The sequence below is a fragment of the Dasypus novemcinctus genome, chromosome 4, assembly GCF_030445035.2.
Source record: "Dasypus novemcinctus isolate mDasNov1 chromosome 4, mDasNov1.1.hap2, whole genome shotgun sequence".
Lineage (NCBI taxonomy): Eukaryota > Metazoa > Chordata > Mammalia > Cingulata > Dasypodidae > Dasypus > Dasypus novemcinctus.
In genome coordinates, this window is record NC_080676.1 from 140,109,246 (window position 1) to 140,253,424 (window position 144,179).

A 144,179-nucleotide genomic window follows, 5' to 3' on the forward strand; every position below is an offset into this window, starting at 1 on the left:
TAAAGAAAGGAAAGGAGAAAATAGAACTCAAAATGTAAAGCAAAAAACATTTCTATCAAAGGAATCAATAAATCATGAGTTGAGAGCATGCTACAATAGTGATGAATAGTATTTACATGTGCAACTAAGACTAAACAATTTTATAATGAATAGTCATGAAATTGAAAGAAAATATTTTAATCACGAAAATAAAATATTCCCAAAGCACAAACTTAACCATTAAAACTATAAATTAAAGACAAAGATATAAAACAAGAAAAAAATCTTTAATACCTGGAAAATAAATATAAATATTCATCATAATAAGTCAGGAGTCAAATAAGTAATTACAGTGAAACAGCATGAGATTTAGAAAATTAAGTATGTATTTAGATATGTATTTTGTCAACAGGAAAATTGATTAAAACTTTTATAACTTTTGTAACATAACAAGTTGATTAAAACTTTTATAAGTGACCACTCATGGCCAGAGATATTAATATCACTAACCAGACAAATTCAAACACCAGATTATTTGTTAAATATTATTTTTAAAGTATTATTAGATAAATCTTTAGAGATGAAAGGACAAAATCAATAATATAATAAGCACTATTAAATTTTGAAACAAAAATAATTAGAAATTGTAAATATATTCAGGAGCAGGATCTCTGAAAAGTCAATAAATTGGGGGAACATCTGAATTACTTAAGAAAAAGAGATAAAGTACATATAATGTTACAAGAAATAAAACTGGGAAAATTACCTCATGAACAGATGAATTTAGAAGTTTTATGTGGAATTGGGATATTTGCTAAAATATTTACAAAATACTTAGAAATTCTCAATGAAATACCTTATTTCAAAATGCTTTATTCAAATAACTCCATAATTTATAAAAAGACTTTAATCAATTAACAAAGAGGAAATGAAATTTGAAAAGGAATGTCTTGTATAAGACTGGGCCAAAATGATTTCACTGGGGAAACACTCACACTTCAAACCACAAAGGACTTAAATTTTAGTGTTATTTAAAGGATATCAAGAGAAGTAGTATCCAAAACACTCTAAACCATGAGTGTTGTAGGTTTGAGTTTCTCTGGAGCAGACCTTGGAACTTGGGTTTGTGCACCAGTTGTTTATTTGGGAAGTAATTAAAAGAAGCAATGGTAAGGGATAGTTGAATTTAGATACTCAAGGGAAGAAAGGAAGACAATGAAAGATGTCTTAATGATCAGTTTCTACTGATAAGGATCTAAGGAACCTTTTGAACCTGTCTATATATACTAGTGTTGTCCTTCTTATATGTACAGAAGCTAAATTTTTATCTATGATCTCCTATTCTTGTTTGAAGAATCCTCTCAAGCAAATTTACTCCTCAATAAGTGATCTGTACCTTGCATGGGGACAGACCATGCACTTGTTCTGCTGGTCAGGAAATGTTCTTACAAAGAGCACGCCCAGTGTTTGTAATAGAAGCTATTGGGCTTTAAGGAAATATTGATTACAATGAGGATATGGTTGGCACATTAATATCTTCTGCTATAGGCAGTAAAATAGTGATGTGGAAACATAGAACAGAAATGGTGTGAGTGCACACACATTCACATGCATACACCAAACATCTTTACAAACTACAGAAGAATTTCATGAATGAATATTATTATGAAAGCCATTGTTACTGTAGGAGAAAAACATAAAATAGGTGTGGTGGGTTGAATTCTGTACCCCAGTTTGGACAAGTGCTTGCTCTGCTTTCTGGTGGGTGTGGACCCATTATAATAAAATCTCATCACCATGCTACTTCAGCTAAAGTGTGTCCCATCTGAATCAGTTTGGGCTTTAATCCAGATTAATGGAGCTCTTTATAGGGAAAGTGAAAGGCCAACAGAAAGAGAAGCCACTGGGTGCAGCCAGAAGCCACAAGAGAAAGGAGAAGACACTACAATGTGCATGAGCACATGACAGAAAAGCCAAGGAACAACAAAGATTGATGAACAGCCAGAAGAAATTGATTTTAGGAGAAAGCAAGACTTCTAGCCTCTAAAACCATGAGCCAGTAAATTCCTGTTTGTTAGCAGCAAGGAAACTAAATTAAGCAAGTGGGATTTATTCACCCAAAAATTCTTAATATAATCTATCCATTTTACTGGCTAAATTAAGAAAAAAGAAGCACATGATTCTCTCAGTAGTTGCCATACACTGTCAAACTTCAACATAATGCATATAGAAACGCCTACAATATGATTATTGTGAAACATTATTAACAGTGCTCTTAAAGTCAGAAATGAGAAAAGGATTTCTATAAGCACCAGTAATTCTCATTTTTATGGTAGAAATGGTAGCTTAATGCCTTTGAGCCTTATTAAATGCCAAGATTTTAACAACTCAAGGATGACTATGATTTTGATTTTCTTAGTAGTTCAGAAAAAATTATATATGTTTTTAAAATGTAAAGAAACAAATTCCTGACATATTTGTCTGGTCAATTAAATTAATATGTTAACTTTTAACATGTTAAAAATAAAATATTGGGATAAACATAAATATGTCTAAAACCAATAAGATGGATTTACAGGAAGTTGAATTATGAAAGAGAAAGAATGATCAACATTATGACCCTTGAGAAAATGAAAGAATGGCATCAATTCTTAATGTTCTACTCAGCAAACATAGTAACTACTCTCAAAGGTAATCAATACCCCTTATAAAGGGGTAGGTAGGAGAGTTAACATCTTCAAAGTAAGATCCGCTGCTTCTTCTCTGACCTCTCTCAAATATAATTAAGCTTTTCCAAAACTGAGTGTCACAAGATACTTTGCCTCATCTAAGGATCTTAAGATTCTCTTTTCCTCCTGTTATTTTCAAACCCTCTCTTTCTAAAGAGTAGAGGGTGGAACTCTTTGGTCAATGCCTGGGGTTCTATAATTTAGACCTCAGATCATTTCTCAAACTAACTTTGCAAATATGACCATTTTTATGTTAGCTTTGGCCTCTCTCAGCAGGGAAAATGTTTTGTTAGTTAGACATTCTTATTATCCCTCAGAGAATACTGATTTAGACTTGACTTCTTTTGTTTCAGGAGATATGCTTAACAAATCTTAAATTATGTGAATAAGGGAAGCTACACTAGATTCAAAAGAGGAAAAATAAAATGAAAGAAGCAAAAGGGAAAGTAAAGGAAAGCAAACCAAACCAAACAAGCACACAAATCCAGCTGCACAATGATTTAAGAAAGGACATTTCTGCATAATCGTTCACCTTCAAAGTTAGAGTGCATCCTTCTATCGTTGATCATTAAAACAAGAAAAGGGTGTCATGAGATTTATTCCTGCCATCCCTACCTCTTCTTTTTGATTTCAGTATCTGAGGAAAGAGGAGTATCATTCCAATTCAGTATAATCCATTACAGAGCCAGAATTTCTTCTCTCCTAGACCATGCTCCTTCTATACTTCTCAGGCAAACATTACCAGAGCAGATATTACAGAGTATGTGCAGACTATTAAATTAAAAAAAAAAAATCCACCTACACCACATGTAAATCCCAGGGTCCAAAATTCTGCTTCACTGACCTCCATTTCTGTCCCATCACTATCTACCATATGGAGGTGACCAATTTCACTTCCATGGCTGGGGTTACCCATTAATTTGTGTAACATTATTTTGAGTTACTGTGTTACTTTTCCTTGACCTGGCTCCTATAGAGCATGTTTATCTACAGTGGGGTATAATTATCTTAATATATTGTAGCTGATCTGTTTGTGCTTATATAGGTAATCTGTTAACAATTTTGTACCAACATTTCTTTACTTGACAAGAGTTAAGACAAGAAACTTAATGCCACTTATGCGGGCCTTGACTCTTGGGAACTCAACTTCAGATGGTTTTCATAGTCCCATATCAACTTCTGTCCCTGTGAAGATTAAATTCATGTGTAAACTTAGCCCAGTTATATTTTCCAGCTGTTTGGTGAAGCAAACATTGGTTTGTTTGTTTCTGTGAGGATATTTTGTGAACCTAAATCATAAATAAGTTGCTTGCATCTGTGGCAGTTTGATATTGTTCATTAATTCCAAAATTAGATCTTGGATTGTTTTTGTAAACTAGTCTGTTCCTCTGAGCATATTAGATTGTATTAGATTCAGACGTTCCAGTTTTACTTTATTAAATCAAGATTAGGGCTTTTATTTGACCATGTCTTTAGGGCAACTCAGTTTGAGTCCTCACCTCTGCCCTTTGTGGGGTATATATAAGTGGATGCTCAATCAAAGACAGGGTAGTAAATACACAGAGAAGGAAAACATAGAGAATTTATTTTTGGAAGCTGTAGTTCCCAGGGAGAGAACTGAGGCATTTGCCTGATAGTTTGCAGGTGAAAGCTGAGAAAGGCTGGGAAGAAATGAACCCCAGGGAGAGAGACAAATCTTATGCTAGCCTATAGCTGAGAATGGAATTAGCTGGGACCACAGAGCCTTAGGAGGAAGAGGAAGACTGAACCCTCACAGAGACTGGCAGCCATCTTGCTCCAATGTGTGGCAACAGACTTTGGTGAGGAAAGTAACTTAAGCTTTATGACTTTGTGACTGTAAGCTTCTAACTCAAATAAATGCCAACAATTTTCTGGCACTTTGCATCAGCGCTCTTTTGGCTGACTAATACAACATCTATGGCTAATTATATCTACAATCAATTAAGGAGATTGCTTTCAACAATGAAAGAAGTCTCATCTAATCAGTTGCAGGAATCAAAAGGAGAAGTGAGGATTTTGGTTATCAGAAGGGAGAGTTTCCATCTCTGTTTCAGCCAGGCAGCTTCTCCTGGGGAATTCATTGACAACCATCACTGGAGTTCCCAGTTTGCAGCCTTCCCTATGGAATCTGGACTTGTACTTCCTTAAATCACAAGACAACTCTTACAAAAATCTCATATTTACCTATCTCCTCTATCAGTTGGTTTTCCTAGAGAACCTTATTAATACAATCCCTACCTTAGATCTGAATTTGATACTTCTGACTATTGTTCTGTGCTATTCCTTAAAATGGCAATGCCATTCTCTTCTCTTTCTCTTCATTATTGAATATCATAAGCAGAAACACTAATCCTGATTTTTGAAGTATTTTGGTATAATTAGCACCACTAAGAAGGTGTTCTTTTAAAGCCAACACCATAGTCTAAATTTTAACTGAAATTCAGGATCTTTGTCCTTTAATTGGCAAATTCCTGAAATTCCCCACATTAAATGGTTAAGCAAATACACTGATACCTCATAAACTTCTCACATAGATTTCTCTTTCTCTACCTCATAAATTTGCCAGCATTACAATAATTTTGTCAGGTAATAATTCAAAATGCTTATCTGTAATTTGTTATAATGTACTTGCCCAAAAACTCCAAGTTTCCCCAGTAAGGGATTTCTGCCAGAAGTTTTGTGAAAATATTACCTTTTGATTTGCTCAGAATTCATGGCATACATGATAGCACTAATTATAATAATATAATTATTGTAGAACAAGAAGTTAGGCAATCTTAGTGTCTGTCCCAAAGTAGCACATCCTCATTGAAATGTATGCTTGTCTAACAGAAACATTTTATGTAATCTAAATTTGTAATAGAATTCATTAAATAGCATTCCACTTTCAAGACAATGTGCTAGGCAGTATAGAAATTTATATTTAAGTATAATACCTCTCTTCCAGCAATCTGGAATTGATGTATGAGGGGAAGGTCTATAAAATTGTTATCTTAATGTCAAGTACTAATTAGAACTACAAATACAATGCCCGGGAAGGAAAGAAAAAGGGAAGATTAATTACACAAGATGGTGTTAGTAAAGTTCCAGATTTCATGAAGATCAAAGATTTCAGTGCCATTTGAGGTAAGTAGGGAAGTTATTGATAAGAAGTTATTGATCCACTGAAGAATATGTAAGAATATTCGAGAAAACAACGACATGACTAAATCAAGAACAATGAGAAGTGCAAGGCATAACCAATGAATGACAAGCTATCAACTTTGACTATTCAACAAATATTTACTAAACATCTCTTACGTACCAAAATTTGTTCTTACTGTTGAGAATTAAGCAGTCACCAAGACAGAGAAAGTCTCTGTTCATGTGGGACTCATTGCCTTGTGGAAGTACTTATGGGGGATGACAAGAAACTAAATTTAAAAAATCAATTTTCTGTCATCCCCTATATGTTTTTGGTATAATATTACTTGTTTTATATCCATCCTTGTGTACTCTCATGAAACTACTCTCTTACCCCCACATTTACCTTGGTTCCATCCATTCAACATCCATTTTCCCCTCCCCTTGGGGCCCACAGAGACAGCCAATCTCCATTTCCTAAGGAACCACGTCCAGAGATACTTGCAACAGTGTTCAGGGCCTGACTTGCTCAACTGCCCTAATGCCCTGGGAACCACTCTTTCTCTCGAGAGATACAGTTCCCTCTTTTTTGATGGCATTAGTCCTCCCCAGGATGTGGGTCCACCCCCACTCTCACTACTTGGGTCTCTACCCAGTGGTACAACCCACCCTGGCAAAATGAGCATTCAGACATTCCCCAGGAGTCTGTCCCGTGTCAGACCATCCCCTCTGAGCATCCTAAAAAGGTAACCCTCCTAATTATATTTTGATACGGTTTTCTCAGCATTTTACTCTCAACCAACACCTGACACTCTCCTATGTTCATATGTTGCCCTTCCTCCCCCCAATTTTTTGAGCAATATTACCCATCTGCCCATCCCCAGCCCCCCTCAACCCCGCAAAGCCCCACCCAAAGGCAACCCCTTGCCCCCATTTTATCTCTTCTTTGTGCTCATACTGAATTAAAGGTTCAATGCGGACCAGCAGAATATCCCTGTCTACATATAATAACAGGAGTTTAAAATGCTGTTTCACCTAAATTAAGGGGGAAATGGAAAGGACAAATGAGTTTATATGGCTACGAGTCTCTAAAAAAGAGTCTGGAGGTTGTCAGAAGGATTGCCCTTATGCACATCTGAGCAGAGTCTCAGAGACAGATAAAGTAGATATAACCCCAGGTATTGGTTCTTTTGAGGGCTAAAGAGACCCACAGGTTCTATGGTCATGGCAGATGGGGTTCACTGCCATGCCAGTTGACCCTTCTATGGAACTGGTGTTTCTGTGTGATGGAACTGGACTCAGATGGGATCTCTTTTCACAAGACTTTCATGCTACTTTACTGGAATTGTAGTTGGTGTGGGGGCTTAAGATATATCTAGGGGATTTGAATCTCTGGACTGACAACATGATAGCCAGGCCCTGACCTCAACAGACTTCAGCTCCTACATTCTGATTTATTGGACTTACTCCACTCAGCTAAGATGGAGTTGAAGAATGTCAACCACCACACCATGAAGCCTAGAGTGTCTACAACTGAAAGCAGGAGGATTGCATCCAATATCCATGTGGAATCTAAACCCTCTCTTGACATAGATGTGGAATGGATACAACCAAGCCAAGGTCCACAGGAAGGAGGAATACAGTAAGGATCAGAGTGGACTTAATGATATTCTATTCATGAACTATTGTGGTTAATAATCGAGAAAATGTGGCATTGATGTGGAAAAAGTGGTCATGGTGGCTGCTGGGTGCAGGGAAGGGGAGGAGGAGAAGAGATGTGGAGCCATACTCGGGACTTGGAGTTGTCCTGGGTGGTGCCCCAGGGACAATTGCCGGATGTTGTATGTCCTCCCATGGCCCACTGGATGGAACGAGGGAAAGTGTGGGCTATGGTGTGGAACACGGGACATGGGGTGCAGCGATGCCCGGAGATGTACTCACCAGACGCAATGGATGTGACATCATGATGGGGGAGAGTGTTATTGGGGGTGGAATGGTGGGGTGGGGGTGGTGGGGGTGAATGGGGACCTCATATTTTTTTAATGTAATATCTTTTTAAAAAATGAATAAATTGAGTAGAATTTGGAAAAAATAAAAAAATAAAAAATCAATTTTCAAAAATAAATAGATAAGTATTATACTGTGTATTAAAGTATGATATATAATAGACTGTTCTTGGGTGGTTGCTTTTGGCTGGTTTTGTAGGCAAGAGACCCTTGTGCCTATGTGAAATATACAGCTATCTGAACGTCTATTGTGTGCCATGCAATGGTAAGTACCTTGAATTAAATTACTTTTCCTCTTTCAACTTCTCTCCAAAAATATTATATACTACCTGTGTACATATACGCCCACATTTATAATGCCCACATACACACAAGCACTAGTGGAAGAGGCAGTAGGCTAAAAGTTATTTTTAAAAATGGAGACAGAAGATCTATAATTGAAATCTTAAATTCTACTACTAATTGTGAACTTTGGATGGCTACTTATTTTCTGAATTACATTCATTGTTATCCTTTAGTAAGAATTGCAATAGTATAACAAGGGGGCTATAAAAAATAAGAAAAAAAAGAAATAATATATGTGGATGAACTTTGTAAACTATACAGAGATATGTAAATTTAATGGCATTATCATCATCACATTATCATTATTTGTTTACATATTTAAACACAAAAATGAAAATAGTATAATCATAAAAGCCATAGTGACTTAAATTGGAATTATCCTAAGCTTTAAGTACTTCAGTTCCAGATAGATATTGAAACATAGGAAGTTATTACTTAGGTAATTACAAAATAAATAATTCTATCAGGGACATTTAACATAGACATGGGATCTTCTCATATAAGTTTAATGCCCCTGAAGGACACATCTTGATAAAGCTGCAGAAGCAATGCTGTGGAAAATATTTGGTGGTAGTTTGAAATTTTAGAGTGGCTAAGTGTAATTCAAAGTTTCCATAAAACAAAGTTTAATTTTGAAATTACAAATCTGTAGTTTTACCTATACTTCTTCAGTTTACAATGAATTACATATTAAAAGATTTTCTGGAAAATCAAGAAAGAAGGGATGATCTCTTAAAGCCACATGTCTTCACATTAAAGTATATAAACTAATCTCATTTCCCTCTAACTTATTGCAGTGCTTTTAAGGAGTTCCAAGTTCATAAAGAATTAAAGAGTATGGCAGGCATATTTATTTCTTTGGCAATATGAATGCAAGATATTCTTTTCTCAGTTTACAAATTAAACCCCTCCCTATTTTATTCTCTAAATATATTCATGTAGGGGAAGCAGAAAAGAAAATCTTGATTTCTATGTTTATAATATTGAGAGCATGGAATAAGCTCAATATTAACTGTGGGCAGTTTGAAGTTAAATGATTATCTAAGTGAAGATATTCACAAGAAAGCTGTATACATGCAACTGGAGTTGACAAAAAGAATTAAACACAAGTGTGGTTTTGGGGATCATCAACATCAGTAATGACAATGGCCAAAAAGTGTAATAATCATTTGTTGTTCTCATGAGCCTCAAATTCTACCCACTTCTTCAAATTGCTTTTTTTTTCAAATTGCTTTTGTTTTAATTTTAGATGGATGGCTTTTAGATAGTCCTCAATGTTATGATTATATCTATCTACATATCTATAAAAAAAGCAATATCTATTCTGAACCTATATAAGTATAGCATATGTACAGTCACCAAGGTGTTACATACCACTAGGTTACTATTGAGTAAATAATGCAATGATAAGTTAGCTTTATTATTTTAGGTAGAGCAAAAGTTGAAATTCAGCTTCTGGGATCAGAAAGGCTAAGAATCAAATCTTAATTATGTGATGTACATATTGTGATTATCTTATAGAAGACAGCCAAATTCTTTCAGTTTTTGTTTCCAAGTCAATAAAATGAGAATAATGATGATAGCAACCCCATGAGATATTATGAATATAAAATGAGAAAACACTTTTGAAATTCTTAGATTCATACCTTCTACATGTCATTAATTAAAAAATAAATCTATTTCTATCATTACTTTCATTTGCATAGTTATTGTTTTTCTATTTTTTCACAAACCCTAGTAATCATAGAGTCATGCAGCACAAAAATCAATATAAGGACTATGTCACTGTCTGAGGAATTATAACACAATTATGTTTTAATTAGCTTTACATACTTATCTCTTATTGGACAAATCTGTTTCTGAGAGGCTGGCTGACTGGCTCACAAAGCCAGTTTGAGAAGCTAGAAAAATGTCTACCTAGAACAAAGGTAATATTTTTCAGCCTTTTTTACAGACAATGATGATCATGTGAATAGATGGTAGCCAAGACAAGTGTAAGTATCTTGTGACAGTTTGAGAAATTAGGTTTAAGACATAGTTAATACACTAACTTTACTTGAATGCATCATGACGTCTTTCTGTCTTCTGTCTTGAATGGATGCATGATTTCTGGAACTCTGCTGTTTTGGACTAAGGACCACATTGTAGGTAAATGATGTGGAACAGAGTTGGCAGCTCTCTGCTGACTACTCCAGGAAATTTATGAGAGAGAAATACATTTCTATCTTGTTTGTTTTGGTTCCCTTTTACTGACAACTCCATGTAAATATAATTAAATATATGGAGAGAAATCAATTAGAGAACTAGTATGGAACCATTATATAATTATGAATGCTATTTTTGAGAAAGGATTACATGTATCTCAAAACATCTTTTTGGGGGGAAATATTCAGAGGTTAGAGTAAATTCTGATAAATGTTGGCAAATAAATTGGCCAATTATTCACTCCTTCCACAGTATAAACTATAAAGAAGACAACTTGGGTATGTTCCCTATTAAAGGATAGAAGTCATGAAACTGTGCCTGGCAAGCCATACTCAGCATATAAATGCATTACATTCCCCCCAGGATGGGACACGACTCGCCCAGGATGGGACACGACTCCCTGCTGCAGAGGGATTATTACCAAACACCAGCTGGTGATGAAACTAGAAAAAAGACCTTGAATAAAAGTAAGAAATGGTAAAGATAAATGAGTTTATGTGGCTAAGACACTTCAAATTGTGTCAGGAGGTCATCAGAGGAGTCATGCTTATGCACATCTCAGCAGGATCTCAGAGACAGCCAAAGTAGATACAACCCCAGGTAGTAGTTCTTCTAAGGGCTATAAAACACCCGGATCTTATGGCCATGGCAAATGGCTCCAGAGTTCAGTGCATTGCCATGGGCCCTGCTTTGGAATTTATGCTCCTAAGAGTGATGGAGTTGGACTCAGATGTGACCTCCCTTTACATGCCTCTTCTGTCCCTTATATAGAACCTGTGGTTGGTGTGGGGTTTGGTGTATGCCCAGGAGACTTAAATCTCTGGACTATCCATGTGTCAGCAGGGCCCTTAACCTTAGCAGTGTTACAGCCCCTACTCTCCTGTTCAGGTCAGCAGACAAGAAGGTGAGGATGGACAACAACCACACCAGGGAACCAAGAGAGTCTACAGCTGTGGGTCTGAGAATCCCACCCACCAGCCTTCTGGGATCGAAGCCCCCTCTCAATTTGGAGATGGAGTAGGCATCACCATTCCAGGGTCCTCAGGATGGAGAAATAAAATGTGGATTAGAGTGGACTTACTGGTAGTCTACTATAGAATTGCTGTGGCTCTAGCAATGGAAGAAATTATATCATCGATGTAGAGACAGTGGCCACTGGAGTTGCTGAAGGCAGGGAGAGATGTGACATGGGGGCATTTTCGGGACTTGTGGTTGTCCTGAATGATATTGCAGGGACAGATGCAGAACATTATATTTCCTGCCATAACCCACTAAATGGACTGGAAGAGAGTGTAAACTACAATGTAAACTATAGTCCATGCTGTGTAACAGTACTCCAAAATGTATTCACCAAATACAATGAATATACCACACTAATGAAAGAAGTTGTTGATGTGGGAAAAGTGGGGAGTGTGGGGAGTGGGCTATATGGGAAGCTCCTATATTTTTTAATGTAACATTTTGTGTGATCTATGTATCTTTTAAAAATAAATAAAAAATATATTTTAAAAAAAGACTGAGGCCTGGAATCACTTGACTATTGCATATTTTTAGGATCAGATCCATCTTTATTCTTCTATGCATTTCTCATGAGAAGTAAATGTGAAGATTTCTCAGCAATCAGGCACCTGGGTGAATCAGGAGCTAGAGCACTCTACAAAATATCCACAGCATCTGCACCTACTGCTCCACATTCAAGAGAAAAGCTGGTCTTAAGAAATAGCCCATTTTATTTAATAACCTGCTTTAATAAGGATGGGCAAAGAAAAGCAAGATTATATCATATTTTTCACTTTGTCCTAGAATCCTGAGCAGGTTTGTGTGCTTGTTCATTTAACTAATACACAGGGAATGAATATTTCTTCCTCAAATTGTTTCTATCCAGATGGGGAAAAGATATCTAAAATCAGTAGAGATTGTGGAAGTTATAGAATTTTTCTTAATACTTATCATCATTGGGGCCATCTAAAACATGTAAAATGAGAGGAAGTATCTAATACTGGAAATAATTATTTCTATAAAGTATTGTGATAACCATGAAAAAATAACACAAACTCTATCTTTTCCAATTTACAGAAATATTATGTTTTAATTACTTTGTTTTATCAGATGATATGGATATAAATTTATATATCATCAACAATTATTACAAAATGTTTGGACTAATGTGGTTAATTTATACGTGACCTGTTTCAATTTTAATCAGGCACATCATTTTCTTTGGCAGAATTAAATTTCTTAAGTGCATAGAGATTGGGATGGGTGGTAATTTCATGTAGAGAAAAGCAAAATTAATCACACAAGTTAGTCTCATATTTTTCCAAGTTGGAACAATTAACTATTAAATTAGGAAAAAGAAAAACAATGTAATTTAATATTATTTAGAAGGTAAAGTAAAGGAAGTTGAAGAAGGAGCTTGAAGAAAATATGAAGACACTGTTGCTTATTGTATTTTATTAAGGCAGAGGACAGGAATGATTGGTTTTGTGGAAATTTAATTCTTGTGTGCAAGATCACTTTCTCATGCATCTCAGCTTGAAGGATTTTAGTAATGTCTATTAACTAATAAGCCCTTCATGTTCCCTCTCTGCCTGATAATGAAATGCCCAAGAGTTTTCTTTCAGGCAATAGACCTAGCAGGAAATTGTCTTACTAAGGCTATTTAATAGATGGAAATGACTAAAGAGTGTACTTTCCAAGTATAAATAGATGACCAAGGATTATCATACATGTGAAGAAAGCCAGCAAAATCAGGTAAATAACATGTAATATACAAGAGGAAAAAATAAAAGATACAGCCTAAAGCCAGAAGTTTCAACACAAGCCTAGTAGGTGTAAAGAAAATTTGAACAGAAGAACATTTTAAAAAAATTAAAAAGCATGGAGCTAATGATAAAATCAATAAATAATGTATTAATTGTGATTCCCATTGTACACTTTACTCCATTAGACTGATGCCTAATGGTAGTCTCCTCTATTATGTTACTCTACAGTGTTCCCACTCTCCCCTGCTATGCCCTAACACTTCAACTCTTACCAGGCTCTTTGAGAAGAAGAATCACAATCCTCATAATGACCCATTCAGGAGAATGGGATACTAATCATCATTGCCTTGATTCCTTTATTTTCCTTGAGAAGACAGATTTATTATTAATGTTATTTTTTTAATCCTGGTCATGTCATATAGATGGCTATAGCTACTTCTGATTTATGATATACTAAAATATAAATATGCTTTATGCTTGGCAACATGAATCATATAAGTTCTGCTTCTTTAATTATAAAGGGAATGTGGGGAGCCTCCCGGAGCTACGTGCATTTGCGGTCTCCAGCAACATGACGGTTTTCATAAGTACGCCTACTCCACCCCTGTGCTTCCACCTTCTTCTTCCCCTTTCCTCAGTTTCCCCAGCAAAAAGTGTCACACCTGCACAAGATGTTGAAGCCATGACCAGCATTGAAGACTCACAACCTATAACAAGTGGTGTAATGGCATTTTATTGCCTTATATGGAAGAGCCTCTTCATCAGCCTACCACCCCCTGCTAATACCCTCCCCTTTAGTATATATTCTGATGCTCTACCCTCAATAAATGGAGACTTGATCAGAATCCTGTCTTGTCTCCGTTTCTCTCGCCTCTTGTACCCCAATTTCCACTCCCTCTTTCAGGTGTCAGTTCTTTTGACCTGCGGGCCAGGTCAATTGGCGCCCGGTCACAAGGACCTGAAAACGAGGGATCCAGTGAGGAACGCTGACAGTCCGGCCGGACCAAGTGTAACACCCAGAAATCAAGAAGGAGAATCAGAGAGTAATAAAAGGACACTGCGAGGGAACCTGCCTCCCGGTTGCGAAGCCTCGGTAAGTGATCGGCGAATATGGGACAAGCAATGAGTGAGCACGAACTTTTTATTAAGAGCCTCGGAGAGGCATTAAAGGTGAGAGGAATAAAGGTTAAATTTAAGGAGCTAATAGAATTCTTTAGATTTTTGAGAGAAGTCTGTCCGTGGCTTCCTCAGGAAGGGCCCATAAATGAAAGGTGGTGGAGTAGAGTTGGGGATGCTAGCTAAAACCTCCCGGCAAAAATTCCTGCTAAATACCCCCCCATTCAGACTCGGTGTCTATTAAAATAGATAGCAATGATGAGAGTGCCCCTTCCTCTTGCAAAAATAATATCTCTAAGAGAAGAGCTGGCCCTAATCATCAGAGGAGAGTTATTAGTAATCCAAACCCTAACGCCCTGTGTACGAATTCCAATAACTCCAACCCTGAGGCTGAAGAACGCTCTGTTGTTTTCTGCCCACCCCCATATGCAACCCCCATTCCACCCCCACTAGCCTAAACCCCAATGCAGATCTAAAGTTATGGCTTTCTCTTTTAAAAGAGAGAAAGGATCTACAATCTCAATGCGCAACTCTGCAGAGTCAGCTCAATTTAACCCCTCCTCTAAAAAATCCCCTAACTGCCAACTTCTGCAAACCACCCCTTTTTTCATTCCCTGTTATCGAGAGGCCTGGGAGCCCTAATGAGGCTGGTGAGGGGAGCGAGGTTGCTGTTGAACCTGAGCCTGAGCCCATCTATAACCCTTTCCCTTTCAAAACCTTGAAGGAACTTAAGTCTGCGGTCACCAACTATGGCCCTACTGCTCCATACACCCTCTCTCTGTTAGAACACATTGCTGATGGGTGGCTCACCCCCCATGACTGGCACACCCTTGCCCACTCTGCTCTCAGTGCAGGAGATTATCTCCTCTGGAAGTCAGAATATTGTGAGTTTTGCAAGGAAACCGCACAGCGGAATCTCAGAACTGAGAATGGGTGGACCGAGGACATGCTTCTTGGTGCAGGAGATTTTAAGCTGAACTCAAATCAGTTGCATTATGATGCCGGACTTTTTGAACAAGTCTGTGCTGCAGCCCTTAAGGCCTGGAAAAGACTGCCTACCAAGGGACAATCCCTTTCCTCCTTAACTTCTATCTGTCAGGGCCCCGAGGAACTATTCTCAGACTTCGTGGGTAGACTTTGCACCATGCCTGAGAGAAGGTTCGGTGATGCAAATACTGATGCTGACTATGTAAAACAACTTGCCTTTGAAAATGCTAATGCAGCCTGCCAAGCAGCTATCCAGCCCTATAGAAAAAGGGAAAATCTCTCTGGCTACATTAAGCTTTGCTCAGACATAGGCCCCACAAAGCAGCAGGGCCTGGCTATAGCTGCCGCCATAGGGGAGGCCACCTCTGAACAGGCCCAAGCCTTCGCCACGGCCTTGAGAGAAGTGCTTCCATCCCCAGTGCCCCGTGCACCTAGGGCCAGTTTCTCTTGTGGCAACACTGGCCATCTAGCCACAGATTGTCATTGCCGCCCCCCTGCTAGCCAAAAGCCACCCCCCCTTCCCAACTCCTGCCCCCATTGCCACAGGGGCAGACGCTGGGCTAATGAATGCAAATCAAGAACCGATTCTTCAGGTTGCCCACTCCCTCCTTATCAGGGAAACAGGAGAAGGGGCCAGCTCCAGGCCCTGACAAACAATCAGACTTATGGGGCAATCAGCTTTGTTCCCACCAGCAGCAATCTATTTCCGACCTCTGTAGAGCCACCTCAGGGAGCACAGGATTGGACCTCTGTACCTCCTCCCACACAGTACTAACACCACCTATGGGAGTTCAAGCCCTGCCTACAGGCGTGTTTGGCCCACTACCAAAAGGCACTTTTGGCCTCATCATTGGGCGAGGCAGCTCCCTTATTAGTGGCCTCCACATTTCCCCTGAAGTTGTGGATAGTGATTTCACCGGAGAAATAAAAATTATGGCTTCTGCTCCAAAAGGCATTATTTCCTTCCCTGCTGGACAGCAGGTCACTCAACTACTAATACTCCCCCTAATACCCACCAACAACACTGCCATTGATAGTGACCGCAGGGATAGAGCATTCGGCTCCTCTGATGCATACTGGGTACACCCCATCACCACCCACAAACCTACTATGTCTCTTTGGCTTGATGGTAAACAGTTCAAAGGCCTAATAGTTACAGGGGCAGACGTTACCATCTTAAAAAAGGCTCATTGGCCATCCACCTGGCCCCTTTCTCCCTCCTTAACCAACTTACAAGGCATTGGGCAAACCCGAAACCCCGAAAGAAGTTCCAAGCTCTTGACTTGGAAAGATAGGGAGGGAAATCAAGGAACTATACAGCCCTATGTCCTCCAAGGGCTCCCTGTCAATCTGTGGGGACGAGACTTACTTGCCCAAATGGGACTCTGTATGGGTAGCCCCAACAATATAGTCACAGCTCAAATGCTTTCCCAGGGATTTAAGCCAGGAAAAGGCTTAGGAAAGCTTGAGACAGGCATTACTCAATAGATACCGACCACAGGACACACCCACAAAAAAGGCCTGGGAAATTTAGCCTAGAGGTCATTGATCTTCCCGTACCCCATGCAGACCAAATCGCCTGGCTTTCAGATGAACCTGTATGGGTCAATCAATGGCCTTTATCCTCAGACAAGCTACAGGCCGCCCAGTGGTTAGTGCAGGAACAGCTAGCGGCAGGACATATTACAGAAAGTGACTCTCCCTGGAATACTCCTATTTTTGTCATTAAAAAGAAATCTGGAAAATGGCGATTATTGCAAGACTTAAGAGCAGTAAACAAAACAATAATAGCTATGGGAGCCTTGCAGCCTGGTCTTCCAACCCATGTAGCCATTCCCTTTGGATATTATAAAATTATCATAAATCTAAAAGATTGTTTCTTTACTATCCCATTATACCTGGTTGATCAAAAATGCTTTGCATTTAGCCTCCCCTCTGTGAATTTCAAAGAACCTATGAGGAGATATCACTGGAAGATTTTACCCCAAGGCATGACAAACAGCCCTACCTTATGTCAAAAATTTGTGGCTGCCGCCATAAGAGAAGTAAGGGCAATGTGGAAAGACCTTTATGTTATTCACTACATGGATGACATTTTAATGGCTGGTAATAAGGAACAAGATGTCCTAACATGTTACCGTGATATGAAAATAGCCTTAAAGGCACATGGGCTTCATATTGCCCCTGATAAAGTCTCTCTTTATTCTAAATTTTTTAAGCTTAGGTCAAAAAGGATATTCTGTGGCTGACCGCTTCTGGCACCCTAATACCAGCACAAAACATGCCACCGTCCTATGGAAAGACCCAATGGATAATACCTGGCATGGACCTGATCCCGTCCTAATATGGGGCAGAGGATCAGTTTGCGTCTATTCCAAAGAACTAGATGCAGCCAGGTGGCTGCCGGAATGATTGGTAAAACAAATAGATAATGACAACCTATCCAGGGTAGAGAACTCTCACTGAGATGAACTCTGCTTTCTTGCAGGAGAGCAACCAACGCTAAAACCCATGCGGCTGTACAGCCCCCCTGGAATCCTTCTGTAACACTGGCACTCCAAGTCTTTAGTACAACCTAAGAGTGTATTGGCCAATGCCGCACACCACATCTGCCAAGGCTAGCTGCTTGCGACTGAAGAGCCCATCCTTGCTACAGCTCCCTCATGTTTCTCTCTCCGCCTCTTGCTTTCACCTTCCCAAACCTCCATTATGAAACCACAGTAAGAGAGAACGCTGTGCGTACCGCACCTCCCTCTGGCCTCCACACATTATAACCAAAATAGGAGCACCCTGACTGCTGGCAGCGGTTCTCAAATACATATGAACCCTGTCAGGTTCTGAGGTGATGAACTGGATAGCCAATGATGGGCAACTGGGCGTGATCGGTTCCAAGGCAGAGCCACCTAAGACAGAGACACAGCCTTTTGCCGCTGTTGCATTCTCCATGACGGGTAAGGCAATCCGCCTAACCGTTTGCATGCCCCAACCTAAGACAGGCACAGTTCCCCCTGATCTCAGGGTGCTTCATAAAATATAAAAAAGAAGGGGGACCTGTGGGGAGTCGCCCGGAGCTACGTGCATTTGCGTTCTCCAGCAACATGGCGGTTTTCATAAGTACGCCTACTCCACCCCTGTGCTTCCGCCTTCTTCTTCCCCTTTCCCCAGTTTCCCGGGCAAAAAGTGTCACGCCTGCGCAACAAGATGTTGAAGCCATGACCAGCATTGAAGACTCGCAACCTATAGCAAATGGTGTAACAGCATTTTATTGCCTTATATGGAAGAGCCGCTTCATCAGCCTATCACCCCCTGCTAATACCCTCCCCTTAGTATATATTCTGATGCTCTACCCTCAATAAATGGAGACTTGATCAGAATCCTGTCTTGTCTCCGTTTCTCTCGCCTCTTGTGCCCCAATTCCCACTCCCTCTTTCAGGTGCCAGTTTGTTTGACCTGCAGGCCAGGTCAAGGGAAAATAGTTAATATTTTCTAGGAAGAAAAAATAAACCAGGCTCCAAGCTATTTCATCATTTTCATCACAAGCTTCAGTTTAGACAATCATGACACATCTTAGAGAAATTTCCTATTCAGATATTTTAGACAACATCATATTATGAGCTTATTTTAATACAAGCCATAGATCAATGCTAAAGTTGTTAAGGGTAGTGTGTTTTATGCAGTGAAGGTAAGTAATATTCTTTTATATGATAACCATATAAATCTAAGTAATATGGCACTAAAAATATATTTCTTAATTGGAGTGTAACCTGCATCCATTTCTCTCCATGTTTCAGAATAATTGAATTACTGCCATTATTCTTAATGTAGCAGACCTAACATTCCCATATTTTTGTGATACAAATATGAATAAATTAAGCCCTTGAAAAAATACATTCTACCTTTATTTGAACTCATGAATTACATAAATTGGCATACATTATTTATTTTCTAGATTAAATATGTATAATATTTTATAATATAGGTACATTCTTTAACAAAAATTTATGAAACCAAGAGTCTTGAAAGAAATTTGAAAGGCGTTTTTACCATTGAAAATTAATGTGACACTAATGAATCAAAAGATAAAAAGCAGTTAACTCTGTGAATGCCATAATGTGTTTTATTCCATTGACACTTTCAATGGATTTGTAAATATTTCCCTATCAAAAATGCATTTAGATGTTAATAAGTAAAATAGTTAAACTCATTGAATTGTGTTCCTTATCCTAAAATTGTATTTTAAAGATACATGATGTCATAATATAAGGAGTCAATAGATCCGCATGCATTCTTCAATAGGAAAAGTGATAGTGTGTCATTGTTAGGAACGTGAAACCTGGAGTTTGAATGCTTGGGACCAATTCAGGTGCTATTACATACTGACCAATATAACTTTAGGCAATTTTCCTAAACCCTCCATTATTTGATTTTCTCATCAATATCATGGGTAGTGTAAGGCACCTAATTCAGAAGATTTTTGAAATGATTAGAAAAGATAATACTTCCAAGAAACCTAATAAAAGCTAGCCCTTTGTAATGGTTAAATTGATAGCTATTTTTATCAATAATATATTGAAAATTTGTTAATAAAACAACTTGAAAAATTAGATGAAGCTTTTTTATTAAGTAATATCATTTTGTTTTTAAAATTTTTTTAAAGCACAGATCATTGCATTCATAATTTAGAATAAAACTGTTAACACCAAAGTTATTTATATTAATAATGTATATGGTTTAAATAATGATAGCAAAACTAATAGAAAAATAAAATATTTAATGCTTACTGGAAAAGAATACTCTCAAATATTTCCAGACTGATATATTTAAAGGCATTTATTTTGAAATACATGGTTCTAATTACACTTCAATACATTAACAATAGCAGAATTATTACATATGAACTATTTAACTAAGGCTGCCATGATTTTGAAATGAACTACATCCAACAACTGAAAAGTGATATAATATTTAATCACTTTATATATTCAAATTTATTACACCATGGTAGGATATATTGAAAACATATACTACTTTACAGATGACATTTTATCTAATTAATTTGACTCATAGATATAATTGTATCTAAACCAAAATTTTTTACTACTTGTTTTCAATAGCACAATAGAATTGTTTGCTAGAGAACTTTTATTATTGCTGCATTTTCTTTCTTTTCCCCATGCTGTTAATGCTCTACCTCACATTAATTTAGGAAATAATAATCTATGAACCTAGTTGAGAGAGCCATGCCATTTGTCTTTTCCCAAAACTATTTAATCTAATTGAAATAATTTCTGAGGTCCTTACTCTAAATTGAACTTTATTCTGAGGCACCTTAATCCATTCAGAGATTAAAAATTAGGTAAACCAGCCTCACTATTACTTTGTTCTTTTCCAAGAGACTGAGTGTAAATCAGACTTTATTACTCAAAGCATTTATAATGGGTAGAGGTGAGGGGCTGCTGCCTCTGGCAACCTTACAACTATCTACATTCATGTAGTATCCCTATTGAATTGTGTATATGCTTATAGCTTGTAATATTTATTCAATTCTTTTAACAGGAATATGTATGTTTAAATACAATGAGACAATTTATTAATGCTCTCTATTAAATAAGAAGACGCTGCAGAAATGATGATAAGCTTTATGTAGTTAAACATATTTGGTTTTATCACTTTTTTTCCACAGTTACTTGCTGCCCACTCACATCCTTTACAAAAAAAAAAGACTTTTCTAGTATTGACTCTTGAGAATTTTTTTCATTTATTCTTTCATTCATCAAAATAAAAAAAAATACATGTATACCTTATATAAATAAATGTATCATGTGTCAGATCTTAGACTTTCCATGGATCTCATGGAGAGGAATTGGGAGATACAAATTAAATAAATGAAAAAATTATTTTAAAGTATAAGATAGTAGGAGAAAGAATGTGGTTGAGAAGGGGAAATTGATATTGAATGTATGTACAATGTTTATTAAAGTCAATTGTGGCGGTGGACTTGGCCCAGTGGTTAAGACGTCCGTCTCCCACATGGGAGGTCTGCAGTTCAAACCCCGGGCATCCTTGACCCACATGGATCTGGTCCATGCACAGCACTGATGTGCACAAGGAGTGCTGTGCCATGCAGGGGTGTCCCCGCGTAGGGGAACCCCATGCACAAGGAGTCGGTAAAGAGAGCCGCCTAGTGCTAAAGAAAGTGCAGCCTGCCCAGGAATGGTGCCGCATACATAGAGAGTTGATACAATAAGATGATGCAACAGAAAGAAACACAGATTCCCGTGCCACTGACAACAACAGAAGCAGACAAAGAAGAAGTCCCAGCAAATAGACACAGAGAACAGACAACCGGGGTGGAGAAAGAAATAAAAATAAATAAATAAATCTTTAAAAAAAATAAAGTCAATTGTAAAATGTAGTGAATAGAGCTGATGGTAGAACATTTTAATGAATATAAGAAACACTGCTAATTTATAAATGTGATTGTTTTGAAAGGGGTGGCTAGAGTGGTTAATGTTAGTTGAAAGAAAGTCAGAAGATAATACAGGACTGTATAAGAGTGATTCGGGTGGTTGTTGAGAATTGTGGTTAATAATACACTAAAATATTCTTCTACTGCAAGGTATTTAGAATATGGTGATACATGGGGAAATAAAACTAATGTAACATAGACTATATTTAGTAATATTGCAATAATTTTGTAGCAGAGACAAAGGAGGTACTATAACAATGCTAACGGTAAAAAAATATGAAGTTTAGTCTTATATATGATTAAGCAATCTTTTCTTCATTGACAAGGAGACCTTGGTCATGTCATTTAACCAATCTGTACTCATTTACATATTTTTGTGAATACTGAAGAAATAACTGATTTTGTTTATAGGATTAAGTGAGATAAATATGCCTGGACAGAATCTTTAAAAATAATGTTTCTATAATTTGCTAGATTGCCTTTGTTATTTTATTTGTTTTGAAGATGACATAAAGTTTACTTTAAAAAAAAGGCAAAAAATTTCAATCAATACTAGAGCTCTAAGGCAAAAGAATGAGTTGTTATGAAAACCTGCAACACAGCACTGAACCTAAACCGGGTAGTAAGGGTTCCATGTATAAGTAATTTTTCAGTTGGTATCTGAAAAATCTTTTACACTGAGAAAGAATAAAATAAAACTCCTATAGACTATGGGTAACAGCAATACTATAATATTCTTGCATCAGTGCCAAGCTATACTGTGTTGATAATGGAGGTGTAGGGAAAAGGTGTGCCAAATGTATGCTATGGACCGTGACTGGTGGTAAAAGTCTGACGATATTATCTCCTAACCTGTAACAAATGTTCCACCAGGGTATGGAGTTGTATGAGAAATCTATACATCTGTATGGTTGTTTTGCAAGTTCACAATATCTGTAACAAAAATACATTTTAAAAAAATAGTATGGGTTGGGGGAAAAATACACCAAATGTAAGATAAGGAATATAGTTCATAGTAATATTCTGACAATGCTCTTGCATAGTTTGTAACAAATATTTCACACCAATGCAAAGAGATGGTGGAGGCATGATGTATGAGACCCCTGTGATGTTATGTATGTTTATTTTGTAAGTTCACAATCTTTACTATACACTTATTGTTTATGTGTGTTCATTTATGAATGATATACTTCAATAAAAATATAAAAAAATAAAAAATAAAACTCCAAAGACTATGTACCCATAAATTAATTACCAAGGTTAAAACTGTTGTATGTTTTATATGAATATATATTCATGTAGCAAACAAGAGTTCACTTTGAAGAGCTGAACTTCTGTTGAATTTCTCCAATTAGAGAATGTTTATTTTTTTTTGTCATTCATAGATTTTGATACCCTGCTTTTATTTCAGAAATTATATAAGCCATCACTAATCTAGATTTTGCTGACATATTGAAATTATGTTTGATAATGTGTACTGTTTTAAGGAGATAAGACCTTATCAAAGAAAACCACTGAAGTTAAATTACATAATGCATGAATATATCTTCTCGGGTATCGATGAATATTATATAATTATATATTTAAATATGAAAGAGTTAATATTAGAAGACATAAGCCTAATATACTGAAATAATTATGAGATTTGTAATGAATATTTAAAAATATGTCCTCCTGAATATGTAAATATAATTGAGTGAGACATATTCATTGCCAGGAATATATTTACTGTTAGGGAAAACAATATTGTTAGTAGAATTTTGTGCCAGACACTCTGAGTAGAAACAATAGGAAGAATTTACCGAAGGAAGGACCATAAATTGTTTAAGAATAAAAGATTAAAGTAATCTACATCTGTATCTGTATCTATATATAGTTATATACAATTTTAAAGAGGTATATAGAGGTATATACAGCTAACTAATTATTCATGTTTAATTTTTAAAGATTTCAACAGATTAGTCTTTGAGCAGAAATTTCCTCAAGCTTCTTGAAAATTGGTAATTAATTAAGCTAGGTGATGTCTCCTCTTTGGTAGCCATTTAAAAATGAGTAATTAATTCAACTAGATGATGTCTGTTCTTCTGTAGCCTCTGGAAGCAATTGAAGGATCAGAGACTATATAGTTAAGGCTTGTTTTTGCTTTTTTAATCTAAAGAGCAGGTTGGTTGCTTTCTTATACCAAATTGAGAGAATATATAAGTTTAAAATGGCAAAACAGACAAAATATCATAAGATAAATTAAAGTAAATATGAAGTTTTAAATTGTTGGTCAAAATACTCATCAATCATGCAAAACAATTGCAAAATAACTTAAATTTTTATTGAAGTTTCCCAAAGAAGGGCTAAAATAGGATTTCCTAGTAGTCATCCATAGAATGGGATGTTCCTCAAAACAATTTTTCTATTTTTACATCCAAAATCTCTCTGAAGTTTTCCCATTTATGTTCACTCTCTCATTGCCTTCTCCTTACCTGCCCTTCTGCTTCATATCCCATTTTCTAAATGACCATAACCAATCCATTTTAGACTCCTATAATATTTTCTTGTAATATACTCTATTTTAATCTTTAAAAATAAAGATCGATTCAGTCACTTTGCTTTCTATTTTTTTATTAACTATAAAGCTTTATCTACTTATGCAACACAGAACTTTTGATGACCCACACAAAAAACAAGTAAGATGTCTGGAAAAAAATATTTATACATGAGAATTCAGAGACTTTACCTCCATTTTTACTTTCTGGCAGAAATAGAATTTAGTAAGCCACATTTAAAACGACCTAAATTCAAATTTAAAAATTCAATGCGTGTACTTTTTAATTCCAGAAAAATATAAACATATTAAAAAGACTTTGAATTTCCAAATAAGATTATATCAGTTTACAATTGCTGGAAAATTGCAACAAATTGCTTGTTAACTTTGAAAAAGAAAGTAAATATGTGTGTGTGGTTTTTTTTTTGCAATGAGTCAAACAAAACTAATTAAAAGGGACATATATTCAAGCCAAAGTGCCTAAGTTGTAAAACAAACTATATTTAATAGACTCCATTTTCATTACTTTCTTGCAATTCCTTATTTGCTAATTTTTTTGCACTTTTAGTGAATATGACTTCAAAAGCACATATTCTTAATTAAACTTCTCATTAAAGCATTTTTTTCTATACAAAAACCTAACTTGTATAGCAGCCCTCCAAAATGAATAAGAATATTTTCAGCATCTCTCCCTTTTAATTTCCTCTTCCTTCTTTTTATCTCCAAATTTTATATTTCAGTAAAGGTTTCAGAACATAATACTTGAAAATTAACAGCATCAAATAGAGTTTAGAAAGCAATTTGCTCAAAATGTATCTTAAGGTCGGGTTTTAGGCTGAAGCTTGTTTTCTAATAATGATTTGTGATCTCCTACAGACTAAACATTACTAGGATTTATTTAACAGAAAATCCTATTCACATTTTCTGATCCCCTGGAAGGATACCCAAATACAAGAGTGATAAGCACTCTCATACAGAAAGGTTTGGGACTGTAATGCATATGCTAAAAAGTGTCCCATTGGGTATAGAACCTTAGTTTATAGTTTAGAAGTTTAATCTAAATCTCTGCATGGGGCTTCTTCTGGAAACCAAGATTTTCCCACTAGGGATGGCCTAGACTATTTGTACTATTGAAGATACAAGAAAATTCATATTCAAGGGAGCATCATAGGAAATTTTGTTACATTTGCATTGAAAATTGGTTTCATATTCCCTCAGCCTAGGAAAATCTGTAAGAGGTGACGGTGCATATGATTAGGAAACAAAGGTACATATTGTTAAAAATGAAAGAAATTGCTCTCATATTATTCTTGATAGAAATGTTTCTCAGTTAATGACTATATAAAACTTTAACATCTATATTTATAAAGCAAATAAAACCTATATGGGCATGCAAGAATTAAAGTTAATAGGAGAGATACAAGATAATGAAGAAGTTGAGATGAATGAATGAATCCATAAATTCACACTGACTTTTCAGTTTCCCCAGAACTTTTAGAAAGTGAACATTTAAAAGTGTTAGGTAATTCAAGAATCATCAGGTAATTATACACACAAACACATCTATATACCAAATATAATAATGTACTTCTAAAACACATTGGTTTTGGGATCAATGAAAACAAATTCCCATGAGTAAATGAATTACTGTTACTTAGTACATTAAGATTTTTCTTTAGTTCTCAATTTTGGCACAACTTAAAAAAATTTAAATATCTTTGTATTGTGTCTCATGATTACCTTGAAATATCTTTAAATAATTAAATAATTATGGACAATTGCCAAGTTAACAATTTGACTCTCATCATGTTTTGATCAGACTTTTAAAATATTTTTAAACCAATTTTCTTGTGCCACACATGGATCACTTTAATATATTCATCGCTTTAACTGTGGATGGATGAATCATTATTAAGTACAAATCAGATCATGGCATTATCTTACATGCTTTAAGGACTCACCATTACCTTTAAACTGAAATCAGATAATTTAGAATTCAAATCCCTCCATGTTCTGGGTTCTGTCTCCATATCTTTGTACTAACATATGCTTTCAATTTCAGCAATCATGATTTTACAATGAAAATTTCCTAGAAATGCAACACAATTTAGATTTCTACGGTATGCATAGATTGCTTAGTTCTCAGAATTGTTTGCTTATTTCTCAAGATTCAGCTGAATATGTTTAAAACGGTATCAGTGTTGCAGTCTGTATTGTACTACACCTCCAAATGAGCTACTTTCTTTTAATGCAGTACTGTTTATTTTTAAAATCATAATACATGTTAAAAATTCAAAATGCACTAGATTTGTTCACAAGATTGAGAATGTAATTTACTATATTCAGATTGTGTTTTGAGGGTCCAATTTTTTATGACCTTGGAATTCATAGGAATGTCAAAATAAAATGAATCATCAGTTTGTATAGTCATGCAACTTTTAAGATAAAATGTTTATAGAAAGATTGAGTAAAATATTTTAGATTGTAATTAAAAATGCTAAGATATTTACATATGACAATTTTTGAAAAACTGCATTTTAATCTTAATTTTATTTGTTCTATGTAATTGATACTAGGGATGTGTATTTTTGGTTGAAGTGAACAGAAGTAGTGATCATAAAATATACAATGAATAGTTGCTAGTGTTTGCTTTGCTTTTTACTTCTTCATTTTTGTTTCTGAGGATATGTTCACTTAAGATATAGGGGACAGCATATCGGTGCATTACCTTCCCTCCCTATCATGGGACATGACTCCAGGGGATGAGCCTCCCTGATGCTGAGGGATGGCTACCAAGGACCAGCTGGTGATGCAACTAGAAGGTGACCTTGAATAAAAGAGGGAATGGTAAAAACAGGTGAGTTTATATGGCTAAAAGACTTCAGGATGAGTTGGGAGGTCATCAGAGGGGTTGTACTTAAGCATGTTTCAGCAGGATCTCAGAGACAGCCAAGGTGAATACAAACCCAGGTAGTAGTGCTTCTGAGTGCTACAGAGACACCCAGGTCCTATGGTCATGGCAGATAGCTCTGGATTTCAGTGCTTTGCCAGTGGGCCCTACTTTTGAGTTTGTGCTCCTGAGTATGATGGAGTTGAACTCAGGTGTGACTTCTCTTCCCGTAACTCTTCTGTCCCTTTTACTGAACCTGTGGTTAGCACCGGGGTTGGTGTATGCTCAGGAGGCTTGGATCTCTGGATGTTCCATGTGCTACCTGGGCCCTAAGACCCAGCAGAGTTGCAACACCTACTCTCCAGTTCATTGGAGTTACCCAGGTAGCCAGGAAGGAGGTGAGGATGGTCAACTTCCACATCAAGGAATGAGATAGTCTGCATCTGCAGGCAGGAGAATCCCATTCATCAACCATGTGGAATCTGAGTCCCCTCTCAATTTGGAGGTGGAGCAGGCATCACCATTGCTGGGTCCTCAGGATGGAGGAATAAAATATGGATTAAAGTGGACTTACTGGTATTCTACTATAGAATTATTGTGACTCTAGCGATGGAAGAAATTTTATTATCAATGTGGAGACAGTGGTCACTGGAGTTGCTAAAAGCAGGGAGAGGGAAAAAGGGATGTGATATTGGGGCATTTTGGGGACTTGGAGTTGTCCTAAATGATATTGCAGGAACAGATGCAGGACATTGTATATCCGGCCATGGCCCACTGAATGGACTGGAAGAGAGTGTGAATGGCAATGTTAACTATAATCCATGCTGTTTAGCTGTGCTTTAGGATGTACTCATCAAATGCAATGAATGTGCCACACTGGTGAAAGAGGTTGTTGATGTGGGAGGACTAGGGAAAGTAGGGAGTGGGGTGTATGGGAACCTCATATTTTTTTGGTGTAACATTATATGTGATCTATATATCTTTGGAAGGAAGAGATAATGGAAAAAAGTGAAAAAAGAAATATAGGGGAGTAGCTAACCATTCACAGCAGCTTAAAAACATTTTATATTGAAGATGGGAAAACTTCTTTCCAAACATTTTTATTCTCTGCATATATGCTATATGAGATCATTAGCTTTGGTTAGAACACAAAATATTGGAGTATGGGAAGAGATGCAGAATTGAATGGGAGACTCTTTTTAAAGCTGTTGAGGCAGTGTCATTTCCCCAGAAGAAGCAAAATTAATGCTTTTATGAGAAAATATTACAAGGAAAATGATCCCAATGGATTGCAAACTGTTTGATATGTGGCAAGTGGCTGATGTACAATTCTAAAATGATTCTCTTCATTTTTCAAACTAAATTCTGTATGCCATTTATCTCATTCCTTTTTACTCATAATGTTTATAGCTTTGGAGTAGTCTGTGCTACAATTTTTGACAGGCACTATTATCTGACAATGATAACAATTGTAAAATATTGATGAAAGGAAAAACATAATCTCAAACTCTTTTGGCAGGGATTTTAAAAGCAGAAATTCAAATTGAATATAGCCCCTTGAGGCCTTAATCTTGTCTCATGTTCCAACCTCCAGAGTTTATTAGAGTAGGTGATTTCCTCAGGTCTCTAAGTGAGCATAAAAAAGTGAGACAAAGGCTAAAGCAATCTATGTTTTAGTAAATAGGGTGTGAAAAGCTGGAGTGCACAAATCACATGTTGCCTGAGTTCTACTTGACCAAAACTATTAAATAGGGTAGGTAGCAAATGTACTGAGTCCAGATGCTTGCCCTTGACAAGAGAGGGAGAAGAATGGAAAGATATTAATGACTCTGTGCTATCTACTGAAGAAGATAAGAAAAGGCAATTGTCCTCCTGAGCTTCCCTGATATTCACAAACAAGTGCAGGACAAAACAGCAGCTTTAGTTCCCTGGTACTCATTGGTCTTACAATTCAAAACCATTTAGTTCCTAACCATTCCTACATAGGAGAGAGCTGTGGCTTTAGTCCATGACCACTAAGAGCATTCTAATGACCAAATATTTCTTTTTTTTATTAGAGAATATATTTTTAAAGAAAAATCATAACAAAATACAGAATTCCCATATAACCCCTCATACACAGTGTTTTGCTTAAGACTTTGCATTATGTGGTTCCATTGTTAAAATTAATGAAACAATATTATTTTACTTACACCATTAACTATAGTTCACAGTTTACATTAGGATTCACTGTGTTGTATAGCTCTGAGTTCTTTTTTTTTAACTTTTAATTAGTAATAGATATACAACCTAAAATTTCCACTTTTAAACATATTTCAATATTTGTCAAGGTTGTTCTACCATCATCATGATCCATTATCAAAAACTTTTTGATCATCCCAAACAGAAACTCTGTAGTGTTCTAATTAATCACTAACTCTTCATTCCCTACTTCCACCCTCATCCATGGTAACCTCTGTTCTAGTTTCTAACTCCATGAATTTCCTTACTCTAATTATTCCATATTGGAGAGATTATAGTTTGTCTTTTTGTAACTGATTTATTTTATTCAAAATGATGTCTTCAAGATTTACCTGTGTTGTTGCATGTATCAGATAGCATTCATTTTTAAGATTGAATAATACTATATTGAAGGTTTACAGCACATTTTGTTTATTTATTTCATTGGTTGATGGGTACATGAGGTCATCCATTCTTTGGCAACTGTGGATAATGACACTATGAAAATCAGTGTGAAAATATATGTTCAAGTCTCTGCTTTCTTGTCTTTCATGTGTATATCTAGAAGGGGAATTGTCAGATCCTATGGTAATTCTACACATAACTTTTGGAGGAACTGCAAAATGTTTTTCAGGTTTTCACAATGACCATTTTACATTCCCACCAGCAATGGATGGATGGTCAAATTTCTCCACATATCGACAACACCTGATATTTTCTGTTTGTTTATTTGTTTGTTGTTCTAAGTCATAGTCATTCTAGTATGTGAAATAGTATCTCATTGTGGTTTTGATTTGCAATTACCTAAGAGTTCATGATGTTGAGCCTCTTTTTATGTGCTTGCTAGTCATTTGTATATCTCCTTAGGAGAAAAGTTTTTTCCAGTAATTTTTCCCAATTTTCAGTTGGGCTGATTTTCTTTTTATTGTTGGGTTGTAGGGTTTCTTTATCCTGCATATTAAATACTTCTGGGCTATGTGGCTTCCAAATATTCTCTCCAATTCTGTAGGATGTTTTTTAACTATCATGATGAAGTCCTTTGCAGAAAAGTTTTTAATTTGGATGAAGACTCAATTATCTATGCTTTGCTTTTGTTGCTCATGCTTTTCCTGTAAAGTCTAAAAAACTGTTGCTTAACATGGTATACTGAGATTTTTTCCTATTTTTTCATCTAGGAATTCTATAGTTTTTGGTTCTTATATTAGATCTTTGACCCATTTTCAGTTAATATGGTGTGAGGTAGTATAACACAGGAGATCATGCCTTGGGAGGTCAACCAAATACTGTTCATATTCCAAAGAATCCACACAGAAGCTGTAAGGCCAGCAGCAGTCAAGCCATTTATTTACTCATATGTCCCGATGACCACTGTTGGGTACAGACCACACCCATACAGTGGGGAAACAAAGCTTATATAGGGCTGGACAGCACAAAGAGAGGGGCTGACTAATACATAGAGCTGCTCAAGGGTGCATATAGCCTATGGAATAATTAATAGTGACTACTTACCTATGGGGGGCTAGGGGGGCAGGTTGGCCCAGAACAGTAAATCAAAGGTTTGAGCAAATTAACATCTTTTTGTAGCAGACTAATTGCTTTGCTTGGTGACAATCTCTTCCCTGCTGAGGAAGAATGGGCCACCTGCTGATTTGGTCCAACCCTTCCAGTTAAAGGAAAGGACATTCATTCTACTTACCTTACAAGTAGGGTTTCACCTTAATTCTTTGATCTATGGCTATTAGGTTTTCCTAGGATTATTTGTTGAGAAGACTATTTTTTCCCCATTGAGTGGATTTGGTAATTTTGTCAAAATTAAATTTGACAATAGATATGAGGGTTTACTTCTGCTATCCCAATTCAATTCTATTGGTCTTTAGGTATGTCCTTGTGCCATACCTCCATTGTTTAGATTACTATAGATTTGTAAAAATTTAAAATCAGAAAGTGTGAGCCATCCAACGTCCTTCTTTTTAAAGATTTTTGGGTCCTTGAGACTCCTTTACCTTCCCTAGAAATCTAATGATTGAAAATGTCCTTTTCTGCAGAGTACTGGAATTCTGATTGGGATTGAGATGAACTGGTAAATCACTTTGGGTGAAACTGATTCCCTTACAATATTTCATCTTCCATTATTTAGGCCTTATTTGATGTCTCTTAGCCATGTTTAATAGTTTTCCATGTGCAACATCTTTACATCCATGGATAAATATATTTGTAGATATTTTATCTATTTAGTTGTTATTATAAATGGAATTTTTACTTGATTTCCTCTTCAGATTGTTACTAGTGTAATAAATAATACTTTTTTTTGCATGTTTTTCTTGTACCTTGATACTTTGCTGAATTTGCTTATTAATTCTAGTAGTTTTGTTGTGGATTTTTCAGGATTTCCTATATTTAAGATAATATATGCAAATAGGGAAAATTTTATTTATTTAGAATTTGTATGCATTACATTTCCTTTTCTTCCCCAGTTGCCCTGTGTATAACTGCCAGTAAAGTGTTGAGTAATAGTGGTGGCAATGGGCATCTGTATTTTGTTGTTGATCTTAAGGGAACGTTGTTAGACTTTCACCGTTGAGTATGGTTTTAGCTGTGGATTTTTCATGTATGTTCCTAATCATTTGAAGAAGGTTCCTTCTATTCCTAATTTTCTGAATAGTTGTATGAAGAAGTGATGATGGATATTTTTAGATGTTTTTTTCTGTATCAATGATATATTCATGTTTTTTCCCACTTTTTTATATCAATGTGGTGTCTTATATTAATATTCATCTGTCAAAAACCCCTTGCACAACTAGCTTAAGTATCAATTTATGGTGCACCATTCTTTTAAATAGCTGTTCAATTCAGTTTTCTAGCATTTTGTTGATGATTTTTGCATCTATGTACATAAAGGATCTTTATCTATAATTTTCTTTTCTAGTGTATCTTTATCTGGCTTTGAAATTAGAAATTAGGGTAGTATTACTATCACGAAATGAGTAGGAAGTGTTCCCTCCTCTTCAGTATTTTTGGAAGAGTTTGAACCAAATTGATGTTAATTCTTCTTGGGATGTTTAACAAAATTCAACAGTGAAGTCATCTGATCCTGGGCATTGTTGTTGTTGTTAGGAGGTTTTGATTATTGATTCAATCTCTTTACTTGTCATTAGTCTGTTGAGATTATATATATATTAAGTTACTTCCCTCACCGAAGTCTGTTGCCACGTGTTGGAGCAAAATGGCTACTGACGTCTGCAAGGGTTCAGGCTTCCTCTTCCTCTGAGGGCTCCATGGTCCCAGCTTCTTCCGATATCAGCTGTAGGCTTGGACCAGTCTCATTTTTATCCCAGGGCTCATTTCTCTCCGTGCCAACTGCTCTGCTCTCTCCACAAGGCCAGCTGTAAACTAAGAGACAAATGGCTAATCTCACTTCCTGGGGTCTCTGTCATATCTAATAGAGCCTTTTATCTTCCTCATGTATATGCTTCTCTGTGTATTTATTTCCCAGAGCTCCGGGATTGAAACTCCAACCTCCCTTCTCTGTGTTGTGGTTTCTCTGTGAGTCCTGCCCACCAAAGGGGCAGGAAATCAATGTCCTACTGATGTGGAGCAATCATAGCCTTAATCATTATTTAATCAAGTAAAAGTGAAAACTTTGATCCAATATAATCTAATATGTCCAGAGGAACAGAAAATTTACAAACATAATCCAATATCTATTTTTGGAATTAAAAACAATATCAAAGTGTTACATTAGTGTCTGTGCTTCTGGGAATTAGTCCATTTCATCTAGGTTATCTACTTTGTTGGTATAAAGTTGCACATAGTATCTTTTAACAATCCTTTTGATTTTTGTGGGGTTAATAGTAATGTCCCCTATCCACTTCTGATTTTATTTATTTGCATCCTATCTCTTTTTTCCATTGTCAGTCTAGCTAAAATGTTTGCTGATTTTATGGATCTTTTCAAAGAACAAAATTTTGGTTTCATTGATTCTATTACCTTTTTTTTTTTTTCATTCTCAATTTCCTTTATCTTCATTCTAACATTTACGTCCTCCTATGTCTATAAATTTCCTTCTCAGCACTGACTTTGTTGTATCCCATAAATTTTGAAATATTGTATTTTCATTTTCATTCACTATAAGATATTTCCTAATGTTGAACTTGATTTTTCTTTGAACCATTGGACATTTAAGAGTGTGTAGTTTAATTCCCACCTATTTTCAATTTTGTTCAGTTCTCCCTCTGTTATTTATTTTTATCCCAATTCCATTGTGGCTGGAGAATATGCATTGTATGATTTCAATAATTACAAATTCACTGAAACTTGTTCTGTCATCTAAGTTATAGTCTATCCTGGAAAATGACTGAGGTACTAAAGAACCTCATTTGGTTTAATTATATCTAGCTTATTATAGACCTAGATATTATAGATAGATATTGATTATAGATAGATAGTTTATATTATATTTGAGTCTTCTATTTCTATATGGATCTTTTTCTAGATTTCCTATCCACTATTGAAAGTGATGTATTAAAGTCTCTTACTACTGGAGATTGTGTTTTCACACTTCAAATGTTTTAATATTTGTGTCATATAACTTTGAATTCTGTCTTTAGTGTATTTGTATTCATAACTGTTATGACTTCATTTTGAATTGACCTTTTTGTCCTATGTAGGAAACTTTTTTGTCCTTTGAAACAGTTTTTAATGAAAGTCTATTTATCTTACATTAGTATAGCTACTCCAGCTCTCTTTTGGTTTGTATTTGCATGTTTGTTTTTTCTGTATTTTAACTTTCAACCTATTGGTGTCTTTGAATTTCAGGTGAGACTCTTGTAATTAGGATATCATTTGTTCATGTTTTCTTTATCCATTCTGCCAATATCTGCCTTTAACTAAAGAATGTAATCCAGTCACATTTAAAGTAACTACTTTCAGGAGGCAATTCTTAGGCCGTATGTAATACCAGGCTAAGTTTCAATTTCACTAGAAAAGTTTCATAGGTACATCCATCAATATCAAGGACCTGATGTAGTGCTCTGTCCTCCTTCACTAGGCACTGCCCATGTACTAGGGGGATTTTTGATGCTCTATTAGAGACTGTATTAGGATTTCCCAGGATGGGAATTCAATATTCTTTCAGCTGTTGCATGGGTCTCCACTCACCAAGACAATGCCCCATGACTACTTGAACATATTCACATACCATAGAGGTATGCCCCAGGCTCACCCTTCCCCACATATCCCACCATCACTGACACCCTGCACCTGTGATCTTCCTTTGCCACAGTGTGACCCTTCTGCAATCGAAAACCTCCCCCAAAACAAAGCCAAAATATAAACGAATAAAAATAATAAGAAATTATAATAAAATAGTAATAAAAATTTTGTGTCTTTCATCACTGAAAGATCTGTTATCTTTTATGTACAATGACAATTTCTTCTGTATGGGCTCCCAGTGACTTTTTTTTTTTTCTCTTTATCTTCTAAAAAGCTTTAGGCTACAGAAAAGTCGCATAGAAAATATAGGGGATTCCCATATACACAAACCCCTCCCACTCTCTTACTCTTCCCTAATAATAACATTTTACATGTGTATGGTACATTTGTCACAATTGATGTACAAATATAGAATCCTTACTACTAAGCATGGTCAAGGGTTTACAGTATGGCTTACATTTTGCCTGTACACATTTATAGGTTTTGACAAAATTTAAAATGTCCTTTATCCATAATTGCAAGATCATGCAGAACAATTCCAATTCCGTGAAAATACCCTAAGTTCCACCTGTTTTATTATTCCCCCTTCCCTCCCCTCGAAACCTATGATAACCACTAAATTTCAATTTTTGAAGAGTCACAATCATAGTTACGTGCAAACATATTGAGGGTTTGACATAATGTTCTGTTTTCTTCTGTTAAGCACAGCCTATGTTCTCAAGAGAGTCTTGCCTCTCAAAAGAAAACATAGTAGGACTCCCTAGGATTGTAGTTTAATATTTCCTTGTTGCTAAATGTGGCCTCTCGTTAAGCCAATCTCAGCATATAAACACACTACCTTGCCCCCAGCATGAGGCATGACTTTCAGGTATGATCCTCCCTGGCACTGAGGGATTATCAGCAAATCCCAACTAGTGATGAATCTGGAAAAAGACCTTGCACCCTGCACAAAGGGGGAAATATTAAATACAAATTAATTTTTATGGCTAAAAGACTGCAAATTGAGTCTGAGGTTACGCCAGAGGTTATATTTATGCACATCTCAGCAGGATCTCATTGACTACCACAGTAAAGACTGCCTCCAACAGTGGGACTCTGGGGTTTCTAGAGATATCTAGACACTATAGGCAGGGCAAAAAAATCTCAGGAATTTGACACCCCTTCAATGAGCCTTACTTTAGATTATATACTCTCCAAAGTAACAATTAGACTCATTTAAAATTTCCCTACACATGACTTTCCCATCCCTTTTACTTGAATGTATAATTATACTTGTTAATTATATGCCTCAGAGACTTAACTTTTTGGTTTGTTCATATGTTGGTCGAGCCCTGAATCTCAGCAAAGTTGCAACGGCTACTCACAAGTTCATTGAACTCACCCAGAACAACTAACAAAAGGATGACGATGGACAATATCCATCCCAGGAAGTGGAGAGTGTCTGCCACTGTAAACAATACAGTTACATCCATCTACCTAGTGGGATCTAACCTTTCTCTTAATCAGTGACAGGGCAGGCATCACCATCACCAAATCCTCAAGATTGAGGAATGAACTAACATTAGGGAGGAAAGCAAATATGGACTAAACTAGACTTATGATTATTCTAGCAAGCAAAGAATTTGTAGAATTAATACAAAGGCAGTGACCACCAGAGTTTCTGAGGTGAGGGAGAGGAAGAATAGGTGCAACATGGCGGGGGCAGGTGTTATTGGAATTGTCCGGCATGACATAGCAATGACAGATATAGACCATTACACATTTTGTCAAAACCTATAAAATTGTGTGTGGTAAAGTGCAAACTATAGTGTAAACTATAGTCCTTGGATAGTACAATGCTTCAATATTTCAATATATTGAAATTATATATTTCAATATATGTAAATATATTTATTTCTATATATATTTCAATATATGAAATTCATATATTTCATATATTCATATATTCAATATTTCAATATTCATCAATTGTAACAAATGTACTACACTAATGAAAGTTGGTAATGTGGGAAAGTGTGGAAATGGGAAGGAGTGGATTATAAAGGAAAGCTCTATATTTTTGATGGTACATGTATGTAATCTGAGGTTTCTTCAGATTAAATAAGAAGAGTTAAAATGATTAATTGTTAGCATTTTTAAAGAATTAAAAAAATAAAGTAATTAAAGATAATGTTAGATATTCTTCAGTCCTTTTTCTATTTGGTCTTTGTAAATTTTACCTTTTCTTATATCTGAATTGTTCCACTATTATCTAATTTCATATTTATTTGTTTTTGTGGGGGGGGGCATACCATTTTGAGTCCTTTTGCTTTTCCTTTTTTATGGGGTTGTCATTTATATAATTTTTGTGAATGCAATGATGCTTATATTTAACATTCTAAATCTATCACAATGACGTTTGATTTGAAACCAACTATACTTCAATGATATACAAAAAGACTGTTTTTAAACCCATCAGTTCCCCATCTTCTGTTGCAATTGTTACAAATTATATTTTTGTTCATTGTATTCCTCTAACCATTTACTAATTATTTGTTTATATGCCTGCTCAGTTTGGAACCTGGAAGAAGTAAAAAAGTGAGGTTACATATTCTATAAAAATACATTACAATGTTATTGGAGTTTATAGCTATCTATATGCCCATTTGGTTACCTTTATTGGAGGTCTTTATTTCTTCATGCTGTTTCATTCACTGTCTGGCTTGAAGAGCTCCTTTTTACATTATTGTAGGTTGTAGGGCAGGTCTACTGGTGATGAAGTCCTTTAACTTGTGATTTTATAGATATGCATTCATCTCTACCTTATTTTTGAAAAACAGTCTCTCTGGATATAAAATTCTTGGCTCAGTTGTTTTCTTTCAATTGTATCCTATTGTCTTCTTTCATCCATGGTTTCTGATGAGTAATTAGCACCTAATATTAGATAGGCTCCCCTGAACATAAAACTTACTTTCTTTTGCTATTTTGAGTATTCTCTCATCCCCCTTGGTATTCAAAAGTTTGATTACTATGTGTCTGGGTATGGTTATCTTTGAGATTTTCCTGTTTGCAGTTTCTTGGGCACCTTGAATGTGCATGCTCATGTCTCTTTTTAAATTGGGGAAGTTTTTCATCATTATCTTTGAATATTTCTTCTGTCTCCCTCCCTTTCTTTTCCTTCTTGCTTTTGCTTAGTGAGCATATTGGTACACTTGCTGTTATCAAAATCTGTTCATTTTTCTTTCATTCCTTTTTTTCTTTTTACTCCTCAGCCAAAATAATTTCAATTGCCTTGTCTTCAAGTTCACCAATTTTTCTTCTATCAGCTCCAATCTCCTTTTAAATCCTCTAGGGAATTTCTCATTCCAGTTTTAATGAAGTGTAGGGTCCTCTCTGTTTTTTTCCTGAGCCTACTCTTTTGCTGGGCTTGTGCCCAATTATGGCCTAAGGATTTCTTTCATTTACAGGAATCTGAATGTCCTCTGTACTCCCTATGAAATACCTCTCCCATCCAAGGTGCTCTATTGCATTTCTTAAAACAGGTAATCTTTGCCCAAGCCTCTTTGATTTAATTTTTTCTTATACTGCTTTAATTGTCTGCCAGCTCCTTCTGCCTGTAGGTCAAGTTTTGGGAGAGCAAACCAGAGACAATTTTCCTGTTCCAGACCATAATTAATGTATACCTACATACCAGCACCCAAGAATGCTCACAGAGGTTACTTCTTTCCTCACAAATATGGCTAGGGACCCACAATGGAAATACAAGCTTGCCTCATATCATATCAGAATGTGGTTGGGGAGGAATCAGCAAGGGTGCCATAAGCATTTCCAATCATTTTAAAGCTGTGTTTTCTTAATTCAACACTCACTTAGGTACTGCAATCCTTTAACTGTTTTCCATTCTTTTCAGGAAGTTGACTCTGCCAGTATTTGTCAATTGTTCAAATATTCTGTTAGGAATCACATCCTGGAGCATCTTGGTCTACCATCTCTGAACAGAAGTCTAACCATTTCTTCATAAGAAAAATAAATTGTTTTCAAGTTTCTATTGAAAAATGGGATTTAAAGTACTCCAGCTACATTTTCATTTGAAATGTATTAGGAAATATGCATTTAATGTTTTATGATAACATTGTGTATGACACAGGGGGACACAGTGATGATGATATAGTAAATACAGTCTTGACTAAGAATTCTTTCCATATAGTGATGCTGAGGAATATTACTAAAGTATAAAACTACAAATATTACAAGTGTAATAATAGCGAAGTACAGGCTCTAGAACTACTGAAAGCCATTCAGCATCAAGGACCAACATTTAAGTTCTTCTTAGAAAACCAGTTTCAGTATTCTTTAGAGGACTATGCTTCTTGAGTGACCCCAGGAAAGACACTAAAAGATCGGTCCATTTTAGCCCATTCCAAATTGCTAACATACAAGATGATGAACATGTAAATTTATGTTTTTTAAAGCCATATTTTGTGGTAGTTTGTTATGCAGGAAAGGATTAATGCTAAATCTCAAAGACATATAGTTTCTGGGATAAAATAAAGTCTAGCCAGGAGACCCTGATATAGTTCCTTTGAATAATAGCATACAATAAAAAAATAGGACGTATAATAATATATATGGATAAGCATTGTTTTAAATATTTCATATTTACAGCCTCAAATAATCTTCACAGTAATAAACTTAATAAATTTCTTAGTTCTACTTTATAGATACTGAAACTTTGAGAGAGATTTAAAATGTGGCCAAAGGTTTTACAACAAGAAAGAGCTATAAAAGAAGACAAACCATATCTAATTTTTAAGGCAATATTCTTAACCATTGCCAAATACTACTTCTTATTATTCCCTATTACCTCATAGTTTGCATTTGTTGCCTATAACAAGAAGTAAAAATATCTGAAATTTGTATTAACAACATACATTAAGATGAGACAAACAAATGACAATGGTATAAAGTCAGATAATCTGTATCATTTTTCTGTATCTGCTCACACAGATATTCAGAATACCTTTCTGTTAAAAGCCTCAATAACCATCCCTGTGGGAAAGCTGTGATGTTTTTTGAAAGTAGCAGAATATATCATTACATAAATGACAACTGCCCATATTCAACTGGTAAAAAAATAGAGATGATAGTAACTGGGGCATCCTCAGAAACCTAAGAGTCTATGAGCAATGATCTATAATAACTGAGAATCATTAAGAAGCTCTTTTTAAATTGTGTGAAAATTACATGAGAGGGAGCATCAGCTTAAGAAAAGAGAAGACAGAAATTGAAACTATGAACCAATACTCAACCAGACCATTATGTTAATACAAGTGGAAATGAACCAAACATCAAATATACACTAAAAACATTTTTCAGATGAATATTATATGCATATTGAAAAGTCTTAACATATTTTATGGAAAATTACATAAAAGTGTATTCTCTTTTATTCACAAATGATTTGAGTAGAACAATATTTTACAAGCATGCATACTGAGAAAAGAAATAAAATGTTGCCTCTCAGGAACAGGAAGAGGGTTTATTGTATATATCTCTTCCCATGATTATACAAGAAAATTTAGTAAACAGAATTTTTTTAAAGTTACCAAGAAAGCTTGTGTTCTATAAATTTACAAAAAACTTTTGGAAATAGCATTTTAAATTCAGGTTTTAATTATCATCTCTTAATGCTCCAAGCATCACACCATCAAGGATGACATACACATGGTCTCTCTCTGTCAGTATCTGTTTCTCTCCTCGCTCCCTATAAATAAACATAGACATATTACATATAAAGTGATATATATATATAAACATATGTATATTATTTATATTTTCTTTCCAACTAAATTAATTTCCAATTAAATTTTATTCCTAAGAAGCATACATTAAATACTTAAAAATAAATTTTAAAAAACATAAGTAACAATCTGTTTGTAAATATAAAATATATAAAATAATCAAATTAAATATGACAAGTAAATGGAGATGTTCATGGATTGAATGACTCAATATTGTTAAAATGACAATTTTCCCCAAGAGATTAAACTAAATCCCAATAAAAATTCCAGCAAGCCTTTTAAAATAGAAATAAAGAAGCTTCTGCTTAAGTTTATCTGGAAATTCAATGAAAGAAGGATAGCTTAACTAATTTGATAAAATAAAGTGCTGAAACACAGAAATAAGAGAACAAAGGACACAACGGAATGACTAAAATTAAGAAGACTGACATACCATATAGTGGTGAGAAAATTAACCCATATCCTTTGCTGATTGAAGCACATAATATTAAAAACAGTTTGGAAATTAATATAGCAGTTACTCATGAAATGAACCCACTCTACCTATTGCTCAGCTCTTCTACTTTTTGGTATTTTTGTTTTCTTCTGAAGAGAAAGACTTGTAAAAGAATGATGATCAGAACCTTATTTCTAAAGAGACAAGAGTGCATATTGTTTTAAATGATAGTTTGAGATATTATTTGTAGCTGTTAAAAACCTAGATCAGGCAATCATAAAAATTCATGGGTCCTTGCATAATGTAATATTGGAGAGCATAATCTGAGTGCTACTCTGAGTTTTATACTAGGCAGGCTGCAAAAGTATTAAGCGTTTACTCAGTGCTATGGCTTATTATTTTCTTCTCTCTAAAGATAATGCATTTTTAACTCTAGACCACTGATGCTTTTATTTTATGTTTCATTTTTATGCCCATGGAACAAAAGAGGAAAAAAAAAAAAACTAACTTCCAGTTTTTATCAAAGGTGGTTTTTATGTATATGCATTATCTTTTAAAGTTGAACTCCAACAATGAATAAATTAATTCTATGTAGTTAATTGAGCTATTTGTACTTTTTCTTAATTAAAAATATCATAAAAGTTAGGTTTCATGTAACCTTTCACAGATCAATTTTTATAGAAATTAAACATAAACATTCACTTACATACACCATATTAAATAAACCTTGATGTTCATTGCAGTGTAACTACAATGAGAATATAAATCTTTGAAACACTTTCTAGCAGGGAGCTAGTTAAATGAAAAGCTGAATATGTATAAAATGCAATAATTAAATACTCTATGGCATTAAAATAATGTAAATATGTATGCTGGTAGTATAAATAATTTGTGACCAGTATTTATCACAAAATAGATGTAAATGATGGTATAATGTGTTTCATGTTAAAGAAAAATAATGCATAAGTATTTAAAAGCATATTAATTTTAATCTCAACCAGGGAGAGTTTGGGGACATGTTTATCCTATTTGTCCATCAACAGTCATATAAATACTACTCAGAGTCATAAAATTTGTATTTCAATGTTTTACATTCACAGACATACTTTGTTAATGGAAAATGCATGTGAAAATATTATAAAAAACAACTAGGGAATTGTATAACTGAAGGAAAGGAAGGATTTTTACCATTTCATTTGGATATCTTTGACATATGCATCTATGTTTATATTATTAAGCCAATAAGGTTATCTTGACAGTTGGGTTTGGAACAATTTTTACTTTGTATTTATATTTTATCAAATTTAATACATTTTAATTAACAAAATTCAATCATTATTTCATTTTCAAAAAATTTCCAATAAATAAAATGCTAGAAAGTAAAGTGAAAATTCCATAAAGTTATACATGATATTTTGGTTCCTGTACATTATAAAAGTAAAGTTAAAGAGAATTAAACTACACACAAGTATCTAACCACATGAATTATAATATTTCTAGAAATATTAATGTATACTATATTTCTAAGTTAGATATTACTGTTCATTCTTCCTGTGAGATTTCTTTAAGAATAGTGTCACTTTAATATGATAAATTAAGACACCAGTGGTTAAAAATAACTGGAATTCTGCTTCAAGTAGTTTAACAAATCATAATTTCCTCACATAAAAGTATATCCAATGAATTTACATGTCCAAGAAGCACAGCATACCCCAATCAGAATAAATGTGCACAGATCTGCTTCAAGACACATACTCCTCAATGTCAAATGTCAAAGATAAACAGAAAATTCTGAGAGCATGAAGTGAGAAACAAACCATCACATACAAGGAGTGCCCACTATGACTTAGTGTGAATTTATCAGAAACCATGGAGGTGAGAAAACAGTGGTATGATGCAATTAGGGTACTGAAGGGGAAAAGCTTCCAGCTGAGAATTCTTTATCCAGAAAAATTATCCTTCAAATATGAAGGTGAGGTTAAAATATTTACGAGCAGACAGAAAATAAGAGTTTGTAAAAAAGGGAAACATTAAAAGAAGTCTTACAGCTTCTTACAGGGTATTAAATTAGCTTACATGATTGAAAAGTACTTCTGTATTTTTTTTTACATATACAGCCTTGTCACCTGCAAATACTGAAAACTGTATTTCTTCCTTTCCTAGCCTTATAACTTTGGTTTAATTTTTAAAAGTTTATTCCACTGGCTAGGAATAAAGAGTTGTACAGAGTTGAATAGAAGAAGTCAAAGCACTGTTCCTTGTCTGGTTCCCAACCTCAAAGGAAAAGTAGTCAACAAACAGTCCACCCTCTGGTGTGATGCTAATAGCTACATCAGGCAACATCTCACTATTCCTAATTATTGTTATTGTATTTAAAATAATGAATGTATATCAATTCTGAGCAAATATATTTTCTATATCTAACCAGATAATCATATGGAGTTTCTCCCCTTTTTGTGTTAAGATGGTGAACAGTATAGATCAATTTTCAAATGCCAATCTATACTTGAAAAGCTGGATTAAGACTTACTGTGCCATGGTGTATAATTCTTGCTCTGTATCATGGAAATTGATTAGCTAATTATTTTGTTTAGGATATTTGCTTTTATGTTCCTAAAGTACAAGTCATCTTACCTCAAACAGGTATTGGGATCATTCAAAATGGACACCAGTTTTCCCAAGAAGCCTTGATTATTTCCATTTTACTCTAATTCCTGGATTATAGTTCTTCAGGGTCTCATTCCAAAGCCAGGGGATTTTCAGTGCCTTGAACTGCAGTATGCATTTTTCATAATCAAGGGTATATTGAAAACTCTGTTCAGCTTCTTAAACTCTTTTCTTTTACCTTGAGGGTAATCATAGCTCCAAATATCTTGGAGATGAACTCCTTCTCAAATCTTAGTGTTGCAATTCCTCACTGCCTTGGTAGTTTTATAATGTCTTTGAAGTTATTTTTTTATATTTTATTGAGCTTTGCTAATTGTTCTCATTGACAAGAGAAGTCTAGACCAACAACTTCTTATAATATCAGAAGTAGCACTAACAACCTGAGAATCAGGGACATGCAGTCATTTGTCTAAAGTCACAATTGATAGAAAAACAGGTGAAAAATTTCCTGTCCATGTATCTTTGAGAATGAAACTACTGGAGGATATTCTCCAACAAAATGAGGGTGTAAACCAAAAACTGCTCTAAGAGAGAGAACAGGGGCTCCCTGGCATGAAGGTGAAAAGAGGATCCAGTTTGTCCAACACAGAGTTGAATAGTCCAGACCTGAGCAAGACAGAAAAAAATTTCTTCAACAAGATGAACTTTGTAAGGACATTTGATGTGGTTGAGTGTACTTTTAAATTATTTTTTGCCTTATTTTTTGTTAATAAGTACGAAGAAACCCAAGCAGGTTTTCATTCAGAACAATCACTAACTGCAGGGAGAAGAAAAACGTTTTTCATTAAAGGGAAAGTAATCATTGTCCACAACATGGCCAAATAAACCACAAGACACATATATCCAAAAATAGTGTGAATTCCGGGATTTCACAGGAGTGCCACAGAGTCTTTTTTCAAAAGGTAGGCTTGGAGCCAGAGTGGGCTTTGACAAGTTGCTACATCTCTTCATGTCACAGTATTCTCTTCTGTACATTAGCATAATAGTGACTTAGAATTGTATGCTTGTGAAATTGAATAATCTCTGTTAAGCATTTGTACAGATTCCAAAAATGGCAAAACTCACTATAGTTTAGCCAGTAGTAGTAGTAGTAGCAGTAATAGTAGCAGTAGAAGTAGTATTCAAGGCTCAAAAATATCATCGAAGTTCAGGTCCATTCCATTCTTTCACTCCTTTATTTTCATATTGGTTTCAACCTCAAGTTGGTAGAAATAGCCCTAAAAAATACCCAGTAATTGTCTTTTTCAAACATTGCCGAGAAAACATGAAATGCCATGCCATGATAGTGCTTAATTCTTCAACAAGTTTTCTTTCTGAAATATGGAAGGCATATATGCATTTTTGAAAATCAGTGATGAAATTTTTTTCTATCTTTTCCTTCATTATTTTGTTTATTATAAAATCTTTGCTGGGGGTCTTATGTTTGGATATGTTCATGTGCTTGTGTTCTTACACTAATTTTACTCAGACTCATGCAGACTAATTACCCAGCCTACTCCCTAAATAAAATTAAAATTTGATTTAAATCCAGTGGTCTCTTCCATATTGTGCCTTGCTTATTACTTTATTAAATAAAGTTGACTAAGGTAATTTTAGTAATCTGTGAATTATTATAATGCTAGAATGCATCATAGCAGAGTAGTCAAAATTGTATTTTACTCTCAATAATTTGTTGATTAAAGATAAGAGAATATCTCTATTAGAGTAAAGAAGACATTCTCAGATGTGATTATTTCTCATATAGATTGTTGTAGCCTCTGTTTCCTATTCATGTTAACCAGCTCTTAATTAATCCATGGTCTAAATAAGAGGACCATTAGACTGCATACAGTATTGCCTTGTATTGATGATGGAACATGCCTAATATTCTTCTATCTTCCTTATCCCGTCCACACAATATTATATTTTTGTAGGGGCTCAATAATGATTATTTTTTTCATTCATTGATTACCACCATTGCAATGATTTTTTCTTTAAATTAAGTAAATCTAAAAATGTGTATTTTACCTCTACTACTATATATGTTTTATGGTTTTCTTCAAATTTAAGTGATTCTGATAATAGTGATCTTCATTAAAACTTGGAAACTATCAGAATGATTTTGGAACTTATTGAAACAAAAAAATAAGAGTCAAGTAATAACAGAAAATTACCAATGTGTTATAATTATCATAAAGTTTATTCATGCCAAATATTAATAATTTCATAGCCTGGTACTCTCCTGGAGCCATATATATAATTAATTGTTGGGAAAGCATTATGAAATTTAGAATAGCAGTAGCTATGTCTTGACAGAAATTAAGGTAAGAAAAACAGAAAAATCTATACATTTTATTTTGATTTATTTCTGATTTATCTGTCTTTGATAACCACTAGTCTCACTCAGTAGAGCAGAAATATTTATTAAAACATAAGCTTAAATTCATGATTAAAAATAATTTATGTGTACCACAGTTAATATTAGAATTTATCTTATGTATGCTAATAATAATTTATTTTGAAGTGAAAAATTGTGCATTATCTATATTCATTGAAAATTTGTTTTCTAAGATTGTGTATTCCTGAAAACAAATTTAATGCCATGTGTTTGTAGCTTCTAATATGGATCCCATGATCCTCAACTCCTAATACCCCTACCCACTTATAAATCCACTCTTTGTAAGTTAATTGGACTTAGTGTTTTTCTTCTAATTAGTAGAATATAGAAAAGTAATGGGATATTATTTCTGAAATTAGGTTTCAAAAAGCCTATGATTTTCACTTTGCTTTCCCTCGGTATTTGTTTGAGGAGGAAATGTGTCCTCCCCAAAATATCTTCAAGTTCTAACCTTGGTACCTGTTAATGCAATCTTATTTGGAACTAGATTTTTGTGGATGTAATTGAGCTAAAACAAACTCATATTGGATTAGTTTGAACCCTAATCCAATAACTAGTGTCTTTATAACAACAGGGATATTTGGAGTTAGAGACATAGATATACAGGGAGAACACCCTCTGATGATGGAGGCAGAAATTAGAGTGAGGTATGTACAACTCAAAATTATGAAATGCTGGCAACCACCAGAAACTAATAAGAGGAAAGGAAGGAAGTAGCCTCCTCTGGAGCATTCGGAGAGTGCAAGGCCCTAGGGCCCTAAGGCATTCTTTGTTTTTTGTTTTTTTATTAAGCAATGACTTTATTTTTTAAGTCAAGGACAAATGTATGCAATCAGAGCAGAGACTACAGTTGATTCAGATTTCCATTTGGGAGGGAAAATCCGCTTTGTTTGTAATATTGAGCCAATCAGTGAATTTGGCTCTCAAGCAGAATCAGACAGAATTTGGCACCCTTATCCTTTCTGTTCTTCTCAACACACTTTCAAATCACAATAGCTTTTTTAATTAGATGATAACAATCATCAGGAAGATCAGAATCAAGTCCTTTAGACTTAAGAATTCTCAAGATTTCATTGCCTGTCAAAATTTGGATTTGTGCAATACCATATGAATCTCAGGATAACATGAATTTGTGAAGGTGTCAGGCCCTTCTCAACCAGTTTGCATCTTTGCTCCTTCACATTGCCAGATGTTAATTTCAGCCATGTGGAGACACTGCAGTGATAGTGTAAAAGTAACTGGGGCAGGCCCTTCCCATGAGCATGCATGTGACCCATGAAGGCAGCAGTCAGGCAGCGAAAAAGAGCCCTACCATATCTTGATTTGACATCTATTTTCCAGAATATTGTGCAATATACTTCTGTTGTTTTAAACCACACAGTTTGTGGTTATTCGTTAGAACAGTCTAAGAAACATGTTATTTCTATATATATATTTCTCTTGCACAGCCCTTTTCCTGGGAGAACCAAACTTCCATGCTGTAAGTAGTCCTATAGAGAGATCTACAGCCTACGTGTTAAAAAACTCATGTCTCTATCACAAAGCCAGTGAGTGAGGCCCTGATCAAGGGCCTCACTGATCAAGATGACAAAGTGAAATGCTTTAGGACTCTGCTACAATAATAAACTTTGAACAACCAGCAAAAAATGGCAGACACCTCTTTCTCATAGCTCCAGAAAAAACTTAAAGTCCTCCAGTAACAAAGTGAGTGGCAAATCAAGAAACATATGTTTGTTTAAAAGCAGTGGATCTTATGGTGCCCTGGCTGACAACTCCCCCACTGCTCACGAGGTTAGCATAGAAACAGCCTGTGTTCCCTTGTCCCAATTCCAAAGGTAGCAGAGTGATCTTTATGCACATACTAAGAACATGTGTGTCTAGCCCATTATGTCTGGTGAAGGCCTGAGGGACTTGCTATCTCAGAACTTACCCTGAGTATAAAGACAGCACACACAACTCTCCAACAGAATGCTGTGAGTGATTAATCAGATGTCTACCTAAGGAAAGTCATGCTGGCTATAGAAAATATATATATATATATATATACACACACAGTGATATATATACAGTGATCAGGGTCACAGGGGAATTGTTTCCTTGGGAAGAGGGAATATTCATAGCCATGAAAATGGGGGAATTCCCAGGGTTATCTGTGCATACCAAAGTTGAGGCACACACAGAGAAAAGATTAATGTGGGTCTTTTTGTGCTATTCTCTAATCTCATTGACTGGATAAGCCCCAAAGGAGAGCATTCCCACAGGTCCGTCAGCAAAGGCCAGGAAAGGTGTTTTATTTTATCCTCCTTTTTAATTTATTTATTTCCTGGCATTCAAGAGAATTTCCACCACAAAATGAGCTTAAAGAAAGATGCTTCAGAGTCTAAATTCCAGTGGTAATATATTAAAATTTAGCAGATGTTCAGGTCCTAACAAAAGATTACAAAGCATACAAAGAAACAGGAAGTGATTGCTCAGACAAAGGAGAAAATTATATCACAAGAAAACTTTTAAAATGATGGTCCTAAGATTTGAGGGAAAACATGAACAAAGAACTAAAGGAAATCAGGAAAATGATTTATGAACATAAAGATAATATCAATAGAGAGATGAAATTATAAAATTATGGAGATATCTTCAGATGAAGACCGTATTGACAGAAATTTAAAAATTCTTCGAGGGTTCAATAGCAGATTGGAGTTGGCAAAAGAAAGAATCAGTGAACTTGAAGATAAAGCTATTGAAATCATCCAGTCTGAGGAGCAAAAGGAAAAATTATGAAGAAAAGTTTACAGAGTCTGAGGAATCTGTAGAACACCATCAGGTATACCAATATACTCATTTGGGTATCTTAGAAGGAGAAGAAAATGAGAACATTGAATAATTTTATATGTATATTCATGTGTTTCATTAAATTTTGGGAGTTTTCATCAGTATTTGTTTGAATTTTGTCAAAATGTATAAATATGTAATTTTTGAAAAAAATGAATAAAGATGGGTACAGAGGGTTATAGGAAATAATTTTGTGTATACTATTGAAGTTAAATTAATCTCTATGCAAAATATTGCTACAGAATTAAGATGTTAAAGTTAAGTTCCATGGTAACCACTAAAAGTATCATGGAATATGAAAGCTCATAAAGGCAGAATTTACAGTACTATTTGTCATGCATAAGGGGCAGGGGAAATGTGGAGTGCATGAAATATTGGGTGTAGAGATTCATTTGGGGGAGATTACCAAGTTTTAGGGATGGAAGTTGGTGAGGGTATCACAACATAGTTAGTATGATATATCCTACTGAATGGTGTCCTAGAGAGTGATTGTGATGGGAAAGTTTATATTGTGTATTAAAATGGGGTTTCTGAATTCGTGCTGGGATTTTTGCAATTGGCTTTCTACTCTGATTAGATTCAGAAACACTAATGACTCTTTTTCCAATAATCAAGATGCCACTGATAATCCATGGCATGAGTTGGCAACAGAGATATGCAAAATATCACTACTGGATCTGATTAAAAATATGCAAGGCTGTGAATGAGTGTTATTGATGCCTTAATAGAGTTTAGTGAAATTAAAAAGTATAATAATGCTGGTTATTTATTCCTAAATATGTTGGATATTATATAAAAGGAGAGATTAGCTGAAGGCTGAAAATTTGTACCATAAGTGCTGTGTGAAGGATGTGACAGTTTATTCATGTGCCCTGAAAGAAAATCTTGTTTTGTGTAGCTGTAGATTTGAGTTCTCTGAAAATCAGACCCAATATCTCATTGTGTGAGTAGCAGAATTAAAATGGAAACTAAAATCCAAGCCTTGCACAGTGTCTGATGTTAAACTGAAGGCATTGATTGTAAAAGGATAGGATCCTGAAAACTGAAATGGTGACATATGGTGTAGTAGTTTGAGGACTTATACTGTTGGAGAAGCAGCAAGATGGTGGTGGAGTACGGAGCTCCTAGAGTTAGCTCTTGCTACAGGGCACTTAGTAAACAACCAGAGCTATCTGGAACTAGCTGAAGCTCCTGTTTGGGGATTCCACAAGGCCAGAAGACCATCCTTCAACATCCTTAAAGGAAAAGAAGGAGGAGACTGTCCATGTGCAGAGAAGACTCATAAATAGATCACTCCACACCACAGAGGCTGCTGTCCATCCTCCATTGGAGGCACAAGCCACCTTGGGAGCTGTTCTGAAAATGGAAATGAAAGTCCCACTTCCCAAAACTGGGGGAGAAAGAGACAGTTGGGCACCAGTTTTAGCTACTGATGAGTAAAATTCAGTGGGCTAAAGTATAATCCTGAGAACAGCTAAAGATTGAGCCTGTCCAAGTCAGAAAGAAGCTGAGAGGCACAATCTTAACTCCATGCCTGGCATGAGGGGAAGCAGGGCAGACTGAAAAGTCATAGTGCTGGTGGGGTCTACCTTCTTTCCATCCAGGTCAGATTATAACTCTAACCTAGGACTCAGTGCCACCTCCAGAAGGGAGAAAGCTGTGGGGACCTGCCCAGTCTCTCCAGGAAATTACCAATCAAGCTGCAGAGGCCAGTGATTATTCTACTCTGGTGACATGAGCCACCCCAGGAGCTATTCTGTGACTGGAATTGGAAGCACCATTTCCCAAAAACAAGGGAGGAGGAAAGGGTTGGCTGCTTATTTTGGCTACTGATTGGTAGAGTCAACTGATTAAGGTATAACCCTGGGAACAGCTGGGGTATGAAACTGCCCAAGTTGGAAAGAGGTCAGGGTTTGCCATTTTGACTCCACACTCAGCATGAAGGGAAGCCATGCTGACCAAAAATCACAGTGAAGGTAGGAAACAGTTTCTTTCACCCAGATTGGCCTGAAGCCCTAGCTTAGGCTTCCACCCCAACTCTGGAAGGGAAGAGGCTGGTGGGCCCTGCATCAGCCTATCCAGGAAACTACAGGTAACTCTGACTGGCACAGACTGAAAATCAGAACTTTATCTGTGCAACTGTCATCATCTTGGACCACACTGCATAGATTGATTCCCACACCTGCAGTTCCATCCCTGCCCCAGGCAGGGGAGAAAGGGGCCTGAAGCTTCATTAGTTCCTCTGGGCAACTACAGTCTAGACCTGCAAGACTTGGATTATTCCACACAGCTATGACTCTGTCCCTACTCCTAACAAAGGAGAAAATTGGAAGAAGCTTCATTGGTCCCTGGTGCAATGAGGGCAGCTTGAGCTTCTACACCTTACAGCAACAACTACATGCTTGACTCCTCCTGCACAACCAGCAAGGAATAAGGGGTAGGAAACCCTAAACTAGAAAGAAAAACTGCACCCAGAATAAATACTCTAGTCCAGATGTCAAGACACCAACAAAAAATTACAATCCACACCAAGAAACAGTAAGCTATGGCCCAGTTAGAGGAGCAAGATAAGCCTCCAGATGACATAAAGGAGTTGAGACAACTAATCATAGATGTTCAAACAAATCTCCTTAATAACTTCAATGAGATGGCTAAAGAAATTACAATTATTAAGGAGACACTGGATGAGCACAAAGAAGAATTTGAAAGTATACAAAGAAAATAGCAGAACTTATAGTAATGAAAGGTGCAATACATGAAATTAAAAAAAAAACAAACATTGGAATCATATAACAGCAGATTTGAGGAGACAGAAGAAAGGACTGGTGAGCTTGAAGAAATGGCCTCAAAGTGAGCATACAAAAGAACAGATGAAGCATAGAATTGAAAAAAAAATTGAACAAGGTCTCAGGGAACTAAATGAAATTTTAAAAAAATGTGCAAACATCCATGTCATGGGTATCCCAGAAGGAAAAGAGAAGGGAAAAGGGGCAGAAGAATATTTGAAGAGATAATGGTAGAAAATTTCTCAATGCTATTGAAGGACATAGGCATCCATGTCCAAGAAGCACAAGGTACTCCTATCTAAAAAAATCTGAATAGACCAACTGTGAGACACATACTCATCAGAATGTCAAATGCCAAAGATGAAGAGAGAATTCCATGAGCAGCAAGAGAAAATAAATTTGTAACATATAAGGGATACCCAATAAGATTAGGTGTTGATTTCTCACTAGAAATCATGGGGGCAAGGAGACAGTGGTCTGACATATTTAAGATACTACAAGAGAAAAATTTCCAGCCAAGAATCTTATACCCTGCAAGACTGTCTTTCAAAAATGAGGATGAGTTTAAAATATTCGTAGACAAACAGAAAGTGAGAGAATTTATAAGCAAGAGACCATATTTTCAGGAAATACTAAAGGGTGTGCTAGAGCCTGGAAAGTAAAGACAGGAGAAAGAACCTGGAAGAGAGTCTAGATATAAAGATTTTATCAATAAAAGTAATTAAAAGTTTCAAAAGAGTGGTGAAAATAAAATATGACAGATAAAACTCAAATAGGAATAAATTTGACCAATGATATAAAGCACTAGTATTCAGAAAACTGCAACTCAATGTTAAAAGAAATCAACAAAGGCCTAAATAACTGGAAGAATATTGCATTCTCATGGATTGGAAGACTAAATATCATTAAGATGACAATTCTTCTCAAACTGATATACAGATTCAATGTAATCCCAATAAAAATTCCACCAGCATTAAAAACAAAATTGAAAACATGATCATCAAATTTATTTGGAAGGGTAAGGGGTCCTGAATAGCTAGAAACATCATAAAAGGGGGAAAAAAAACCCTTATCTCCAGATTTTAAATTTTGTTACTTAGCTATAGTGGTAAAAACAGCATAGTACTGGCATAAAGACAGACATATAGACAAATGGAACCAAATTGATGGTTCAAAAACAGACTCTCACATGTATGGTCAAGCGATTTTTGACTGGCCTGTCAAACCCACAGAGCTCAGATAGAACAATCCATTCAACGAAGAATTGGATATCCTTAGCCAAAAGAAGGAAAGAGGACCCCTATCTCACATCTATCCAAAATTAACTCAAAATGTATCAAAACTCTAAAAATAAAATCAAGAACCATAAAACTTCTAGAAGAAATTGCAGGAAAATATCTTCAAGACCTGGTGGTATGTGATGGATTTTTAAAGGAGATTGGAGGAGAACTGAGATGACTACTGGTGTTTAATGTATGTAGAAGTTTTAATTAGCTTTACTGTAAAAGTGTGGAAATGTATAGAGTGGATGGTAACACACAGTGAGTAATAGCTAGTTTATAAATGGTGGTGGCTGAAAATGGTAGTCTAGTTATGTAAATGCCAATTGACAGAATGCTAGAGAATAATCTAAGAATTGAATTGCACAGTAAACCAAGAGGTGGATGAGAATTGTGGTTGATGGGACAGATGCAAGAGTGTCCTTTGTAAGCTACAGCAAAGGTACATCACTACTGCAGTGTGCTGGGAATGTGGAGAAGCATGGGAAAAATATAGCTGGAGTAACCTATGGACTGTGGTTAGCAGTAATAATATAATATTCTTGCATCTAGGCAAAAGATGCACTGTGTTGTAATGAGGCAGTATGGAAAATGTGAGCCAAATATACACTATGGACATGGTAACAATCAGATGATATTATCTTATCTGTAGCACATTTTCCACCACACTATGTGTTGATGGAGTGTTGCTTGGGAATTCTGCACATATGTATCATTCAATTATAAGTTTACAACATCTGTCATAAAAAATATATTCAGAAAATAATAAGAGGGTTGGTTGGGGGAAAACACACCAAATACAATATAAGGTCTATGATTAGTAGAAATATTTTGACAATATTCTTTCATAATTTGTAACAAACTTCTCATGATAATGCAAGGTGTTGTTGGAGGGTTGATGTATGGGACCCCTGTATAATATTATGCATGGTTTCTTTGTAAGTTCTCAACTTTTACTATGCACTTAATTACTTGTGTATGTTCTACATAAATGATATAAAAATGATAATAATAGGGTTGGTTGGAGGATAAATACTTTGGTTAGGAGTAATATTCTGACAATATTCTTTAATCATTAGTTAAAAAGTTTTAACAACAAAGCAAGTTATTGGTGGTAGGGTTAGTTATGAGAGTCCTGTATGGTATTATGTATGTTTGTTTTGTAAGCTCAAAACTATTATTATACACTTATTTTTTATGTATGTTTATGTATGAGTGATATATATCAATAAATTAATTTTAAAAATTTATACTGTTAATCTTTTCCCACCTTTCCCAAAAAAGACATGGCATTTTACCAGGCTAACTGTGCTTCAGGGAAAGGGAAATGACCAGATATTTCAAGAATTATTAGACACTGGCTCAGAAATTTCATTAGGGAGCTGATGTGGCTCAAGTGGCTGAGCACCTGCTTCCACAAGGGAGGTCCTGCGTTTGGTTCCTGGTACTTCCTGAAAAAACAAACAAACAACAAGCAAAGCAAATGAACAATCCAACTCAGGGAAGTTGCTGTTGCTAGATGGTCGAGGGCCTCCTTCCCACATGTGGGATCCCAGATTCAGGTTCCAGCTCCCATTACCTCAAAAAGAAAAAGTTGCATTACTTCTAGGTGACCCAAAAATGTCACTGTGGTCCACCAGTTCGAGTAGGGGCTTATGGATATCAGGTGAGCAATGAAATTTTAGTTCAGGTGTCTTTCACAGTGGGGTCCAGTGTGTCCCCAGACCTATTCTCTGGTTATTTCCCCAGGCCAGTATGCATTATTTATTGGAATAGATATACTCAGCAACTGGTGAAATCCCCCCATTTGATTCCAATATTGTAGGGGAAGGCTATTATTTAGGAAAGTCCATGTGGAATCCACCAGTTCTGTCCATACCTAGCAAAATAGTAAATCAAAGTAATACCAGATTCTTGGAGTAATTAGTGATTAGTGCCATTATCAAAACTTAAACCGTGCAGGGGTGGTTTTTCCTACCACATTCACATTTAACGCTATTATTTGTTCTGTGCAAAAAACAGCTAAATCTTGTAGGATGACAGTGGATTATCATAAACTTAACTGATGGTAACTCCAATTGCAGCTGGTCTTCCAGATACAGTATCATTCCTTGATCAAATCAACCTATCCCTGGTATCTTGTATGCAGTTATTGCTCTGGAGAATTTTTTTTTTTTTTTCTTCAATTGCTTTAAGACCACCAGAAGCAGTTTTCTTCAGCAGGCAAGGCCAACAATATACTTTTACTATCCTACCTCAGGCTTATATCATCTCACTAAGTCCTAAGTCATAATATTGTCTGCAGGGAAATTGATTATTTCTTCCTTTCACAAGACATGACGCTGGTCCATTATATTGATGCCATCATGTTGATTTTACCTCATGAACAAGAAGCAGCAACTACTCATGACTTATCCCTAGGCATTTGCATGTCAGAAGATGGGAGATAAATTAAAATTACAGGATCCTTCCACCTCAGTGAAATTTCTATGCATCCAGTAGTAGGGGTATTTTGAAATATGCCTTTTAAAGTCAAGAATAAGTATTGTTGTTCTTTTTAAATGTCCTCTTCTATGACCAAAAATATAGGCTCAATGTCTAGTTGGACTCATTGGATTTTAGAGACAGCATACTTCTAATTTGGGTGTGCTATGCTGGCCATTTACTAAATTTACCCATTTACCAAATGCGACGGCTTGCTCGGTCGGTAGAGGTGGGGTCTGGCTGCGGACGAGGGGTCGGTCCAGCTCTGGACGAGGGGTCGGTCCCGCTTGGGACGAGGGGTCGGTCCCACTTGGGACGAGGGGTCGGTCTGGCAGCAGACGAGGGATCGGTCTCACAAGGGGTTGCGTGGTTCGGCTGACGGGGTCGCCCGGCGAAGCCGGCGACGAAGGGGTCGCCCAGCGAAGCCGGCGACAAAGGGGTCACCCGGAGAAGCCGGCGACGAACTGGGGACAAGGGAGGCCAGGCCCTTGTCGGGGGCTCTCAGGACTGGAGGGCGCACGGCAGAAAAACTACCATGGAGACAAGGTAAACACGCAAGTCCACTTTACTGAGGGAGAGGCAACAGTTTTATAGGGGCTGGGGAAGGCTGATTGGTCGAAGCCACGCCCTGTTCTGATTGGTTGCCGGCGAAAGGTCAGTGGGCGGTACTGGATGGGGGAGGGGTGGTAGTTAGGGATTGGCTGTTGCTGTTGCTGGGGGAAGGGGCAGGGTTTAGGGATTGGTGGCTGCTGTGGCTGGGGTGGAGGGCAGACTTGAGTTTCCCACCCACGCCTGGCTGTTGCTGCTGTCGGGGGAAGGGAAAAGGGCAGACTGGATTTCTCCGCCCACGCCTGGCTGTTGCTGCTGTCAGGGGAGGGGAAAAGGGCAGACTGGAATTTTCTGCCCTGTGCCTGCGCAGGGAGAAGGAAGAAGAAGGGTGCCGCCCCACAAGGCATCGGGTGGTGCCATCTGGGAGGAGGGGCGGCCGGGGAAGCATGGCTGCCGAGAAGGGGAGACCCGAGGGCACTCTGTGCCCATGCCGAGCTTCCTTCAGGGGTGGCGGTGGGCCTGACCAACCACCCTATTATGGGGGCAGCAGAATTAGGCCTACCGCGGCCGCTCCCCTGCCAGGCCAGCAAACCATACTTCAGCCCGAGGGGTGACTGCATTTCCCCCTTCTTTTCAAATAAGGGCCAGGATGGCAGCAGCAACAAGTAGCCGAGGCCCAAGAGGCAGTAAGCAATGAGGGAAGCGGGGCTGAAGAGGGAGGTGAGTATGACGGGGATACAAATGTACAATTTGGGGGTTGGTATCTTGCTGTTGCAAGCAAGGGTGGCCAATGTCCAATTCTCGTTGATCTCGGTGGCTATAAGGTCCATCTGCTTGTTAAAAGTCCAGGATGACAGCGCCTTACAGGTAGTTGATCTCTTCTTGGCGGCGAAGAGCGGTAGAGGCAGACTGTGTGACGGTCTGGAGGATCGCAGCGGTGAGGACAAGTTGGGTCAGGGCACCAGCGACGGTGGTGGTGGCAGCGTCGGGAGTGGTGGAGACGTAGGCGAGGACAATAAGAAGGCCAAAGTCTTCACGGGCGCGAGAGAGGCCAATGTTAATGGGGTGGGCCGACATGGGGTGGCCCAATCTGCAATGCAGTAGGGGTTCAAGCGAAAAAAGGAGGGGGGCGGGGGACGAGAAAGGACGCTTTGGATGGCTGAGAAGAGGAGTGAGGTCGAGACAGGAGGAAGCTCCGCAAGCTACGGGCCGGGGAAAGCGGGTTGCGGGCCGTTTAGCGGGGCTGGTGAGAGGGGTTAGCTTGGCCAGAGGTGGCGAGGGAGAGCATAAGGAGAAGGAGAGAGACTATGTTAATTGGCTCGGCAGCATGGCGAGGGTTGTGGTGTCTGCACTGACGATAGAGTGCGAGCAGTGAACGGACTTCAGGGTTGGATGGTTGCCTCTCGGGGTGGAGGGTGAGCTGGCTCAGTTGGTGCTGGATCACTCGCATCTGGCGCTGTGCCCTGCGGGACGTCCGCTGCTGAGGTGGCGGGTTTGACATATCTCCCGGGGACCCAGATTGGCTGAGCGGCATCCTGCGGGAAGACACAAGCGAAACCTCGGCCCTGGGTAAGAAGGGGGCACGGACCACGCCACTGACCTGTTTGAGGGTCCTTCCAAAGGACCAGGGGGGCCTGTGTGGGGTGATACGAGGGGCCCCAATGCCTATGGACTGCCGAGAGACCATCCTTATCAAAGGTCAAGAGATTTAGATGGATTAGGACAGCGGTGATGATGTCTCCGGGAGGAGCGTGAGGGAGGATTTCCCTCTGTTTTTCAATTTGTTGTTTCAGACGGCGATGGGAGCTCTCCACAATGGCCTGTCCTTGTGGGTTATATGGGATACCAAAATGGTGGGCGATTTGGTAGAGCTGAAGGAACCTCGCAAAGGACTCACTGCGATAAGCAGGGCCGTTATCCGTCTTTAGGTCCCAGGGGACCCCCATGAAGAGAATCCCTTGCCGAAGGGCCTTAATGCAGTGCTTAGCAGTCTCCCCAGGCAAGGGGACTGCATAGCACATGTGGGAGAAGGTGTCAATTATAACGTGCAAGAACTTAAGGCGTCCAAAGGACGGGACATGCGTGACATCCATCTGCCACCTGGAATTAGGCCTAAGGCTGCGGGGATTCACCCCCTGCGGTTGCAGAGGCCCCAGAGGCAGGAAGGGGGCACGGGTTTTGCATGTCCGCACTAGGTGCTTACAAGTCTCAATTGGCAACTCAGGCAAAAGGTGGTGGAGTGAGGCGGCAGAAAAGTGAAACCTCGAATGTAAGGACTTAGCCTGATTGATAGCATCTCCGACCGAATCAAGGGCAAGGGCGGAGACCGTCTGATCCGCGGTGTCGTTGCCTGCCGCTAGGGGGCCAGGCAACCCGGAGTGGCTCCGGATATGAGCAATATACCAGGGTGCCATGCGTTTTTCAAGAAGGGTCTTAAGGGCATCCAGTGCCTCATCAATAGGAGAGGAGGTCGGGAAGAATGTAGCTAATGCCAAGACCCTGCAGACTTGCAGAGAATAGAGGCTATCTGTAAAGATGTTAACAGGTTCACAGGGGAAGGCGCGAAGCGCTTCTACAATAGCCAAAAGCTCTCCCGTCTGGACGGAGTGTAGGTTAAGATGCGTAAAGACTTTCGGCTCTGCGACTCCGTCCAGGTACACAACCATAGAGTACTTAGTTCTAGATGCATCTGTGAAAATAGTGACGGACCTCGGAAAGGGGGAGGAAGACGGGAAGGGGAAAAAAGGACTTCGGAAGGGAAATTTGGACATGCCTTGGAGTAGGCGGCGACTAGGGAAATGGCAATTGAAATCGCCTGCAAATCCCTCACACAGCACCTGCATTTGCTCATTATCCCTAATGAGGGAGGTGGTTTCTTTCACATTAAGCGGCCAAACAATTACAGCAGGCTGAGCTTCAAACGTATGGACTGACAGCTGCACTAAATCGGCTACGAGAGCGATCCATAGTCTTACTGCGGGGCAGATCTTTTGCATCTTGCTTTTAGAAGGATGGAGCCAGAGGAGGGGCCCATCCTGCCAAAGAGCTCCAGTGGGCGTTCCCTTGGTGGGGAGGACCAACGCCTGGAGAGGCCGCTGGGGATCGAACCGCTGGAGGCAGCAGTTATTAAGGGCCTTATCTACAGCGGCAATGGTGGCTCGAGCTTCGGGTGTGATGGCTATCTTTGCGGACACGGCAGAGGGGGGTTTATGACTGGTTTGTAAGAGAGCAAATAATGGCTGGAGCTGTGCCGTGGTAACAGACAGAGCCGGACATTCCCACAGAGCTGCTGGAGCTCTGTGAGGGTGACTCGGTCTGGCACATTTAGTTGCACAGCCATTGGGGTTACATGCTGGGAGATATGGAACCCCAGGAAGGTTAAGGGGGGTTCAAATTTGACCTTGTCATTCTGGATTGTTAAGCCAATGGCGGACAGATTATGCCGAAGTTGAGAGAGGACATACTGCAGCTTCTCATGGGTCTCACATGCGACCAGGACATCATCCATATAGTGAATGAGGTAGCCCAGATCTCGCAAGGGGGCGACTGCCGCGTTCACATACAGCTGGCAGATGGCCAGGCTATTGCGCATGCCTTGTGGAAGGACTTTCCACTGATACCTATCGGCTGCCCCTCAGTGGTTGGGGACAGGAACAGTAAAGGCAAAGCGTGGGCGGTCCTTTTGGTGAAGCGGAATGGAAAAAAAGCAGTCCTTAATATCTAGAGTGGCCACAAAAAAGTGTTTAGGAATGGCCACTGGGTGAGGGAGTCCCAGTTGGGGAGTTCCCATGGGGAGGATATGCTTATTAATCTCCCTCAAATCATGTAGGAGGCGGTATTTGCCAGTGGTCTTCTTTTTAATGATAAAAACGGGCGAGTTGTAGGGACTTGTGGACAGTTCTATATGTCCAGCTTCAAGCTGCTCTCGAACCAACTCACGAAGAGCTTGGAGTTTGTGGGATGGCAAGGGCCACTGCTCCACCCAAATAGGCTCCTCTGCATCCCACCACAGAGGAGTGGGTGTGGGAGGTGTTAATTGAGCAGTGGCGCAAACTATTGGGGGGGCTGAGTGGTTAACTGAACACCGCACTCCTCCAGGACATCTCGCCCCCAAAGTATAGTATCAAGGGTGCTAAGGAAGAGGGGCCGGAATGTGCCCACATGTCCCTCACCTTCCTCCCAGGCAATAGGGTGACTGGCGTGAAAGGAGGTAGAGGAGCCAGTGGCCCCTTGGACAGAAGGGCCTTCTTGAACAGACCACTGGGTGGTGAAATGAGCAGGGAAACAAGAGACCTCTGCACCCGAGTCGAGGGTCCCAGAATACCAGCGATGGTGAATCTTAAACCTCATGGTAGGCCTGGTGGACATGATAGGGACTGTCCACATCAGGGCTTTGGAAGGTTGGGACGGGGAGCCTCTTTGGGGTGGGGCTGAGGCCTGCCCCTCCTGGAGTTTAAAGATGGCTGTTGCCGCTGCAGGGGAGGCTGCATACGGCAGTCGCGAGCCCAATGGTACCCTCGGCTGCAGCGGGGGCAGGGGGTAGAAGGGCCCCGTCGGGGCGGTGGGGGGGGAGGAACAGGAGGGCCCGGCAGTGCAGAGACTGCCGGGCATTCACGGGTGAAATGTCCTGGCTCGCCACATCTAAAACAAGAGGAGTTAAGTGCCATGGCTGTCGTGACAGCCTTGGCAAAAGAAGCAGCCTGTTGGTCAAGGCCGTTATAGGCAATTACCCAATCGTCTATCGACTTTTCTCTCACGGGAGCGATCGCCTGTCGACAAATGGGGCTGGCCCCTTCAAGGATAATTTCACGGGCGAGGGCACACTGAGCCTGTTCATCGTGGACCCTGCGCTCACATGCCCGGAGGACTCTGGAAACATAGGTAGAAAAGTCCTCATCCTTGGTCTGTGTGAGCTTAGTGAACTTGTCAGCACTACTGGCAGTGCAGGCGCGAAAGGCCCGTAGGGCGACCTCGCGAATCTGAAGCCAGAAGCCAGCCGGAGCACGGTAGTAGGCCGCAGCCTGGCTAAACTGACCGGTGCCGGTGAAGGCTTCTGGTGGGTGATTAACACCCCTTGCGACGTTGGCCACAACCTGCTTTTCAGCCTCGGCATGAAAATGGGCGCGCCAATTTATAAACTGGCCAGGCGTGAGGATGGCACGGGCCAGTTGGAGCCAATCGAGGGGGATGCACAGAAGGGTGGACATCTCCTCTAACAAATGCTGAGCATAAGGGCTGCCTAACCCGTCCTCCTTAACGGCCTTGCGGAGCTGTTTAACACTTTCCGCATCATGTGGGTACCATGGAAAGGGGCGCTGAGGGGTGGGAGTTACGTTAAGGGGAAAGCAGGTGGAAGGAGGCGGCAGGGAGGTAGGCGGAGGTGCCCCGACGGGGGAGGAATACGGGTCCAAAAATAGGCTAGAGGGGGCCGCGCATGCGGCAGCTTGCCACGGATCGGATGGAGGGGGCTGCCAGGGGGAGGCGGAGCTGGGGGGGCCGCTGGCACGGAGGGCGCGAGAGGAGCCGTTGCCCATGCGGTGTTACAAAATGGCTGCGGGCCGTCCCCAGCGGTACTACAAAATGGCGGGGAGGGAGCTTCCGGCCCACCCAGGCAGGAAGTCGTCGGGGGGAGGGAGGGGCAAAGGGACCTCCCCTTTACAAGCGAGGAAGAAGGCAGAAGTTCGCCATCTTCACCGGCGCTCGGCACTGCTAGATTACATTGTTTAGGGGGACAATTTTCGAGCGCGTTATTAAGGAGCTCAACAAGCGACTCAGAGTCGGAATCAGAGTCGGTATCAGAATTCCAATCAGGGTCCCTGTTAAAGTCACCGTCCTGACAATCACGGTGGCGGCAGTGGCTCGGCCGGGGGGAGTCGATGGTAGGGGCGCCTTGAAGGCAGGAGCGGATGGTAAAAAGCGCCGGTAATAAGCCAGGAGGGAATCTTTTACCTTCCTGCTCCACAGCAGAAGTGGCCCCATCTATAAGGCGAGTATAGGTGTCCGGGTCCCAAAGCTGACACGTGGTAAGCCACGGATTAAAGAGGAGAAGAAGGTCCCAATACACTTGAAGCTGTTTCAAAGAGATCTTACACCGGTGAGTGTCTAGGAGACCGGCGAGGGCCCGAACTTGTGGGGCTTGCTTAGCAGATAGGATGTTACCCATTGCTAATGGCCTTTTGGAGCCGATAAGAAAAGGGGCCCTTACCTTGAAAGCGCGGCGATGGGAGCCGAGGTGCGCGGTGAGACGAGGGGTCGGAGCCGGTGGGGCTCCGATGGTGGTCGCGGGCCAAGAGAAGGCCCCGACGAGGGGAGGGCGGGACGACGAGCAGTGGAGCAAGGCAAAGGGTAGCAAGCGCAGAGGGAAGGAGACAGAGGTGAAGGCAGGGGTGGAGGTGCTCAGGCACGCGCTCCTGAGAGTTTTATTGGCGCCTCTTAATCATAGTGGGTCGGTATAAGCCCCCGACATGGAAGGAGAAAGCCATCCAGCGATTCTCCCAGACCGCCGTGGATCATATGAGGTCACCAAGGTTCAGGAGCAGCAATGCAGAGCAAAAAGATAGGGGTGAGAAGAGAGGAGAGCGTAGGGCTATGGTAGGGTTACTTCAGACGTGCAAGCGTGTGCTCCCGAGAAATCCAAGTCTCCTCTTAATCATAGCGGGTCGGTATAAGCCACCGACATGGAAGGAGAAAGCCATCCAGCGATTCTCCCAGACCGCCGTGGATCATATGAGGTAGCCAAGGCTCAGGTAGCAGCAATGTTGCACGAGAGAAGTCCCAAGGTGAGAAGAGAGGAGGGGGGGGGGGCGCCAGGTTATGGAGTGAGGCTGTGGTGGGGTTGCCTTGCCCCACGTTGGGCGCCAACTGCGACGGCTTGCTTGGTCGGTAGAGGTGGGGTCTGGCTGCGGACGAGGGGTCAGTCCAGCTCTGGACGAGGGGTCGGTCCCGCTTGGGACGAGGGGTCGGTCCCACTTGGGACGAGGGGTCGGTCCGGCAGCAGACGAGGGATCGGTCTCACAAGGGGTTGCGTGGTTCGGCTGACGGGGTCGCCCGGTGAAGCCGGCGACGAAGGGGTCGCCCGGTGAAGCCGGCGACGAAGGGGTCGCCCGGAGAAGCAGGCGACGAACTGGGGACAAGGGAGGCCAGGCCCTTGTCGGGGGCTCTCAGGACTGGAGGGCGCATGGCAGAAAAACTACCGCAGAGACAAGGTAAACACGCAAGTCCACTTTACTGAGGGAGAGGCAACAGTTTTATAGGGGCTGGGGAAGGCTGATTGGTCGAAGCCACGCCCTGTTCTGATTGGTTGCCGGCGAAAGGTCAGTGGGCGGTACTGGATGGGGGAGGGGTTGTAGTTAGGGATTGGCTGTTGCTGTTGCTGGGGGAAGGGGCAGGGTTTAGGGATTGGTGGCTGCTGTTGCTGGGGTGGAGGGCAGACTTGAGTTTCCCACCCACGCCTGGCTGTTGCTGCTGTCGGGGGAAGGGAAAAGGGCAGACTGGATTTCTCCACCCACGCCTGGCTGTTGCTGCTGTCGGGGGAGGGGAAAAGGGCAGACTGGAATTTTCTGCCCTGCACCTGCGCAGGGAGAAGGAAGAAGAAGTGTGCCACCCCACAAGGCATCGGGTGGCGCCATCTAGGAGGAGGGGCGGCCGCGGAAGCATGGCTGCTGAGAAGGGGAGACCCGAGGGCACTCTGCGCCCATGCCGAGCTTCCTTCAGGGGTGGCGGTGGGCCTGACCAACCACCCTATTATGGGGGCAGCAGAATTAGGCCTACCGCGGCCGCTCCCCTGCCAGGCCAGCAAACCACACTTCAGCCCGAGGGGTGACCGCAACCAAATAACCAAAAAGTTGCTAGTTTTGAAAAAGAGGGGGCCCTAGTTCCAGGCTCCTATGCAAGGTGGTCTGTCCCTTGAGCCATATGATCCAATAGACCCGATGTTACTTAAAATGTCAGTGGCACATAAAGATGATGTCTGGAGATATTAGCAGGGCCCTATAGGGAAGCAGAATTCATATCCTCTGTGGATAACTAATCTCATTTTAAGAAATAGCTTTTGGCTTGCTACTTGACTGTAGTAAAGAGTAACCACTTCAACATTAGCCAGCAATTTATCATGAGACCTGAGTTGCCTATCATGCCTGTCATGAGTTGTGGGTTGTCTGACATACTGAACCACAAAATTGTGCATGCACAGCAGCATTCCTTCATAAAATAGAAATTGTACATAGGAGATAGGGCTCCAATGGTTCCTGAAGGCACAAGTCTCAGTTATATGAGGAAGTAACCAAAATCCTCATGGCCGTCACTCTACCACAACACCATCTCTTTTCCCAGTCCACATCTATGACCTCTTGGGGTGCTTCTTACCATTGTGTGAATGAGGAAGAGAAAACTGTCATGCTTTACAGATGGTTTTCCATGATATGCAGGTACAACTTTAAAGTACACAGCTACAGTACTGCAGACCCTTTCTCGGGCATCCCTAAAGGAGAGTGGTAAGGAGAAATCCTTACCTGATTGTTCATTTAATTTGGAAGAAGAAATAGTCAGTGATGCATTTGCACACTGGTTAGTGGACTTTCACCAAAGGTTTGGTTTGAATGTCAGACTAGGAAGGAACGTGACTGGAAAAGAGGTCTGAGCAAGAAGTATGTGGATAGACAATTTTGAATGGGCAAAATATGTGAAGGTACTTTTGTCCCACATGAATGCTCACCAGATAGTGACTTCAGCAGTGGAAGATTTTTATAATCAAGTGGATAAGATGATCTGTTCTGTGGATACAGGTCAGCCCCTTTCACCAGTCACTGCTGTCATTGTCAACTGGCTTTTCAGTGAAGTGGACATGGTGGCAGAGATGTACTTAATGCACAGACTCAGCAACATGGATTTCTCTTCATTAAGACCAACCTGGTTTCAGTCACTTCTGAGTGCCCAATCTGGCAGCCACAGAGACCCACATTCAACCCCTAATATGGGTCTATTCCCAGAGGTGATAAGCCTGCTACCTGGTGGCAGGTTGATTACATCTGACCACTTCCATCATGTAAAGGGCAGTGATCTGTTCTAACTGTAATAGACACATACTCTGGATATGAGTTTGCCTTCCCTGGATGTAATGCTTCTGGCAAAACTTCCATATATGGACTTACCAAAAGCTTTATCTACCATGATGGTATTCCACACAACATTACTTCTGAGGAACCCACTTCACAGGAAATTATGTGTGGGAATAGGCAAATGCTTATGGAATTCACTCGTCTTACCATGTTCCCCATCATCCTAAAGCAGCTGGATGGATAGAAGGGTGGGCAGACCTTTTGAAGACTCAATTACAGTGCCAAATGGGTGGCTAATTTGAAAGGATGGGATATTCTCCAGGAGGTTGTGTATGCTCTAAGACACTGTCAGTGCTATTTTGCTGTTTCTTCCATAGATAAGAATCATAAGTCACGAATCATGTGGTAGAAACTAGAGCGGCACCACTCAATATCATTCCTACTGATCCAGTAGAAAAATTTTTGCCATCTGTCCCTTAAACCATAAACTCTACTGATCTACAGGTATTAGTTACAAAAGGAGGAGTGCTACCACCAGGCGACAAAACATAGTTCAATTGAAATTGAAATTAAGACAGCCACCTGGCCATTTTGGGCTCCTCATGCCTCTGAATCAATAGGCGAATGAGCAAATTATTGTACTGGTTGAGGTGATTGATTCTAACTGTCAAAGGAAAATAGGATTGTATCTACATAAAACTTCTAATGTGTTTAGGAAGAAAATACAGGAGATCCCCTAGGCTATCTCTTGGTACTACCATGCCTTGTTATTAAAAGTCAGTGGGTGCAACAACCCAATATAGAGAGGACCATAATGACACAGAAACTTAGGAATGAATATTTAGGTCACCCTTCCAGGCATAAAACCACATCCATTCGGGTTACTTGCTGAGGGTAAAGTGAATGTGGAATGGGTGGAGGAAGAAGGTAATGATAAATACAAACTGTGGCCATGTGTCCAGGTGTAGAAATGAAGACTGTAATGGTAATGAATATTTCTTCCTTGTTTTTTTATGTGTATATTTACATATGTACATAAAGAAAATGTCTTTGTTTTCTTCTCTATCTTGTCCCCATAACCTATGACATAATTTGGATTAGTTTCATCGCATAGTACTTAAGTTACAGGATGTCAAGTTTAGAAGTGAATATTACACAAGAGCTTGCACCCTATTCTGGAGAGATTTAGTGTGTTTCCAGTAGTATGTAGAATACTTGAGTATTGTTAGCTGAAAAATTTGTCTGTTATTGTTTTTATTTAGAGATTAGTTATGGATTATAGTGATGCATGTGGATGCCAAGTTGACAATGGGTGGACTGTGATAGTTAGAATCATATGTCTGCTTGGTTAGGTAGTGGTGCTGAGTTGTTTGGTCAAGCAAGTACTGGTCTAACTTTTACTGTGAGGACATTTCATGGACTTAAATAATCAGTCAGTTGATTGCCTCCATGACAGATTACATCTATAATCAACTGAGGAGATTGCCTTCAATAATGAAAGGCATCTTGTCTAATCATTTGGAGACTTTAAGAAGAAAAGTGGTGATTTCAACATCAGAAGAGAGGCTTTCCATCTCTATTTCAGCCATACAGTTTCTCCTGGAGAATCATCCATAAACTTCATTGGAGTTCCCAGATTGCAACCTGACCAAAAGTATTTGGACTTGTGCATCTGTCCAGTCATGTGGGACAATTTTATAAAATCTCACGATATTTACAGATCTACTGTCAGTTCTGTTTCCCTAGGTAATCCTGACTAAGACACTAATGTGACACGAGATTGATTTCTGGTCATTGTTTAGGGGAAAATATGGCACTCTATTTTAGCCTATGAAGCCTTACTACAGTGAGATGCAAAAGATTTCAGTGATGAGCTAAATAGTTACGGCAGAAAATATTTCGGTCAAAGAAGTGAGTGAATACTTGCAGAGAAGACAGGAATATCTAATTTTATTGTGACAAATCGAATAAGGAGTACAGTTTTACTTTGCCAAAAGTACCAGAAGTGGATTGATTTTTCTAAAAGAGATTTATTTGGGGTAAATACTTACAGTTTCAAGGTCAGGAAAATTCCATATTGAGACACAATTAGAGGTACTTTCTCACCAAAGTCAGCTACTGTTTGTCTTGTTGTCCAGGCACATGGTGAAACAAGTTGGCTGCCAATCTTTGCCAGAGTCTCAGCCTCGCTCAGGGCTCCCTGCATTTTGGAGCTCAGCTCCTGGAGCTAGTTGTGGACATAGAGCTTTTCTCTTTCCAGACCTCCTCTGCTTTCTTCTTGACTTCAGCTGTGAGCTATCAGGCATATAGCAAGGCTTTTTCCTCTTGAGCTGCTCCACGGACCCAGACTTTTGAGGGTTTTGTGCTTAAGCAAGCCTCTAGTCCACTCTCACATGGCAGAATAAAAAATGGTGTCTTCCTTTTTCTGTTTCTGTCTCTGTGCCTCCATTTTATATCAGACATAAGATATTGCTAATGTGAGAAGGAGCGGGAGGGGGAGGGAATGGGGTATATGGGAGTTTCCTATATTTTTTTATGTAACATTTATGTAATCTAAAGCTTCTTTAAAAAAATTAATTTTAAAAAAGGGCAGAGTCTCAACCTGAGCCATGACTCTTTGAGGTAATCCAATTGAAAGGATATAAGACCCTTTCAGTTGGATTAGTTAACAAATATAATCTTTTCCTTTCTGGGATTCACAAATAATTTCAAACTGCTACAGTACATGAAAAAAAGATGATATGATTAGCATTGTTAAGAAGAACATTTAATAATATACTGATAATACCATGAAAGACATACATTTATATTCAAGTAAATATCTCTTCATAGTCAGTGATTTCTTAATTAGACTCAATAAGCAGATTTTTCACAACCCATGACAAAAAGGATTTGCCATAGTAAGTCATTTCATCTGATAGCTTTATTTTAAAATTATTATTCTGACATCTCAGTTTTCTTCAAGGAATTTTTCAAAAGCTGATTCTACATTGAGCTAAATTTTCTCACAAACAAGATTTAATATAGGAGATTTTCTTCTGTCTCTAGAAATTATTATTGCATATTTTATAAATGTCATTAAAAACCATTTAATCAAATATACAATAAATATATATTGTTATAGAACAACTATAAGAATCTCTCATTACTTCAAGAAGTATTATTAAGATTGCATGGCGTTAATACTGACTTGGCTACTTCATAACCATGCACAAGTCATATATATATATGTAACTAAAATTTTTAATGAAACTCTCTATTTCTAGTATTATACCTGTTTTCATGTATTGTCTTTCTTTTCCATTTTCTCCTACACTTTCCTCAAAATTAAATCTCACCACAGCTTTTTTTTACTGGTTTTAGATGTTATATAATATATATCATGTTTAGTGCTTATCCTTACATTTTTCATTTGAATATTTAAAATTTGAATTTTCATAAAATTTCAAGAAGGCAGTTACTAACTATAATGCATTGAGAAATAAGATAAATTTTTATTTCCTTCTTTTCTTTCCACTCTCTTATCCCCAGTTTAAATGTGGACCATCTAGAATTTTGAGTCCAGATGACTAATACAATATTGAATTTTGTTCTCAGTGCTTATTTGATCTAACTGAAATATTAAACTTTTATTTCATTACTGTCTCTTATATCCCAACTTTTCCTTCCTAGATTTATTCTTCTTATTGTTGTTGTTTATCTTTGATTAATTGGAAGGTTTTATTATTAACTCCTTATAATATACAAGTCATGGCATCTCATATGAATATTCTGAATATATATTACTTTATCTTACATTCAGAATTATTTCTTTTAGCACTTTGAAATAGTTTCTACAGTGTTTTTTTTTAACTTTTGTTTTGAAGTATTTCCAAACTTATAGGAAAGTACAAAAATAATACAAACTCCATACAGAAAACTTCACCATACTCTTATTTCCCAAGTACCCAGACCTACAAATGTTTAAAAACAACATTTATGACTTTTTTATTGATAACTTCATCACCTTTTTTGAGATTGCTGACTGGATCCATAAGTCATATGCCTGTTCTCCTTAACTAAAGTTTGTTCAGCTGCACCCTATTTTAACAAAGTTGCCACATTGCAATATCATTCTATCTATGCAGAAAACTACCAATCAATCTGTCTATCTATCCATCCATCCATCTCTCTTTCTTTCTGTCTGTGTCTATATGTTTATCAATCAATTTTCTGAGCTCTTGACTGTAGGTTGTATACATCACGATCCCTTAACACTTAAGATATTCATGTACATTTCCTAAGCACAAGGATATTCACTTATGGTTCCCCCTGAGTGCAGTTATCATGTTCAAGTAATTTAGCATTATATAAAGCTTACATTCTACATTCCAACTTTTTCATAAGCCCCAATAATGTCCTTTTTAGAGCCTTCTCTCTTCCCTTTTTAGATCTCTTCCAGAATCATCTCCAGTATTTCTTTAAAATATGTTTTTATTTATAGTATCTATCCAAAGCACTAAGTACTATCATACAAACACATATACACACATGGATTCTTACTTATTGGTGTTTTATACCCAGTTGGAATAGACATGTTAAGGTTAGGAAAAGCAGAAATAGTGGCAAAATTCAGAAGAGTTCAGAAAAATGTAATCCTATGAATTAATTTTAAGTAATTAACAAAACAGCTTGTTTAAACTTTTTATTGGATTTAAAATTAGTACAATCTAAGGGTACAGAATTCAAGTGAGGATGAATTTAATATCTCATTAATACAACCATTTTAAAACTGAAGTAAAAGTTTGGCTGAAAGATTTTAAACATTGGAGAAACAATCTGGGTAAAAGAAAAGGGCATTCAAAATATAAACATTCTTTTGGAATGCTTGAAAAATGAATGTCTATTGGAATTTGATTTAACTCCCAGTGGGACAATGAGTTCATTTAGAACTTCTTTTTATAAGGAGTCACATAAATGGAGGAAGAGAATTTTCAACTCCTCTTTACTAATATAGCTAATTTAAATATTCTGCAACTATTTAATGTTGAAGCACCAGAATTGAGATTCTATTAAGGCTCAACCCAATGTTTAATTTATATCAAAGCTCTTATTATGCTTTTACTATGACATTTTGGTTGCTATGAATGTTGTCAATCATAAATAATATTCTACAAGAAGAGGTATGACATATGAATTTTAATGAAACAAGGGAGATGATATTGCATAATATAAGTTAGGATAGAGAATAAAACAAATTGAAATTTGAGTTACTTTAATTTACTGATAGGATATTAGGTTACTTAATCATAAAGGCTGCCAATAACTCTCTTGTAGTATCATCAAAAGGATGCATATATTCATTGACAAGAAAATTGAAAAGACATGTACTAAATTCTTTGAAGCCTTAGTTGGATTGAAACTGTAGTAGTAAAATTTCTGGTTTCATATCTGAAAAGTAAAATGTGTGGAAGTTGTCACTTATCCTTACAAGAAATAAAAAATAAAATCAAGTGAAATCAAGACTTCTACTCACACCCCAAATTCTGGAGAGTTGGCAAATCCAGAGAGTCACAGCCAATATTGCCTAACTGGAGTTGAAGCCACTGCAACAATAAATAGGAATGGTTAAAGGAAAATTGTGATAATTTCTAGAGGTAGAGTATAGAATAGAGTGAGAGATACTCCTGGATGTTCCAGTCCTAGAGGGGATTTTATGGACTGTAACCTTTGGGAAAACCACTAAGTTCTCTCTGTGAAGATTCAAGATTGAAACCTGCGTAACTCTTATCAGAGGGAAGGATATAAAAATCCTTCTGAAAGTGGTGCAACTTCTTCTCCATAATACAGACCTACTGCTCAGATGGTAAGTCTTTTCTAGAGCCTTTCCCTTATTTGGAGAAAGAGCAGTCATTGCACTCCAGATTCCTTTTGTTTTGTTATCTTACTTAAGAGGGGAAAATGTTATATAAGAAGAAACATTAGAGAAAGTCAGAATCTAAAGACACAGGCCTCTTAAAATACTGAAATTTATTTGGGAGAGTACAAAACACTCCCTTTCTCTCACACTTTGCCATAAACACCAACAAGGCTACAATAAATAGATTAACAGGCTTATGATTGTTTTGTGTCCTCAGACTTTTTTTTCTTGAAAGCCTGTCCTGATTTTTTTGATAATTGGTAGTTAGTTGAGTAGCCCACTAGTGAGACCATGCATGTTAATCTGCCTAGGAGTTGGTCTTTGTTTAATATTTGCTTTAGCTCTAAATCCCAGGGACTTCAAAATCTTTCAGTGTCCTTGTTGTTTCTGCACCTGACTTCATACTTAGTCTTTCTCAAAAATTATGTATTGCAAATCTTTCAGCATTAATCCTCTGTTATTTACTGTAGCTAAATCCCATAATAAAATCTCTCTCTCTCTCTCTCTCTCTTTGTCTCTATGTCTCTGTCTCTCTCTCTCTCCTGTTTATCTGGACAACCCCAACTAAAGCACACTTTGGTACCAAATGTGGTTCTTGAGAAAAAGAATCTTAAGAATGAGATTTATGAGTTAGATCTGGAGATTTTGGAATTGGTTCTCTACTTTGGTTAAATTAAAGTCACTAATAACTCTATTTCCAATAATGGAAATATCTCTGGTAATCCATAGCATGAATTCACAGTATATATATCTCCATGGGATACTAGTAATCAAATACTTGTAAGAGGTAAGGCTCTGGGTGGCAAAATATTTGATACATTAACATAGTCTTGTGGCATTATAAAGTAAAATGATGCTGGCTGGTTGTTTGTAAATATGCTGGATATTATTAAAGAAAAAGATGTGTGTAAGGATCCAAATTGCCAATTAACATGATTAATGAAAAAAATGAAAGTTTTTATGTATGCCTGAAAGAAAACCTAATATCTCATAGCCACAGACTTGAGATTTCTGAAAACCAGACCAAGAATTCACAGTGTAAGTGGCTGAATTACAATATAAATTGAATTCTCAAACTTAGAATATATCTGATTCTTAAGAGGTAAGATTGAAGGGGAAAGAATGGAAAACTGAATTTTAAAATGAAGCCATATGGGCTAATAATAATGATGTTGGGACACTGAAACCCTGGGTTTTACTCTGTCTTCTTTGTCAAAAAACTTGTAACTGTCCACACAGAAGAATTAGCCTCTAACCTTCCTTGAATGTCAACCATCAATCTGCCATGAAGAAAGTCATCCTGCTTCCATCTGAAGGAATTAACCCCTCTGTGCCTTATTAACCTGTAACTGTCTCCCATGAGGAAATAGGCCTTTCACTACTGTCTACAGAGATTAACCTTGTTTTACCATAGGAAACTGTATCAGAATTATTTGAGACAGTTGACCTATAGACTTATACCCTCTACCCCTCTTTTCCTCCAAATTTAAAACTAGAATCATGTCACATCAGGCCCTGAAAGGTAAGAGACAAGTTATTACCTACAGAAAAGAACACTATACTTCAAAAAAACTGCATGGTTTTTCCAATTTATAAAAAAGGAAATCAATGGAGTATGTGTGGGGATGGATATTAAGGGTGTTTGATAATGATGGAAGGAATGTAAAATTGGCTTAGGCTGAATTAGTTGATAAGGGCCCAAAAAGCAGAGATTTTGGATTCAGTTTTGTAACTCAGGGGTTTAGAAAAGGTTTTAACTGTTTGTTTTGATGGTTGACTGAAGCATGGACCAAAACATGACCTACATGACCTGAAGTTGGAATGCCAAAACTGCCTGGTGTAACAGAAATGAGAGGATACAAAGGCTTAGAGAGACTGGAATGTTAGAGTAATTTATAATGTAAGACCTGCTCACTCACCCCAGAAAAGTGCAAAGTACACACCTTTTAACAGAGCCTGATGTGAGAACTGCTCCATCAAATCTGTAGAGCTCTGTTACTCTGCTCTAATATAGATATTACTGTAGGAACAGTTGCCATTGAACTTATTTTCCTTACAGGCAATTTACATGATTGAATCCTGGGTTTGCAGGAGCCAAGTGGCAGCATTTAAAATTCAAAGGCATGGTGGTGTCACTAGTAAGGGACAGCAGAGTTAAAGCAGTGATGATAATTATCTAATTCATAGAGACTTATGGTCCTGACTAGTTGATCTTGAAGTACCTAGAAATGAAATAGATGAGAGGTCCTCTAAATTTTCATTTGATAAGTATTAGCTGAAGAGTTCTAGATCAAGGGAAAAAAAGTCTTGAATCATGAAACAGAATCATGACATCTCAAACAATTCCCAGACTTGAGAGAGTTCATGGACCTAGAATCCCTTGGAGGAAGAGAAGGCAGAGTCCCCATGGATAAAGACCTTGTTACACTGCCCAGAATTTATATTGTTAATCTCCCTCAGAGCCTTTTCTAAGATTTATGTGTCCTTTATCCAGTATGACAATGCATTGGAGAAAAAGAAATGACCAGATTTTTCAGGAATTATTAGATATAGGCTCTAAATTAACATTAATTCCAGAGACCCAACAGGTCATTGTGGTTTACCAATCAGAGAACTGACTTATGGAGGTCAGATAAACTGTTGATTTCTAGTTCAGGTCCATGAATCAATTGTCTGGTTATTTCTAAGCTCTGAATTGCATATTCTGTAACCTAATGAATCCCCATATTGGCTCCCTAACTTGTGGATTGTGGGCTATTATGGTAGTAATGACCAATTGGAGGCCAAAGGAATATCACATTATCCTAGAGGAATCACAGAGATTTGGGCCACTATTAAGTCTTGAAGGATGCATGGATGGTGATTCCCACCATATCATCACTTAACTCTCCTGTTTGGCCCATGAAGGAAAGAAATGGATCTTGAATGTTGACAGTGGATTATTATAAACATACTAGGCAATGACTCAAATAGCAGTAGCTCTTCCAGATATGGTATCATTGCTTGAGCAAATCAATACCTCTCAGGGTACCTTCTATGGCATTATTGATCTGGCAAGTTATTTTTTTCTGTATACCTATTAATACAGACCACAAGAAACAATTTGCTTTCAGTTGACAATTCCAGCAACGTACATTTATTCCTTAACATCAGGGGTATATCAGCTATCCAGCCTTTTGCCATAATGTCCTTGATCACCTTTTCACATTCACAAGATATCACATTATTATATTGAAGATATTATGCTGATTGGACCTGGTGGGAAAGAAATAGATACTACTCTAGTCTTATTGGTAAGAAGTTTGCATGTGGAGAATGGGCACTAAATCCAAAAAAAATTCAGGGTCCTTCCACCTCAGTGAAATTTTAGGTATTCAGTAGTGTGCAGTACATGGAATAACTGTGATGGATATATTGTTGGGTCAGGACCACCCTACAACCAAAAAAGGAACATATAGGTAGTCTCTGGATTATGGAGGCAACTTAAACCTCATTTGGGTTGGCTACTCAGGCCTCATTATTAAATTATCCAAAAATCACTGGTTTTGAATGGGGACTGGAAAAATACAAGGCTCTTCAACAGGACCAGGGTACCATGAAAGCTGTTCTACCAAAGAGACAAGGGACCATATCATACAGGATATACAATGGTGCTGTAAGAGATAGAGGCAAGTAGAAACACTGTTTGGAGACTTTGGCATGACCCTATAGGAGAATCACAGTTTACATCCTTAGTAATTTGGAGCAATGTCCTGCCATTCTTTATTGATAATTACCCTCCCTTTGAGAAATTTATCTTTACCTGCATTTGGGTCTTAGTAGGTGTAGCAGTTTGACATGTTTATGAATTCCAAAATGTTGGATTATGTTTATGATCTGGTCTGTACCTGGGGGTGAATGAGTTATGATTGGGGTTTTCATTAGGCCACATCATTAGGGCATTGAGTCCCTGACCCTTGGTGAGTGGGGAATAACATAAAAGGCACGGCAAAGGAAAGAGTTGAGGGTTTTTGATGCCGGAGTTTGATTCTGAAGCCTTAAACTGGAGCCCCAGGAAGTAAGCTCACAGAGGAAAGAGAAGCAAGCCCCAGGAAGAGAAAAACCCTAAGCCCAGGAAGAAGCAAGCCCTGGGAAGAGAGGAACCCTGAACCCAGAGAGAAGAGAGATCATGGATGGGAGGAACCCAGGAAGCCTAAACCCTTGCAGACATCAGCAACCATCTTGCTCCAAACATACTTTGGAGTGGGAAATAAATTATAGTTTATGGCATGGTATCTGTAAGCTCCTACCTCAGATAAATGCCCTTTATAAAAACAAATCAATTTCTGGTATTGTGCATCAGCAACACTTTGGCTAATACAGAATTTTGTACCAAGGAGTGGGGAAGTGCTTTTGCAATTACTGAAATGCTGGAATGGTTTTATAAATGGGTAAGGGTTTTTTTTGGGGGGGGTGGATTGTGAGATGCTTGGAAGAAAAGGCCTACGTTGCTTTGAATAGACTGTTGATAGTAACATGGGTGCTAAAGAGATTTTTTATGATGCCTTAGAAGTAAATGATGAAACTATTGTTGGAAACTGGAGGAAAGGTGATCTGTGTTTTAAAGTTGCAGAGAATTTAACAAGATCAACTCCTGGTGTTTCAAGAAAGGCAGAATTTTAAAATAGTGAGCTTGGGCATTTAGCTGAGAAACTTCCAAAGTAAACTGGAGAATGCAGCTTGGCTTCTGCTTGCAGCTTATAGCAAAATGCTAGATAAAGGAGATATGCTGAGGAATGATCTCTAAGGCACAAAGAAAACACAAACTAATTCTAGACATTCTAACCCCTGGAAATCAAGCTCTCAGAAGAAAGTACCCCATTGAAGTACCTAACTAAACATGGAAATTATGAATCAGGACTGAAGATGCAGTTATGTCAGAAAGATTTGTGGAAAGTCTTACTGTCTGATGGCTTGGACCCCTGCTTCTTTCATGCTAACCCAACAATGTATTTGAGAGAACTATATGAACAAAACGACCGTCAAATTGGATTAAAAGGGACATGGAAAGAAGAGATGGAAAGAGATGGTTTTCCTCTTAAAGAATCTGGAATGGGCCAAGAGAGGAACCCCACCCATGTGTACAGAGAGGGTGAGTTTGCCCCAGCAGTTGAAGAGGTGGCTCTTTCCACCTGATGTTCTGGGAGACTTTTGCCACCCCAGGGTACAGAGAGGGTGGAGCACATTCCCCAAGGATTATGGCAGTTAAGGTCAGCACCCCACAGGTCTGAGAAGAATGGATCTGTCCCTCATAGATTAGGGAAGGCCAGGCAGGTTTGAGCATGAATGTCAAAGATTAGGGAAGGCCAGGTGGTCAACTCGTTGCTCTGAGTATGTTGAGCCTATTTGCAAAATGTTAGGGGGAATGTTGTCTTCATTTTATTGTACTAGGGGGGTTAAGACTCTAACCCAAAGATTGGGTAAGTTGTGGCAATCACCCCAACCCTCTTGGAGGGTGAGGTCTGGAGCTTGGTTGGTACCCAGATGCTTAATGAGGATGGAACCAAGAAAATGGCCATTAGGCAAGCATATGGAAAGGGAGAGTTCCCATAAGGCACAAAGAAGAAACCATCATTTTAAGAATGACTTTCAGACTGAAATCAAATGGAGGATTCCCTGCAGGTTTACTGAACTCTAGAGGACCTGTGACACCTTTCCCTCCCAATTTCACCTTATTGTAATGAAAATGTATATTCTTTGTCTGACCATTTGTGTATTTGTAAGAAATGGAGATTAGTTTAGTTTTCACATAATGGAAAAAAATATTAAAATATTAATTAATGTAACCTGGCAGCCTACTGTCTCGGTCTCCTACTCCTAGGTTAAGCAGGAACAAAGGAAACCAGCTTAAGCCAGTCTTATAGCCAGTAAAAAAGATGCACAAGAAAGAGCTAAGTCAATACCAATTTAACACTAAATTCCATATTTGGTGAAAGGAGCAGGTAGAGGCTTAATCTGGTTGGAATGTCATGGGGAAAGCAGTTAATCAAAAATTTTTGCATGCTAAAGTTAAACTTCTTGGACAGGCTGTAACCTCTGAAGTATCCAATCCATGGAGAAACAGAGGAAGGGTTTGTGTGTTAGGCTTGGGTGTATAAATTGTGTCATTTTTCTTTGTTCAAGGAATCAGTCACATTTTCTGGTTATGTGCCCCTTCTTGCAAGATTGAGAATGAATTATTTTCTTCTCCACAATTGGGTGAGCCTTATCTTCTTCCAGATTTCTTTCTTACAGCTCTGGGGTCTTTTCTGGGATTCTGAAGCTTCAGAGAGCAGACCCCTGATTTGGAAAATGGGGAGGAGTGCCCCATTGTTTAAGTGGTCTTAGACTCCACCAGTGGGAGCCTTGCCTCTGGCAGCCAAGAGACCCAAGAACAGATGCTTAGATTTGCTGATTTTGGATGAGAAAAAGGAAAGAGAAAATCTGCCTCTCATTGACCAGGTGATTCCATGCATAGACCTAGGTAAGAACAAAGGCTATTAAGTATTACCTTGATGGTCAGAGATTCTGATGAATCTGAGGTTGATTGTGCATGCATGAGATGCATGACATATTTTACAAATTGTGTGTGGAGTCCCAATTTGCATTTCCCTTCTCCCATGAGAGAAAGGGCCAGAGATGGATGAAGCAAAAGATTCAAGAGAGACCCAGACAAGATTCGGAATGGGAAATAAAGGCAGTCAGTCAACTGGGAAAAAGCAGAAGAGGGTATCTATAGGCTCCCCTGGAGATATTCCTCCAGATAGTCCATTAGGGAGAATGTTAAGGCATTGGACTGATAATGATCAGACCAGAGGAAAAGACAAGAAGAAAATGACTAAATACTGCTGCTATATCTGGACCAAGGAAAGTATTTTCTCACCTAAAGAATTCTGGCCAAATACGGGGCAGATGAGGATTGACTTTGTGCTGACCTTGTACTGTATATTAATGGGAAAACCCCCTTCTCCAAAGAAGAGTCTGACCATGGTGTGTGCTGGTTAAGGGAAAGAGGGCCACTCTCTATCCTATGAAAGCTAGAAATCTAGACCCAGAGACTAAGCTTGCAGAAACTAAAGCTGTAGAAATAAAAGCTGGAGAAACTAAACACTGGGACACCCTATCTAATCTCCCTCCCCCTTATGTTTCCCCTCCCCTCCCAGGAGAAGGGCCATTAAACTTGGAGGGCCCAATAAAACCCATTCTAAACCCTGGAGAACCAGAGAATCAAGGGGAGCCAACAGCCCCACCAGTTACAAACTATCAACAGCTGAGGAAAGAATTGGACAGTGTAAGAAAGATATACAAAATTTTCCATTTCCCAGAGCACTTGAGAAGAGAGTGAAATAGCAAAACTCTACTGAACCTTTGTATCTGCTGAGAGACGTACCAAAGGCCCCAGGGGAAATTGTCTATGTAAATGCCCCACTGATGAGTACTGAAACAAGGAACTTCAAAAAGGAGATGAAATCACTAATGGAAGATCCAGTGGGGCTGGCTGAGCAACCAGATCAATTCCTTCATCCTGGTTTATATCCCTGGCCCAAACTTATGTCCATACTGAATATCCTCTTTATGGGAGAAGAAAGAGGAATGGTGCGGGGAGGACAGCTTTGAAGGAATGAGAAAGGCAGCATCTGCCCAGACATGGGGTAATGTCAGCAGAGCAGAAGTTCCCAAACACAGACCCTAATTGGGATAATAACAACCTGGAGGACAGAGGACAAATGAAAGATCTTAGCGACCTCATTATACAGAGGATCAAGTTGGCCATACCAAGTCTCAAAACTTGAATAAGGCCTTTGAAGTAGTCCAGGAAAAGGATGAAACTCCCTCTGCTTACCTGCAATGATTGAGGGACCAAGTGAGAAAATATTCAGGGATGGACCCTGATGATCCTGTGGCTCAGGGAATGTCAAAAGTCAGCTATGTGAAGGGGTCTTGGCCTGAAATTCAGAAGAAGATTCAGAAAATAGAAGGATGGGTGAATAAGCCATTGGAAGAGTTATTGAGAAAGTCCCAGAAAGTGTTTGTAAGGAGAGGAGGAAAAGCAGGAACAAAAAGCAAAGGATGTGATAAGCACAGTTGATCAAATGGCTAAGAACATATTGGAGACTAGTCAGGGAGGGAACAGGCAGATGCAAATAAAGATTCAAAATGGGTTTATTTAGATAAAGGGGGAAGGAGAATGCAAGGCTCTGCGGGGTGCTATCACTGTGGGAGGTCTGGTCATTTTCAAAAAGGAATGCCCGAGTTTAAAGAGAGTTGGGTAATCCTCCTCATGAATTTTGAGGATTAGGGGGGCCTGAGGCTCCTCATTTCTAAAGCTCACCAGGACACTTTAGTAAATAAAGGGCCCATAGCAGAAGAAATTACATATTTGTGGACATGGGGGCAGCGCAATTTTCTGTGATTTATCTTCTGAGAGGAACCAAACTCCATGGCAGTTGTCTTAAAGTCTCAGAGGTAAAAGAAGAAGGATTTGAGGTCCTCATTCTTTCTCCCACTAATATTTGTGGGGAGGATAATCAAATTGTAGGCCCTTTTTTGTACATTCCAGAAGCCAGGATTAATTTGTTGGGAAGGGACTTAATAGTATTCATGGGTATGGATTTGGAAGTAAGAGATGGGCAGATAGAAGTAGTCTTAGCCATGCTCACTGAAGAAGATGAAAAAGATATCAGAGAGGAAGTGTGGGTGAAAGAAGGGAATAGAGGGGGTTTGCAGGTATCCCCTATTAAAATCAAATTGAAAAAGGAAGGGGAAATTATTTGCCAAAGACAATATCCCATTCCACTTAAGGAGAAGCAGGGACTTCAACCCATCATCAAAGGTCTCCTTCAGGATGGACTCTTAGAGCCTTGCATGCCCCCTTCAATTTTTCTATTTTGCCTTTTCAGAAATCGGATGGTAGTTAGAGGATGGTATAGGATCTAAGGGCCATTAATCAAATCATTCAGGTTCAACACCCAGTAGTCTCAAACCCATACACTCTCCTTAGTAAGATCCCCTACCATCATAAATGATTTAGTGTAATAAATCTAAAGGATGCCTTTTGTGCCTGTCCCCTTGATCCAGAGAGTAGAGACTTGTTTGCCTTTGATTGGGAGGATCCCTCTAAAGGAAGAAAACAGCAGCATACCCCAAGGCTTCACAGAATCCCCCAACCTTTTTGAGAAAGAACTGGAAAAAGTATTGGAGAAATTTGCAGTCCCATCTGAAATTTCCCTTGTACAATATGCAGACAATATGCTATTATTAGGAGAAGAAAGGCAGATAGTGGTCCAAACTACAAAGAGTTTATTGAATTTCCTGGGAGATCAAGGGCTAAGAGTGTCAAAAAGTAAACTACAATTTGTAGAAAAGGAAGCCATTTCATTAGTGAGGGTAGGAGGAAGATAAATCCAGAAAGAACTCAGGCCATTACTGAATTACTCTTCCCTGGACAAAAAGAGAACTAAGAAGATTTTGGGGATTGGTGGGATATTGTAGATTATGGATAGATTCTTACGCATCCCAAACCAAAAGTTATACCAAAATCTATTGGAGGAGGAGTCTGACAAATAGAGTGGAAGGAGGAGGAAGTAAAAGCCTTAGAGGGGCTCAAATGGGCATTGGTGCAAACCCCGGATCTAGCCCTTCCCTCCCTCAAAAAACCTTTCCATCTGTTTGTTACAGTAGATAAGGGGACAGCCTTAGGAGTCCTAACCCAAATCTGTGGAGGTCAAAGGAAATCCGTGGCCTTCCTTTCCAGAATCCTGGATGCTGTCTCCAGTGGATGGCCAGGGTGTGTTCAGGCCATGGCAGCAACTGCTCTCTTAGTAGAGGAAAGCAGGAAACTGACCTTTGGAGGGGACTTAGTTGTAAGCACCCCTCATCAGGTCAGAACTATTTTGTCTTAAAAAGCAGGAAGGTGGTTAACAGACAACTGAATTGTGAAATATAAGGTGATTCTAATGGAAAAAGATGATTTAATACTGACAATTGATCGTAGTCTGAACCCAGCCTCTTTCCTTTGGAAAGGATCCAAATAGGTAGATCTCCTGAACATGATTGTTTAGACTTAATTGAATACCAAACCTGAGTCTGGCCCAATCTAGGGGAACTTCCTTTACATTCATGGGAAAAAAAATGTTTTTAGATGGGTCTTCTAGGGTCCTGAAAATAAAAAGGCATAATGGCTAGGCTGTTGTTGATGCGCTAACTTGTGAGGTGAAAAAAGCTGGCAGACTGCCCAATGACTGGTCAACTCAAACTTGTGAGATGTATTCATTAAATCAAATCCTTAAATTGTTAGAGGAGAAAAATGCTACAGGCTACACAGATTCTAAATATTACTTGGTATGGTCCACATCTTTGGAAAAATTTGGGAAGAAAGGGGATTGACCAATAGCAGAGGGAAGGAATTAATCCATGTGGAACTGGTAAAACAGGTGTTAGACAGTATGCTCTTTCCAAGAGAAATATCCATGGTACATATAAATGGGCATCAGAAATGTCACATTTTTAAAGCAAAAGGCAACAGATTGGCTGATAAAAAAGGCCAAAGAGGCTTCCCTCTCTTCCAAAGAAATTAGAATCCCTGTATTCTCTGAAAAGGAAGTAAAAGAACTAGAACAATTGGGGGTGACCTCAGATAGCCACGGGAAATGGTTCCTCCCAAATGGCAGGCAGATATTGAATAAGCAAATAATGAGGGAAGTACTAGCAGTTCTGCACCAAGGGAGTCGTTGGGGAATACAGACCACGTGTGACAGGGTGCTCAAGCATTTCAGGTATGTGGGCCTTTATACTATAGCCAAACAAATAAGTGAACAGTGCATAATCAGTCAGAGCGTTAATAAGAAAGCTTTAAGAAAGCAAGTACCAAGGGGGAAAGAGCCTGGCCTCAGACCATTCCAGAGCACTCAGGTTGATTATTCTGAAATGTCCCCTGTAGATCAATTAAAGTATGTTCTGGTTATTGTGGATCACCTGACAGAGTAGATAGAAGCATACCTCTTGCTTCAGCTACAGCATCAGGGACATCAAAAATTATCCTTGGAAAAATAATTCTCTGATATGCTTTATCAGAAAATATAGATTCAGACAATGGTAGTCACTTTACATCTAGAGTGTTGCAAAATATTATGCAGGGTCTAGGTGTCACATGGAAATTCCATACACCTTGGCACCCATCATCCTCAGGGAAAGAATGAACCAAATCTTAAAAAAAAACATCTCTCTAAGTTTATCTTAGACATCAAATTACCATGGGTTAAATGTTTACATATAGCTCTGTTAAGAATCTGAACTGGCCCTAGGAGGGAACTGGGAATTTCTCCTTATGAAATGCCTTTTTGTCTGCCCTTCCCTGGGAAGCCTGGAGAATTCCCCTCTGTTGAGTCAAAGGATCTCTTTCTTCAAAATTTTATACTGGCCTTGTCTTTTACTTTGTCATTCCTCAGACATCGGGGTTTGCTGGCTCAGACTCTGCCTCTTAAATTTATAGTCCACTGACACCAACCTGGCAGCTAGGTCCTAATCAAGTCATGGAAAGAGTGCAAATGCCAACTGACCCAGGAAAGACCTCATCAAGTCTTACGGACAACTGAAACAACAATCAGAATGGCAGAAAAAGGCTGGACTCACTACATTTGAGTAAAAGGACCTATATTAGTCAGCCAAAGGAGTGGTGATGCCAAATACCAGAAACTGTTTGTTTTTTATAAAGGGTATTATTTGGGGTAGGAGCTTACAGATACTAGACCATAAAGCATAAGTTGATTCTCTCACCAAAGTCTATTTTCATGTGTTGGAGCAAGATGGCTGTCAATGTCTGTGAGGGTTCAGGCTTCCTGGACTCCTCCCTTCCAGGGTCTTGCTTCTCTATCCAGGCTTAGAGTTCCTCTCTTCCCAGGGCTCCAGCTTAAGGTTTCAGCATCAAACGCCAACATCAAAAACCCTCAACTCTGTATTTTGCCATGTCTTTTATCTGTGAGTCCCCACCCAACAAGGAGTGGGGACTCAATGCCCTAATCATAACGCAATCATGCTCAGGTACAGATCAGATTACAAACATAATCCAATATCTATTTTTGGAATTCATAACCACATCAAACTGCTGCAGGACCAGTACCTGAACTGTATGATAAATACCTAACAATTTCTTCTGAGTCTTGGAAAATAATTTCAGCCCCAGATCCCTTAAAGATCACTAAGAAAAGACAATAATTGGGGAGGAGGGGGTTGAGCTGTGTATCATCCTAGTTAACAATGGCCCTAGTCCTATTGGAATACCAAAGGAGAAATTCAGAGCTTAAGTTACAGGTGAAAATAATCTTACTAGCCATGATGTTTCAAACCTGAGAAGCAACTAGCCTCATCAAATTAGCTATAAATGTAAGTGAAGGTATGGTGTCCCAGACTGTGTGGTTTGATGCCTGCCAAGTAATAGACTGTGGGAATTTAGAGCACCAGTGATGGCTGAGTGTGGGAAATAAACCCTATTCCCAGAGCCAATGGGGAATGGTTATAGTTGAGCCCCCCTTTCCCCTTTTGGGATGATGTTTGTTGGGCTACCCAGTTTTAGGGATGACCCATGAATAAGAGATGGGTCTCACCAAATTCCAGGCCACTAAAGGGTAAGATAAACTTTTAAAAAGGTAACATCCCACCAGACTGCAAAAACCTTCAGTGCAATCCAGTAGTAAAAACCATCAAAAAGGGAGACAAATTAGAAACTGGGAGCAGCACCAGGGACCAAGTAGTCGATAGTGTACATGGAATGGGAGCAGATGTTGCAGATAAAGATCCTCTGTGGAGGTTCTGTATCCAAGTCCTTCCTCCCCCTGTAAATATGACATTGACAATGCCCTCTCCAGCTAATCCTTAAGAAATACCACAGGAAAACCAACCGAAAGCCAGTTCCCCAATTCAAAATGATCCCAAAGCAGTCAGAATACTTAAGGCAGAAGATTTAAAACAAACCATAGAAATAGAGACAGGATATGGGGACAAAAATGCCTGGGTGAAATAGATCAAATACACAGTCCAGAGTCTGAACAAAAGCAAATGTTACACTTGTGCAACCGATCAACCCACAGCTCATATTGTACACTTTCCACTAGGTATGGAAAGCATGAAAGGGAGTTTAAGTGCATGTTACTCCTCTTCCAGAATGCTACTCCAGTGAAAATTATAGTACATTGTTCTCTCTTTTCCCACCAGTCAAAAACAGAAAAATCAAGGCCATACCTGCCTCCTGTCCAGGCCCAGGGAATCACTCTTCTTGCCTCTCTAGACAGGGGGAAGGATTCTGGGACCTTGGAAATATGGCCTTGTGTACATGAGTGTGAAAATGTGAGCAGTGATCATACTGATAATTTCTCCAGTTTGGTCAGACCTTGAGCAGACCTGTGGTGGTACTGTGGAAAGTATGTTCTCTGACCAATTCTGCCTGTGATGTGGGGAAGAACCTGTGCTCTGGTTCAATTAATTATCCCATTCACTTTGGCATTTGAAAAAGAAGCAAAAATAACATCCCAGGGCAGGAGAAAGAAGAGAAGTCTATTTGATTCTTTTGATGAGTGGATCTATCCCACCAAAAGACTATATAGGAGTTACGTGAGGAGTCCCAGATGAATTTAAGGCTAGAAATAAGGTACCAGCTGAGTTTGAGTCATTCTTGTTCTGGTGAGTCACCATTAATAACAATGTAGATTGGATTAATTACATTTATTATAATCAACAGAGATTTATTAATTACACCAAGAATGCAGTTAAGGGAGTTGCAGAACAATTAGATGCTACTAGCAGAATGGTATGGGAAAATATAATTGTCTTAGATATGATGCTAGCTGAGAAAGGGGGAGTCTGTATTATAATTGGAGGAAGTTGCTGTATATTCATCCCCAATAACACTGTACCTGATGGAACTATCACTAAAGCTTTACAAGGTCTACAGCCCATCTGAGGAATTAGCAGAGAATTCTGGCATTAGCAGTTCACTCACAGGATGGCTTGAAAATTTGTTGGGAAATGGAAAGGGATTGCACTGTTCATCTTAACTTTCCTCATTATCTCAACTGGGATGCTTACCACAGTTGGATATTGTATCATTCTATGTGTCCAAGGGCTAGTTCAAAGACTCATTGAAACTGTTTTAACCAAACAAATGCCCATACTATATAGACAAAACAATCTGTACCCCCTTAGAGAAGGAGATCCCTATGATGAAGAAATCTGAGATAGCTCTTAGAAAATTTGAAGAATGGAAATGTGAAAAATATAAGGAGTTTACAAGAAAGAGGGGTGATTGTAAGAAATGGAGATTAGTTTAGTTTTCACACAAAGGAAGAAAATACTAATTAGTGTAGCCTGGCAGCCTATTACCTCAGTCTCCTACTTCCAGGTTAAGCAGGAACAAAGGAAACCAGCCTAAGCCAGTCCTGTAGCCAGTAAAAAAGATGCACTGGAAAGAGCTAAGTCAATACCAATTTAGCACTAAATTCCATTCCTTATTTGGGAAAAGGAGCAGGTAAAAACTAAACTGGTTGGAATGTCATGGGGGAAGTGGTTAATCAAAACTTTTGCACACTAAAGTTAAACTTCTCGGATAGGCTGTAACCTCTGAATTATCCAATCTATGGAGAAACAGAGGAAGGGTTTGTGTGCTAGGCTTAGGGGTATAAATTGTGTCATTTTTCTTTGTTCAGGATGCCAACCAAATTTGCTGGTTGTGCACCCCTTCTTGCAAGATTGAGAATGGATTCTTTTCTTCTCCACAATTGGGTGAGCCTTACCTTCTTCCAGAAGAAGATTTCTTTCTTACATATTGGAAGTAGATAAATAGTTTGGTAAGTTTTAGAGGTCTGTAGCAGACAGGACTTTGCCCCAAGACAAACCATATTTCCTTAAATTGATTGTGGTATGATTTAGTACTTGCATTGTTACTGATTTAAGGTTTTTTTGAATATTGTAATGTCTTTTTGGAATTCAGAGCATGGCCTGAAGCAGTTTGATATGGTAATGAATTTGAAAAATAGATATTGGATTATGTTTGTGGTCTGATCTTTACCTGGGCATGATTGAGTTATGTTTGGGGCTTTAATTGGGCCACATCATTAGGATTTTGAGTCCCCACCTCTTGGTGGGTGTGGACTCACAGGTAAAAGGAATGGCAAAGGACAGATATGAAAGTATTTGATGTTGGAGTTTGATTCTGAAGCCTTAAACTGGAGCCCCAGGAAGTATGCTCACTGATGAAAGAGAAGCAAACCTTAGGAAGAGAGGAACCATAAGTCCAGGAAGAAGCAAGCCCTTGGAAAAGAGGAACCCTAAACCCAGAGAGAAGCAAGACCCTGGAAGGGAGGAACCCAAGAATCCTGAACACTTGCAGATGTCAGCAGCCATCTTGCTCCAATATGTGAAAAGAGACTTTGATGAGGGAAGTAACTTATGCTTTATGGCCTGATATCTGTAAGCTCCTACCCCAAATAAATACCCTTTATAAAAACCAACCAATTTCTGGTATTTTGTATCAGTACCCTTTGGCTCACTAATACAGTAGGAACTAAATGTTTGCCTATGGGCTAGCAAGTTACCATGAAATCTGGCCTGCACTTCATGAACTGGGTGATGTCTGACACATCAAGCCATAATCTTGGGTGTGCACAGCAGAAATCCATTATCAAATTGAAGTGGAATTTATGAGTTTGGACTTGAACAGGTCCTGAAGGCAAAAGTAAGTTATACAAAGAAGTGGTTGAGGTATTCATTGCCCTCATTGTTTCCAAATTATTTTCTATTTCCCAGGACACATCATTTTCATGGAGAGTTCCCTATAATCAGTTGACTGAGGAAATGAAAACTCAGGCCTGGTTCACAGATGGTTCAGCACAATATATATGTACCACAGAAAGTGGATAGCTCCAACACTATAGCACATTTTTTAGACATTCCTGAAGGACAGAGGTTAAGGAAATTCCTCCAATTAGGCAGACCTTGTGCATTGCACCTAGTTGTTCATATTGCATGGATGGAAAAATGCTCAAAGTATGTTTATCCAATAATTCATGGACTGTGACCTATGGCTTAAATGGATGATAGTCTTGGAAGGAACATGATTAGAAAATTGATGACAAAGACATCTGGGGGAGGGGCATGTGTATAGACTGCTCTGAATTGGAAAAATTGTGAAGATATTTGTTTCCTCTGCAAAAGCTCACCAGAGGGTGACTTTAGCAAAGGAGTACGGAAATCAAGTGGGTTGAATGTCCCATTCTGTGGATGCCACTTGTCCTCCTTCTCTAGGCACTCCTGCTATTGTCAAATTGGTTCTGTAATATGGACTTCCACTCACCTATGTCAACCTGGTTACAGCCATTGCTGAGTCCCCAATCTGCCAGCAATGGAGTGCAACACTCCATGAGGATAATTGAATGCAAGAATGTCTTAAAGGATGAATCCAAGGAATTAGGAATAAAGTATTTTAAGGTATTTACAGTACACATAAGTCCATATGGTGTTATTTGAAGGTAAACATAAATTAATTAAAAATTATTTTGCAAACAGATGGAGAGGGAACACTTGTAACTCATTTGAAGCTAGCATAAGAAGACAATATAACAAGAAAGGAAAACTATACACCTATTATCCATATCTCATAAATATGCTTGGTAAATACACCAACAAATGTAAGTATATCAAACCCTGAAATTATTAAAAGTATTATACAAGTGATCAAGAAAGGTGTAAGGTTGGGTTTTAAGGTTGTTTTGACATTCAAAAAACAACATTGCAACCTGCCACATGAACAGAAAGTGATTATATCAATTGATGGAAAACAAATATTTGACAAAATCCATCACCTATGTATGATTTAAAGAAGCACAACAAACTAAGAATAGAGAGAAACTTCATCAACCTGATAAATAATAAATAAAGAAAAAAGTGTGGCTTATACCAATATTAATGGTGAGAAAATGGTTGATTCTGCTTATGACTGAGAACAAGGAAAGGATATCCACTGCGATGGTTAAATTCATGTACCAACTTGACTAAATTATGGTGTCTGTTCTTTGGTCAAACTCACTGGCCTAATTCTTATTTCGAGGGTACTTTATGGATGATTTAAAATCGGTAGTCAGTTGGTGGCATCTATGTCTGATGATAGTACAATCAACAAAGGAAACTGATTTTAGCAATGAGATGAGTCTCCTCAGCCAATCAGGTGGAGACCTTAAAGCAAGAACCGAGAATCCTCAGCACCCAGGAAGAATAGCTTCTATCTTCTTCAGCTAGCCAATTTCTCCTAGAGAAGTCAATGTCAACTTCATTGGAGTTCCCCCACATGCGGCTTCTCCTGGAAAATTAAAATTCACCTTCATTGAGTTTCCAACACTAAGTCTTACCTATGAAATTTGGACTTTTTAATGCACTCAGTCATGTGAGCCAATTCCTATAATATGTTAATATTTGCATATGCATATAAATGCACATATACATACACATATGCACATGTGTATCCTTACAGTTCTATTTCTCTGGCTAACCTTGACTAGGGCTTCTACTCACACTACTTCTCCATATTATACTGGAAGTCTTAGGAAGTTCAATTGAAAAAGCAAAGAACAGCTTGAGTAGAAATAAATAAAAAGGTTTTTGTTCTCAGATGACATGATTATGTAGAAATTGTCAAAGAATTATGCAAATTAATTGATGGAACTAATAAGTGAAATATGGATGTCAAATGACACAAGTAATATACAGAATATACAGAATTAATTTTTCCCATATACCAGTAATGAACAATTGGACTTTGAAGTAGAAATGATAATAAAATTTACAATAGCAAATAAAAACAAAAACGTAGACATTAATCTAACAACATATGTACAGGATCTATATGTGAAAAACTACAAAGATAATGAAGGAATTGAAAGTCTAAGAAAATAGAGAGATATTCCATGTTCATGGATTAGAAGATTATATTTTAATGTGTAATTTTCCCAACTTTATCTATAGATTAAATGTAATTCCAATAAAAATTTTAACCAGGTGTTTTGTAGATATGAAAAAAATTGATTGTAACATTTGTTAGATGGAAGGGCAAATGACTTAGAATAGCCAACATAATAATTAAGAAGAAAATAATTAGAGGAGTCATATTACCAGATTTCTACAGTTACTATGAATCATAGTAGAAACAAGAAATTAAGGCATGGCTAAAGAGACACACAGAGCAATAGGATAGAATAGAGAAGCCAAAATGGACCCACAGAAATATGGTCAACTAATCTTAGACAAAGGAATAAAGGCAAGTAAGCAGGTATAGGATAATGTCATAAACAAATCATCCTGGAACCACTATATATCCATATGCAAGAAAAAGAATGTAAACCCACATCTTATACTCTTCACAAGAATAAATTCAAAGTGGCTCATAAATCTAACTATGAAATGTAAATTTGTAAAACTTCTAGAAGGAAAGTTAAGAGAAATTCTTGGTGATCTTTAATTTGGCTATGAGTTTTTTGGTATAACACCAAATCATGATTCATAAAAACTATAAACAAAACAACATATATGATTAGTTGTGTTTTAATAAAACTAAAAACATCTGTTCTTTTGGAGACATCAGTATTAACTCATGGTATTTATTTATTTAGTAGGTACCAGAGATTGAACCCTGGGCTTCCTACGGGGCAACACTCATTCAACCACTGAGCTTCATCCACTACCCAAATCATGTTTTTAATATAGATTTAAATATTTACATTTTTATCTATGTAATGATAAAAGTATCAAATATATTTATATACACGCATATATTTTCTTTACTTTGTCAAGTGAAGATACCAATTTACATTCTTTTGCTTTATTCCACTTAAAATGAACTGCAGTAACAGGATTAAGATCATCTTGATTGAGGTGTGCAACCCCTTAAATGAAGCAACCTTATCAAAAGGTCCTATTTATGATGGCTATTGTCTTAGTCATGGCTCTCTAGGGAAACAGAATCAATGGGAGATATCTATGAATAGTATGAGATTTTAGAAGAGTCTCTCATGTGACCATGGGGATGCACAAGTTCTGCAGGCAGGCTACAAATCAGGGGTTCAATGAAAGTCCAGGGAAGGTCTTTGATGAGATTCTGGGAGATGATGGCTGTCCAAAGATGAGCTGAGAAATTCTCTCTGTATGCTTTTAAAGCATTCAACTGATTGGATAAAGCATCACTCATTGCTGACAGCAGTCTCCCTGGTTGATGTTAATGTAATCAACAATCCATACAGTAAACTCAGAGATGACTAATGTCCATAAATGTCCTTGGATTACAATTAGGCCAGCACTTCCTTGACCAAACAATTGGTAACAATTACCTGACTGAGGTGACACATTAGCTGTTACAGTCAACTCCTTGTCAATTCAGTGATGACACACATTACATTAAACCATACTTAGTCTCTAAGTAAAAATAATAACAGTCTTGCATATATATTTATATCCACTTAACAATGTTTAATTCTCAGGCATACAACTGGAAATTCATTAATTCCCTACAAAATAGGATGCAAATCCTTCAGTAATAGTCACTCTTAAACTTGACATCCTTAAATATAATGACATGAAACTAATACAAGTTTTCACATGATAAGGGAAAAGATTGGGGAAGAAAACAAAGAAATTCATTTTGCATACATATACAATATACTCATAATGAAACAAGGAAGAAAGATTCATGACAATTACACTCCTTGTTTCTGTAACTGGTCATGTGGTCAAAGTTCATATTTATCACTACCTTCTTGCATTACCCAAAACATGTTTCCATTACCCTCAGCAAACACTTCACTTGGCTGTAGTTTTTTGACTGGTGGGCTAACCCAAACTTTCATTTCTGAAGATTCTGGGACATTGTTAGTCCTGCTTGGATTGGGTTGTTGCAATTTTTCATTGACTTTAATCACAGGACATGGCAGTACTAGGAGAAGCCTAGAAGATCTCCTGTATTCCAGGCACCTTCTTCTTTACGTTTATTATATAGATGCAGTCCTATTTCCTCTTGATTGTCAGGATAAATCACCCCAGTCAGTACAATAATTCTCTTATTTGCCTATTGGTTCAGAGGTAAGAGAAGCCTGAAGTGGCCAGGTGGCAGTTTTAATTTACATTTCAATGGAATCATTGTTGTGTCCCCTCTGCCTCCTTTTGGGACTAAAACCTCTAGGCCAGCAGAGTTTAAGGTTGCAGGGAGAGAAGAAAAATTTCCTCGTGGGTCACTAGGGGAAATAGTGAATTGTGCCACTCCCATTTCAACACCTTTATTCCTGGAACCATTAATTCTGGTTATGGGAGAAACAGCACTGTAGAGTAAATGCTGATTTAGAGCATACACAGCCTCCTGGAGAACATTACCCCAACTCTGCAATGTATCATCCCCTAGTTGTTACCACAGTTGAGTCTTCAAAAGGCCATTTCACAGTTCTATCATTAGTTGCCTCAGGATGATGGGGAATATGGTAAGACCAGTGAATTCCATGGGCATGTGTTCATTCCCACACATGATTTACTGTGAAATGATGTGCAGGAATCAGAAGCAATGCTGTGTGGAATGTCATGGTGGGAGGTGACACATTTCGGTTATGAAGTCCACAGATGGTAGTTTTGGAAAAAGCATTGCATGCAGGAAATGCAAACTGAAATCTGGAATATGTGTCAATTCCAGTAAAACAAATCACTGCACATTCAACTGGAGAAGTGGTCCAATGTGGTCAACCTGCCATCAGGTAACAGGCTGATCACCTCAGGGAATGATGCCATATCAAGGCATAAGTGTGGGTCTCTGCTGCTGGCAGATTGGGTACTCAACAGTGGCTGTAGCCAAGTCAACCTTGGTGGGTCAATTCCATGTTGCTGAGCCTATGCATAATCTCCATCCCAACCTCTATGGCCACTTAATTCATCAGCCCAGTGGGCAATTACAGGAGTAGTTAGGAAAAGAAGCTGAGCCTTAGCCACAGAGTGAGTCATGGTTTCCTCTCAATTTTTAAAATCTTCCTCTGCTGAAGTCATTTTCTGTTGAGCATTCATCTAGGACATAAATATTTTAATGTTTTTTTGCCTACTCAGAAAGTCTATCCATATACCTCTTACCAAGATCTCTTTATCACCAATTTTCCAATCATACTCTTTCCAAGTCCCTGACCATCCAGTCAAACCATTGGTAACAGCCCATGAATCTGTGTACAAATGCACCTCTGCTATTTCTTCTTCCAAGCAAAATAAACAACCAGGTACACTGCTCAAAGTTTTGCCCACTGGGAGGTTTTGCCCTCACCCCTATCCTTCAGGGATATCACAGAACAGAGCCACAGTGCTGCAGCTCTCCACTTTCAGGAGTTACCTGCATAGTGCAGAACCATCTGTAAACCAGACCTGAGTTTTCTCTTCCTCAGTGAACTGATTATAAGGGATTCCCCAAGAGACCGAAGCTGTGTACTGGGAAAGAAGGTAGCATAGCAGGGGTGGTGACCTTGGGCTTTTGGGCTGCTTTCTCAAGTAACTTACATGGCCCTTAAAAGCCCCTTCAGGCTCTATTCCATATATACCACTTCCACTTTATTATGGAGAGCTTCTGTGCATGTCCAAACTTTGTATTTGGTGGATCAGACAATACCCAGCTCATGACAGGCAACTCATGTCTTGTGGTAACTTGGTGGCCCATGGTTAAACATTCAGTCTCTATTATGGCCCAGTAGCAGGCCAAATGATGTTTCTCAAAAGGAGAGTAGTTATTTGCAGAGAATGTCAGGGCTTGGCTCCAAAATCCTAAGGGCCTACATGATGGTTCTCCTTATGTGGTCCTGCCAATGGCTCAGACAGCATCACCATTTGCAACTGAAACTTTCAGCACCATTGGATCTGTTGTATCATATGGCCCAAGTGGTAGTGCAGCTTGTACAGCAGGGTGGACCTGTCACAGAGCCTCATCTTTTTCCAGACCCCAATCAAAAGTGGCAGCTTTTCTGGTCACATAGTAAATGGGTGAGTAGCACATTCAAATGCAGAAAGTGTAGTCTCCAAAATCCAAAGAGACAAACTAAATGTTGTGCCTCTTTTTTGGTCATAGGAGGACCCAGATGCAACAGATTATCCTTCACTTTAGAAGGGATATCTTAACATGCCCCACACCACTAGACACTTATAAATTTCACTGAGGTGGAAATCCCCTGTATTTTTTAAAACTTATTTATCTCCCATCCTCTTTCATGCAAATTCCTTACCAATAAGTCTAGAGTCTTTGCTACTTCTTGCTCACTGTGTCCTATCAACATAATATCATCAGTGTAATGGAAAAATGTGATGTCTTTAGGGAGGGAGAGATGATCAAGGTCCCTGTGTACAATATTATGACACAGGGCTGGAAAGTAATATACCCATGAGAGAGGAGAGTGAAGGTATACTGCTGGCCTTGCCAGCAGAAAGCAAACTGTTTCTGCTGGTTCTTACTAATGGCAATTGGGAAAAAACCTTTGCCAGATCAACAGCTGCATACCAGGTATCAGGGGATGTGTTCATTTGCTCAAGCTCATTTAGAAAAGCAGCTGCAATCAAAATCATGACTTGGTTTAGTTTATGATAATCTACTGTCATCCTCCAAGATCCATCTGTTTTCTGCACAAGCCAAATAGGAAAGTTGAATGGCGATGTGGTAGGAATCACTATCCCTGCAACATTCAAATCCATTATGGAGGCACTAATCTCTGCAATCCCTTCAGGAATCCAGTATTGCTTTTGATTTACCATTTTTCTAGGTAGGGTAGTTCTAATGGCTTCCACTTGGCCTTTCCAACCACAATAACCCTCACTACATAAGCCAGAGAACCATCTTGGGGATTCTTCCATTTACTGAGTCTGTCTATTTCAATGATGAATTCTGAAACTGGGGAAATAATTGCAGAATAGGTCTGGGGACCCACTAGATCCAATGTGAGATGGACCTGAGCTAAAACTCCATCAATCATCTGACCTCCATAACCCTTCCTGACTGGTGGGTCACAGCAATGTTTTGGGTCTCCAGGAATTAATGTCACTTCTGAGCCAGTGTCTATTAATCCCCCAAATATCAGATCATTTCCTTTTCCCCAATGCAGTTACTCTGCAGAAAGGCCATAGGTCTCCTTGGGGGAAGGTAGGAAGAAGATTAACAGCATGAATTTTTGGCAGTTTAACAGGATCCCTTCTCAAGGGGACCCAGCTTTCTTCTCATTCAAGGGGCTGTAGGTGTGTAAACTTCTTAATTCTGGGAATTGATTAAGGGACTATGATCCCCTGCATCTGTAATTTGAATTAGGACTTTTTCCACTTGACCTAGAAACCTGCTTATGCAGATCCAGAAGGAATTTAGGAGACTGCCCTATCTATTTCACTTTTAGGCACCCCATGATTTATTAGCGAACACCATAACTATTTGACTCAGACTATTTCGAGTGCGGCTTTGAATCTGCATTTCATTGTGGTGGCCGCGACCACCTCTTGTCTTTTGTGACTAACTACCAATACTTGACTTTTACTGGACCAAGATCCAATCATCCCCATAAGGTTTAAGGATTCTAATTCCCTTACAGTCCTCCCTACAGTAATATCTGGACTACAGAGAAGAGCGACCATAGAGCTCCTCAGGAAGGATGGAGTTAGTTTTATAAATTTATTCCTCAAAGTCCTGGTTAAAGGTGTGTCCTCTGGACATTCCTGGGGTAGGTGGGCAAGTCTCAAGTGGTAATTGCATTCTAGCATTCCAATCTCTCTTGGCCTTTGAATTCCCTCTTCTACTGTATACCAGGGCAAATCAGGCATCTTAACCGGACATGCTAGTCCATCTTTTGGTCCATGCTTTGCTTCAGTCAGCCACCTGAACAAACTGTTAGAGTCCTTTCTAACTAACCCCTTGAGCTACAGCATTGAATGCAGAATTTCTGCTGAATGGGCGCATATCAGTAAATTCAGCATGATCTAACTTTATATTCCTTCCACCACTACCTCATACCCTTAGTATCCATTCCCACACATATTCCCCTGATTTCTGTCTATATAAGTTGGAAAACTCATGCAGTTCTTTCAGAGTATACCATACCACCTCATGGGTCACACTTTGTATTTCACCTTTGGGGGATTGTTGTGATTTTAGTCTGAAAGACATGAAGGTTGGGGGATGGATAAAGAGAAAGATTAGAAATGTCTTGCAAGGTTCTGACCTCAGGGTATTCCTTTGCATTTTCTTATGATGAGATTAATCTCTCAGGCTGGAGTCAGAAAGCAGATTTTTCAGGGCAGGGTAGGGACTGGGAAGTGGATGCTGGAGTTTGATTGATACCTGTCTCAGTACTGGGAGGAGGTCCAGACTCCTTGAGGCAGGCTGGAGGTTGGGTGATAAAAGATTGTCAAAGTGTGGTCTCCTCAGGACAGGCATCGCAGGTTTATCTGGTAAAGTTTCAGCAGAATTTAGGGTTCCAATGTCCCCTCCAATATTATCATCATCTCATATGTCTCCATCCCAATCTTCTGGGTTCCACTCTTTTCCAATCAAGGCCTTCATTTTAAAAGCAGGAACCCTGTGGGGTTGATATTTTTGTTTTCTTTGTAACTCTGCCACTCGTACAATGAGTGCCTGAGCTTTGTTCTCAGATATCTCAAGCTGTGGCTACAGGAGACAAGATTTTCTTTCAGAGTACACATAGAAATTTTCACATCATTCATGAAGCTTTTAACTGGCAAATTTTAAGCCTTAACTCATCTCTTTGTTGTGTAACTCTGTCCAGAGTATCTAGTAGAAACCAGCAAATATCATAACTTTTGACTTCACAAAAGTCTGGTAAGGTATTGAAAACATTCTCACCCAGATCCTTGCTTGATTATAAGCATGGAAGTAGGGGAATCCAGTGGTGATATTTTGCATATCTCCATTGCCAAGTCATGCTATGTACAGTTAGTGGCCTCTTTGTTATTAGAAAGGGAGTTATTAGTACCCTTGAGTTCAATTAGTGTAGAGAGCCAATTTCAGTACTCCCAGAAACATCTCAGACATCTCATGTTTGAGATTATTTTCCTCAAGAATCACTCCTGGTACCAAGTTGTATAAGCCAGGGTTCTCTAGGAAAAGAGAATCAAAAGGAGATATCTGTAAAAAGTATGAGATTTTGTGAGTCTCTCAAGTGACCAATCAGATGAACAAGTACTGGTTTGACCAAACAAGTGGGCACAATTACCTGGCTGTGCTGACCCATTAGAATAACCATCACAGGTGCATAACCACAGGAAGGGAGAAAGCTTAAGAACATGTTGTTCTGATGTATATACAGCTCCAATCACCACACTTAGAGAACAATATTGGTCAGAACTTTTAAATTCATATTCAACAGTAATAAATATTTCAATCTCTGCTTTGTTTTTAAAGATAGACTAATAAAGTATTTTTCTATGGAAATGGTAAATATTTCTTTCCTAATTTTAAAACTATTTAAATTAAAAAATAATGGACTTTATCAACTCTGTTATCTGCTTTGAGATCATGTAATTTTATTTTATTAATATAGTACTTGCAGTTTATGAATTAAAGCTTGCTACATGATAATATATTTTTAAACATGTTGAATATTTTTAAGCAAACATTTCATATAGAATCTTTAATCAGTACCTCGAATTACATTGGCTTTTAATTCTTTATCTTGTCCTATTCTTTTCTGCTTTGGAAATCAAAATTATGTTGGTAACATAAAACATTTTATTGTTTGTTTTATTTTGCCAAAGGTTGTCAATGCAATATTACAGTAATGGGTTGGCTTTCATAATGATAATTTTATCTGGAACCTTAGAGTTCCAAGACTGTGAAAATGTCCAAACCAATGCATCAGTAGAGATGCTTTCTCATCAAATGTCAGCTCTAGCAGATCCTGGAGTCCTGCCACATAATGAGGCAAGATGGCAGGTCTGTTGACCTCTCTGTACTTTCTCCTCAAGCTCTGTTGTATGTGATGAGACATCACTTCCTGGGCCTCATCTGACTGACCATCTTAGGGTTTCATTGTCTTTCTGCATCAGTTGGCAAACCTGGAGTCCTCTATCTCATATGGCCTGGTCAAAATGGCAAATCTTCTTTCTCTCTGTTTGTTCCTGCTTTTAGTTTTCAGTCTATACAATACTTCACCAAGCAGGCAGAGACACAACCTATGTCATGCTTCAATAACATAACCCAACCAAAATTGTTCTAATTGAAAGTCAACTGATCAAAGAGTACCTTAATTGATTCTAATGCAATCAAAAAGCCCCTTAATGGAATTGAACCAAAAAGTCCCCCACACTAAAGGTGTTCATGTACAGGAATGGGTTAGCTCAAGAACATAATTTTCTTGGATCCTCAAATATGTCAAACCAGGTCATTATTGTTGAATAAAATTAATTATGGTAAGATTTTTGTTGTTTAAAAATCATTTAGAACTCATTTGTGTATATTCTGGAAGGAAGGACATTATTACTTAATGTGAAGGGGTGGAGTTTAATTATTCTTTCTTAGTGATTACTAATATAAGTTTAAATTTTATATTTTAAGTTACTTTTGAAATTTTATGATATTCCAGAAATATTTGTATAGATTTTTAAATACATCAACATATTTTATTTATAGAATAATTTTCATTAATTTTTAAATCATTTTTTATGTGGAGTTGTTTTCCTGTTTTTATTCTGTATTCATTTTATTTAAAACTCTGGATATTTTTCAGTGTTCTTTTATTTGAAACTATGGATATTTTTTACTTCCTTATTTATTCTAGAATGTCTTTTACTTTGTTACTTTTCTAGGAGTAATCTTTGCTAATAACTTCTATTTTTATTATTGTTCTCTCTCTGATATGTTTAGAATTGTAGTCAACATTGTGGGACATAAAATTCAATAGTTACATTCATATGTATGTTGCTTTGTAGGAGCTTATTATTAGAATAGTTTGAAACATGCGTATTTTCTCATATTTCCTTGTTTCATCAATCCTTTTCTGAAGTTGAAGTGTTATATTCTCCCACAAAAATATTGACTTGTTTTTTCTTCCACATTTAGTCTGCCATCTTTAAGGATATATTATCTGGGTGTGAGGGACCATTTATTAAGAGATTGTGGTGGTTTGAAGTTGTATGTACTCCAGAAACTACATGTTCTTAAATTTAATCCATTCCTTTGGGTGTGGGCTAAAGGTAAGTAGGACTTTTTTCAGTTCAGAAGGTGTGGCCCACCTCAATCAATAGGGGCCTTGCAGCAGTTTGAAATTATTTTATGAATCCCAAAAAGAGAAAGATTATGTTTGTAAACTAATATATTTTTCTAGGTGTGATACCCTTTGATTGCATTAATTCGGCTGGGAGAGATTTGATTTGATTATTTTAGAAGGTCATTTTAGGATTTTTGATTGGATTCTGCCAGAGAGGATTGACTCAAGTTGAATCTCTACCCCCCTTCTCATTCTGATATAAATGGAAACACAGAGAATGACTGAGACAGTGGAAAACAGCTCTGCCATTTTTGATCCTGCTATGTGACAGAGAGGAAAGGATCAAACAGCTGAGCACCCAGGAAGAGAGGAGCCATTTGCCTGATAGATTGCACCTGAAATTGAGAAGAAAGCAGAGTAGCTTACCCTGAGAGAGAGGCCCAGTAAGAGAAAAGCTCCATGACTGGTTGCCCTCAACTGAGCTCCAGGAGATGGTACAGCCCAGAGGAGAAGGCAGAGAACAAACAGATCATTCACCATCTTGGTTCAACATGTGGCAGGTGGCTTGGGTGAGAAATCATCTCTTATGATGCCTTGCATTGGACTTTCCATGGTCTTATATGTGTAAGCCCTTACCCAGAGAAATACCCTTTATAAAAGTCAACACATTTTTGGTGCCAGCATATTGGAAGCCCTTTGACAAACTAAAAGAAGTCTTAATCCTGTTATTGGAGTCATTCATGAGTGGTGTGAAGTTCAGAAGGAGAAAAATGGCCTCAGAACAAGAGGCATCTCTAATAGAAGATTTTTTTTTAATGACAAATTTTATTTTGTAGAAAGGAAATTCCGAACCATTATGATTTTATAAAATAGAAAAATTCTCACATAAGTTGTAGGAAAAATTTGTCACTTTTTCTCAGTAAAGAAAGTAATTAGATATATTTTGCAATGATCTCCCAGTTATTGTAGAAATTTACTGGTTAGTCCTGAAGTTCCCAAAATGTACATTAAGTTGTCACAAGTCCTAATAACAAACTCACAGGAGTCCTAAGTAATATTTCAATTTTTTGTGAAACATGTAAGATCCTATTGGACTCTATTAAAAACACTGAATTTACTAATATTATTCAGTTGTTTGGACCTTCAGAAATAGAGATATTCATTATTTATTTTGTCCTGGAGTGCCAAGGAAAAATTACTGAGAAAGTATGAATTATGAGTCATAAGTTCACACAAATGATTTAGTCATTTCAGTGAATGTAGAAGAACTTGGAAGCAACATAGTGGAATTATTTTGAATTTTTATTAGATTAATCACGACCTTGTAATATAAAACATTTTCTTTCAGACCCCAGAAACATAGGACAAGTTATGATTAATATAAGTGTCTATATAGTTGGGTATATGAAATTTGGTCTTTCAGGAAACTTTGATTTTGATAGAAATTGGCTTAAATGCAGACAAATCAGTTATATTAGATCTCCTAAGTGTCTCCTAAGTACCCAATGATGTTGGTCATTGATGGAAGAAAAATCCAGCAGCCTACTTGTATTTGTATGCCAAAGGGGTGCTAATATAAGATACCAGAAACCTGTTAGATTTTATAAAGGATATTTTATTTGGGGTAAAAGCTCAGTTACAAGGCTATAAAGAGTCCAATTCAAGGTTGCTTTCTCACCAAGGTCAGTTGCCACATGTTGAAACAAGATGGTCACTGATCTTTGCCTGATGTCTCCCTTCCTTCTAGGCTTCCAGTCCTCTATCTTAGTTAGGGCTCATGTCCTTCTGGGCTTTCTATATCAGCTGCAAACTATCAGGCAAATGGCTCATCTCTCCCCTGGGGCCCCAGGATCAAAAATAACAGAGCTGTCTCTCTTCCCAAGTGTCTTCTTGGATGAGTTTCCATTTATATAGGCCCACCAATGTGGCAGGGACTCAACCTGAGTAACACCTTACTGTTGTGGTTGAGTCAAAGCCCTAATCTTAATATATAATTTAATAAAGAAGTCCTCAACTGAATCCATTATATTCAAAGGGTATAACACTCAGGAGATAGGTTAGTTTATAAACATAATCTTTCTTTTATGGGGATTCATAAAACATCTCAAGCTGCTACAGTCCACCCTCTGAATCCCAAAAAAGATACTACAATATTCCAAAAGATCTTAAATCATATCAGTAGCAATGCTAAGTACAAAATCACATGACAATTAATTATAGAAATAAAATTTGTCTTGGGATAAAGACCTCTCTGGCTATAGACATGTGAAATTTACAAAACCATTTATCTGCTTCCAATATACAGAGAGGTAGACATAGGATAAATATTATACAAGGATAATTGTAGAGGGAATCATGTGTCAAAGGTCCCCAACAGTTCTAAAAACATTGCAGGGCATACTCCTTTAAATTTCAAAGTCTGAGAATCATTCTTATGATGATAACTTCTTCTCCTCCTTAGAACCCACCCTTTCCCCAGGCTTGCCCAAAGGCCTTTTTTTTTTTTTATTTTACCCTCATAATCATCTAAGTGGTGATCAAACTCCAGATGTCACCCTTCAAGGACATTGGGATGATGACCACTCTTTCTCCAATCTCTGGGGTACAATCTCACTCTCTTTAGTAGTGAGGTAGCATCATCATTCTCCCTAATCTCTGGCATACAGACCAAACCTGCTTAGAACAGTGAGGTGGTAACCTGGCCTTCTTTAATCTATGGAGAACAGGCCATTCATCTTAGAGTAGTGGGGTGGTGACCTCACACTCCCCAACCCATGGAGAAGAGGTCCACTCCCCTCAGAGCAATGGGGTAGTAAACTTACTACTCTCCCCAACCACCAAGTGAACTCTGTGGGGAGCCGCCCGGAGCTACGTGCATTTGCGGTCTCCAGCAACATGGCGGTTTTCATAAGTATGCCTACTCCACTCCTGTGCTTCTGCCTTCTTCCCCTTTCCCCAGTTTCCCGGGCAAAAAGTGTCACGCCTGCGCAACAAGATGTTGAAGCCATGACCAGCATTGAAGACTCGCAACCTATAGCAAGTGGTGTAACAGCATTTTATTGCCTTATATGGAAGAGCTGCTTCATCAGCCTATCACCCCGTTAATACCCTCCCCTTAGTATATATTCTGATGCTCTACCCTCAATAAATGGAGACTTGATCAGAATCCTGTCTTGTCTCCGTTTCTCTCGCCTCTTGTCCCCCAATTCCCACTCCCTCTTTCTGGTGCCGGTTCCTTTGACCTGCGGGCGGGGTCAGAACTCCACCTTCTCTGTAGCCTGGAGCAGCAAAATTCTCCCTGAAGAATGGGCTATAGCACCCACCCTCTTCAAATTCAGAGGCAAACTCACCTTTTCAATACACATGTCTGAGGTCCCTCTCTTGACCCAAGAAGATGTTTTATTTCCAGGTTTCAGCTTCCATGGTTTTCCTCTTAATGCCATTTTCCCTTCCATCTCTCCCCTCCATGTGCCTTTTAGTACAGGCTGACAGTGGTTTTGTTCATAAAGATCTCACAAAAAGTTTATTTGTTCAGCACACAAGAATGACTTTCGACAAGTCTTTCTTGGATAACTGCATTTCCAATCCTATTTTACAAGTTCCAAGTTTAGATTTTTCCACAAATGTGGCCCTATCATTTGGGGACTTGACTTCCAGAGGTTTGGAATTTCAGGCATCAGTTTCTGGTTCATTTGTGCTCAAAATTTCAGTTGTCTTCTTATCTCTTTCCTCTCATATTATGCTATAAGCAGCAAGGAGAAGCCAGGCCAATTTCTCCAAGTTGGAAAGCACTTCAGCTAAATACCCAGGCTCACTAATTTCAAATTCTCCTTCCTATATAACACTAGGAGTCAATCTTGCTAAGTTCTGTACAACTTTATAACATGTATTGCCTTTCCTCCAGGTTCCAATAATAGTTTCATCATGCTTCTACAGCAGCCATGCTCTCCCTAAACACTGGTGTGAAGGCTCCAACATTTTCAGACATTGGGGTTATAGCCAATCTCCACCAGGGCAAGCATCTGGGTTGCAGCTAGCCTTCCCACAATCCCCCACATATCTAAGAAACCTATGGTGGTAACGCTCTTCTTGAAAAGTAAAAATTCCAAGCCTCTCCAAGTTCCAGGACATAAACTTTTCACATCCATATGGTCCACTCTTTTGGCCCCGGAATGTGTCTTTACTCCCAACCTCGGCTACTATGGTTCTGCCTTTGAAGTCATTTTTCCTTGAGTCTGTTCCTTTTCTGCATGTAGTACACAGGGATTCAAGCCATCAGACAACAGGACTCTTTACACAGATCCTTCCTGGATAACTTCACTTCAAATCCTGACTTGGACTGATATGGCTAACCCATTCCATGTTCAGTTGAACTCTCAAATGGAACCCTACTCTCTGACACTCATGTTCCAGAAGCTGAGAATTTTCCAAGCCATCAATTTCTGGTTTCCTTTTGCCCAGGAGTTTGCTTCTCAGCTTAGCTCTTCCCTCTTACATTTTACTATAAACTACAAGGAGAAATCAGGCTGCATTATCAACTTACAGTTTGGAAATTTCCTTAGCTATCTATACAAGCTTGTCACTTTTAAATTCTGCCTTCTATCCAACATCAGGACTCAATTTTGTGAACTTCTTGGTCACCTTAAAATAAAGGTCACCTTTCTTCCAATTTGCAACAAGACATTCAACATTTCTGTCTAAAGTCTCAGAAATACTTTTATCATCCATATTTCTACCAATAGTCTCTTCAAAGTGATCTAAGCCTTTTCCATCATGCACCTCACAATTCCTCCGGCTTCTGCTCATGAATAAAGTGCAAAGCCTTTTTAAAAAAATTGGGTATTTGCAATGGCAGCACTCTACTTTCCTGGCACCTAAAATCTGCTTTAGTTTGCTAGGCTGCCAAAAGCAAAAAACATTGGCTTAGCTTTAACTATGGGAATTTATTAGCTTACAGTTTTGAATCCATGAATATGTCCACATCAAGGCATCATGAAGATGATGCTTTCTTCCTGACAATTAGATGTCAGTGATCCTGGATTCCTCTGTCACTTGACAAGGCACATGGTGATGACATCTGCTAGTCTCTCCTTTCTCATTCAGTGCTATTGTTTTACTTTCTGGCTTCCGTGTCTTTCTCTCTCTTTGTCTGAATTTCATTCTCTTATAAAGGACTCCACTAAGAGGATTAATAACCACCCTCAATGATGTGTGTCACATCTTTTAAGAACCTACTCATGAAAAGATCCTACTTAAAATGGGTCCACACCGACAGGAAGGGATTAACTTTCAGAACATGATTTACTGGGCTACATAGATTTCCAAATCATCACAATATGAAAGTCACATTGATTATTTTGGGGACTTCATTTTTTTGGCTTTAAAATTAATTATAATTTTAATGCTGAGAATCAGCATCTTTTCTTATATAAGTTAGATACAAATCAAATCAGTTTTCCAGTTTCTTTAATTGTACTTTTACTTCAAATAACTAAATATTCCTAGCAAACCAATGGCATTTTAGGTTGCCATATTGAGAAAAATACAATGTAATAACAAGGAAATTTGAACTTTGTGATGATCTAAAAATATAGCACACCCAGGAATCAATTTTCTTAATTCAATTTACTAATCTATATATTGAGGAAAAGAATAGAGAAAATAAATTATGAAGTTTGATTAAGTGAATATCATGCATAGTAGTTTTAGAAACCCATTTTAAAATATCCCTTGCAAATCTTCATAGAATTACTTGCCTAACTTTTATGTATCTTTTAAGAAGTATTTTGTATTAAGTATCTCTAGCCATCAAAATATAAATAAAATTTTGATTAAACTGTATAAATATTAGTTATATTTATACTATGTATTGTACCTGCCACTCATTTAAAAGATCAATGGATATCAACCATTTCAAATAAGAAACTTACAAACAAAAATTAGGTAGAATAATCTGATTTATATAATGTTTTTCACAAAATATGGTCCTTAATGAATGATCAGAGAATGTTTTTTCCTAGAGTAGACTTTAGTCCCATTGGAAACATTTCTCTGCATGTTTCTAAGTGATGAATAGATTAAATATGACTTTATAGAAGGTTTCATTATCTCCTACTTCCAGCTAGGATGATTACATGTAAAATTAGTCTACTCTCACTCTTAAAGAAAATCCAAATTTTAGAAAATGTTAAAAAACCTTTAGTTCTATAATGAAATCAATCTACATTCCAATATAAAAAAGCACAAAAAATAATTTCATCATCTATGAAACATTCCTGTTAATATTAATATATTACCTTTAATTGGTTCCTCTGGACATTCAATCAACTCAACATATTCAGTTTTACTGAGAATATAACTGTGAATATACTCAAAAGTTTCAAAGAGTATTACTGTTAAAAATGTAGACAGGAAATTATGGCCATTAAACCCCATGCAGTTTCAGCTACTTTTGAAAGTATTTTGACATTCTGTAAATATATTAAAGAACCCTTGACATAAAAATTGTATGCTAAGTTAAACTGTATTATTTATTTTTTGAAAAGCATTCATCCTTGACAGAGAATACTTTCAAAGAAAACTTTCTGATATGAATTAAGATACCTGCGAGTATAATATGTGTGCTATACCATTTACATGGATTTCTTTGGGGAAAATTTCTACCCAAAGATTGTATCAATCTTCTTTAAAATCTCATGGCCCTTTTGAAATTCAGATAAAATATTTTATTGCTATGCTTTAGTAAATTATATGCAGATATCTAATAAATAAGCAAGAGACATTACTCAGAGTTGGAAAACAAATTTGTTTGTATTCAGAATACGATATGAGTGAAACATTCCCCATGAGGATAAATACCAAAATTCCCATTTATTTATCAACATAACTATGCTAGAGTCATCCAGTAGCAAGATAAACTACCGTAAATATAGCCTCAATATTTCAGTTTTCTTGTACAAGAATATATAACCACCAAGATCACTCTGCATAATAATGAATATATGGGTATAATTTCTACTTTCTTTTCTCTTGTTAAACACAGAAGTGTCAAACAGTTATTCTGGGGGATTTATTTTTCATCACTTTATCAGTTTCCAGTTCAGAATTCCTATTTTGAAATATTCCACTTTGCCTATTAAAAATATTTTGAGAACAAATTCTAAGACCATTTCTATTTTGAGACAAGAGAATTAGAAATATAACAAAAGTGCATAAACAGTTGCTTTATATCTATAAACATTATTCCAGTAGAAATGTTTAAATCAACTTAAAGTTTTAGTTGCTGCACTTTATATTTATTTGTGAAAGATTGCTTTGTTTTAAGACATTTTATTTTAAAAAGCAGAATGCTGTTACATTCAACTAAGTTGGTGGCATAAGATACTCTTTGTATTCTTCCTTCAGGGAATCTTTGAACAACTAGCAAAAACTGGTATAGCCATCTCTCATAAAACTCCAGGATATAGTTTTAGGCATGTAGTAAAGGGATGAAAACAAAATCAAGAAAACAAAACTTTGGTTGTGTGGAGCAGTGTGAAACTATGGTGTGGACTGTCATCCATGTTTGGTGGCAGTGCTTCAATGTGTGTTCATTAGTTGTGGCAGGTGTATCACACTAGTGAAGATGTTGTTGGTGTGGGGGTATGTGGGAAGGGAAATGGTAGAGCTCATGGGATTGCCCTGCACATTTTTTGTAACATTTGTATAATTTGGACATTCTTTAAAAATAAAAATTAAAAATACATATGCACACACAAAAAAAACTACAAGTAAAACTGGGGAATTCTGAAGAAGATCCTGCACTGTACCAATGACAGTATCCTGGTTATGATATCATGATACTGTACTATAGTTTTGCTAGATGTTTCCATTGGGGAAAACTGGGTAAAGGGTACATGGGGATATCTCTGTTTTATTTCTTACAATAATGTAAATCTACAATTTTCTCAAAATAAAAAATGTATAATTAAAAGGGAAAAAAAATGGTAAGAATAGCTCCTGGTGCCTTTGGTGGCCCTTTTCCCACCCTCCCCAGTTTGATATGTAGCCATCCTGAACTCCATTTTGAATCCCTGGCCCTATTCTGGAGAGAGCAGAATAATCATTATGGGAATACTGGGATGACTGTACCTCAGTGTCAATCACCTGGGTGGCAGTCTGAAAGACTGAACCAGGACAGTTTTCTACACTTGGAATATTTTCTCCTAGAATTTACTCTGCAGTCAGAAGCAGTTTACAGACAGTTAAAACAGTGAGGAAACAAGTAAGTCAAAGATTGGGACAAAGTGTTAACAGTTTTAAGACATATAATAGAATACCCAGGAGGAAGGAAAGTTTTTTAAATAGGGAATCAAGGGAGCATTCTGATTCATGTTAGTAGGTTAATTCTTAGGGACATGAGGAAGGAAAATCTCAGGGCAGGACAAGACTCAGAAAAGAAAGAAAAGAATCTGCACTTCATTTTCACTTCAGAATGATCTTGATAGTAGGTCTAAATGGTGAAGAAAACATCAGCCAATGCATAGTCAATCTGAAAGACATTGAAAGGTTTGTGTGTATGTGTGTATGTGTGTGTGTTGTTTTGTTTGTTTTGTTAGGTCCTGCCACTCAAGGAAATCACGTGTTAAATCACTAGCTGGATTCAAACTTATGGAACAGACTGATCAAGTACTAAATACCATGGTTAACATATAAAATAGTAAAATTTGCAGTATATAACAGCACATTACAATTTTAAAAAAAGAGGAAATGATGACCAGTGCAAGGGAACAAGATAATTCAAAGCTATTGGTGACAGAGATATTACACTGAACCTAGCAGAAAGACTTTTTAAAAAAGAACTTCAATGTGTCAGGGAGATAAAGAAAAACATAGAGAATTTTAAAAATCAGAAAAATAACTAAATGGTATTAGAATCTCAATAAAGAGACAGAAATTTTAAAAAGGAATGAAACTGCAATATTGGAGTTGGAGGCTACAGTAATTGAAATGAAAATTTCACCTAGAGGGTTTCAATAGCAGATTGGAGCCAGAAGAAGCATCAATGAAAAAAAAAGACAATTGCACTGATAAAGATTGAGTGTCAGAAATTTTTAAAAAATGATAAAAGTGAACAGTGCCAAAGACACATGTGAGATACCATCAAATGTACCAATATACAGATGGTGGGAGTCCCAGAAGAAGAAGAAAGGGAGAAATAAATAGAAGGAATATTCAAGCAAATAATGGCATAAAACTCTCGACATTCAGTAAAAGACATGAATAGCCACACTTAACAAATACAATAAACTACAAGCAGGACAAAATCCAGGATAATCATGCCCAAACATGTAAGAGTCAATTTGTTAAATGCCAAGGACAAGGAGAGAGTAGTTGAAGCACAACAGAAAATTAACGTGTTGCATACAAAGGAACCCCAACAAAATTAAGTTCCAAAGTCATGTTAGAAACCATGGAGGCAAGAAGAAAGTGGGATGAAATATTTAAAGTCCTGAGAGAAAACAAAATGCCAAACAAGAATTTTATATCTGGTGAGTATGTCTTTAAAATATGAGATAGAGCTTAAGACTTTCTCAGACAACCTGAACCTGAGAGTTTGTCACCACCAGACCTGCCCTAAAAGTAATGCTAAGGGAAGCTCTTCTGAATGAAGGGAAAGGACAGAAGACAGTGGATCAAAATGACATAAAAAAATAAAGACCCACAGTAAAGCTTACCATATAGCTAAAAACAAATGCCAGGATTATTGTATTATCTTCTTTTGGTATTTAATTCTACTTTTTTATTTCTTACAGTCTCTAAAATGTAAATTCATAAAAAGCAATGATAAAGCTATAGTTTTGGTCTATAGCTTCTAATAAGTACAACTAAAAGGGGTAGGAACAGAGGAGCATAAAAACAGAGTTTTTGTTTGCCATTGAAGTCACAGGTATCGAATCAAGCATGAGCCTTATAGGATGTTATAGGATGTTAAATTTAAGCCACATGGTAAGCACAGAAAAATATCTGAAAAATACATACAGAACGACATGAGAAGGGACTGAGAAAACACACATACAAATTTTAAAGAACCTATGAATGTCAGCATTAACAAAAGAATTTAGGGACAAAAAAGAGATGTAAGACTGCCAAAATCAAATGGCAAAATGACAGAAGAAAGTCCTGCATTATCAGGAATTACTTCAGCTGTAAGTGATTACATGCTCCAGTCAAAAGGCAAAGATTGGCACAATGGATTAAAAAGCATTATCAATTTCTATGCTATTTACAAGAGACTCACCTTGAATTCAAAGACACCATTAGGTTGCAAGTTATAGGACAGACAAACAAACAAACAAGCATATCATAAAAATAGTAACCAAAAGAAAGCTGATATAGCTATAGTAATTTCAAATAAAATGGGCTTAATGTCAAAAACATTAAAAGTGATAATGAAGGTCACTACATATTGATAAAGGGCTCAAGTAGAATTAACCATAAATATATATGCACCCAAAATATAAGTTCCAAATATTGACATTTGAATGGAGAAATAGATGGCTTAACATAAATGAGACTTCAGTACACCACTTTCAATATTAGAACATCTCTAGGCAGAATACCACTAATGAAATAGAAGACTTGAATGCTACTCTAAACCAGTTAAACCTAACAGTAAAATATGTCTTCATCAAAGGCAGCAGAATACAATTTCTTCTCTAGGGCACATGGGTCATGCTATAGTTTAGACCATATGTTATATCACAAAACAAGTTTCAATAAATTTTAAAAAAATGAAGGTATACCAGATATCTTCTTTGATCATAATAGCATGAGGCTAGAAATTGCTAACAGAGGCAGAAGTAGAAAATTCACAAATATTTGGAAATTAAAAAAAAAAAACACTTTTAAACAAAAATGGGTCTAAGAAACATCAAAAGGGAAATTAGAAAATAGCTTATAGTGAATCTAAATGAAAACACCACATATCAAATTTAAGGAAGGCAGCAAAGGCAGGGATGGTTTAGGAGTAAAATTTATAGCTGTAAATGTTTAATAAAAAATACATACATCAATATCAAATCAGGAACCTAACATCAAAACTGTAAAATTTAGAAAAACTAAGAAACTAAACCCAAAGTATGGAAAGTAAAGGAAATAAAAGAGTAGAGATAAATAATACAGAGTATAAAAGCACAGTAGAGAATTGATTAAATCAAAACTTGGTTCTTTGAAAAGGTCTATAAAATAAAACATTTAGCAAGTATGGAATGAAAAAAAAAATAAGGATACAAATAAGTAAAATCATGAATAAAAGGTAGGACATTACTACTAACCTTACAGAAATAAAAAAAAAGAATATAAGAATATATTATGAATAATTGAACACAATATATTAGGTAATTTTGGTGAAATGGACAAATTATTAAAAATGCACAAACTACTTACACTGACTATAAAAGAAATAGAAGTTCTCAAAATAATAATAACAAAGGAAGAGATTGAATCTTTAAACAAAACCTCCCAAAAAAGAAAAGTCCAGAACCAGATGGCTTCACTGGTTAATTTTACTAAACATTCCAAGAAAAGAATTAATATTCTTAAACTCTTTCAAAAAATTTGAGTGAAGGGAATACTGCCTAACATTCTCTATGAGGCCATAATCATCCTAATATGAAAGCCAGATAAATATACCGTAAGAAAAAAAAACTACAAGCCAAAATTCTTTAAGAACATAGATGCAAGAGTTCTTAACAAAATACCCACAAAAAATGCAATAGCACTTTTTAAGAATTATACCTCATGATTGTGGAGTGAACTGCAATGTGGTACGTCATGGAAACACAGGCTCAGGTACAACAGAGGCATCCAGTAAATGGATGCTTTACTGTTTGCAGGATATAAAGGGAACAAAAGAATATGGGGAAGTGATCTCAACTTGTCTGGTCCCCCAGGGAGGCCAATTGCTCAGGTCAGGGTCTGGATGGCAGCTCTGCATAACTCTGTTTGCATCCGAGGCGAAGGGCCAATTGTGGCTGGTCTCTAGAAATGCCAACTCCCTGGTACCTCACACATGTCTTTGTATTAGAGATGAGGGACACCTGTACTGATTGGGTGATGAACGTTCATACACTCCATGGGGAGGGATATCTGTCAGTGAAAACAGAGAAACTTCTCTAGGATATTGTGTCAGGCAATGGTTTCTTAGCCTCTCAAGGCATGAGAACTAAAAAAATAGAAAAATGGTACTTCATCAAAATAAAAATTTCTGTTCGTCAAAGAACTTCATCTTGAAAGTAAAAAGACCTTACAAAAGAAAATATTTTGAAACCACATATCTGATATTGGTTTAATATCCAGAATATTTAAAGAAATCCTACAATTCACCACCAAAAAGACCAACTCTGTTATAAAATGGCAAAAAACTTGAATAGACATTTCTCCAAGGATACACATATGGCTGACAAGCACATCAAAAGTTTCTCAACAGCACTCACCATTAGAAAAATGCAAATTAAAATAACAATTAATTACCATTTCACATCCACTAGGAAATTTTTTTCATTATCAGTGGTAATCATGCAGCTGCTGTAGAAAACAATTGGGCAATACCCCTGAAAGTTAAGAATATAATTACTTTATGACCAGGCAATCACACTGCTAGGTATACCCAAAAGAATTAAAGTGGGGATGTGGTTAGATATTTGCACACTGATATTCTTAGTGACATTATTCACAATTTCCAAAAGATTTAAATAACCAAATGAACATTAATAGATGAATGGATAAACATGGAATACCATTTACCCAAAATGAGGAATAAAATTCTGATACATAGATCAAGATGATGAGCCTAGAAGACATCATATTGAGTGATTTAAGCCAAGTAAAAATGGCAAATATTGTATAACTGCTGATATGAAATAATTAGAATAAACAAATTCATAGAGTCAGAAACTCAAATACTGCTTACTAGGAGCCAGAGAGAAGGTAGGGAATGAAGAGTTAATGCTTAACTGGTACAGAGTTTTTGTTTGAGGTGTTGTAAAACATTTGGTAATGGTTAGTAGTGATGGTATCACAACACTGTGAATGTAATTAGTACTACTGACATATATATGAATAAATTAAAAGGATAAATTTTAGTTTGCATATATGCTACTGGAATATATTTTTAAAAAAACAAAACACAATAGGCCTACATTGCAAATAAACCCAGTGTAGTCACTGTCTACCTTCAAATAACACATAGATATATTTCATTGGTAAAGTAAAAGCTTTAGATGACATGCTTCTAATTCCAGCTTTCCATCTTTTGTGACATTGTATATTTACATATTATGTAATACCATAAAGAATGCATATGATTTATTGTTTAGATGGCCAATTATCTGTTAGGGCAACTAGTAATAATTAAAATGATATTCATATTTAAAATAATTTCATCCATTTCTGAACATATTAATATCCATGTTTCTGTTTGTATCAAATGTATTCTCCCAGAAGAATTTACTTTAACATTCCATACAGTGCATTCTGCTGGTAAAATATCCTTTCAGTTCTTGTTTTTCTGGAATAAAGTTGTGTATTTCCTTCATTAAAAGATGTATCCATTGAATTTAGAATTCTCACAGCATGGATTGGAATCATTTGCAAGATATCTATTTGATATTACTTGTAGCTAGAATGCATAAAAATATCTTACAGTGCAATAAGAATTCTTAAAATCTCACCAAAAATGGGGAAATGTTGAGAAAAAATACTTCATCAAGGAAGATAGATGTGTGGCAGATAAGAATGTGAAAATTTTGTTCAATGGAATTAATAAATATTTAAAGTAAAACAAAATAAAACCACAATGTCTTATCATGTATATCCTCTAAAATGATAAATAATGAAAATCATTATGCACATTAACTGTTGTCAAGGGTGTCAATAATGTTATGATATTGTGGGTAAAATGGCATAGTATTTACACTCAATCAGTTATTTAGATATTCAGATATTTGCTTACTAGACTGATTATCCCATGCCTATGTATTTATCTAAAGAAAATTGAAAAAGGCTCATTCCAAGACTGGGTTCAATATAGCTTCAATTGTAAAAAACTAAAGTTGGGAAATAACCTAATAAATGTTGATATAGCCACACAATAGACACCAGGAAGTCAAGAGTGCCTACAACTGCAAGCAGGAGAATTGCGTCCATCATCCATGTGCAATCTAAGCCCCATCTTGATGTAGAGGGGGACTGGACAGAACCATCCCAGGGTCCATGAGATCACAGAATGGAGTATGGATTAGAGTGGACTTACTGGTGTTCTGCTGTGGAACTATTGTGATTAGTAATGGAAGAAATTGTAGCATTGATGTGGAGAAAGTGGCCATGGTAGCTGCTGATGGTAGGGAGAGGGAAGAGGAGATACGATGTGGGGGCATTTTCAGGATTTGGAGTTGTCCTGGGTGGTGCTGCAGGGACAGATGCTGGACATTGTGTGTCCTGCCATGGCCTACTGGGTGGACTGGGAGAGAGTGTAGACTACAATGTAGACCACTGCCCATGTGGTGCAGCAGTGCTCCAAAATGTATTCACCAGGTTCAGTGAATGTGCCACAGTGATGGAAGAGGTTGTTGATGTGGTAAGAGTGGGGTGAGAGGGGTGGGGATATATGGGGACCTCATAATTTTTTTAATGTAACATTTAAAAGAAAATAAAGAAGAAGAAGAAAAAAAGAAATATTTTATATTTCAAAAAAAGGCAAAAAAAAAAAGAATACTATTCAGTAGTGAGAAAGGATGAGCTGTAGATGCATGCAACAAGAATGAATCTCTAAATAATTATACAGAGTTTTCAAAAAAACAGAGGAAAGGCCCATACTGCACAATTCATACATATGAAATTAAGAAAATATAGCCTACTCTATAGTGACAAATGGTTTCACCAGTCATTGCTACCAAACATTTAAGGAATAATTAATACCAATTCTCCCCAGTCTTTTCCAGAATATAGATGTCTGAATACTTGGTATATGAATTTATGATGCCAAAATTATCCTAATATTAAAACTAGGTAAATATATTAGTAGAAAGGAAAACTACAAGCCAAAATCTCTCATGAATATAGATGTAAAAGACTTCAACAAAATATTAGCAAATTGAATCTAAAAATGTATAAAAAGGATTTCACATCATGGCCAATTTTGAAAGACTGGTTAAACTTTCAAATACTAATCCATGTATTTCACTACATCAACAGACAAAAGAAGACAACTATCTGATCATAAAGTTAAGAAACAGTATATTTTTATCCTAAGACCAGAGCAAGGCAAGTCATTTTCCTTTCACCAGTACTTTTCAACATTGTCTTAGAAATCCTAGTAGTATAATAAGGCAATAAAAGGAAAAACAACACATACTGATAAAAATGGAATAAATACATGTTGTCTATTTGCAGATGACATAATTGTCTAACTAGGAAATCCCAAGGAATCAACTTAAAAATGCATGCAAATAATAATCAAGCATAGTAAGATTGCACGAAACATATTTAATATACAAATCAGTTTCTTTTCTATATACCAGGAATGAACAACTGGAATTCGAAATTTAAAAAGTCTTTGGAAATAGCACCAAAAATTGCAGTGCTTATGTTCTGAAAAGTACAAAACATTGAAGAAAAAATCAAAATATCTAAATAAATGAAAATATATTATCTGTTCAGGGAATCATTAAAGACAGTTCTTCCCAATATGGTCTACAAAATCAAGGCAATCCCAGTCAAAATCCCAGCAAACTATAGTGTAGTTATTGACTCTGAATTTACATGGGAAGGCAAAGACCCAGAATAATCATCACGATATTAAAGAAGAAGAACCAAATTTAAGACTCACATTACCCAATTTCAAGACCATATGAATGGTACAGTAATCAAGAAAGTGTGGTATAGGCCAATAGTAGACACATAGTTTAATAGAACAGGATATAGAAGCCAGAAATAAACCTTCATGTGTAGTAACTCTATCTATAACAAAGGTGCTAGAATAATTTTATAATTATATAAAATTATAAGACATCTTGAAGTAAATAAAATATATATATATGACCTTAGCTTTGGTGATATGTTTTAACATATAACACAAATAGTATGATTCATAAAAGGAAAAATAATAATATGAACTTCATTAAAATTAAAAAAAATTCTACTCTATAAAAGCCACTGTTAATAGAGTGAAAAATGAATCAAAAAGTTAAAAGAAAATATTTGCAAAATGCTTTACTAAAAACAAATGGAAGTATTAAAAATATAAAAGAACATTTTAAGTTCAAAATTAAGAAAACAAAAACAGTTAATTAAAAATGAGCAAAAGAAGAGAAACATCACCAAAGAATATATACAGATGACAAAAACCCTGTCAAATATGTTAATATCATTTGTTACTAGAAAAATGCAAATTTAAACCACAATGAGATACCTCAATATACCTTTTAGAATGGTTAAAATCCATAAATTGACAAATACTGGCAATGATACAGAGCAACATTCATTCTTGAAAAGAATGCACAAATGTATGGCCATTTTGGAAGACAGTCTGGCAGTTTCTTACAAAGTTAAACATAGGCTAAACCTTATGATGTAATAGTTATACTTTAAGGTATTTACTCAACTTAACTTACTTCAATACAGATCTCCACACAAAAACCTGCTCATGAGATTTATAACAGTTTATTCATAATTGCCCAATACTGGAGGCAACCAAGATGCCCTTCAATATGTGAATGTGTAACACATTGCAGTACATCCAAACAATGGAATATTAATTAGTTATACAATAAAATATGCTATGCAACCACAAAATACATGGATCTTAAGTGCAAGTTGCTAATTTAAATTAGTCAGATTGAAAAACCTATATAGTGTGTGATTTCAGTCATGAATTTCTGTAAAAAACCAAATGGCTGAGACACTAAACAGATAACTGATTCCTTCAGATTTGGGGTAGGAGGTGTACAGTTGAAGGACAGGGATGATTTTTATGGCAGAGAATCTATTCTGTATGATATTATAATGGTGAATTCAAGGTAGTTAGCATTTGCCAAAATCCATAGAAATTTACATACAAGGAGTAACTTAAGTGGATACAATTTTAAAAATAATAATTTAAAAATCAGGGGATCCCAGGCTGAGATCCAACATGGAAAAAAAAAAAAAGATGTTAATCTATCATCTAACCTTCTTTGGAAAAGACTGGCTTCTGTAAGACAAGAGCCAAATCAACTATACATAGACACTGAGCTCTACTTAATGTTGTTTCCCGTGGGTTCACAGATTATTCTGAAACCACTATCCATGTATACTGAAACTGAACAATTAAGTAAATAAAAGGCAGATGTTCAGAGCCAGTACTTAGAAAACAAGAGGAAGAGGCTAGAATGATCCATGTGATAATGGGTAAAAGTGGAGATGTTACAGTAAATTCATATTAAGGTTATTTTTGTAACTGAGAGTTTTCTCTCTCTCTCTCTCTCTCTCTCTCTCTCTCCTTACAAATATGTAATACAGCTTTCTGTAGCTGAAAGTTACTGGTAATGATGCACTTATGCAGCAATGAGCATTGCTAACATGTTGATCTTGCTTTCTAATACCATTTTACAGTTAAAGGAACATCTATGATTGGCATAGGAAACATGCAAGATAAACCAAGAAGTATTTTGTAGCACTGGAAATTAAGAAAGACATAAAAAAGAAAACCTCACAGTGATAGGGATTTGTCAAAGGGATGAGGCAACAACTGAAAGAGCTCCAAAGGCCAAAGGTGGAAAAATTTGACCAACGAGAGAACTAGTTATATTGGATTACAACAATATTTAAAATTAATTTCTACAATTGTGTACTAATACAAATAAATGATGGAATAAATAAATAATTAGAAAAGAATAGGACAGATCTTCTATGAGAAGAATTCCAAAAATTTAGTGTAGAAATCTGCCCTTATCTAGGTGAAGCATAACTTTCCATTCCTTAAGTGTGGGGTGCATATACAGACTTCCTTTGTGCTGGAAAAACCTGACAAATACTACCTTTGGTAATGAAGGTCAAAATGAATATTCATAAATTATATTTGTATATGAACCCTTGATATGAAGTTATAAGAATGGCTTTGCAAGCTTTTTTGAATAAAAATATAAGACAGTGGGGGAATATATGGAAGAAAATATCACTCTGCATACAGGACAACAGATCTTACAGTGATAAAAGACATAATGTCCAAAAATTTTTTTTGTTATTTCAAATTTAAAAAAAATTGTATTAGATTTATTTTTAATAATACCATTATTATTTCATTTTCTTATAATTTTATTCAGTTATTTTTTTAGCTACATTTTTGGAGAGGTTTTGGATCATAGAAGTGCCACAATTGGGTCAGGGGAGGATTGTTGGTGCAGGGTGTCAGTGATGGGGGATGAATGGGAGAGGGTTTATCTGGGGCATACCTCTAAGACATATGAATGTGTTCAAGTATTCATGGTGCATTTTCATGGTGGGTGGAAATCCACACAAAAACCAAAAGAATATTAATTCCCTTTCTGGACAGCTCTGCCACATTCTCTATGGGACAGCAAGTGTCCCCCAAGTACAGGGGTGGTGTCTACTGAAGGAAGACAGACCATTGTGATGGGCACTTGATATTGATGATTGTACTTATGAACCTTTTCTTTTGAAATTGAAATTTAGCCTGGTATTATATATTGTCTAGTTACTTCCTAAGATTTTCCTTGTTGCTCAAATGTGGCCTCTCTTTAAGCCAAACTCATCATATAAATGTATTACCTTCCCCCCAGCATGAGACATAACTCCTGAGGATGAGCCTCCCTGGCATCAAGGAATTATTACCAAGTGCCAATTAGCAATGGACCTGGAAGAAGACCTTGACCAAAAGAGGGAAAAGGTAAATACAAAAGAGTTTTTGTGACTAAGTGATTTCAAAGTGAGTTGGGAGGCATTCCAGAAGTTATGCTTATGCACAGCTCAGCAGTATCTCATTGACTTCCACAGTAAATATTGCCTTGAATAACAGGGCTCCGGAGGACTCTAGAGACATCCGGACACTATTGGTAGAGCAGGCAGCTCAGGGGTTTGTCACTTCTGCCAGTGGGCTTATTTTGGAATTTACACTTTCCAGTGTGTCAGAGTTGGACTTATCTGTGGTTCCCTTATACATGCCTCTTCTACTCCTTCTATTAGAACTTATAATTAGTAGTATACTTGATAGGTGTATGTCCAAGAGACTTAAATCTTTGGTCTGTCCATGTGCCAGTCGGACCCTGAATTTCAGCAGAATTTCATCACCTACTCTCCAGTTCACTGAACTCACTCAGGACAACTAACAAGGAGATGGTGAGGAACAATGTCCATTCTAAGGAACAGAGAGAGTCTGCAACTACAATTGAGATTGTCTTATCCATCTGCACCATGGGATCTAAGCCCCTTCTCAATTAGAGACAAAGTGGGCATCACAAGCCCAAAATCTGCAAGCTTGGAGAATAAACAATGGATAAATCAGATTTGCTATTATTCTACAATATACTTAATATTCTAGCAATGGAAGAACTTTAGTCATTAATGTGGAGTCAGTGGCCACCAGGGGAGAGAGAAAGAAAAATAGGTAGAATGTGGGGGCATTTTTGTGACATTGGAATTGTCTTGCCTGACATTGCAATGACAGATACAGGCCATTATATATTTTGTCATAACCTACAAAATCGTGTGGCACAAAGTGTAAATAATAACGTAAGCTATAGAACACAGTTAGCGGTAATGCTGCAATATGTGTTAATAAATTGTAACAAATGTACCACAGTAATGAAGGATGTTTTTAATGGAGGAAAATGTGGGAGGGGAAGAAAGTTGGGCATATGGGAATCCCCTATATTTTTTGTAATATTTATTTAATATAAAGTATCTTTTTTAAAAAAGTTAAAAAAAAAAGAAATCCAAAGAAGATTTTGCATGTCTCTACTCTGCAAGCAGTTTATAAGCACATAAATTCATAGTTTACATACACACCATGCACACACATACAAAGAAAAAAAAGAATTGCTTTTCAGTACTCCTTCCAAAAAGACATAACTTCAGTTGAATCATGAGAAAAACATCAGACAATTCAGATTTAAGGAACATTCTGCAAAACAGTACTCCTCAAAATGATCAAGATCATCAAAAACAAGAAAAGTCTGAGAAATTGTCACAGTCAAGAGGAGCCTAAGGAAACCTGATAATTAAATATAAAGTAGTAACCTGGATGGGATCCTTGATCAAAAAATAAAAAAGGACACTAAGGAAAAAATAAGGATATGTGAATATAATGCAGGCTTTAATTTAAAATATTTTATCAACACTGCTTCATTAATTGTGACAATTGTACCACAATAGTAGAAGATGTAGAAAATAAGGAAAATGAATTCTGGGCTATATGGTATTCAGGAACTTTCTGTAATATTTTCTCAGTATTTCTATAAACCCAAAACTTTTCAAATATGTTTATTACAAAAAATCGCTTCATTATTTTATGAAGATTTAAATGATATGAATTGAAAGTGCACATATATAAAAACTTGCTTGTTATTTTCAGTATTTCATCTGTTACTTCAGCCTTTAATGTAAATTAAATAATGTATTGCTTTTATCCCTGAACCTTGGATCATAGGATTGTTTTTCTCTTTGTTACTATTGCCTACTACATATAAGTTAGCGAAAACACTATATCAACATAGATTTAAAGGATAGACAGTGATTCAGTGTTTCAGATATGTCAGTAAGACAATAAATAATTCATGTATTTTTGAATAGATGAAAAGATAATTATTTTTTTAAAAACCTGCATTAGTTTTGGCTGTGAATAGTTTGTACCATAGCATTTGTATTATTTTTTCCTAAATGCTTCATGTAATAGTGATTTTTTTTATTATAAAACTCTTCATTTTAATCAATTATGTTTCATGTTCCCAATAAGAGACTAATACCTGCACAACAATTGGTTTTTCATATAATTACTGTTGAAAAAGGTATTAAACTTTAACTCTGCAGGGTGAGGGATTCATTTTAGCTGTGCATATATAGATATATTTAATAAATATATAGATACCCAAAAAAGTCCAGAAGATGACCTGGAGAGTATATATATAGAATCATAAAAGTTAGAAATCACACATAGAACTCATTGTATTTTAGTTCCATAATGCTGAAGTGAAGGGTACTTAAAATACATAAACTTGTTTTCTTTATTTTACTCTGAATTTTGCTGTTTTGAATTTTATTGTGATTTTTAAGCCCATGTCATGTACGATCATTAACATATAATGAAATTAGTGTTCCTCTGGAGGAAAAAAATGTAAAACAAAACTAAAAATGTTATCAAATTTTATAAAGTTAAAAAGAAATTGAAAAAGTGGTAATGAAATGGTGTAGAGGAGTTCCTGAATAATATAGTCTTATTGGGAGAAGGAGGATACTGATTAGGTACTAGTGGACTAAATGGCACAACACAAAAATTTTAAGAAGGAGAAGATGTTAAGCAGCTTGTATATATTTCACATTTCCTCCTCAGTATTTCCTATGCTGGATATATTTTTGTGCTTATTAATTTATTCATTCATTTATCCACATTCCCCTTTCTTGAACAAATACTATCTGCAAATTTACCATGTACCAGCTACTTTTCTAGGTGCACATGCCCTTGAGCTCATGGAAATTTCTACTGTTGTCTGCCACAGCTGCTTGAAGGGTCATCTTTAATCTTCCCATGCAAGGGTGTTGGGTAGGAACATGGATGTCATTATTGAGGCTCATTTTTCTTTTGGCTAGAAGAGAATATCTATATGGATAAGTAGGAATAGTTCCAATGTCCTAGATAATATCTACTCACCAGTTAACTGTTTTGTCACAGGTTACTGTCCCCTTCAGTAGATGTAGCAGACTCCTCAGTAAAGTCTATTTTACAATTGTATAACCATTTTCATGTACATTAAATAGACTCTTGAAGACAAAGCTACATCACAGTTTTCACAATTTAAGTGTGAATCAGTAATGTAATAAATGTAAAGATAAAAATGGTAAACATAGTTAACAAGGGACTGGGCTATTAAAATTTTGAACATGGAAGATATGTGAAAGGGTTTATTATGAGTGGGCAGAACTAAGAAATCCATGCTCTAGGAATTGAAATTGCATTGGGTGTTGCATCCAGACATTTTAGATGCAATATCATAACAAGGAAATTAATTTAGGTGTTAGTATTTGTTTCTCCTTGCTGTACAAATGTGAAAAAATTAGCTATTTATATTTTCCTTTTGTATTACCTGAAGAAGTGGTTAAACACAGATATTTGGTTACTAGAACATAGATTGAGGAATTACTAACAGCCTTTCTGTTGCATCACTAAAAAATAAAAGTTGTACAAATTGGAAAACTTTCCCCACCATCTAATTTTGTTTTGGAATCTGTACTCAATTGAGAGAAATCTTGTGATGGACAGGTCCTAGCTTACCAAATTTTGCAGTGCACACAGTTGATAGGAAATTACTATGAGAAAGAACAACATTTACCACCAAGGAGGGAAGATCTTTGAAACTCAAATTCTCTAGCTATTACTTTTGTCTATCTTTACAAGGCAGGATTCAAAGTAACATGACTGATATTGAAATTCTCAATATGAAGGGAGTAAAATTGGAGCCTAATTTTGTTTGTATCAGAACAGAGAAGGTAATATAATAACTTCAATCTGCATCTTATGGATAAAATTCATATCCATTGTAAGACGGTTTATCTGATTTTTGTTAGTTCTATGTTCTATAACTTCTCAAAGTTGGGTAACATTAGGATCCTTCATCTATGGGCTCAATATGTCTCCAGGCAAAAATGAATTTGTGCCCTGAATACTAACTGAAGTCTTCATTTATTCAGTTAATGTCTAGAATACGCCAATTAAGTGTCAGGTACTTTAAAAATATTGGACATACAACAGTACAAAAAAAACACAAAAAACAAAAAAAAATGTTCTTCTCATGGATATTACAATCTAGTTAGCAGAGACAGTTATTGAATAAATTAAACAATCAGATAAGCAAGAAATCTAGCCATTATTCTAATTGCTATGTTTAAGAAAAAGTCCAGTAATAGATGTAGAGGGAATGGAATGCTGCTGTGTATTAGATGGTCAGAGAAAGTCAATTGGAAAAGTTGGCATTTAAGCAGTCCTTCTTTATTGGCAGGAAGGAACCAGCTACTTAAAGAGAATATCTTTTCAGGCATGAAACTTAGGTTGAAGGCCTCAAAGTGATAACAAATTTAGTAAAATCAAGGGTCAGAAAGAAAGTTAATGTGGTTGAATACTGCTTGAAATATGAAAAGGATGTTCAGAGATGATATCACTGATGAAGCCTTGGGCCAGGCCATGTTAGACTTTATAGACCAAATGAAAGGTTTTGGATTTTATTATTGACACAATTGAATCTAGTGGAGGGTTTTGAGTTGGTAAATAAAAAAAATTAAAACAAAACAAAACATGCTTTCAAATGTTCCTCTAACTTATATGTAAAAAATGTGTTCCAATTTGGGTCATGTAAGATGTGAAAGCAGGAAGGATGATTAGCAGGCTACTTAAGTGTAGCCTGGAGGTGGCTGATGGCAGTTGATTCAAGAACAAGTTAAAGAGAAGGGAAAGAAGTGCACATTTTTAGGACATATTTTTAACTGAGAGATCTAGGGATTGCTGATGGAAAAGAAGAGAGGAAAAAATTCTAACTCCTAGCTCTATAATTTAAAAGCAGAGTAAATAGTTTGCCAAATGCTAAAATAAAGAATTTTGAAGGAGGCAAAAGTGTATCAGGAGAAATAATTTTATCGTGGGCATGCATAGTAGACAGCTATGTGGAGTATAGCTGAATTATATGTGGAGGGTAACTGGATCTAATAGAAGGGCAGGGCATATAAATGTGGAGCCCAGTAACATAGGAATGGTATGCACAATCATGTCTGGATATAAGTAAATATTAATAGAAGTAGACTATTAAATTTAAGAAACATTAGAGTGATAACTAAACATTTAGTCCTTACAAAGAAGTGAAGTGGTTTAGAATATGTGGCTAGTGACAAGGAGAAAATAAAAACAAAACAACATCAACAAACTAGAACTGTTAGAGTTGTTATGGTATCCAAGACAGAATAATTAATCAGGAAAGAGAGGGTGTCCAACACTGCTGTCAGGTCAGATAAACTGAGTGCAGAGAAATGACCAGAGCATTATGGAGGCCATTGGTGGCCATGAGCAGGAAATTCATTGGAATAATGAGTAGGGAGGACTGACTTATTATGTCTTGATAAGGTAGCAGAGTAGAGAAGTTGAGGAAATAGAAGTACTGATTATAGACACTTTCTTGAAGAAGTTTTGTGGGAAAGGAAGGAAATGGAAATAGGAGGGAATGTGATATATATTTCTAAGATAGTGAGAAAGTCAAGAGATAAGCTGGGGATCAAAGAATTTGGTCATTGAAAAGCAACTCAAGGATGGTAGACAGAGCACATTGAAGACCTTGGACTTCAACAGCAGCAGGGATACTTCACTCCAATCACAAAAGGAAGGAGTGAGTGTGGGGACAAATTAAGGTGTTTGGCAAGTTCAGAGGTAAGGGAATGAGAATTCTTTACCTAGTGTGTTCTGCAGAAGCAAATGAATGGACTGCAGCTACAGTGGTGAGGCCCATTCTCAGTGCTTTGGGTGAAAAGACAAGTTGCAGCATAGTTGTTTTCCAATTCCAATGCCTCTAACCAACTCCACAATCTCTCCACTCAAAATCTGCACTAAGTTAAAGTAGCTTGTTATGATAGTAATCATTTACTTTCTTTCCTAACTTGTTAATTCAAATAAAGAGTAAGAATATTTTTGAGAAATCATTTGGGATGTTTTAGACAAAAAGTTAAATTAATTAATTATTGTGGCTTAAGTTAATTATTAATAGAATGGTTGAAATTGATAAAAAATCAAAGTAGAGGAAAGAGCTGTGTCAGATGGTAATGAAAGTGTTATCTCTAAAAAATAATACTCTTCCAAGCATAATAGGGAGCTGTGTACGTTCTGAAGTAGATTTGCTAAAAACTTATTACAGACGAATAACAAAGGTTGTGTTAGCAAACTTCACTCTTTTTTCTTCACAATGTCAAAGCACTACATATTTCTCTAGGAATGTTCAGCCAGAGAGCATTCATCTGGATGAATTATACTCTTGTTCTGGAGGGGATCACTTCATATGTGAGATTTACTTTTTTCTGTTGAAGGTTTGGGAAAGAAGAAGAGAGCTTAATGTTTTGTCCATTTGCATTCCAGTCACTGAAATAATAATAGCGATATGGTATCTAGAGTAGAAAAAGTGTTTTAAAATAAGGGCATTCTCTCAACTCTTAATAATTTCCACCAAAAAAACTAAGGATTATTCCATCCTATATTCACTATTTCAGAGACCTGTTATTAGTTTAGAAAAAACATTAAATGGTTTTTGTTGTAAAAATAAACGATAGATATATGGCACATGATGACAGGGATGGTCTGAGAATGGTTTATTGTGACAATGCAATCACTTTCAGGTATTAAATTTCAGGATGAAAACTATAAATCATTCTCCATGCCAGAGTGAAGTTTGACTTATTCCTGTGGTCATCATGGCTTTTGGACAGCAAGGGCAAATGAGTCAGAATAACTTGATGAAAAACACCCTTAAGCAATAACTGCATATTTTTCCCCTCTTGCATAAACAAAAGTGTTAAGACTTCTCCATGATCAATTCTTTAATTAGCCATGATTATTATTCTATTGTATAATATATATTATTTTATTATATAGTATATTAATATATGAATTAACTAAGATGAGGGCCATGTACCATAACTATAACTGGCTATATAAATTTATGTTTAACTTTTATCATTAAAATACTTTAATTGCACCTAAATAATAACTATATGTATTACTAATTACATGGCAATGATATATTTTGGCTTGCTTTTATAGAAGCAAAGTGTAGTTTAATCCATCTACTTTATAGAAACAATGCTACAAACAGATATAAAAAGGCATATATATTATATTAGAATTGAATTGAATTTTTAATCAAATGGTGGGACATATATGGTAGTGCAGAAAGTGTTCCTCAAATTAATTTTTATACTAGTCACAGAGGATCCTGTTAAAATGCAAATGCTGATTTAGTGCCTGGACTTGGCTCAGGGTCTTCATTTCGAACTCCATGTGATGCCTCTGCGGCCACTCTGCTTACCTCAGTTGAGTAATAAATACCATAAGTATATATGTTTTTGTATAGCAACAGATACCTTAAATAAAATTAAGTATTTTTCAGCATTAAGAATAGTTAAATTCCAACATGATTTTACTTATATTGAAAAAGACAAGAAGGCTATTACAAATACATTTTCTTATTCCCCTTTTCCTATGCCTTTTTTTTTTCTTTGCCATTCTTTCTCTTTTCATTTTAAGCGTATTTCCAAACCATGAATACTTTCATTAATGACACATGCTGACTCCAGAATTAGCAGTACACCCAAAAATAAGAGCACTTCTTCCAATACTATGTTTCTTTTAGTAAATGTTAAATTTCTTTCCATTTTTTCTCCACGATTCTCTCTCCTTCTCCATCCTCAGACAATACATCCTCAATTTTACTTGGAATCAAAAACAGTGAGTAAGATTATTGCAGAATATGAGGAGGCTGAAAGACCACGTGTGATCTCTTACTCTTTAATTATTTATTAGGGAATAACTGAAAATCTGTATCACTCAAAAACTTTCAATTGATCATGTTGACGGGCTTGGAAAGAGTTATTCAAACGTAATGACAGAAGATGATCCATTTTGGCAGGGCTAAATGGACAACAACGGAACACTGAATGCACTTTGTTACTCAGTTTGTTCCTATGCAAGGAGGTGGCAAAAAGTTTCTTAATACATATATAATTCTCTTTTTTTAAAATTCCTGAACTAGTAGTTTGCGTGTAATAACTACCACCTGTAGATCTCACAGAAATCGAATTCCAGGTCAGCAGCTGCAAAAGCAACCTAGAAGAGTTTGGAATCATTCCTCACAAGTACTTTTTTTTTTTTTTTTTTAAGATTTATTTATTTATTTAATTTCCCCCCTTCCCCTGGTTGTCTGTTCTCTGTGTCTATTTGCTGCGTCTTGTTTCTTTGTCCGCTTCTGTTGTCGTCAGCGGCACGGGAAGTGTGGGCGGCGCCATTCCTGGGCAGGCTGCTCTTTCTTTTCACGCTGGGCGGCTTTTCCTCACGGGCGCACTCCTTGCGCGTGGAGCTCCCCCACGCGGGGGACACCCTTGCGTGGCACGGCACTCCTTGCGCGCATCAGCACTGCGCATGGCCAGCTCCACACGGGTCAAGGAGGCCCGGGGTTTGAACCGCGGACCTCCCATATGGTAGACGGACGCCCTAACCACTGGGCCAAAGTCCGTTTCCCATCCTCACAAGTACTTTTAAAGTTGGCCTAAATACACAGATTGTCCAGACAGGCTTCACTTTTGGTATATTAGACATGAAAATAATATAGGGATTTATATTATTTTCAAGTATATTTGCTCTGTTATGTCTCCAAACATATTCTGGAGGGTTGATTAAATTTATAAATACAGCTATTTCATTTGGGAAAGATGTAAAACTTGGGAGCTAGGGACTTGCACACTTAGAATAACAAGGCATTTTTTATTAGAGTTTTAATATCTATGAGTGAATTTTGTGATCAAAATCAACAAATAGTATTTTTTAACCTATTTATTATATGACAAAAGTTAATTTTAGTTCTGCATTCTTCAGCCTTGGAAAGCAATCTTAGGAGGTGCCTCCTTGGGGTACCTTTTTCTTTTAGCACACACATAGTTCTTCTTACAGCACATTCACAGTTTAACTTCCACATTTGGGAAAAACTTAACAGAATTTTTTCTAGGTAAATTGATAAAATTATTTGCAACTATGATTAAATGGACTTATTCAACTCATAAAAATGAGTTCAAAACACTTTTTGTCATGACAATATCATAGTGGGAAAATGAATGTAAGGAAAACAATAGGTAATTTATTCAATCATTAGAGAAAATAACTGAAAAGTTTATAAATGTGAGCAAATGTTTTAAGTTCATAAATCCTACCTATTTATTGTCTCTCTTCCATCTCACTTTAAGTACAATAAATACTTAAAAAAAAAAAAAAAAGGTTCTCCCTGTTTTTCATTTTAATAACCTGGTTTAGTCTTAATTGTGATTATTGGATAAAGTATAGTGAAATGAGTTTTTACATATTTAATTGTACTTAACTCATAACTGCTATTTGTAATATTGTATGTTATTTTGGTAAGCAGCTACCCATAGAATTAATTGACCTAGAGCTCTTTGAAATAAAGCTTTGTTAGATGCCATTTTTCAGGCAAAAGTTATGAGTGCTTTATACATATTTGTTGAATGAAAGCATGAATGAGTAAAAGTTTGATTGCTTATCAATAAATTGAGTCTGATTATATGCCAACAATTATTATACAATCTGAAATAACTTTCTTTTTTCTCATGTTCATGGTTAATTTCCTTTATAATATTTTAGGAAATCTTATGGCATTCTGATATATCTTAGATGAAAATGTGCTTTTTTAAACATAAGTTTAAATAATTGTAAATAATTGGATTTAAAATATTCTACCCTAGCTGAGTAAATAAGCATTTAACACAATTAGTGTGAAAACTATTTTTCTCATCAAAACTTTGAGCTTTATTTTATACAACACATCAAATTTAATCATAACATATATTTTGTAATAAAATTGGATTAGACACAGCATTCTATAATACTTTTTTGAAATTCTATAACACTTGCCAGTGAGAAATTACTTCTGCTTTATCTCAGTCAACATTGGCATGCATAAGAAAATGGTTATATTAAAAGAGTAGTTTAGAAACAAAGATTGGCTTCAATCTTTAAATTTAGGGTTTTATGACAAATTATGGAATTTCTTGCCCACCAAAAATATGGTTGAGTCTTTTAAGGAAAAATTAATTAGTAGTCTCATTGGCAGTGAGATATCTGGCTTTTTCCTAACCATGGAGATATGAAAATACTTCAGGAGCACAAGATTTAAATCAGTCATGTCTTTGAAAAACTATCTATCAGTCACGAATTTTTTGATCTTGGAATATTGGAATAATGAATCACTCTACTTCATTTGTCTCATGCATTTATTGTATAGCATTTAGCAGTTTACTGCCGCAGCATTCAAAATGAAATGCTGGTACCAGATGAAGAATGAGAAATATGGCATCTAGAGAGAAGGTTTGGAAACACATTATTGAAAACAACCTTCGAATGACTCACTAAATAATTTAAGGAAAGAGAATAATTCAGCAAGTTTCCATGTTAGTCCAGAAGGTTAGAATGGTGATTCTGCAAGATGGGCACCCAAAATGTAAACTCAGGAAGATATAAGAAGGAAAAAAGTTCTAATTTTTCCAAATACAATATTGGTTCTAAAGTTAATTTTCTTTTAATTTATAAATTTGTGAAATGTCATTAAAATGCATAAAATCATTAAAGAAAATAAGGAAAACAAAAACTTTTGCTCATATCAATTTAATTTCCCTAAGTTGACAGGTTACACATAATTTCTTCCATTTTTTTCTTTTTTTTAACTTAATTTTTTAATTATCTTTTTTTAAAAGTTAATAGATCACAAAAAATGTTACATTAAAAAATATAAGTGGTTCCCATATACCCCACATTCCTCCACACTCCTCCCACATCAACAACCTCTTTCATCACTGTGGCACATTCACTGCATTTGGTGAATACATTTTGGAGCAATGCTGCATCACATGGATAATAGTTTACATTGTAGCTTACACTCTCCCACATTCAGTGGGTTATGGCAGGTTATACAATGTCCAGCATCTCTACCTGCAATATGATTTAAGATAACTCCAATTCCCGAAAATGCCATCACATCACATCTCTTCTTCCTGCTTCCTGCCCTCAGCAACTACAGTCGCTACTTGCTCCACATCAATACTACAATTTCTTCCATTACTAGTCACAATTATTCTATAGTAGAATATCAGTAAGTTCACTTTAATTCATATTTTATCCTTCCATCCTGTGAACCCTGGGATGGTGATGTCTACTCCACCATTTTATCGAGAGGGGGCTGAGATATGGGAACATGGATGATGGATACAATTCTCATGCTGCAGTTGCAGACATCATATTAGAAGTACTTGCTTGAGCACTGAGGCAAGAACGAGATATAAAAGGCATCCAAAATGGCAAAGAAGAAGTCAAAATGTCACTATTTGCAGATGACATGATTCTATATATAGAAAGCCCTAGAAGTCTACAAAAAGCTTCTAGAACTTATAAATGAGTTCAGTAAAGTCGTAGGTTATAAAATCAATGTGTAAAAATCAGCAGCATTTCTGTACACCAATAATGAGCAATCAGAGGAGGACATCAAGAAACAAATGCCATTTACAATAGTAAATAAAAAATTCTAATACCTAGGAATAAATTTAACTAAAGATATAAAAGACTTATACACAGCAAACAACACAACATTGTTCAAGGAAATCAAAGAAGACCTAAATAAATGGAAGAATATTCCCTGTTCGTGGATAGGAAGACTAAATATTATTAAGATGTCTATCTTGCCAAAACTGATGTACAGATTCAATGCAATCCCAATAAAAATCAACACAGCATTTTTTAATGAACTAGAAAAACTAACTATGAAATTTATTTGGAAAGAGGCCCCAAATACCCAAAGATATATTAAAAAAGAAAAAGCAAATTGGAGGAATCACACTGACTTCAAAACAAACTACAAAGCTACAGTAGTGAAAATGGCATGGTATTGGCACAAGATAGACACACTGACCAATGGAACTGAATTGAGAGTTCTGATATAGATCCTCATATTTACAATCATATGATATTCAACAAGGTTACCAAGCACACTTAACTGGGAGAGAATGGCTTCTTCAACAAATGGTGCCTGGAGAATTGAATATCCATATGCAAAAAAATGAAAGAGGATTACCATCTCACACCTTATACAAAAATCAACTCAAGATGGATCAAAGACCTAAATATAAGAGCCAAGACCATAAAGATCTTGGAAAACAATGTAGGGAAGCATCTACAGGACCTTGTAATAAGAAATGACTTCATAAACTTCACAGCCAAAGCATGAGCAGCAAAAGAACAAATAGATAAATGGAATGTCCTCAAAATTAAAGCCTTTTTCTCCTCAAAGGAGTCTATCAAGAAAGTGAAAAGACAGCCTACCCAAAGGAAAAAAAAAATTGGTAAACTTTTTTCTTAATATACATTTTGAGCTAATAGCTAATATTTTTTATAGATGTTTACCTGATAGAAACCCAAATTTTCTGTACCCACAAAATGCTTAGTTTCTGGGCCCATTCCTTTTAGGTTACATATACTATAAAGAAGAGAAAAGGGAAAGCATTTGCAGGTTTGAACATAGATCTCAACTGAAAAATTCAAATTACAAATGATTACTATAAAGTGCTCATTTCATGAAAGTATGAAAGTGTAGGAATGGAAGTATGAAAGTATCAAGTATGAGTACTGAAAATATTTCTCAGAATGAATGATAGTACAATTGAAAACAAAAGCTAGGAATTATTTTTTTCTATAAAATTGTAGGTTTCCTAGACATGGAAGAACTTTTAGTCTTTTTAACAAATTTGCCTCACATATAGTTGTTTTTGCAATTTCAGTACATTTGGTTTCATAATTTTTCTTGATACTTGTATGAGAAATAGTTAACTCCTTGCATGGTAAGTGAAACAAAAATATAAACCAAACTTCTTTTCCATCTGTAAACCTTCAATTAAGTTTTAGAAAAAAAGTTAACTTTTTTTTTTTAGTAATTCAAGTCCATATAAAATGGTAGTATAGGATAATTGTACATCTCCAAGTTCTTAACTATACTAAACAGAAGCAAACACACAGGGCATGTAGCACAGGTGTAAATTAAATCTATTTTTATGTTGGGAGCCTAGCAATTTTTAATGCTATTTAACCATGACACAATGTGCAAATTGCACTAATAAATTAGAGGTCAAAGAAATGTGCTTCAGATGTTAGTTAGTTTAGAATTTATTCTTTTGATAGACATTCTTTTCTGTATTATGAACAGCAATCATCTTGCTTCACATATCACCACAATATTTTAAAATTTTACTTTCATCTGAAATGGCTTCTGGTTATCAGGAGAGCTACAAGTATGCACAATTGCATGGCATATTGCATTTCCTAAGAAAACAGAAGCTGATCACTCCATTAATCTAGAATTAAATAAGTCTACACAGAGAGATTTTGTGCTGGTGATATAAAGGTACAGATGTGTTTGTATAACTATGTAACCATGTGGAAAGCAATCCATGTTATTTTATTCTGCTCCTAAAAATATAAATAAAAATTAGTGAAACTACATTTTGACTTGGCTGATTATGGTTAGTGCTTACATGGTATCTTACAATTTTCAACATATTTTGAAAAATATATTGTTTAATTACCACCAAGTTAGACATTATTACATATAAATCAATGATGTAATATCACTGAAATTATATTGTTTTTTGTATTTATTATAATACCTTTTTTACTTAGAAACAATGGTTGGGTATAAACTATGATATATGAATTATATGTTTTTATATGTCTTTCTATATAACATGTGTATATACATATATTATATATGTATTAAATGAAGTGTTTTAGAATATATCAATAAAATATACTGGAATAGTATATTTCAATATTACAAATCAATTAAAAAATATCTACCCTTAGAATTTTGGTCTATAAGAAAATATTTTTATTTTCATTTTGAAAATGTGTTCTGTAAACTATTGAATAAATTTTTTTATCTATGCCAGTTTTATAAATAAGTAGGCCAGCAAATTCATATGTAAGATTAAATTCCCTACTATTTCATTTTCCCATTTGAAACTATCATAGTTTTTTGTGAGAGCAAGTATTATTTTATCATTTTTAATTTACTGGTGAATAAAATCAGAAAGAATAAAGGATGTTTTCAAAATCAAGAAACAGGAAACTACTTATTGTGTTTTCACTGTTTCTAATGTATATTTTCTATGATTGAATTCAGTAAAGCAGTTTGTTGTTGTTGATTTTTATTTCCCTGTGACCTTGAAACTTTTTCCACGTAGTCCCCATTTTTCTCCATCCCTTCTCAGCCAAGGTTCTCAAAAAAGAAAACTACCATCTTCCCAGTATACGTGGCTTTCCCTATGGCCACTTTGTTCCAAGGTCTCTCATCAGGGAAGGCCCCTTGGTTCCCAAATTACGTACTTGTCTTTCTCTTATCTCAACTATTTGTACAATTTGACATTGGGGAAGAACTTCTCTTGCTTTGGCTCCTGTACTGCACCTGGTTCTCCCCTCTCTGACCTTATCCTTTGGCTGTCCTTTAAGCTGTGTGCATACTGTACTCGCTCCCCAGCTACTCTCTTCCACCTTGGGTGCTGACCACTGCCCCAGGATCAAGACTTCCAGATTGGTATGTCCCACCCAGACCTCTCCTGAGGTCCAGATAGGAGACTTCTGGTACTTGTTTCCTCTCTCCTGATAGCCTGCCCCCACTGCCTCCTCCACCAAGATCAGTTCTTTTTTCTTTAGTTTGTCATGATTAAAAGCACACTATCTACCCAGTTTTCCCACATCTGAAATCTGGGATTCACGCAAGATGCCCCTCGTTTTCACGTCCCATAGCCAGTCGATCAGTTGGCCTGTCGATGTGACCGAATGGATACTTTGGACTCCTGGTGGTGCCCGTTCCCACAGCGTTCACTTCTCCTGCGTCTAGTTTGACTCTCAGTCACACCTTTGACAGAATATACAAAATTAACAATTATCTCCCCTGCTTAAAACTCTTCTCTACCTCTTTCCTACAGATATCAGTTTAACTTCTTAGCCTTCTTAATTCCTACTAACCCCTTCAGACTCATGTAGGAATCCCTCCCCCCCCCCCCCCCCCCTTGCATTTTATGTAGGATGCTGTTTAATGCTTTTGGGTATTTGCATCTCTTTCAGCCTGAATTTCTTCCTCTCCCTTGACTGTCTGGTCTATTTCTCTTAATCATTCAAAACCCAACTCACATAATGAACAAACACAGCAAGTGCAAACGAGGGGGTAGGGAGAAAGAAAATCTTTAAAATAACAACAAACAACCCAGCTCAGGCATTTCCTCAGGGAAAACTTTCTTCATCTCCAGCTAACCTCAGCTCCAGTGGAGATGAGGGTCAGCTTTCTAGTTTGTCAACCAGAACTTGACGGTCCAGATCCCAGGATGAATCTGCATGCAGGAAATGATGGAGTGGGTGGGAGCCCCAAGTGGGGCCTGGAACATCCCAGATGTCTCCAGGCTCAACTCAGACGGCTAGGGGCACCCTGAAACCCTGCTGTAGCCCCAGCCTGATCCTGAAGGCGCCAGGGCTGCCGAGTTTTGATCTGGGCAGGACCTGGCCAAACAAAGAGTTCTGAGGCAGGAGGGCCAAGAGGGCCTTACTCCGCCTCTTTGGCGTGCTTTCTGCCAGATTTTCCCTCTGCTTCAAGGGTCTTTCCAGCCCGGGGCCGTGGAAGTAAGGCTAAGTGTGCTTGTTTTCTCCTAGAGACCAGTGTTCACGCAGAAAACAAGAGGCTCAAGAGGGGCAGTCTCCGGCCTGGCGTGAAGGAGATGCGCGCTTTCCCCTCGGCCAGGGCCACGAGCCCAGCAGAGGCGGCCCCGCGCGACCCGGAGCCCAGCGCGGCCTCCCTGGCTTCTAGCGAAGGGCCCGGTGCCCAGCAGGCTCAGCCCGGGGTGCGGCCTCGAGGTGACCCGGCGAGGGCCGCAGGGAGCGGCAGGCGGTGCGAGGAGCGGGCCGCTGCCGAGGAGGCCTCCCCCCGCTCCTCCTTCCTCCCGCAGGACGCGCCGTGGCTGCAAGAGGTCTCCAGCCCGTCCGAGTGCCTGCGCCCCGGCCCGGCGCCCCGAGTCGAGCCCGTTCCCCGCCAGCCCACGGCCAGCCCCGGAGCCGCGGGCACCCGCGCGCTTCCTGTTGTTCCATGAGTAAAGCAGTTTGACAACAGCATTAAAAATAATGAGAAACTTTTACTCTAAAAATAAACGATATGTAGAAATATGTTGTCATTCATACACTGGGGAAAAATACTTTGGTAGAAAGATTAAGAAGACCATCATTTTAAGATGGTTTTTATTATTATTTGTAAAATGACCATTTTAATTCAATGGTCATTAATTTTCGTTACAATTGTACAATTCCTTGCCTACTCTATATTCTCATTTTACTCATGAAGAACTGAAACTAAAGTTCTTTTTTGGGGGGGGGGGTTTGAATTTTGATTTACTACTTTCATTTCATTGTTTCTTTTTCCAAAAAATTAACATTTACACCCCTCAATTCTTTCTCTTTCTTTTCAATTCTAATTTCTGAATATTACTGCATTTTTATTAGTAAATAATGTCTCTAAAGAGACGCTCAATCATAAAAATATGTAATTGTTCTAGCTATATCTTTTTTTAAAAAAATTATTTTTAAAGGAACTTTAGATTGCATATATGTTGCATTGAAAGTATAGAGGCAGCTGTATCCTTTTTTATCTAATTTTCAGATGTTTCACTAACTAAACCATATAAAATTTATTAGCTCCCTATGACATGCGATATACTATGCATGGCAGTGGATGGAGAAAAACCTAAGAATGATATAAGCAGGATATTATTGTTTCTTATAAAGAGTATAGATAATTGCTAAAACATGAAAAAAGGTAAAAATGTAATACAAATTGTGATAAGATCCTTATTGATAGCAAGAGGATTAGAGATGATTAAAAGAGAATGAGAGGTAATTTGCTTTATATGTGGGGGCCAGCACATGCTATCTTGCTGTTTAAGCTGAATATTCACATTTGGGAAGGAATGGTCTACATGCTATACAAGAAATGGAAATTCAGGTGAAGTCCCATAAAAGAGAAAGAGCTTTGCTTGATTGAGGTACTGAAAGACCTAGGGTGAACTTTATGTATGAACAAAACAGAATGCTGTAGTGTATTACAAGGTTGTCCAGGTCTATTTAGAATAGATTTAAATTCAGAATTGTCAACCACCATGGTCAAGAGCAAATTCCTATAATAGACCTCTCTCTCTCTCTCTCTCTCTCTCTCTATATATATATATATATATATATATTTATACATAAATTTACATATCTACATAGGGCAGCTGCAAGTTGGGAACTCCAGTGAAAGTTTTGGTGAATTCCACCAGAGATGTTGGCTGACTGAAGTAGAGATAGAAATTCGTCAATTCTTCCTTTAAAGTCTTCAACAGCCTCCTTTTGACATAGAGGTGCAATGAACACAACCAATCCAATGTCCACAGAGAAAAGGTGGCATTGGAGTGGGAAAAGTGGGCATGGTGGCTGGTGGGTATGGGGAATGGCAGGAAGAGACGAGATGTGGAGGCATCTTTGGGACTTGGAGCTGCCCTGGAAGGTGCTTCAGGGGCAATCACCGGACATTGTAAATCCTCACAGGGCCCACTAGATGGAATGGGGGAGAATATGGGCCATGATGTGGACCATTGACCATGAGGTGCAGAGGTGCCCAGAGATGTACTTACCAAATGCAATGGATGTGTCATGAAAAAAAAAAAAAAAGTCTTCAACAGATTAGATGAGAATTCTCTTATTGATGAAGGCAATCTTCTTTAATTGTAGATGTAATCAGTCATAGATGCAATCAACTTACGAGTGATTCAAAAGCATGAATTACTCTCACAGTTAAAATCACGAGGTGTTTGCCTGACCAAACTACTGGACACCATAACCTACATTGACACATGAATTTACCATCACAAGTAGTATGAGAGCAGTATGGAAAGATAGCCATAGAGCAGATTTTTGATAACTTTTAGACCAGGATTCCCCACCTTGGCATGTGAGCTGTATAATTTGTTTTTGTTAGAGGCTGAACTGCACTCTATTGCATTTTCTTGGTCATTGAGCTTGAACTATTTCCTTATTTGTATTGGGATTTACTGTATACTTTATGCATTATCCTACATTGTTCTGCTTATTTTCCAAATATTTGGAGATTTTCCATAAAATCAATTGAATTGTTATTTATCTTTAATCTGCTACTAGGATGATCAAAGAACACATGGCATATTATTTCAATCCTTCAAAATGCATTGAGATTAGTTTTGATGCCCCACAGTGTAGTTTATCTTAGGATATGTCCCATGTCCTTGAATTAAATGGATAGTCAGAGTTCTTGCTTTTAGTGGTCCATAAATGTAAATTAAATTAGTTGAGGGAGTATTATTGATATGTTTATGTACTTCCTGATATTTTTCTTGTACTAGTTTTACAATTACTCAAAGAAATTTATTAAACTATTTCAATACAATTGTTTACTTTTAAAATTTTATTTTCTCAATTTCTTTTTTAATTTGTAGCTATTTGCATTTGGTTAAAGAATTATGCCTTGTAATATTTTTAAATGTTTATCTTTATCACTAGTGGTTATCTTTGCTTAAAAGTGTAATTTGCATGGAACATTTTTGTCCAACATGTTTTATAATCTTTTATTATCTTTTTTTAAAAGATACATAGATCATACAAAATGTCCAACATTTTATTTCCAAATTATACATATTTTTAACTGGAAAGTGTTTCTTAAAAACATTTACTTAAGCCTTCATTTTTAAAAGTCTGTCTGAAAATCTTTGCCTTTTAAATGAAATGTTCAGTATATGTACATGTAATTTAATTCTTGGTATGTTTGGCTTTAAGTCCTACTTCAGATATTTGTGTGTGTTTTTTCTCAAATGTTCTCTGGGTCTATATTCCTCCCTTTTACATTTCTTGATATAATTAAGAATTTTAAGTATTATTTTTTTTAATATATCCTATGTTGTCTTTTAACTATAACTCTGTTAAATTATTTTTAACTAAATTAAATTTAAATACCCACATGTGGCTTATGGCTACTACAAAGCTCTAGTGTTTACTGTATGTATCACTGCTAAATAATAGCAACAAAAGCCCTCTGCTTTCAAGTCATTATAGTACTTCACATATAAAATGATATGAAGTTATATCAAATGTCATGTCTTGTGTTCATAAATTTAGGGCAAAACGCTCAGTTTTAAATTGGGCTTTCATCCAGCAAATTTCGGTTGCTGGGGGAACTGCATAGAGAAGGTAAAGGAAGTCTTTGGAGTTGAAGCATTTTTAAACTATTGTGAGGGATTGGACATTTAAAAGCTGGTTCATTTTTTGGTGAGGGTAAGTTCTATTATAGTATGGGACATTAGCATCAGGGGCTAAGGTGAACTGAAAGTACATGTCACTGTAAATAAAATAAATGCTGACAGGTCAAGTTGTTATTTTTTTTTCCAAAAATATGTAAATTTGAAGTCTTTGAGAAAAATTGTAGGCATTGCTAAAACACCAAATAATCAATAATTTACTCCCTTACTAAAAGCTATAGTTTCAGAAGAGTTATTTTAAAGATGACGTGTAAATATGAATAGATTATACTTAACAAAAGGCCTACAATATTTTAAGTCCTGAATAAATGTTAGGTCTTTTAATTGTTATTATTTGCCTTTTTAAAAAGTGTGATGACCTATGTGGTTGATAATAATGAACCAATAGTACTTAAGAGTAGGGGCTCTGTCTTAGGTTGTTTGACCTGCTATCAAAATACCACACAATTGATTGGGCTAAGCAATAAATACTTATTGGCTCACAGTTTCAGAGGCTGGAAGTCTAGCATTAAGATATCAGCAAGGACAAGACTTGCTTTCTCCTGCAAGACTGCTGGTTATTGTTGGAATTCCCTGCACTTTGTGATACCCATTCTCTTTTCTTCTTCTTCTTATTTATTTATTTATTCATTTTTATTTTATTTTATTTTATTTTTTTTAGTGACTTCCACTGTCATGCTCTTAGTAATCTGGACTAAGACCCACCTTCACTCTGTTGGGCCACACTTTAACTGGAAACAAGATCTTCAAGAGATCCCATTTACAATGAATTCGTACCCACAGGAATGAGTATTATGATTAAGAACCCATTTTATTAGGGCTACATAATTCAGGTTACCACACTCTCTAAAGTCAATCCCTTGCTCAAAATTTGAAGCACAACCCATGAGCTTGGGAAAGTAACTTTTGTTTAGCCTCAGTTCCTGAAAATTGGGAGCAATAATAGTACCAACCGCTTAGGAATTTAGTGAAGATGAAATTAGTTAAAGCAAATAGAGAGCTGAGAACACCACCTGGTCCATGGTACAAGGAAAAGAAAATTAAACATTGCTATTAACTACTGCTTATTAATGTTAAATAACTTGTATGGGTTACTAGAGAATAATGCCTGAGGTTGTGGGAGTTTTGTTGAAACATGGACAGTAGAAGTTGACTTAAAAGAAGTGTGAAAGAGTGCTGTTCAAAAACAGGAGGTACACGGGTTGCAAAGCACATTAAAAAAACAAAAGGAATTTCAGTGTAGCAGAAAAGATGGGAACCTGAGGCAGTGTGGAATGGAGCAGTAATAGAGATCAGATTGGGAAGAAATAAAGAGACCTTAACTGGTCCCAGCACTCTACTGCAAAATACACACACTCAGAAGACTTAGTGGGTTTATGACACCATTATTTCTGTATACATGGAGAAGAAACCTCCCCACTTTCTCAACCTTATACTTTATGAAATCTTAATACTATACAAAAGATGTCATGAAACTGAAGATTACGAAAGAAGATATCAAAGAGACCTTAGGAAAGGTAAACATGCCTTGTGGCAGAGAAAACCTTTTGAAGAAAGGAAAATCACCCCCATGAGAAAAAAAATGGATCTCTGAGAGGAAAAGAAACAGAAATATGCACAGAGGAAGCTGCTGACCATGGGTTTACATGCAGTCAAAACTCCTTCCTAGTTCTCAGTTTTGTCTTTCTAGAATTGGGCGAATAAGGAGAGAAAATATGAAAGACATTGTAAAATAGTGCACTGCATACATGGACACTGAGGACCAATCGGTGTCTTACTTTTCTAGGGCCACCGTGAGGTACCACAAATTGTGGGGCTTAAAGCAACAGACATTTATTAACTCACAGTCTGACTCAAGGTATTGGCAGGGCCATACTTCCTCAGAAGTCTATAGGGTACAGGGGGTGATTTGCAGCAATCCATGGCATAAATCAATCTCTTTCTCCATCATATGGCTGACTTCTCTGTCTGTCTTTGTCTGTATCCAAATTCCTCTCCTTTTGACACAGAAGTAATTTTGAATTAGGGCCTTCTCTTAAGTAATAATATTTCAAAAGTTCCTATTTCCAAACACAATCACATTCATGAGAACAGGGTTTAGGACTTGAACAAAGCTTTTTTGGCTACACAATTCAATTCATAACAAGGGTTCAAGGATCTGAAAAGTAAAACAAAGTAGATATTATTTTGGTCTGCTGATTGAGCTTCTACATTACTCTTTCTAGGAGGTCACATCTTCTATTAACACAAAATAGAGACAAGAAATTATCATTTAGAAATTGGTCATGAGGGCTTAGGATAATAGAAGTAGATAGGACTGCCAATTTGTGATTAACCCTGGTTAAAACTTAAGGGAAAGAAGTAAAGAAAATGGGAATTGCTCTATTACAAGGATGAAACCAAACACAATGCTTTATAACATACTGTTTTCCATTCAAGGTTCTATGTTAGGAAGATCAGAAGGAAAACGGAAAACAAAACCTTTCTTTACGGAATTAAGGTCCACGAGGATAAATGTGAAAATATGCTTCAAGCAACTGGAGATTAAATAAATATGAAATATGCCTCAAATGCTGTCAGACTGGAGATTTTAGTCTACCAGTAAAGTTGTAGTTGTAAGGAAAATGTTATAATTTTATCTTTTATTAAACAATTATTGACACAACAGATTTTATTTACTTCAGAGAAACAAATTTCCTTAAATAAAAATAATAATTTTTCTGCTCATTGGTGTATTTTAAACTGTTTCTGAACAGTATGATTTTCCAAACTGGGAATATTTTCCACTTATAGACCTTTATGATTAACTGACTGCTTATAGGTGTGGGACTATTTGATAAAAAATGTTGGCTGCAGTCTCAAATAATGTTTACTAACATGTGCATATAAAAATGCTCATGGCCACATACACTGAATAAAATATTTCTGCTGTGCACAATATGCTCAACGAATATCTTGGGAATATCAAAATTGTTACAAATGTAGTTTTTCACCATGGCTATATTTGCATGGGAAGGATTCAATGATTAAAATGGTTGGCATTTTAAAATGGGTAGAGAATAATATGAAATGTCATAATGAATTTTAAGCATTCTGATTGCTGTTATTTTTACATTTGGAAAGAACTATGGCCTGACCAAAAACAAATTAATTAAGATTGTTGCAACAAAATATGTTTCCTTGTTTGTGTTAAAATGTCATTAAAACAAATAGGCTTTACATGCCTACTGAGCACATTAATCCCATCATCAACTCATTTTCCCCTATGGCATATTTCTTACGGCTGCTACTCTGACACTGTTAATAACTTGAAGATAATAATCACAAGCCTTTTTTGCATCTTTATTGTACTAAACTTCCCATTCTTTGTAAGACAGGTGACAAGAAAATGCTGAAGGGAAAATAGTATAATTTTAAAAACAACTTAGGTCTTGCTTTACAGAATTTTCACTCTGTAGAAATATATAAATTTAATAAGGCTTTTTCTTAAGATTCGGTTTCAAAGTTTTAAACACTCTTATTTTGATCTCAAAAATAACTCCTGAACACTATTAAAGCAAAGTGGTTAGAATTATATTTGTAATGTAAAAAAAAAAATTAAAGTTTGGAAAATGTCATTGCCCTGCTCATCAGAAAGTCATAAATTTGTAAACGTACAAACCCATGAAATTGTTGAGATTAACTTTTCATAAATAATTCAGCTTCTTTATTTTATCCTCTCAAGTGGATATAGGAACTGAATGAATTGTTAAAACTAATAATTTCTAAAACTAACCTACAATTCTATGATCAGGAAAGAAAAAATTTGCATTTCACCAAATTTATTAAATGATAATTTTATCTCTATAATACAATTCTAATAATGGCCAAAATTAACTGAAACTTTAGTATGTGGCAGAAATTTTATTAAATAATTTATGATCTTAGCCAAGTGATACCACAATCTGTAATTTTTAGTTCATTTGAGCTGAAATACCACACAGGATTTTAAAAATGTGCATGTACATTAAATCTAAATGGTGTTCAACACCAGGGATCTGCCAACCTACTAGCAAATATATATATATATTCATATATATTTATATATATATATAAGCATAAAAGAAAAAGCAACTGAAGTAGTCATAAATTATAAGAGCAGGTTACAAGAAATCATGTTTGGTATTGTACTAATTTGGGGGATGTACTTAATCACTACTTTCTGGTTATGCATCCATCTATGATGCATATAATTGAATAAAGAATTAAAAGTAATAATGATAATTTAAAAATACAACATTCATGCAGGATGAGTATAGTTCAGTGCTTGAGTGCCTCCTTCACATGTACGAGGTCCCAGGGTCAGTCCCCAATAACTCCTTAAAAAAAAAATGCATGTTTAATCAAACACTGTTTTGATTTCTTAGGTTTTATAACCTTCTTTAATCTTTAAAATTGCCCTATGATAAGGATATTATTCTAATATCATCTGTGGTTTTTCAAATGAGGAAATGTGTTACACAAAAGGTTAATTAATCATGCCCCTAACAATCCATAAGTAGTAGAGTTTGAATTTTAATTCATGCATTCGCTTCTGCATCTGTAGTCTTAAAAACTACACTGAACTCTCCTCATACCAGATGCTGTATTAAAGCAATAAGAAAAGGAACCTTAATCGCCAACAGTACTGATTTTTGACCCATCGTGTTGGCTGCTAAATCTCATAGGTGTCCCTTTTCCCTAGGGTCTCCAGTAATGAATGGAACTGTCTTACCAGAGATTCCCCTCTCCAACCAGCAGCCTTTAGTCTATGGCTGTTTCCAACGTATGTCTCAACAGATACAAAAGACTGGCCCATACCTCAGGCAATTTTAAACCTGTGGTGTGGTTTATGCTCCAGACTGTACCCTCTGTAAATCAGAAATGGCTAGACTTTACCTGAGACTACACTTGCTCAGTTTTCTCCCACTTGTCTATTCTGCTTCACTTCTTCACTTACAGGTTTTTTTGAAGAACATAATATCACTCCCCCAATCAGCTGGGCGAACACCCTTCCTCGGTTTCTGATTTCATAGAACCTGCAATAAAACATTTAATATTCTCATACACATTAAAAATGCAGATATCCAGAATGTTCATATAGCAAAGAAAATAAAATCAAGTTGGCCACAAATAATGGCCTGGAGAATTGAAACCTTCTAAGAGAGACAGCAGTTATAGGTGATTGCTACCAGGTGTGAATCCAGCATCTAGGCTCAACTGTCCAGATGTTTAATTCTTCAAGAGATTCAGAAAATATATAGTTTAAGTGAAAAATGTGATAATTAAAATTGACAAACACTGTAACTTAAACTATATATTATTTGAGATAAAAATATGCCTCCAAGTTAAATAGCATGTGGACTCTACTATTAAAAAAACCACTGATTGCAAATTTCTGTATTTCCATTTTGTAATCAGAAAATTAATAGTAAAAACTATCTTATATTTAAAATTTCTTAACTGGTCCAGTCAGGTTTTCATCTAATGAATAATGTTTATTGAATCCTCTAAATATTTTACATTTACTCACATAATCATCAGAACATATATTTGAATAATAAGAATACTTAATATTTATAAAGTTTGATAATAATTGCTATAATTTAAATCAGAAAGCAGAAACAGATACATTAAATAGCTTACTCTCTGCCTGACCATATGCAAGTGGTGGACCAGCCAGTTAACAATTGTGTTTTAAGCAACATACTATTAGGTCTCTGATCAACAAAGTTAATCAGTTTGTTCTATTACACCTTGAAAATAATAAAAGCTTTGAAGTTATGAAAAGAAATATCAATTAGGTAAAGTAGTTCTCTGAACTACTTCAAGACAAAGTTCACAAATCATACTAACTATATTATATTATAGTAACTAATTTGTGGCATTTGCACAAATACACACATGGAAAGACACAGACTTACAATTTAAAAAGACCTTATGCTGGCGGCGGACTTGGCGCAGTGTTTAGGGCATCTGTCTACCACATGGGAGGTCCATGGTTCAAACCCCGGGCCTCCTTGACCCGTGTGCATCTGGCCCATGAGCAGTGCTGATGCGCTCTAGTGCCCTGCCACGCAGGGGTGTCCCCCGCGTAGGGGAGCCCCACGCGCAAGGACTGCACCCGTAAGGGGAGCCACCCAGCACAAAAGAGAGTGCAGCCTGCCCAGGAATGGCACCGCACACACGGAGAGCTGACACAGCAAGATGATGCAACAAAAAGAAACACAGATTCCCGTGCTGCTGACAACAACAGAAGTGGACAAAGAAGACGCAGCAAATAGATACAGAGAATAGGCAACCGGAGTGGGTGGCTGGGAAGGGGAGAGTGCGGCGGCTTGCTCGGTCGGTAGAGGTGGGGTCTGGCTGCGGACGAGGGGTCGGTCCCGCTTGGGACGAGGGGTCGGTCCCACCTGGGACGAGGGGTCGGTCCGGCAGCAGACGAGGGATCGGTCTCACAAGGGGTTGCGCGGTTCGGCTGACGGGGTCGCCCGGCGAAGCCGGCGACGAAGGGGTCGCCCGGAGAAGCAGGCGACGAAGGGGTCGCCCGGAGAAGCAGGCGACGAACTGGGGACAAGGGAGGCCAGGCCCTTGTCGGGGTCTCTCAGGACTGGAGGGCGCACGGCAGAAGAACTACCGCGGAGACAAGGTAAACACGCAAGTCCACTTTACTGAGGGAGAGGCAACAGTCTTATAGGGGCTGGGGAAGGCTGATTGGTCGAAGCCACGCCCTGTTCTGATTGGTTGCCAGAGAAAGGTCAGTGGGCGGTACTGGACGGGGGAGGGGTGGTGGTTAGGGATTGGCTGTCGCTGTTGCTGGGGGAAGGGGCAGGGTTTAGGGATTGGTGGCTGCTGTTGCTGGGGTGGAGGGCAGACTTGAGTTTCCCGCCCACGCGTGGCTGTTGCTGCTGTCGGGGGAAGGGAAAAGGGCGGGCTGGATTTTTCCGCCTACGCCTGGCTGTTGCTGCTGTTGGGGGAGGGGAAAAGGGCGGGCTGGATTTTTCCGCCCACACCTGGCTGTTGCTGCTGTCGGGGGAGGGGAAAAGGGCAGACTGGAATTTTCCGCCCTGCGCCTGCGCAGGGAGAAAGAAGGCATCGTGTGGCGCCATCCGGGAGGAGGGGCGGCCGCGGAAGCATGGCTGCCGAGAAGGGGAGACCCGAGGGCACTCTGCGCCCATGCCGAGCTTCCTTCAGGGGTGGCAGTGAGTTCGACCAGCCACCCTATTATGGGGGCAGCGGCTTGGCCTACCGCGGCCGCTCCCCCGCCAGGCCAGCAAACCACGCTTCAGCCCGAGGGGTGACCGCAGGAGAGAAATAAATAAATAAATAAATCTTTAAAAAAAGACCTTTATGCTGAAGAAATCTCTTCTGAAAGATACAATACAAGCCAGTGACAGACAGATGAAAACAATTGTGAAATACAAATGTTCTAACAACAAGAGTGGATAAAGACTGAAACCAATATTTACATTTTGTAAGGTCAGGCCAAAGCTCTGTTAACTTGACTTTATCTCTAGAAAGCATATTAAATAACAAGTATCTCCATTCTCACATGCTTATCAATTAGCTCCTACTCAGTGGCTAAATTGCCATGTCATATTAAAAATAAAAATGCTGAGGAAAAAATTAATGCTAGTTGTCTCTGTGAAAGATGTATGTGTATACATAAGCATTAAAAATAAAATAGATTTCAAAACTGTAAGTACATTATACCACTATCTATCTTGATACTGGAAAGAAGATAATTATAATA